Below are 144,179 nucleotides of genomic sequence, written 5' to 3'. Positions count from 1 at the left end.
ATGACATGATGAACAATATGCAAAAAGCACCTATGAGAGGACCAGGACATGGGATATCCCCACAAGGACAACCAATTAGGCCACAAAGATGGTGTGCAATTGAGGGTAAATGGACCAACCACGAGACCCACGAGTGCTACTTCAGACCAAAGTATGATGGGAATGTTCAATACATGCCCATGAGGCCACAAGGACAACCCATGTATAGATATCAACCTAATATGGCTCAAGTTCAAAGACCACCAATGGGTATGGAGAGACCTCAACCTGTGTTGGGACAACAACCTCTTTATCCAGGACATAATGCGGTGCATGTAAAGTACATGCACTCAGAAGCAGTCATAGATGAACAAGCATTAGTGCCTGTTACACCCTATGCAAAGCCTAGTCCATCTACAGTAATGGTAGAGGGAGATTGGTATAGTCCACACCCACCACCAATGGAGGAAACCATGACTTATGCTCCACCAGAGCTCGCACCAATGTATTATGTAGTTAATCAAGGTGTCATACCTCCTATGGGAAGACCCATGATGAAGCCCAAAACAGGAAACTATCATAATTGTGGTGTTGATTACCATTGGAAGAATGAATGTCCAGAGCCTGACAAAAACCTCAATCCAATTGAAGCCTATTGCATACAATGTTGAAAAAAGGGAGGACACTTTCCGGAAGATTGTCCTAAGAATCCTTTGACTCACAAGGGAAAAACTGTAGTCAATGTAGTCCAAGTAATGCCTAGTAGCTCATCAAAGAGCGAACTGATTGTTCCAATCAAGGTAATCACTAGAGCCCAGGCAAGGAAAAAGAAACACAATTCCTCTGATGATTCGGAGAACACAAAAGTTTCTTCTCAAAGAATCAAAAGGAGCAGAAGCAAAAGATATGAGATGAAAAAACAAAAACAACAGGTTGAAAACAAAGAGAAAGCAAAAATTCTAGCCCAGGACAAGTTGAAAGAAACTAGCAGTGAATTTAAGGAAACAACCGTGAAATCTGGAGGATCCATTCTGGTTGATAAAATTTTTGAGCCTATCAATGCCGCCTTGGAAGCCTACCAAGCACGACTTGAAGCAGGCCAAAACATGAAAAACAAATGGAAAAACTATCCATCTCCAGACATGGAAGCAGCTAAGCTGGAAGCTTATCAAAATGGTAAGAATCACGCAGGAAATGCTGGATAAACAAAAACCCAAGCTTGAAAGTGTTGCAAAACCGGAAGAGCTTGCAGTAGAAGAAACAAAAGCAAAATCCGATGTGGTGGCAGAATCCCACCTTGAAACAAATGAACCAGAGCTCATAGTGCCGGACAGTGAGGATGCCTTAGACGGAATTCCATTCGTGGAGGAAGATTGGCCAGGACACTTATGGGAAAAGGTAAGGGAGATCAATGATGGGAGCCTAACTTTAAAAGTCAGCTCCTATGAGGAAGTCTGGTTGGATAACCTACCATCTAATATAAACGTAGATATACAATTCTTGTATGGGGATTGCGGGTCAGAGGCTTCAGGAATATCTAAACCGATGACATTAAAAACATTACCTTCTTACTTGGGAAATAATGAAGATAAGTCTATCATTTACAAAACCACTCAAGTCAAAAGAGCCAAACAAACGCTCCAAGTAGACAGCATTCATTCAATCATGTCTACACCAATCCAATGCACTCTTACCTTGGGAGAACTGTTGAAACTCAGACCATACTTATGGAATGATTTACAGAAAACCCTAGAAAAGGTGGGTATAGCGGGGTTAACCTCTAAGAATCTGGGAAACTCGAAAAATAAAACGGAATCCAAAGAGATACGATCAGTTCCTATTAACAAGGTCGGAGAATATTATGAAAGGGAAGAAGGTAACACTACCCTCCCAGTGAAATTTAATGACATTGAAACCATGGCAATACTGGATAGTGGAGCTGACATAGCCATAGCCACTAAGGCAGTATGGGAATCGTGGGGACAGCCAGCCATTAGACAAACGTGAATGAAAGTGCAGTTGGCTGACGGACACATTGAAAGACCACTAGGGCTGCTAGAAAAAGTGATAGTCAACTCCTATGGAATTGAATATCAACACACTTTGCCATAGTAGACTTTGGGAAAAAACTCAACTATGAAATCATATTGGGAAGACCTTTCATGCGACACGTACAGCTTATCCAAGATTGGGGAAACGACTATTTGTACTTAAAGCAGGTGGGATCTATAACAAGGGTCAATCTAAAGGACCACACCTATAGAGACTTCTTGAAAACACCCATCCAAGAGTTTGATTCAGTTTCTTCGTCTGAAAATAAACTTCCATCTTGGCTAAACAAAGACACTCCTAATTGGATGTGCGGAGCTTCAGAAAACGGAAGCTTAAGACGAGAGGAATGTATCTTAGAAAGGGACTGTACAGATGAAGCCTACATACCTGAACCCTTTCTAGAGCATTTATTCCAAACCTTTGAGTGGACTCAAATCTTAGTGACATTGGATGTATGTGTGAATACGTCTATGTGTGAATACGTCTATGCCTACTCAATTTTGCAATGAGGATGGCTACGACATAATTCCCATCCAAATGATGTCGGTCCTTAACATCGAGAAAAACAAGGATGAGGAAACAAAGGACTTAATGAAAGCTCAACAACTCTTTTTTGACCTCCATTACAATGCAACTGCTGAGTTGGATGAACACTCGGCTACCTCCGAAGATTCGGGATCCAAAAAAGAACATATGAGAGCTCAACTACTCTTAAGGGGAAGGGAGGAAAACTTTTTTGACTTTCCAAACCAGAAATCAAGAAGACAAAAATGGTATAGAAGAAAGAGGGACACTAAAATTGTGAAAGCACGACCCATGTCATCAGTCTCCAGTAAAACACAATTCCTGATGCAGATAGATGCTAAAGATTGTGTCAAGGACAAAATAACTGGCAGATATCCTTCGAACGGAAACTCAAAAATGTCTCAGACATCGAGAAAAACAAGGAAGGGTACTCAAAAAGAACATCAGGATAAAAAAACACTCATGACCAGAGTCGAGCGGAAAAAGAAATACCAAGAGTTGAAAAAAGCTCTAAAGGAGATATACACCACCGAAATGGAAACCACGAAAGAGGATGGGAAGGATGTAGTGCATGTTCCATCCCATTACAAAAAGTATACTCTCCAAGATCGGAAAATCATAATCGAACAACCTGTTTTAGGGTACTACAGAAACAAGGCGAGTCTTACGAAGGACGTGAAAACGCTAAAAGGGTAGACTTGGCTGAACCAGGAGAAGAGCCTAGGCCGGCTTACATTGCAAATGACCTAACAGAAGAAGAAGAAAAGCTTTTGTTAAGTTTGCTAAAGGAATATCGGGATATCTTTGCTTGGTCTTACAAAAATCTTAAGGGTGTTGATCCAGAAATATGCCAACATACCATACCCATGAGAGATGATGCGAAACCAAGTAGACAGAGACCATAAACTTATAACGAAACATTTGTCAGAAAGATCAAAGAAGAGATTGAAAAACTAAAGGAAGCTGAATTCATTTATGAAATTGAACACACCGATTGGGTGTCCCCAATTGTGGTAGTACCTAAGAAGAATGGGAAATTACGAATGTGCGTTAATCTCAAAAAAGTGAATGCATCTACCTTAGAGACAACTTTCCTCTTCCGATAACTGAGCACGTTTTAGAACGAGTGGCAGGAAAAGAAGCTTACAGCTTCTTAGATGGCTTTTCGGGATACAATCAACTTTTGGTTGACCCAAAAGATCAGCACAAAACTGCTTTTGCAACATAATGGGGTATATTTGCCTATCGGGTTATGCCGTTTGGGTTAACTAATGCTCCAGCCACATTTCAGACATTGATGAGCCATGCTTTCAAAGAGTATCTTCGAAAATTCTTGGAAGTATACATGGATGATTTATGCGTACATTCGTCAATCCGAGCTAATCATTTTGAACACCTCAAAAAGGTATTCGAGAAATGTAGACTTTACAGGATTTGCGTAAACCCCGAAAAGTGCACATTCATGGGAAGACAAGGGAAAATCCTTGGACACATAGTGTCTAAAAATGGCATAGCTACCGATATTGAAAAAATCCATGTCATTGCTGATTTGCCTAGACCAACAACAGTCAAAGGGGTACAAGCCTTCATGGGACATTGTGGATATTACCGACGGTTCATCTACATGTATGCTATAATTGCAAAACCCATGTATAGCTTGATTACGCACTTTGATGGACCGAGGCATGTGAAGAATCCTTCATGAAGCTTAAGCAAGCTCTCACCTCAGCTCCAATATTGAAAGCACCCGATTGGGATAAGGTATTCCACATACACATAGATGCTTCAAACTTTGCTATTGGTTGTATACTAGCCCAACCAGGAGATGGAAAATTTGACTTTCCTATTTCATATGCTAGCGGACAATTTAATATGGAAGAAAAGAATTACACCACCACTGAAAGAGAAGGACTAGGAATGATCTATGCCGTTAAAAAGTATCGACATTACCTATTGGCCAACAAGTTTGTGTTCTTTGTGGACCACCAAGCTTTGTTATATTTGGTCAACAATCCATGCAGCACAGGAAGAATGATGAGATGGTTCATCATTCTTCTCGAATTTGATTTCACTGTGGTTGTTAAAAAAGGCACTACACATCAACGAGCAGATCATTTGTCCAGGATTGTTTCAGGGGAATCACCTAAAGGGGTAGATGATGATCCACCAAATGCCTATTTGTTCTCCGTGGAAATGATACCTAGATGGGTGAAAAAAATTGTGTCATTAATTACAATTGCTCAAGTGGATTCACCATTTCCTATCATGGTTGATTTAATCGAGCAATCGGCTACGTATCAATTACTAGCTGGGAGGCTATATAAAAGAAATCGAGATGGAATATTGCTTTTATGCATTAATCCTAAAGAAAGAGATCAATACTTAAGGCAAGCACATGTTACCATAGTAGGTCTTCACTTTGCGAAAGACCAAACTATGCAACGAATCTTAAGACTTAGAGTATTTTGGCCGACTATGAGGAGAGATGTTCGATCTTTTGTAAGAGATTTCCCTCAATGTCAGAAACAACAACCCATTCCTCATGTAACATTGTTTCAAATGTCACCTGTTCCTAAGTGGAGTAACTATTTGGTTACTTACTTATCGAGCCGAACATTTCCTGAGAATATGAGTAAACGCCGTCAAAATGCAATTGAAACGGAAGCAAGAGACTATGCTCTTATTGGGAACCAATTGTATCGGAGAGGTAAGGATCAACATTTGCGTCTTTGTGCAAATGAAAATGAGTATATTCCGATTAGAGAACAAGCATATGCTCGATTAGCTAGAGGTCACTTTTCTAGTGAGATCACCGCAAGAGCAATCTTGATGGCAGGCATATGGTGGCCAACACTTTTGAAGATGCCAAAGAATATGTTTGAAGGTGTGATGCTTGTCAACGAGCAAAAATGCCAACACGGGTAGACAGTATGTCCTTAAGACCAATGATGGGGGCTAGAGCCTTCGCAAAATGGGGTATAGATTTTATTGGACCGATACAGCCACCTGCTTATAGAACCCAAGCTCAATATATCATTGTAGCTACAGACTATTTGATCAAATGGGCCGAGGCTAAAGCGACTCAAAAGAATGATGCCAGAACCACTGTTGCATTCTTATATGAGTATGTATTCGTAAGGTATGGACTGCCAATAGAGATTGTCAGTGATCGGGGAACTCATTTCCTCAACGAGGTAATAGAGTATTTGCTTAATGAGTTTATGGTTATCCATAACAAATCAGCTCCCTATCACCCACAAGCAAACGGACAAGCTGAGCATATGAATAAAATTCTTAGCTCAGTACTGACCAAAGTGGTTAGTTCAGGAAGGACCGACTGGGAAATGAATCTCCATGCAGCTCTATGGGATTATCGAGTTTCATTCAAAACAGCTTTAAATGCTACACCCTTTAACCTTGTTTATGGTCTTGATGCCATACTGCCAATAGAATTTCTATTGCCGACCTTAAGGGTAGCACAGACTCTTGAGTGGACTGGACATGAATTGTCAAAAAGATTTGAAGATTTGGAAAAGCTAGACGAGAAAAGGCTAACTGTTGTAGCTCATATCTATGCACAAAAGAGGAAACAAAATTAGTTTTTTGATTCCCACTTAATCACCAAAATTTTCAAGAAAGGGGACTTAGTTCTATTCTATTCCCTTAAGCAACACATTCCCAAGTTTAATAAAAAGGGAAATGGACCATTTATCATTGAAGATGTATCTCCAAGTGGAGCAGTAAAATTGTCAACCATAGAAGGTGAACCAATGGCTAATTGGTTTACCTAATTGGATTAGTGGATGCCGTTTAAAGAAATACAATTTTCCACTAACCGATGAATTGCTAGAGAGAATGCATGCAGCCAAACAAAGGAAGATGAAGCGACAGCAGGTTATTGACAAAGCCCAGGAGGAAGCTAGACTTCGGGTGCTCAAGCGTAAATCTGCTCTCAAGAATCAACAAATACTGATTCCCATCAACACTTTAAGACGAGATGATCGACAATGGGAATTACCTAAAGATGCAGTTTCAACAGACGACCACTGGTTAGATGGAATGGATCTCCGCATCAACGTATATCTCAACAATCATAGCACCAATGCTTTGGTAAACACAGGAGCTAGAGTGAATTCGGTCAGTTATTCCACATACAAGAAAGCAACAAGTCAAGCATTGACCGTAGGAATAACGACAATCAAAGGATACAACAAGAACCCAACTCCAACATTGGGAGTAGTCAACTTGAATGTGGTAGTACATGGATGCTCATGTCCGCATCAGTTTGTATGCTTGCCAGATGAACACATGAATGAGACGATGATTCTTGGCATTCCCTGGATGCGTACATACAAAGCAGTACCAGATTGGGATACAAATCAGCTAAAGCTATCACTTAAGGGAGGGCAACTCATTGTTCCTATTGCACCTAGCAAAGAGGAATGGAAAAGATGCAATCAGAGTACCACTCCACGAAGTAAATATTCTCCATCCCCTCGACAAACAAATGCTACAAGTAGCATGCAAGGAGTCAAGCAAATTTGGGTACCAAAGGCACAACTTGTAGATAAACCAAATCAGATATGGGTGCCTAAGACTTCACCAAAAAAAATGAAGACGGTTCCAAGGATTCAAGCATAGAATCGAGCATCTATGAACAAGGAACCTACCATGAAAAAGGTTTGGAAGAAAAAGGAGCACTTATCTTCTCCACATAACGTGAAACTAATCAAACAGTGGCCAGTTAAGTCTAAACAGACTCTCAAGAACCATGCACCAAGCAGACCAAGATACCAGTGGCGAGAAAAAGCTCGACAACCGTCTAAAATGCTCCCCACAGCTCAAACAATCAGCATGCTTAAACACCCTGATGGTACTATCAAATAGAGAGCACAAAGGCTACATGATTTTCTCTTTGGAAGACATCAACAGCAAACCTCGACAACGGAAACCCTTGAGTTAATTACTCAAGACCCAGCTCTTGCACAGCATATTGAGTTGAATTGCATTGATCTTCATATCATGGTAGAGCCAATCACGGCTATGCATAGACACAATTGTTCAACCCATGCACACAGTCGTCCCGGAGAACGCCATCTAGGAGGGGTGGAAGGATACTACTAAATACTAAGTAATTAAGGACAATGTTTGAAGAGGGAGGAAAAAGTTTCATGTTAACGTGTGATTTTTGCAAAATTACCTAGTAATGCCCTTATAATTCATCAACTGAGAAAAAGTCACTGATAATATCTTCCCGATGAGTGTAAATAGTGTATATACTATCAAAAAATCATTAAAAATAGTCCTTTTTTGGATATTTTCATCATTTTTGCTATTAGGAAGGCTTTAAAATGGAGAAATCCAACAAAAAACAATATAGCTGTGTTTTTCAAGAGATTTTCTTAATTATTGGATTTTCACTTTGCTTTTTTTAAAGCATTTTTTAATTTTCTTTGATTTTTTCAATAAAAATATCAAAAATTAATAATAATTAGCAAGAAAGCTCAAATGGAAAATCGGAAGACACGATGATGATCAGAAAGACAAGGCGGACAAGCACAAAAATTTTCAACAAAATCAGAAGATGGAAGTGGGAAGCCTAAATTAGGCGGTCAGGCCTACTTCTGCAAATTTTTGCAGAATGAGCTACAGGAATTCGATTTGGGAAATTCTTGAGCCTAACATAGATTTCACGGCCTAATAGGACTAACGAGGGAATCTGGGGAAATTTGGTTCGAGAAGTCCGGGTATAGATAGCCAGATTAGGCTAAAACCACCTCATTTTCACTTGGAGCTTTGCAGAGAGAGCATTTCGTCTTCTTTCGCGCATCATTTCCGGAGCCTACAGTTGACCTTTTTCAGTGTTGTTTCACACGAGACATGAGGGGTAAGTTCCTTACTAATCAATGATCCATTTTGTACGGCCGGTAGCTAGTCTAAAGCCCTAGAAAAAATCCTAGAAGCCGAGCAGTGCACGAAGACCTACGACCTAAAAGTGACCATAGCGCCCTGCCAGCTTGACCAAATCGGATGGGATTTGAACCATAGCATGCCCTAACATGATAGAACCATTCCATACCATCAGATGATCATTCGGCTAGGGTCAAGGGGGTCCTCAGTAGAGAATTAGGGTTTTTTGGGAAAGGCCAGAATTCCGACCTGACTCCACAGATGTCTTGCTAATGAGGATCATATACATTGTATATGATTGGTTTGGAGAAATCCATCAAGTAAATCCCTCGAAAAGCGGAAAACGGCTTGAAGGTTACAAAGCGTCAAATTCGACACACGAGGCCAAACTGACTCCAAATGAGACAAAATTGGACAGGTAGCTTCATGATGATGTTACGAACAAGTCCAAAGCCTCAAAGTTGACAGACGAACCCAACAGATAGAGTAGTCACAAAAGACGATGATTTCAGAGTCAACAAAGCACAAAGTGATGCCGGCATGACCAAACTTGACCAAATTCAATTTAGGACTTGTATTAGGTGTATGAAACATGTCTAGGTCAAAATTTATGTGAAATGCAAAGTTTTTGTCATTGTTGTAAATAATCGCGATTACTTACTTTTGCAACATTTTTGCATGAAAATTGTCAATTCACCTCACCAATCATGTGTACACACCTATTACATGCCAAAATTCAAGTAGGAGCTAAAATGACCACCCTTTACTTGCAAAATTGCCAAAAAACGCGAAGAAGTCTGTGAAAGCCAAAATTTGGGTTATGAACAACTTTTCTTTATCTAAATCACCTCATAATTCATACCCAAGGTCTATACAATGCCTAGAACGAGTCTATGCCAAAAAATGTCATTTTGGGAAGAAAAGTTAATAATCGCGATTATTTACTTTTTGGCCAAAATGGGGCAATTTTGAAAATTTGTCATCATACATCCAAAGTACATGATGTGATAAGCCCACTAGCCAATTTTGAGTCAATTTGGATTTCAAAATCTCAAATTTCTTTTATATCTACTGTTTCAGAGACCTAAGGCCAAAATCTGGTACCATTTCTAACATGTACATGCAAATGAGCCCAAATCTCCCTCAGAGCATGTAATTGGCACATACTTCAAGCCTATAAAGCCAAAATTGCAAAAAAGTTGAAAATTTTTTTAGCTATAAATAATCGTGATTATTTACTTTGGTTACAAATTTTTGTTTTGACCATACAGTTTTGTTCCTTGCATGATTTTATGCATCTTTGCTTGTTCAAAAATTGATTTGAAGCAATTTGGACCAGATTATCAGCATTTCAGTTTAAAAGGACATTCTGGAGAAAAATCTGACAACTCCGCTAACTTTGTACTCTATTCACTGAACAGGAGCAATGCAAGCCGCGGAGAAGGCCAAGAAGAAGTTAAACCAAAAGGAGAAATTGTAAGAGCTGCCACCGTATCAACTGGACCCCGAGTCAATAAAGGCAGCAAAGGCATCTTATCTTTCTAAAGAGCAGTTACACCACACCACGGTCTTCACGGGCAGATTTAAGAGTGAAGAGTGGAGTTGCAGCTCTTGCCCAAAGAGGTTTATGATGTCGCAGCAAAGCCAAAAACCAAAGAGGCTAACCGTAGGTTGGGACTCCGACACTTCTATGAACAAGAGCCCTGCGGAGTAGACTTTCAGAAGGCTTACGAGCTTTTGTCCACCATCAAGGAAGATGGAACTTCCCAAATCTAAGACAACCAAGGAAACAAGGTATAGGTTGTGATTACAAAGGAAATAGTGGCAGAGGCACTCAGATTGCCCACTGAAGGGATGACCATGCGGGCAAGAGATAGGAAAACAACGGGCACGTTTACAAAGGAAACAGCTACGGCTACATTTGTCGATCTCATCCACAAGCAGGTGGAAGAGCCAACCCGTCTGTACCACCAACATTTCCATTTCCTGGCAAAAAGGCCACCAAGGTACACGACACCAAATCACGCCGTTGCCACAACTTTTACACAAGTTCTGAAGTCAACCACCAAACAACCTGTGGACCATGCGTAATATGTGTTAACAACATTAAAGGCCACCAAGAAGGAGGGAAAGATAACCTACTGGGGTGCACCTGAAGTCTTGACCAGAATAGCCTATCATGCCATCGGCATGGCCGACAACCTACCACCTGCCCCGGATCAGAACACATGGATCTTGGCAGCTCCGCCCTCTCCAAGATCTACAAGATCTGGTAAGCGATCATTTAAATCAGGTAATGAATCCGATGACAGTTCATCCAAGCAGCATAGCAGTAAAAGCTCTGACAACGAAGAAAAAAGAACTAGGAGGGAAGAGATGAAGAGGAAAGCAGTGGCTGCCCACCAAGAGGAGCCAAAAGCAAGCAAGATTTGAAAGAGAAAAACAGGCGTATCAGTGCACTAGGCAAGTGTAGGGAAAAGACCCAGAAAAGTGGGTACCTACCGGCTTGAAGGGACTTCGAACGAAACATCATTGGAGGAAAGAGGCCGAGAATCCCAAGGATCATTTAAAAAGAATGTACCAAGAGGCAGAGGCCTTGAAGCTAAAAAAGGCGAAAGAAGCGGCCAAGAAAGCCGAGGAAGCAGCAACTCAAGAGCAAGGCTAGGCATCTCCCCGACCCACCTCACCGCCGCCAGAACAACAGGACCAGCCCATGCCCACTCCACCATCATCACCGCCAGGCCAAGAGACCATTGAAGAGGCCGATACTGACAAGGAAAAAGAGTCTGATTTCACCCACCAAACGGAAGCTACACAACAAACTGACCACACTGAGCAACATGAAGAAAAGGAAGTTGAACCAGCACCAGAACAGACAGCCGAGGAAACTCACAAGCCGGCAGATGAAACTGATAAAGAGGAAGATAAAGAAAAGGAGCAAACCACTACACATGAGGAAGTAACCAAAACTGAGAAGGTGGAAAGGCCTGCAACCATGGAAACGGAAAGGGTTGAGACCACACAAGTTGTTTCCACTCAGCCAGAAACTGCCGAGGTTTCAAAACCTCAGGATGGCCAGGAAGTAATCACCTCTATAGAAACACCAACAATAACAACACAACAAGAAACAACACAAGAGGCTGCCGGCACATCCGAACTAGCAAGACAAGAGGAGTGGCAGTCCAATGATGAAGTCATTCTACAAGTAAACGAGTATGCAAGGCAGATGCAAATCATGACGGAGAAACTTTGCTCAGCACACTTTAACCGCAGTGCTAAAGCCAAAGAATTAGAAATGGTCATCGATGCTCTTCAAGGAGAGCTAGAAGACAGAATGGCTACAATTACTGATCTCCAAAATCAGATACAAGAGCTAAAGACTGAAGCAGAATGACATTAGATAGCCAGGGACAGCCAACAGAAGGAAATGGAGGAGTTGGGTGACCTCCTGACTAAGCTATCTGATGCCTGCAAGGTGAAAGATGAGCAGTTGACAGAAGTGACCAATGAACTTCTTACCACCTCTCTGTTAGCTCAAAAGATTCAAGTACAATTAGATGTAGCAAACGCATCTCTACAGTATTCGGAACAAAGAATTAATTATCATGCCACTTTCTTGCGGCAATTAAGAGAAAATCCAGTCGTGGCCTCGATCAAGGGAACAGATGAGGTGTTTAAAGCACTTGAGAAGAAAAACAAAGATTTAGAGCTGGAGTTGAAGGTGGAGCAGTCACAATGCGGAGACCTGGCGCTCATGCGGGTCCAAAGAGAGGAGGAGCTCCTTAAAGAGATTGCAGAATTGAAAAGAGTAAACCAACTCCTCAGAGATGGAAAGCCAGATATACAGGAGGAGGCGGGCACTTCAGAGCCGCCCCAAGTGAAAATCCCCTCGGTCTCATTTGTTGACTTTGATACGCAGTCTACAGCAGAGCCGAGTGGGGAAGAAGATTTTCAAATCCAAATTACAGAGGAAGACACAGTGCTGATGTTCCAACTGTCAAAGGTTGAGGAAGATGCACTAAAGGAGAAGATTGCCTTGGAGGTAGATGAGTAGTGGAAGGCAGCTATGGATTGGGAGTTGAGATTTTTACACTCTATCAACGTCACACAGCTCACTCCCAATCAAATCAATGCTCAATGGAACCAACAATCCCTACCATACCCTCTCATCAAGGTTGAACTCTTACAGGTAAGGAAAGATTATACCGAGATATGCAAGAAGATGGCGCAGATCAAGACCACCCGAAGTGGCGGCTAAGCTGGTTGAACAAGAATCCAAGATACTTGATTTTGTTCATGAGAGCACCTGTGGCCATATAGAAAGATCCAACATTTTGTCATGTACCTCGAGTAAGGACATAGCAAGCACACGAATCACTGCAGAAAAAGAGGCCAACATGGCTGAACTTTCCCAAGCTGCCAGCTCCCGAGAGAGGTCAAGCAACAGAAGAATACATGGTGAAAACCCTAACGGGCGCCATGACATTCTTCAAAAGTCTGCCAGATCTCTCCTACGCAATGCTTTACAAAATCTACAGGATGCTACTTACTTGCATACAAGTCTTCAATGATCCTGAGCAGACAGAAGCCCCTTGGCTCTCATTTTTGGAAGGAAACAAAGGCCTCTGCTATGATCTAAGTGGGCAGCCCTCAGAGGAAGTTCTTTATGGCTTTTACGCCCGATGCATGTTTCTGCCCTCGCACAATATGCTAGCTTTTAAAGAGGCCTTCTACACTGGCTTTTTCACCTGGCGAACGAAGATATTTGCGTCGGTGATAAGCAACCTCACAGCCAGATTTGTAGGCTACTCGGTAGTAGAACTCAGAAACAAAGTCACCATCCAGTTTTTGCAAGTGCCAGACAAAGAACGCAAAATCGGATATGAAAAAGCACTGGAAGCACTGAAGGACTGCCTCGCCCGCCGTCAACCCGAAGATTACTTCAACCCAGAAAGCTGTGTCAAGGGACGACACAGGCGAGGAGGGGGGGAATGTTAGCAACAAAATAACGTGGACACCATTTTTCGGAGTTCTCCTTGTAAAAACAATTATTATTTTGATAAATCGGGAATATTGTAACTCTTGTTTTCTTGATAAACCTTGTAATTAATGAGCCGGGGCTACAAGCTTCCAGATTGTATCAGCCATTCAATTTCCAGCTTTGGTAGAACTCCAGATTATTACTTTTGACCACCCAAAAACTTTGGATAAGGTATAAAAGCCAATTTTTGTAAGTTTTTGGATAAGAAATACATAGCATGAGCTAACGATGCTCACTCCTCTCCCTCTCGTGCTTCCTACTCCCTCCCCGATTGTCACATTGCGAATGCGTTTGTTGCATTGCAACCGCCGCAGGTAAGAGCTCTACGCATTGAAGTAAGCCATTCACAGTATTTCGTAGCTTTTAGCGTCGTCGACCCGCGGCCTAATTTCATCATAACTAGGAATTTACATGTTCAAATCAAAAACTAAGCATAGGCAAGGTATTGGGGCATCATTGCTAAGCATTTAGATGCATTCTGGGTCGAAAACGACTAGGTCAAAAATCCACTGCTGTTAAAAATCGCGATTTTGGAACTTGACCTAAACGGGGGTTTGAGGCCATAGGCATGTGTGCTTAGGTCTTATAAACTTGTCCTAGAAGTTTCGTTACATTTGCATGTCATTTGATGTTGTAACGGATGTGATTTGCTTGCCGATGAGCGATTGGCTTTTGGTGATTTCAGTCACTTGAGTGTAGTCTGAGTTAGATGCGAGTTATTAGTTGTTTTCCAAGAGATTGACAACCTCTTGTAGCCTCTATGCACTAGTCGAGTTAGCTTCGTCCCATGGTTTGACAAATTAATCGTGGTTCTCGTTAATACTGCAATAAGATAGGATGGTGAGGTTAGACATGCGCCCCACAAATGTTCATAGAAAATTGACCTTTAGTGTAGTTTTAAAGGACAAAAATTGAAAATTCATGGCTAGGCAGAGGATCACTTTGATTAATCGGCTAAATTTGGAGGACTTTAGTGCCAAAACAAGTAGAAGCCCTAAGATTTTCACTAAAAATCAAGAGATTTCCAATGCTCTGCTTACTTGTTTTCCCCATTGGTTGCTTTTTTTTTTTTGTGGACATTGTCGAGGAGGGCGTGAGAGATGTCGCATGGGCATGCCCCCTTTGGAGGTTGATAATTATGAAGGAGAGGAGCCGGGAGCACAGCGGAAGAGGAAGATGAATACGCACACACACTCACGCACACACCACCATAGCCACACACACAGGTTGGAGGGGGAGAGCCGACGTACACCATGTGTCCCCTTTCTTTCTTCTCTATCTTATGCACTTAGGCACAATACACACTCTACTTTTGTTTTAGTGGCTCACACAAGTTTATAGCTATACACTTAGGGTTAGTAGCAGTTAGTGATGGGCGGTCGGTCACATGGCCATTAAACCTAACATTTATCCACTTGATGGCCAATGTGGAAGACCATAAGAATGGAAGAGAATCACGCTTCAACCAATGCCCATCAACCCACAATAGTGTTGAAACTGATGGCTGGAGAGACTTTTAGTGAGTGCATCCATTGTGTTCTTTGACATAGGAATCTTCACTACACCAAGGCTCTAGTTTGCCAAACATTCACAACTGAAGTGATAACGCACATGAATGTGTTTCATTCTGAAGTGAAACACTAGATCGTTAGCCAAGGCAATAGCACTTTGACTGTCACAATGAAGAACTGGTGTACGCTACTCCATTCCAAGATATTTCATTAGGCGAGCAATCCAAATAGCTTCTTTGCATGCCTCACTCAATCCAACATACTTTGCCTCTATGGTAGAAATGGATGTATAGTCTTGAAGAATGGATCTCCAAGAAATAGCACAACTAGCAAATGTGTACATCCAACCTGTTGTTGATTTACGACTGTCAACATAGCCTGCATAATCACTGTCTACAAATCCCTGAATGGATGACTCTCCATGACCATAGCATAATTGTCTATCTGCAATGCCACTCAAGTATTTGAGAATCGACTTAACAACATCCCAATGCTTTTTACCATGGTTAGACATAAATCTACTAACAACTCCCACTGCATGTGCAATGTCAGGTCTTGTAGCCACTATGGCATACATGAGACTACCACAAGCTGAAGCATAAGGAACCTTAGCCATTGCATCTTTTTCCTCATTAGATTTGGGACAGTCGTTCTTGCTAAGTTTCAAATATACAGGCAATGGGTACTCAAAGCCTTCCGCTTCTGCATGTTGAAACGATCAAGAGCCTTGTGCACATACTCTTTTTGAGAAAGGTACAACAACCTCTTCTTACGGTCACGAGTAATGCGCACACCCAAAATGTGATTGGCTTCACCCAAATCTTTCATGTCCAATTGACTTTTCACCTTTGTTTTCAAGTCAGCAATGTCCTTCTTGGAATGACCAGCAATAAGCATGTCATCTACATAAAGGATAAGCATAATAAGCTGTCCATTGGGTTGTCTTTTCACGTAAAGACACGGATCCTCATTACTGCACTTATAGCCTAGGGAACGCATAAATGCATCAAAATTTTGACACCATTGTCTGAATGACCGCTTCAAGCCATAGAGACTTTTCAGAAGCTTACATACCAAATGTTCCTTGCCCTTTAGCACAAACCCTTCAGGTTGCTGCATATAATCTCTTCCTCAAGATCACCATGTAAGAAAGTTGTAATGGCATCCATTTGATCAAGCTCCATATCTTTAGTGGCAACCAAAGCAAGCAACATTCTCACTGTGGTCATCTTGACCATTGGAGAAAATATTTCCTAGAAATCGACACCATATTCTTGCTTGAAACCTTTGGCCACTAAACAAGCTTTGTAATTGTCAATCTTCTTCTTATAAACCCATTTACAAGGCAATGCTTTCCTACCTTTTGGCAACGGAACAAGTTCCTTGTGGGACGCATGTCTAACCTCACCATCCTATCTTATTGCAGTATTAGCGAGAACCATGATTACTTTGTCAATCCATGGGATGAAGCTGACTTGACTAGTGCATAGAGGCTACAAGAGGTTGTCAATCTCTCGGAAAACAACTAACAACTCGCATCTAACTCAAGCTACACTCAAGTGACTGAAATCACCAAAAGCCAATCGCTCATCGGCAAACAAATCACATCCGTTACAGCATCAAATGACATCCAAACGTAACAAAACTTCTAGTACATGTTTATAAGACTTAAGCACACATGCTTATGGTCTCAAATCCCACTTTAGGTCAAGTTCCAAAATCGCGATTATTAACAACAGTGGATTTTTGACCTAGTCGTTTTCGACCAAAAATGCATCTAAATGCTTAGCAATGATGTCCCAATACCCCGCCTATGCTTAGTTTTTTATTTGAAAGTGTAAATTCCTAGTTATGATGAAATTAGGCCGCGGGTCGGCGACACCAAAAGCTACAAATTACTGTGAACTGCTGACATCAATGCGTAGAGCTCTTACCTGTGGTTGCAATGCAACAAACGCGATTGCAATGTGACAACCGGGGAGGGAGTAGGAAGTGCGAGAAGGAGAGGAGTGAGAGTCATTAGCTCACGTTGTGTATTTCATTATCCAAAACTTATTAAAAAACTTACAAAAATTGGCTTTTATACCTTAGCCAAGGTTTTTGGGTGGTCAAAACTAATAATCTGGGAGTTCTACCAAAAATGGGTAATGATAGGCTGATACAATCTAAAAGCTTGTAGTCCTGGCTCATTAATTACAGAGTTTATCCGAGAAAATAAGAGTTACAATATTCCCGATTTATCAAAATAATAAGTGTTTTACAAAGAGAACTCCAAAAAATGATATCCGTGTTAGCTTGCTGCTAACATTCCCCCCCTCCTCGCCTATGTCGTCCCTTGACACAGCTTTATGGGCTGAAATAGTCTTCGGGCTGGCAGATGGCGAGTCGGTCTTTAAGCGCATTCAGTGCCTTTTGGTATCTGATTTTCCTTTTTTTATATGGCACTTGCAGAAACTGCATTGTTACTCTGTTCTTCAGCTCCACCGCTGAGTAGCCTACAAAGCTGGATGTGAGTTTGTTATTCACTGGTGCAAATATCTTCGTTCGCCAAGTGAAGAATCCCGTGTAGAGCGCTTCCTCGAATGCCAGCATATTGTGTGAAGGTTTTTAAAAACATGCATCTGGCGTAGAAGCCATAGAGTACTTCTTCGGAAGGTTGGCACTAAGATCATAGCACAAACCTTTATTTCCCTCAAGGAATGACATTCACGGGGCGCCTGCTTGCTCTGGCTCATGAAAATTCAATACAGGTGAGCAGCATTCGGAATATCTTATATAACATTGCAAAGGAGAGATCTGATAGACTTTTAAAGAAAGACATGGCACCCGTTAGGGTTTTCACCATGTATTCCTCTGTGGCTAGTTCCTTTTCTGGAGCTGGCAATCTTGGGTAGTTCAGGCAGGTTGGCCGCTTCTTCGTTAGTGACTCATGCTCTTGCCAAGTCCTTACTCTTGGTACAGGACAAAAGGTTGGATCTCTTTGCAAGGCCGCAGGTGCTCTTGTGAACAAAATCAAGTACCTTGGGTTTTTGTTCAACCATCTCAACCGCCACTTCGGGTGGTCTTTATCTGCACCATCTATTTGCATGTCTGCATAAAGCCTTTCCTTAACCTGTAGTAACTTGACCTTTATAAGAGAGTATGGTAGGGATTGTTGATGCCATTGCGCATTGATCTAATTGGGAGTGAGTTGTGTAGCGTTGACAGAGTGAAGAACTCTCAACTTCCAATCCATCGCTGTCTTCCACTTCTCATCCACCTCTTGTGTGATCTTTTCTTTCAGTGTGTCTTCTTCAGCCTTTGAGAGCTAGACCATGGGCACTGTGTCTTCATCTATAATGTTTACCTGGAAATCATCCTCACCACTCAGCTCTGTTGTGGACTGTGTCTCCAATTCAGCAGATGACACTGAGGGTATATCTATTTGCGGCTGCTCCGAAGTGCCTGCCTCTTCATGTGTTTACGGCTTTCCTTCTCTCAACAACAATTGGTTCACTCTTTTAAGCTCGGCTATCTCTTTTAGCAACTCTTCTTCTCTCTGGACCCGCATCAAAGCCAGGTCCCTGCACTGAGATTGCTCCAGCTTTAACTCCATTTCGAGGTCTCTGTTCTTTTTCTCTAATGCTTTGTACACTTCATCTATTCATTTGATCAAGGCTACAGGTGGATTCTCTCCTATTTGCTGTAAGAAGATTGCCTGATCATTTATTCTTTGTTCGGAGTATTGTAAAGAAGCGTTGGCGACATCCAACTGTACTTGAATTTTCTGAGCTGACAGGGTGGTCATTAGAAGTTCGTTTGGTCAGTTGTTCATCCTTGGCTTTACATGCATCTGATAACTTTGTAAGCAGATCAACTAGCTCTTCCATTTCCTTCTGATGTCTATCTCTGGCTAGCTGATGTTGCTTAGCTTCTGCTTTCATCTCCTGCACTTGCCTCTGAAGATCGGTGATGACATTCATTCTGTCTTCTAACTCTCCTTGGAGAGCATCAATCACCATCTCTAACTCCTTGGCCTTTGTGCTATGGCCAAGCGCAGCTGAGCGGAGTCGTTCTATCATATCCTGCATTTGTCTTGCATATCCATTTACTTGCAGGATTACTTTGTCATTAGACTATCAGTCTTTCTGTCTTGCTAGCTGGGTTGATGTGCCTGCCTCTTGTGTGTCACTCGTCGTGGCTGTTGGTTCTTCTTGCCCATGAGCTGTGGTTGTTCTTTTTCCGTGTCAATAGAGGGTTGTGTCTCGGCCTTCTCTTGCTGTGCTGCGATAGAGGGTGCTGGCTCAAACTTTGTTGTGTCCTCTTGTGCAGTACTTATTTCCTTATTTGGATCGGTTTCTTTCTCTGGTTGTTGCTCTTGTGTAGTGGTTGCCTGTCGTGCGGATTCATCTGCCTTTTGTTGTTCAGGCTCTTGCGTAGCTTCAGCTTCTTTCTCTTTCTCAAGTTTAGTTTCTTTTGTTGGCTCTTTTGTGGTGTCGCTACCTGCAGGTGATGGTGGTGGGCTTGGCATAGGATTGTCCTGCTGTTCCGTAGGCGGTGAAGTGGGTCGGGGAGACTCGTAACATTGTTCTTGTTGTGCCTCTTCCCTTGTCGTTTCCTCAGCTTATCTCTGGTCCTCTACCTCTTTTGCTTTCCTTGCCTCTTCTTGGGCTTCTTTCAGCTTGAGGGCTTCTGCTTCTTGATACATTTTTTCTAAAGATTCTGTCGAATCTTCAGCCTCTTTTCTTGTGTGATGCTTTGTCGGATCTTCAACCTATTTTCTTGTGTGATGCTTTGTCCTTGGGCCCTTAAGTCCACTAGGCACCCATTTTTCTGGGTCCTTTCCCTGTGCTTGTTGGCTGCGCTGGTAGGCATGTTTTTCTCTTTCAAAGTGGGCTTGCTTTTGCACTGGCTCCTCTTGGTAGGCGGCCACAGATTTTCTCTTCATCTCTTCTCTTCTTGCCCTCTTTTCCTCATTATCTGAGCTGTCGTTGCTGTGTCTTTCTGGCAAGCTTTCAACCGATTCTTCATCTGACTTATAAGATCGTTCGGCTGACCTTGTAGCTCGAGGAGATGGTTGTGTTGACAATATCCACGTGTTTTGGTCTGGGACATGTGGTAGGTTGTCGGCCATGGCGATGGCATGGTATGCAATCCTTGTCAAGACTTCTGGTGCACCCAGGCAAGTGATCTTTCCTTTTTTCTTTGTGTCCTTCAAAGTGGTCAAGACGTACCGTGCATGGTCCACCGGTTGCCTGGTTGTTGACTTGAGAACTTGTGTGAAAGTGGTGGCAACCACGTGATTTGGCGTGGTGTACCTTGGTGGCCTTTTTGCCAAGAAGTGGAAATGCTGGTGGTATAACCTGGCTAGCTCTTCCACTTGCTTGTGAATTAAATCTGCAAAAGTGGCTGCGACGGTTTCCTTGGTGAAGGTACCTGCCATTTTCCTGTCCCTTGCTCTCATGGTCATTCCTTCTATGGGCAGTCTGAGTGCTTCTGCCACTATTTCTTTAATTATTACCACTTCGACTTTATTTCCCTGCGTGTCAAAAATTTGGGCAGTTCCATCTTCTTTAATAGTGGACAAAAGCTCGTAAGCTTTTTGGAAATCCACACCGCACGGCTCTTGTTCATAAAAGTCTCTAAGTCCTAGCCTGCAATTGGCTTCTTTGGTCTCAGGCTTCGCGAAAACATCATATACTTCTTTACGTAGGAGTTGCAACTCGACCTGATGTCCCTCCTCACTCTTGATACTGCCGGTTAATATTGTGTTGTGATGCTCTTCTAGCTGTTCTTTGGAGAGATAAGTTGCCTTGGTGGCTTTGACTGAATCTGAATCCAATTGATATGCGAGCAGTTCCTGTAACTTTTCCTTCTAGTTGAGTTTTTTCTTGGCCCTCTCTGCTGCTTGCATGGCTCCTGTTCAGTGAATAGAGTGTCAAAGTTAGCAGATTTGTTGAAATTTTCTCTGAAATGTCCTTTAGTCTGAAATTGTTAGACAAGGAGAACTAGAACCTAAGAGTCCACCACCCAACCACCCACTATATAGCATAGCCCCTGGACCTTTGCCCTAGTTGGACTCCCTTTCCACGCTGCCTAGCCCGGCCTTGCCCTTCTCTAGTTCGGCCTTGCCGGTGTCCTGACATTACTGCCCCCTTAAGAAGAGTTTTCGTCCTCGAAAACAAAAGTGGGGAACTTCTTCTTAAGAACACTAATGTTTTCCCAAGTGGCACCTTCCTTAGGTCGGTCTTTCCACTTGATTAAGGCTTGTTGACGTACATGTGTACGCAACTCATGATAATCGAGAACACGTTCAGGTTCATGCGGTAAGGTAGGAGGTTCAATGAAATCAACCAAAATCTAGTGGTCAATGACATCGTCGTCCCCATGTAACCGCTTACGTACACGGATTACATGAAACACCGGATGAATATGAGAATGTGAAGGTAGCAATAATTTGTAGGCACGATCACCTACTCACTTGAGTATTTTGAAAGGTCCAAAAAATCGGGGAGATAAATTAGGTGTTGGCCTAGTTTTTAGACTTTCTGAATGTTCTGGCACATGTAAAAATACTTCCTCCCCTTCTTCGAAGGTAACTTGCCGACGTTTCTCATCAGCGTATTCTTATACCAATCCTGTGCTTGTCGGACATTCTGACGAGCAAGTTTCAGCATATCCATGTGGTCTTGGAGAAAATCCGTAACATGTTGGAGTTTTTTGGTTGCCAACCCCACCGTAACTGGTGACCTAGGTTGAAACCCATACATGATCATGAAAGGACTAAATCCCGTTGTGACATGCTCAGCACTGTTGTAGGCAAACTCGAGAATAGGTAAGTATTCTTCCCAGTCTGACTGTTTTTTGTTGACGTATGCTCTTAGCATATCCTCTAGCACCTGGTTAACTCGTTCAGTGTGACCATCTGTTTCTGGATGATTGGCTGTACTGAGGTTCGGTTGTGTACCCAATCATTTAAACACAGCTCTCCAAAATTGACTGTTAAACTTGGGATCACGATCGCTGACAATGTTACTTGGGTAAACCATACAATTTGTAAAGATTGTCCACAAATAACTTGGCTAGTTCTGGTGTCTTAACCGTTGATTTGGTTTGAATAAACTTACATAGTTTAGTCAACCGGTCTACGACCACCCATACCGAGTCATGACCTCGTACAGTGGTTGGTAAACCCACAATAAAGTCCATAGAGATGCTTTCCATTTTCCATTGGGAATCTCCAAAGGATGTAAGAGTCCTCCTGCTTTCAGGTGCTCTGCTTTTTTAACTTGACATTTTTGGCAATGCAAGACATAAGCTTGAATAAATTCATGTATACCTGGCCAGTAAAACTGTCGTCGTACGAGAGCATAAGTTTTTCTAATACCGGGTGCCCTGCACTTGGACTATCATGACATTCATAAAGAATTTGGCGCCGAATTTCTGTGTCCGTTGGTACACAAACTCTCCCCTTATGGAGTAGGTACCCATTGTCGATGGTGTAATGCTTCCTGCATCGCTGTAGTTCATCACTCGATAGAGGAGAACTAGGTGTGGAGGTTAACGTTACACTACCATCATTAGAGTGAGAAGGATCCCTCATTTGAACATGGCTCCACACTTTGGAATATGCTTCATCGTGCTCATATTTGCCTTTGAGAGAATCCAAAAATTCACTATGAAGTTCCGTGAACAAGAAAGAATTGTTCTCCGGCATACGACTTAGAGCGTCAGACACCACATTGTATCGACCTTTACGATACCTTAGCTTGGCATCATATTCTTGAAGAATCTCGGCCCACCTGGTTTTCATGGTCTGAAAACCGTTTGTTGTGTAAACCATTTGATGCTTTCATGGTCAAACACAATCTCAAACTGAGCACCATACAGATAATGCCGCCATGTTTTTAAGGCAGACACTATTGCATAGAGTTCGCACTCATAAGCAGATTAGTTTTGCTGAGCTGCATCAAGCTTCTTGCTTTCAAATGCAATCGGCCGTCCGTCTTGTAACAGGACTGCTCCAATAGCACGATCACTGGCATCCGTTTCCAAAACGAATGGTTTCAAAGGATTTACAATAGCCAGTATGGGAGCTGTAACTAATGCATCCTTGAGCGTATCAAAACTGTGTTGTTGAGCAGATCCCCACTGAAAAGCTTTGCCTTTGCCTTTTAGTTGATCCGTCATGGAAACAGCAATATTAGCATAGTTTTTAACGAACCTTCGGTAAAAATATGCAAATCCCAAAAGAAATTGTAACTCGTCCATTTTTTTAGGAGAAGGCCATTTCCGATGGTATCCACTTTGGATTGATCCATATATAGCCCATTAGCTAAAATAACATGCTCTAAATAGTAAATTTCTTCTTTTAGAAAATCACACTTAGATTCCTTGGCATATAATTTGTTTATTCGTAACAATTCAAACACCTACATGAGATGTTGTAAGTGTTCTTCTTCAGAAGCACTGTAGACTAGAATGTCATCGAGGAAAACAATGACAAATTTGTCCAAGTACGGCTTCAAGACACTATCCATAAGTGTCATGAATATTGCGGGCGCATTGGTTAACCCAAAGGGCATCACCAAAAACTCGTAGTGTCCAAACCGTGTTCGAAATGCAGTTTTGGGTATATCGGCAAGTCGAACACGGACTTGGTGATATCCTGACCGCAAGTCTATTTTCATAAAAATGCGAGCATGAATGAGTTTATCAATCAACTCATCTACTCGGGGCAATGGGTATTTGTTCTTAACCGTAACCGCATTAGTAAGCCACGGTAGTCTACGCACATGCACATAACGCCATCCTTTTTCTTCACTAATAGGATAGGAGAGGCCCATGGTGAAGAACTGGGTTGTATATACCCTCTGCTAAGGTACTCAACAAGCTGACGTTCCACCTCAGCATCTTCAGAATAACTCATACGGTAAGGCGGTTTACTGATAGGTTTACAGCTTGCAGCCACGTCGATGCTATGTTGCACCGATCGTGTCGGCGGTAATCCTGGTGACAAATCATTAGGAAAAACATCTTGAAATTCCTTTAATAATTTTTGTAAGTCACTAGCAACGTTTGCTTGTTTAGAATTAGCCATTGGTGGAAGAGATGAGAGAGAAGCATGCAACGTTGAGGAATGTTCAACATATTCAATGTTAGAAAGAAAATGAGACAGTGAGTAACACAAGAAAACTTGATCTATTTCATTATCAGAAATGAGCTGCATAAGCTCAGCGGTACAAATCAATGGTGATGAAGGTATATCCTTCTCTCCTAACAACAACACATATGCGGCATGGGATTCAAATATCAAGCTGTTGTGCTCATAGCTACGCTTTAGTGATGGTCATAGGCTATGCAACCACTCCCTACCAAGAACCACATCTGCCCTTTCCATGTTCATAACTTGAAAATCCAAGCATGTGGAGTGACCTTGTACTTCCAACGAAACAGCTCGGCATTGAGTATCCCAGATTTCGGTATCATGTCCATTCATCATTGCCACCTTGTAGCGGTGGGTACTCGGAGTTTGAGGCAATTTAAGTTTTTTCACCAATCCATAATTGATGAAATTGTGAGTAGCACCGTCATCTACCAAGATGTGCACCTTGTGGCCTTGCAGAGATCCATGCATACGTACTAACTCATGTGGTCCAAAGGTTTGTTGCCAGATGGAATCTGTGAGACAGCATTCATGTACCACCTCTGTGTGTGTTACTTCCACTGTAGAGAAGCGTGAGGAAGACTCAAGAGGTAGCAGTTGCACCGTGTGCACTACTTTCTCCTTGCCATGAGCAGTAGATTTCCCCTTGGGACAATCCTTTTTGCCATGACCACTTCTTAAACATTGAAAACGTAATTTTTATTTCTTAGCTTTATCAAAGTCCTCAGGAGAGAGAGGACCCCTTGGGTTTTTTAGATCAATCTGAATTGGCAACTATAAATTTCATTTTATTATGCCCGTACTGAGTGCGTGTATTACCATGTGTATTAGCAGGCACATGACTATTATGTGCTTTCTTTTCATCTGGATCATCATGAATATGTGCTTTCATTATGGCTTCCTCAAGTGTTTTAGGATCTTGGGTCTTGACGTACTTCTTAAGTTCTGGTGTCAAACCTCGTACAAAGCCCCGTACTTGTTGAAAGTTATCTAAGCCTTCCAATTTGAGGATAACATCCCGATAGTGAGAGATATATTCAAGCAATGATGGGTATTGGCGCATGGAACATGTGTCCCAAGCCGTCCAATTCCGATCTGCCTCATTTGTAGGCAAAAATTCTTTGCTAAACATAGCTTCAAAAGCTGCCAAACTCTGTGGTATGATGTTCTTCTCCTTGAGAAACGTCCACCATTTGTAGGCCTTCTCTTCCAGAGTTAAGCTTGTTTGCAGAGCTCTGACTGCATCCGGAGTACGCCATAAGGCATGAATTCCATCCCACTTGCTGAGAAAGATATTCACTGCATCCTTATTGCGGTCTCGGTCTTCTCCCTTAAAAATCAATGGTTTGGTGTTTTTCAACAATTCATCCACCTCTTTTGCAGTGAGAGTATGCAACGTATCAGCATTTGGGCCTTGCCCTAGATTAGAAGGGCCTTGCCCTTGTGTAGCAACGTGCTCTTGCATGTGCGTGTCAGCAGGACCCTTGGACTGCTGTTGCATTAATTGAATTACTAATGTGGATAGTTTAGTAACATTTGCATTTAAAGCTTTAAAATTTTCATCCATGACTGTCATGCGTGTCTGAAGTGCATGAAATTATTGAATATCGAGCAATTCGTAAGTGTCATCACCTGCCGTAGCATCACGGGTACTCTCCTTGAGAGGATCCAGCCGCGGGCCATCATTGGCAGGATCAGACGCACTTTGCTAAAAATCAAATGTCATATTGATATCTGAATCCATGGCGACACAGTGCGGTGCAAGGAGTAGTCATAAAAAATACCTGAGATTGAGAGCACTCGCAAAGTGTAATTAGTCTTGCTAATTCCATCAAAATCGATAGTACCCATTGGAAATCAATTTGAATTGTCCGCTGTATAGGGAATTCCACAATTCCTTGGTAGCCGAATCAATTATACTTGCAATCGTTAATTGATTTTGAAAGGTAATTGTACTTTGAACTCCCGTCGGAATGGTTTCCGTAAATCTCTGAGTTTCTGCCGATAATACGCGGAGAATTTGGCGCTCGAAGTTTGTGGCGGCCGTGTCGAGATGCCGCACCTCTCCGAACCTTGCTGAATCCGCACACGAGGAAGGGGGTGGGGTACCCCACTGTCGGTACCACCCCTTGTTGTTGAAAATAGGGTGTGGCCACTAATCCCCAAGGGGGTTGGGCGCCCGTGTAGTGGGAAATAAACAAGCACACAGTGGCTATGGCCGCTCAGAGCAGCGTGCGAGCAAGGAAACCCGCCATGGCAGCCACTGAGGTGAGCTAGGGGCTTCGGCCCAAGGTCCTGAAGTGCTCCGCCGCCCGGTGCACAGCCGTAGAGCCCGCAAGGGGCAATTTTGATGCAGGTCTGCCTCGACGGCTCCTCCTTGCAAGGGGGGTTGCCCACGGACTGCTTGCCTGTCGTCCTCCTCATCACAGGAGAGGTGTTCCACGACTTGATGACCCCGACATGCAACTTGCTCATGCAAGGTTGTGTGGCTCCCCTCCTCCACGATTGTGCCTTTCCCAAAAAAGAACCAAGCTCTTGATACCAATGTTAGACAAGGGAAACTAGAACCTAGGAGTCCACCACCCAACCACCCACTATATAGCATAGCCCCTAGCCCTTTGCCTTAGTTGGACTCCCTTTCCACATTACCTAGCCCGGCCTTGCCCTTATCTAGTCCGGCCTTGCCAGTGTCCAGACAGAAATGCTGACAATTTTGGTCCAATTTGCTTCAAATCAATTTTTGAACAAGCATAGATGCATAAAAACATGCAAGGAACAAAACTGTAAAGTCAAAACAAATTTTTGCAACCAAAGTAAATAATCGCGATTATTTACAGCTGAGTATTTTTTTCAACCTTTTGTAAACTTGGCTTCATAAGCTTGAAGTATATACCAATTACATACTCTGAGGAAAATATGGGCTCGTTTGGATGCGTAGGGTGAAAATGGTACCAGAATTTGGCTTTAGGTCTCTGAAACAGTAAATATAAAGGAAATTTGAGATTTTGAGCTCCAAATTGGTTCAAACTTGGCTAGTGGGCTTAACACATCATGTACTTTGGATGTATGATGGCAAATTATCAAAACTCCCCCAATTTGGCTAGAAAGTAAATAATCGCGATTATTAACTTTTCTACCAAAATCAACATTTTTTGGTACAAATTGGTTCTAGGCACGTATAGACCCTGTGTATGAGACATGAGGTGATTTGGATCAAGAAATGTTATCCATAACCCAGAAATTGGCTTGCAAAGACTTCTTGCGTTTTCTGGCAATTTTTCAACTTATAGGTGCTCATTTTGGCTCATACTTTATTTTTGGCATGTAACAGGTGTGTACACATGATAGGTGAGGTGATGTGACAATTTCCAAGCAAAAATAGTGCAAAAGTAAATAATCACGATTATTTACAACAGTGACAAAGTTTTTGCAAAGCTTACAAATTTTGACCTAAACACATTCTATACACCTAAAACAAGCCCTAAATTGAATTTGGTCAAGTTTGGTCATGCCAGCATCACTTTGTGCTTTATCGACTCTGAAATCACCGTTTTTTGTGACTACACTGCCTGTTGAGTTGGTCAATCAACTTTGAGGCTTTGGACTTGTCCGCAACATAGTCGTGAAGCAGCTCATCCAATTCTGGCTCATTTGGAGTCAGTTTGACCCCGTATGTCGAATTTGACGCTTTGTAGCCTTCGAGCCGTTTTTTGCTTTTTGAGGGCTTTGCTTGATTGATTTCACTAAACCAATCATATACATTGTATATGGACCTCATAGGCAAGCTATCTGTGGAGTCAGATCGAAATTCTGGCATTTGCCAAAAACCTAGCTTTTCTACTGGGGACCCCCTCGACCCCTGCCGAATGGTCAATTTATGATATAGAAAGGTTTTATTATGTTAGGACATGCTACGGTTCAAATCCCATCTGATTTGGTCGAGCTGACAGGCCGCTATGGTCAGTTTTTGGTCATAGGTCTTCATGCGTTGCTCGGTTTCTAGTGTTTTTTCTAGGGGTTTAGACTAGCTACCGGCCGTACAAAATGGATCATTGATGAGTAAAAAACTTACCCCTCATGTCTCGTGTGAGAAGGCGTTGAAAACTGGCAACTGTGGACTCCGAAAAAGATGCGCGAAAGAGGTCGAAAAGCTCTCTCTGCAGAGGCCGCAAGTGGAAATGAGATGGTTTTAGCCTACCTTGAATAGATATACCCGGCCTTTCCGAACAATTTTCCCCAGATTCACCCGTTAGTCCTAATAGGCCATGAAATCTATGTTAAACTCAAAAATTTCCTTGATCGGATTCCTGTAGCTCATTCTGCAAGAATTTTGCAAAAGTAGGTCTGGCCGCCTAATTTAGGCTTCCCGCTTCCATCTTCTGATTTCATTGAAAATTTTTGTGCTTGTTCGCCTCGTCTTTCTGATCACCATCGTGTCTTTCGTATTTCCATATGAGCTTCCTTGCTATTTATTAATAATTTTTGACCTGTTTATTGAAAAAATCAAAGAAAATAGCAAAATGCTCTAAAAAAGTAAAGTGAAAATCCGATAATTAAGAAAATCTATTGAAAAACACAGCTTTATTGTTTTTTGTTGGATTTTTCTATTTTTAAGTCTCATTATCAATAAAAATGATGAAAATTACAAAAAAATGACTATTTTTTGATGATTTTTTATAGTATATACACTGCTTACACTCATCGGGAAGATATTATCAGTGAATTTTTCCTTGATGATGAATTATAAGGGCATTATTAGGTAATTTTGCAAAAAATCACACTTTAACATCGAACTTTTTCCTCTCTCTTCAAACATTGCCCTTAATTACTTAGTACTTAGTGCCCTTCCACCCCTCTTAGATAGCGTACTCCGGGATGACTGTGTGCATGGGTTGAACAATTGTGTCTATGCATAGCCGTGGTTGGCTCTACCATGCTTTGAAGATCAATACAATTCAAACCACTATACTGTGCAAGAGCTAGGTCTTGAGTAATTAACTCAAGGGTTTCTAATGTCGAGGTTTGTTGCTAATGTCTTCCAAAGAGCAAATCTTGTAGCTTGTGTGCTCTCTGTTTGATTGTACCATCAAGATGCTTTAGCGCGCTAATTGCTTGAGCGGTTGGTAGCACTTTTGACTGTTGTCGAGCTTTTTCTTGCCATTGATAGCTTGGTTTGCTTGGTGCTATATGGTGTGGTGGAGTTTTTTGAGACTTAACTTGCCATTGCTTGATTGGTTTTACAGTTTGTGGAGAAGATAAGTGCTCCTTTTTCTTCCAAACCAATTTCATGTCAGGGTCCTTGTTCAGAGATGCTCGTCTCTGTGTTTTAACCCTTGGAACCTTCTTTTGTTTTGTCGGTGAAGTCTTAGGCACCCAGATCTGAATCGGCTTATCCTTAAGTTGTGCTTTTGGTACCAAATTTACCTGACTCCTTGCATGCTACTTGTAGCATTTGCTTGTTGAGGGGATGGAGAAGATTGATTACTTCGTGGTTTGGCCTGCTGATTGCTTCTTTTCCATTCCTTCTTGCTTGGTGCAATTGGAACAATGAGTTTCCCGCCTTTAGGTGATAGCTTGAGATGATCTGTATCCCAATCTGTTACTGCTTTGTATGTCTGCATCCAGGGAATTCCAAGAATCATCGTCTCATTCATGTGTTCATTTGGTAAGCATACAAACTGATGAGGACATGAACATCCATGTACTATCACGTTCAAGTTGACTACTCCCAATGTTGGGGTTGGGTTCTTGTTGCATCCTTTGATTGTCACTATTCCTGCTATCAATGCTTGACTTGTTGCCTTCTTGTATGTGGAATAACTGACTACATTTACTCTAGCTCTTGTGTCGACCAAAGCATTGGTGTTATGATTGTTGAGCTATACTTTGATGCGCAGGTCCATTTTGTATAACTAGTCATCATCTCTTGAAACTGCGTCTTTAGGTAATTCCCATTGTCGATCATCTATTTCTAGAGTGTTGATGGGAATCGGTATTCGTTGATTCTTGAGAGCAGCTTTTCGTTTGAGTAACCGAAGTCGAGCTTCCTCTTGGGCTTCATCAATAACCTGCTGTCGTTTAATCTTCCTTTGCTTGGCTGCATGCATTCTTTCTAGCAATTCACTGGTTAGCAGCAAATTGTATTTCTTTAAGCGACATCCACTAATCCAATTAGCCATTGGTTCACCATCTAGGGTGGACAATTTTACTGTTCCACTTGGAGATACATCTTCAATGATAAACGGTCCATTTTCCTTTTTCTTAAACTTGGGAATGTGTTGCTTAAGGGAATAGACTAAAACTAAGTCCCCTTTCTTGAAGATTTTTGTGATTAAGTGGGAATCAAAAAACTGTTTTTGTTTCCGCTTTTGTGCATAAATGTGAGCTACAGCGGTTAGCCTTTACTCATCTAGCTTTTCCAAATCTTCAAGTCTTTCTAACAATTCATGTCTAGTCCACTCAAGATTTCGTGCTACCCTTAATGTCAGCAATAGAAATTCTATTGGCAGTATGGCATCAAGACCATGAACAAGGTTAAAGGGTGTAGCATTTAAAGCTGTTTTGAATGAAACTCGATAAGCCCATAGAGCAGCACGGAGATTCATTTCCCAGTCTATCCTTCCTGAACTAACCACTTTAATCAGCACCGAGCTAAGAATCATGTTCGTATGCTCAGCTTATCCATTTGCTTGTGGGTGATAGGGAGCTGATTTGTTATGGATGACCATAAACTCATTAAGCAAATACTCGATTATCTCATTTAGGAAATGAATTCCACGATCATTGACAATTTCTATTGGCAGTCCATATCTCGTGAATACATACTCATATAAGAATGCAGCAGTGGTTCTGGCATCATTCTTTTGAGTTGCTTTAGCCTCGGCCCACTTGGTCAAATAGTCCGTAGCTACAATGATATATTGAGCTTGGGTTCTATAAGCAGGTGGCTGTATTGGTCCAACAAAATCTATACCCCATTGCGAAAGCTCTAGCCCCCATCATTGGTCTTAAGGGCATGCTATCTACACGTATTGGCATTTTTGCTCGTTGACAAGCATCACACCTTCGAACATATTCTTTAGTATTTGCAAAAACTGTTGGCCACCATATGCATGCCATCAAGATTGCTCTTGCGGTGGTCTCACTAGAAAAGTGATCTCCAGCTAATCTAGCATGCGCTTGTTCTATAATCGGGATATACTCGTCTTCATTTGCACAAAGACACAAATGTTGATCTTTACCTCTCCGATACAATTGGCTCCCAATAAGAGCATAGTCTCTTGCTTCAGTTATAATTGCTCTTTGACGGCGTTTACTCATATCCTCAGGAAATGTTCGGCTTGATAAGTAGGTAAACAGATAGTTACTCCACTTAGGAACAGGTGACATTTGAAACAATGTTTTATGAGGTATGGGTATTTGTTTTTGACATTGAGGAAAATCCTTTACAAAAGATCAAACATCACTCCTCATAGTCGGCCAAAATACTCCAAGTATCAAGATTTGTTGCATGATTTGATCTTCTGCAAAGTGAAGTCCTACTATAGTAACATGTGCTTGACTCAGGTACTATTGTTTCTCTTCAGGATTAATGCATAAGAGCAATATTCCGTCTCGATTTCTTTCGTATAGCCTACCAGCTAGTAATTGATACATAGTCGATTGCTCGATTAATCCGATCGTAATAGGAAGTGGTATTTGTGAATCCACTTGAGCTATTGTCACCAATGACACAATGTTTTCCAACCATCGAGGTATCATTTCCATGGAGAACAAATAGGCATCTGGTAGATCATCGTCTACCCCTTTAGGTGATTCTCCTGAAACAATCCTTTACAAATGATCAGCTCGTTGATGTGTAGTGCCCTTTTTTGCAACCAGAGTGAAATCAAATTCCAGAAGAATGATGAAACATCTCACTATTCTTCCTGTGATGCATGGCTTGTTGACCAAGTACAATAGAGCTTGGTGGTCCACAAAGAACACAAACTTGTTGGCTAATAGGTAACGTCTATACTTTTTAACAGCATAGATCATTCCTAATTCTTCTCTTTCGGTGGTAGTGTAATTATTTTCCGCCATGTTCAACTGTTGGCTAGCATAAGAAATAGGAAAGTCAATTTTTTCGTCTCTTGGTTGAGCTAGTATACAACCGATAGCAAAATTGGAAGCATCTACATGTATGTGGAATATCTTATTCCAATTTGGTGCTTTCAATATTGGAGTTGAGGTGAGAGCTTGCTTAAGCTTCATGAAGGATTCTTTACATGCCTCGGTCCCACTCAAAGTGTGTAATCAAGCTATACATGGGTTTTGCAATTATCGCGTACATGTAAATGAACCGTCGGTAATATCCACAATGTCCCATGAAGGGTTGTACCCCCTTGACTATTGTTGGTCTAGGAAAATCAACAATGACATGAATCTTCTCAATATCAGTAGCTATGCCATTTTTAGACACTATATGTCCAAGAATTTTTCCTTGACTACCCATGAATATGCACTTTTCAGGATTTAAGCAAATCCTATAAAGTATACATTTTTCGAATACCTTTTTAAGGTGTTCAAAATGATAGCCCGGATTGATGAATGTACGTATAGATCCATATATACCTCTAAGAATTTCCTAAGATATTCTTTAAAGCATGGCTCTCAACCTTTGAAATGTGGCTGGAGCATTAGTTAACCTAAATGGCATCCCTATAGGCAAAAATATCCCATTCTGTTGCAAAAGCATTTTTATGCTGATCTTTTGGGTCAACCAAAAGTTGATTGTATCCTGAAAAGCCGTCTAAGAAGCTGTAAGCTTCTTTTCTTGCAACTCATTCTAAAACATGCTCAATGATTGGAAGAGGAAAGTTGTCCCTAATGGTAGCTGCATTCACTTTTTTGAGGTTAACACACACTCGTAATTTTCCATTCTTCTTGGGTACTACCACAATTGGAGACACCCAATCTGTGTGTTCAATTTCGTAAATGAATTTGGCTTCCTTTAGTTTTTCAATCTCTTCTTTTATCTTCCTGGCAAATGTTTCATTATACGTGTATGGCCTTTGTCTACTTGGTTTCGCATCATCTCTCATGGGTATGGTATGTTGACAGATTTCTGGATCAACACCCTTGAGATCTTTGTAAGACCAAGCAAAGATATCTCGGTATTCTTTTAGCAAGCTCAGCAAAAGCTCTTCTTCTTCTTCTGTTAGGTCATTCGCAATGTAAACAGGTCTAGGCTCTTCTCCTGGTTCAGCCAGGTCTATCTTTTTAGCATTTTTAGGCCCTTCGTAGGACTCGCCCTGTTTCCATAGTTCCCTAACAGGTTGTTCGACTATGATTTTTTGATCTTGGAGAGTATACTTTTTGTAATGGGATGGAACGCTCATTACATCCTTACCGTCCTCTTCCGTGGTTTCAATTTCGGTCGTATATATCTCCTTTAGAGCTTTTTTCAACTCTTGATATTTCTTTTTCGGCTCGACACGTGTCATGAGTGGTTTCTTACCCTGTGGGTTTGCTTGAGTATCTTTCCTTGTTTTTCTAGAAGTTTGAGATATTTCTGAATTTTTGTTTGAAGGATATCTGTCAGTGAATTTGTCCTTGATACAATCATGTGCATATATATGCATCATGAATTGTGTTCTACTAGAGACTGATGGCATAAGTCGTGTTTTCACGTTTTTGATGTCTCTTTTTTGTCTACACCATTTTTGTCTTCTTGATTTCTGGTTAGGAAAGTCAAAAAACTTTCCTCCCCTCCTTTTAAGAGTACCTTAGCTCTCGTATGTTCTTTTTCTGACCCCGAATCTTCTGAGGTAGTTGAGTGTTCATCTAACTCATCAGGTGCATCGTAGTAGAGGTCTGAAAAGACTTGTTGAGCTTTCATTAAGTCCTTGGGTTCCTCATTTTCATCTTCAATGTTGAGGATTGAAATTGTTTAGATGGGAATTATGCCATCCTCATTGCAAAATGAGTAGGCATAGATGTATTCACACATACATCCATGGTCGCTAAAATTTGAGTCCACTCAAATGGTTCAAAAAATACTCTGGAAAGGGTTCAGGTACATAGGCTTTGTCTGTGCAATCCCTTTTTAGAATACATTCTTCTTGTTTTAAACTTCCATTTTTTGAAGCTCCACACATCCAAATAGGAGTGTCTTTGTTTAACCAGGATGGAAGCTTAGTTTCAACCAAAGAGACTGAATCAAACTCTTGTATGGGTGTTCTCAAGACATCTCGATAAGTGTGATCTTTTAGATTTACTCTTGTTATAGATCCCACTTGCTTCAAGTACATATAATTGTTTCCCCAATCTTGGATAAGCTGTACATGTCGCATGAAAGGTCTTCCTAGTATGATTTCATAGTTGAATTTTTTCCCAAAGTCTACTATGGGAAAAGTGTGTTGATATTCAATTCCACAAAAATTGACTATCACCTTTTCAAGCAGCCCTAATGGTTTCTCAATGTGTCCGTCAGTCAATTGCAATTTCATTTGAGTTTGTCTAATGGCTGGTTGTTCCCAGGATTCCCATACTGCTTTCGTGGCTATGGCTATGCCTGCTGCACTATCCAGTATTGCCATGGTTTCAATGTCATTGTATTTCACTGAAAGGGTGGTGTTTCCTTCTTCGCCTTCGTAATATTCTCCAACTTTGTTTATGGGAACAGATCGAATCTCTTTGTTGTCCATTTTGTTTTTCAAATTTTCCAATTTTTTTGAGATTAGGCCCGTTATCCCCACCTTCTCTAGGGTTTTCTATAGATCATTCCATAAATATGGTCTGAGTTTTAACATTTCTCCCAAGATAAGAGTGCATTGGATGGGTGTAGACATGATTGAATGAATGTTGTCTACTTCTAGGGTTTGTTCCAATCATTTTACTTGAGTGGTCTTACACACTATGGATTCATCTTCGTTATCTCCCAAGTAAGAAGGTAATGTTTTCAAGGTCAATGGTTTCGACATTCCTGAAGCTTCAGATCCGCAATCCCCGTACAAGGATTGTACATCTATATTCACATCAGAAGGTAGGTTATCCAACCAGACTTCCTCTATAGGAGCTGACTTTAGGGTTAGGCTCCTATCATTGATCTCTCTAACTTTTTCCCATAAGTGTCCTGGCCACTCTTCCTCTACGAATGGAATTCCGTCTAAGGCATCTTCGTTGTCCGGCACTATAAGTTCTGATTCTTTTGTTTCAAGGGGGTTCTGCCACCACATCAGATTTTTCTTTAGTGTCTCTTACCACAAGCTCCTCAAGTTTTGCGATACTTTCAAGCTTGGGTTTTTGTGTTTCCAGCATTTCTTGCGTGATTCTTACCAAATTTTGATAAGCTTCTAGCTTAGCTGCTTCCATGTCTGGAGAATGATAGTTTTTCCATTTGTTTTCCATGTTTTGGCCTGCTCTAAGTCCTACTTGGTAGGCTTCCAAGGCGGCATTAATAGGCTCAAAAATTTTATCAACCAGAATGGATCCTTCAGATTTCACGGTTGTTTCCTTGATTTCACGTCCAATTTCTTTCAAATTTTCCTGGAATAGCTTTTTTGCTTTCTCCTTGATTTCAACCCGTTGTTTTTGTTTTCTCATCTCATATCTTTTGCTTCTGCTTCTTTTGATTCTTTGAGAGGAAACTTTCGTATTTTTCGAATCATCAGAGGAGTTGTGTTTCTTTTTCTTGGATTGGTCTCTAGTGATTACTTTGATTGAAACAATCGGTTCACTCTCTGATGAGCTACTAGGTATCACTTGGACTACGTTCACTAGAGTTTTACCCTTGTTTAAAGGATTTTTGGGACAATCTTCTGGAAAGTGTCCTTCCTTTTTGTAACATTGTATGCAATAGGCTTCAACTAGTTTGAGGTTTTTGTCAGGCTCTGGACATTCATTTTTCCAATGATCATCTGCACAATTATGACAGTTTCCTGTTCTTCTTGACCACAATAATGACAGTTTCCTGTTCTTGGCTTAATCATGGGTCTTCCCATGGGAGGTCTGACACCTTGATTATCTACATAATACATTGGTGCGAGCTCTGGTGGAGCATAAGTCACATTTTCTTCCATTGGTGTTGGTAGATGTGAATTATACCAATCTCCTTCTACCATTATTGTAGATGGACTAGGCTTTGCATAGGGTGTAACAGGCACTAATGCTTGTTCATCTATGACTCCTTCAGAGTGCATGTACTTACAGGCACTGCATTATGTCCTGGATACGAAGGTTGTTGTCCCAACATAGGTTGAGGTCTTTTCATACCCATTGGTGGTCTTTGAACTTGGGCCATATTAGGCTGATATCTGTACATGGGTTGTCCTTGTGGCCTCATGGGCACGTACTGAACATTCACATCATACTTTGGTCTGAAGTAGCACTTGTGGGTCTCATGGTTGGTCCATTTACCCTCAATTGCACACCATTTTTGTGGCCTAATTGGTTGTCCCTGTTGAGGTATCCCTTGTACTGGTCCCCTCATAGGTGCTTTTTGCATGTTGTTCATCATGTCATTTATCCTTTTAAGCATATCTTCTATGGATGAAAGTGGTGTTGCAGCAGCCGTTCCCACTTGTGTTGATTTAGTGGATGTTGTTTTCTCGCTTTGTTTATCCTTAGGGACATCTTCTTCATTAAAAATATCACAATTGTCTCCTAAGTCAATAGCATCTGACACACACTCTTCTAGGGTTGTATGCTTTTTACTATAGAGTATAGCATGAAGTTCTTTGTTTAGCAGTCCCTCTAGAAACAAAGATACAAGTCGTTCTTCTGCAGGTATCTCTAGCCCTGGGCATCTGGCAATGTATTGTTTCATTCGAGTTGCACAATCCATGACAGACGTTTTTGTTTTAAGCTGTAGATTTGAGCTACCGTATTATGTTTGATCCCCGTTTTGGAACAAGCAGCTACAAATCCTTGAGCTAATGTGTTCAAGTCCATGATTGACCTTGGTGGAATGTTTTGGAACCATGTCAATACTTTTCCTTCTATGTCATTCCAAACCCCTCGAATTGAGTATGGAAATCAAATATATGTTCTGCTCTTAGCACTTGCTTAAAGCTTGCTAAGTGGTCGTATGGATCCCCTGATCCACTGTATTTTTTGACCCATTTCTGAAAACCAGCTGGTCTGACGCGTCTGTTTGGTTCAACTCTCGGTCTTCTGGCAGTTGGTCATGTTCCGAGTCCTTCAAACCAATCTGCTGGAAATAGTGACTCATGTAGGCTTGGATTGGCCTTAGTGTCACCCGGTTTTCTACGTGATGAGGTGGTTTCTGGTTTCTTAACATTACTCTCGGATGATCTCTCACGGTGTTCATCTCTTGGAATTGTTCCGGGTCCTTGTCCCAATATCCAATCCCTTATGGAATACCCTTGGTATTTGGTTTGTTCTACCTCCTCAGAAGTCATCATAACAAAGTTGTTATAACAATCCCTAAACAAGTAGGTTGGTAGGTCTACTGATCCCTTATCTTTGATCTTGAAGATATAGATGATCTTCATGGCGGCATGCAAAGTCCACAAAAGATCTTTTATGTTTCTATCTTTCCAACAATAGACTCCGATCCTAGGATTACGTACTAAGCCGTTTCAAAGGCTTCAAATCTACTTGATCGTATCCCTCGAATTCTAAATTTGGTGGTCCTTCTTTTGCTGACATATCTGGGATTATGGTGTTTACTTCTAACCCCATTTGTTTACCACATTAGGGTTTTCGACTTGTACATACTGAGTTTCGTTTCTGTCCATGTACATTTTTCCTTGTTTGTTTGTCCTAATCTCTTCTTCGAACTCAATACCATGGTCATCAATGCGAATAGCATACTCCTCATTAGGGTCCAAGTAAACCTGGGCTCCATGGCAGTTAGTCTTGTAAAAAGAGAGTATATGCTTATAGCGCATTGTCGTTCTGGTTTCCGAGTGAGTCGAGTAAGAAGACATTTCAAATGTTGAATTTGAAAAAGTGTCTGAGACTTCTTCAAGAATTGTGTGCAAAGAATTGCCTTGATTCACACTTTCTTCGGTGGATACTCTACTGGAGGTTTCTCCGAGTATGCCCTAATTTCCTAGTTCATATAGACTTATGAATCCCTAGATAGAGTACTCACCTTTGGATTGACTTGTCGTCAATTTTCACTTGATTCGATTGTAACTTTCTGTCAAGCTACTGATTCCTTGTTTGCAACCGGATTCCTGTACAATTTTGATCAGGTTAGCTATTCTTCTATAAAGACAGTAGAGTTTTTTGCTAATCTCTCGTATTTGGTCTATGTGTATCACTTCAACTTGAGCTATGGGAGTCAAAAATTGACTTTCAGATTCGACTTTAGCAAAAATCGAAGGATTAATCTGCAACCTGAAAACTGAGTGAACATGTACCAATTTTGATCCGATTGAACCCAAAATTGCCCGATGGCTTTGTATTATGTTGGTCTAACATTGTATAAGTTCAAAAGTCAAGATTGATGTCCCTGGGTAGCAGTAGTAAATAATCGTGATTATTTACTTTTGCTAGTTTTTTGCACTTTTTGGATTGGTTTGGAAATTATACAACTTGTTAAAGTCCCTGGACAAGTTTCAACAAGTTTGGACAAAATCTGATCAAGTTTATCAACTGTTTTGCGTCCGCAGACTCTGATTTCAAGAATCTGGCTTAAGTCTCACTTTTGTGATCCAGATTTCACCAAAATTGATTTGTGAGGTCTACTTGATATGCTTGACCTTGTGGTATATTCACATTTGCAAAATTATCAATTTTTGAAGCAGATATAAATAATCGTGATTATTTACTCCAGCTATATTTTTGCAACTTTTTACCCCAACTTTGGCACATATCTGTTAAGCACCTCAAGTTAAGGTCACTAGCCAAGTTTCATCAAGTTTGGACAATTTTTGGTCAAATGGTCATCAATTTTTTGTCCGTAGACTAACTTTACAAATTTGGTCACAATTTCCAATCCAGTGATCCAAATCTTACCAAATTTGGTTTGTGGGCTTATTACAACATGGTAAAACTAGTGGTATGCTGACTTGGTCCAAAAGTTTAAAAATGGGGCAAATGTAAATAATCGTGATTATTTACAACTTGCAATTTTTTGCATCTTTTTGGTCACTGAGCATGTACACATGTTTATCACATCAATATAAGCCTATGAATCAAATTTCATCAAGTTTGGATAATTTTTTCCCAATTTACACTCAAGATTCAAAAAGTCAATACAAACTTTAGTTTTTTGCCAGTTTGGTGATCCAAATCTTTTGGGCCTTTACAAAAGTTGTTTGTACACATGCAATGAGTCAATGGTATGAACCTTGGTCAATTTAGAGTAGAAATTTAATAATCGCGATTATTAACTTTAGGCTTGAAATGAACACTTTTGTGCAATTTTTTCAAAGATGGTCTTTATATGAGCTATTTTAAGCCTATGAATCAAGTCAAAACTTAATTTGGCCTAAAATGTCAAGAAAAAGTAAATAATCTGAGTTTTGGCCAACTCTTGAAATTTTTACCTTAAAGTATCCTTGAGCTTACCAACTAGTTCATACAACTTTTAAGCTTACTCTTTAGTCGGATTGAGTGGTTTCGAGTCTTTTCGTACTATTTCTAGCCGTAGAGCTGAAATTCTGCAACTTCCAATAACAACTCGCACTTATTCTTTGAGAAAGAGCAATGTTCTAAAATCCACCTCGGATCCTACTTACTCTACTCCTAGATTCTCATGCAATGGGGTTGTGGAAAGTGTCCACAAACACTCGTTTTCTCGTCTTTTATGGTTTTCTGAGCAGTGATCTTAAGACTTGTCTCGTCTACCAATCATCCTCAAAATCCTAATCTATTTCTACAATCCTACAATCCTAAAGGCACTAAAGCTACCTCTATACAGCAGAAGACGACAATCTTAAGCTATGCGGTTTCTAAAATAAAGTTTTGAACTCTAGGCGATCCTAAAGGAAGTTAAAGGATAACTTCACAAGACACTCATATTTTTTCTTAGTTTAGGTCTCTTCGATCCCCGACAGCGGCGCCAAATGTGGGACGCATGTCTAACCTCACCATCATATCTTATTGCAGTATTAGCGAGAACCATGATTAATTTGTCAATCCATGGGATGAAGCTGACTCGACTAGCGCGTAGAGGCTACAAGAGGTTGTCTATCTCTCGGAAAACAACTAACAACTCGTATCTAACTCAAGCTACACTCAAGTGACTGAAATCACCAAAAGCCAATCGCTCATCGGCAAACAAATCACATCCGTTACAGTATCAAATGACATTTAAACGTAACGAAATTTCTAGGACATGTTTATAAGACCTAAGCACACATGCTTATGGTCTCAAACCCCACTTTAGGTCAAGTTCTAAAATCGAGATTATTAACAGCAGTGGATTTTTGACCTAGTCGTTTTCGACCCATAATGTATCTAAATGCTTATCAATGATGCCCCAATACCCCGTCTATGCTTAGTTTTTTATTTGAAAGTGTAAATTCTTAATTATGATGAAATTAGGCCGCGGATCGGTGATGCCAAAAGCTACGAATTACTGTGAACTGCTTACGTCAATCCGTAGAGCTCTTACCTGCGGTTGCAATGCAACAAACGCGACTGTAATGTGACAACCGGGGAGGGAGTAGGAAGTGCGAGAAGAAGAGGAGTGAGCGCCGTTAGCTCACGCTGTGTATTTCATTATCCAAAACTTAAAAAATTTGGCTTTTATACCTTAGCCAAGGTTTTTAGGTGGTCAAAACTAATAATCTGGGAGTTCTACCAAAGATGGGTAATGACACGCTGATACAATCTGGAAGCTTGTAGCCCCGGCTCATTAATTACAGAGTTTATCCGAGAAAATAGGAGTTACAATATTTCCTATTTATCAAAATAATAAGTGTTTTACAAAGAGAACTCCGAAAAATGGTATCCGTGTTAGCTTGCTGCTAACATTCCCATGTTTTGTTCTTTGCAATACTGGACAACTCCCTCTTCATAGCATGTTCCCATTGAACCGTATTTATCAAAATAATAAGTGTTTTACAAAGAGAACTCCGAAAAATGGTATCCGTGTTAGCTTGTTGCTAACATTCCCATGTTTTGTTCTTTGCAATACTGGACAACTCCCTCTTCATAGCATGTTCCCATTGAACCGTATCATTGGCTAGCATTGGCTAGCATGGCCTCTTTGTAACAAGAAGACTCACCACTATCTGTCACATTAAAACAAAATCCACGCCTGGAACAAAACATTCTGGTGGATGTGAGACTCTTTGAGATCTTCGCAACTTATCAGAACTCGTACTAGCCTGTGTAGTAAGTGGCTTGGGAGCTGTCTGGATAGGAGGTGATACATCGAAAAATATCACTTTCCGAAATTCAACCTCTTTCACTGGCTGTCTATGCATTTTAGTCTCATTAAAGACAACATCACTGTTACGGATCATTGATCGACTTTCCGGATTCCATAAACGATAGCCAAATTGACCATCTACACCATAGCCAATGAAGATGCATTTTTTGGATTTAGGATCTAGCTTAGCACACAATTCCTTTAGGTACATGTGCATAAGCTTCACAACCAAATGTGCGGAGTTTTTCATAAGACAATCTATGTCATGACCATAACTCCAAAGGTACACAAAATTGTAATTAAGCATGTGGTGATTTATTGATCAAGTACACGACTGTGTATAATGCTTTAGCCCAAAACTCTTGCGGTAAATTAGCTTGTGATAGCATAGACATAATCCGCTCTTGGATGGTCCTATTCATTCGTTCCACAAAGGGGTATAAGGAGTTGTAAACTCACGCTTAATTCCCCGACTTGAACAAAAGTCTGTAAACTCTTCGGAGACATATTCTCCACCATTGTCTTAGAGCAAAGCTTTCAACTTATGTTCAGACTGAGTTTCAACACTAGATAAAAACTTCTTGAAGCAAGAAAATGTCTCATCTTTAGACTTCATGGCGTAGACCCAAACTTGTTGTGTTGCATCGTCAATGAATGTAACATAATAGGATGCACCACCATTGGATTTAGAAGGCATAGGCCCACATAAATCACTGTGCACAAGCTCTAAGGGTTTTCTTTCTTTGTCAAGAGAATGTGTACGATGTGTCCGTGTTTGCTTTCCATATTGACAGTGCTCACAAAAGGGAAAATTAGAAAATGGCAAAGACGGTAAGTAGCCCAAATGAGAGAGTGTCTCCATTCCCTTCTTCGATATATGGCCTAACTGGCTATGCCACAAAGCAATGGTTGGCAGTTTGGTTACAGAAAGAACACTATTCTTATCAGATACATAAAGAGGATAAAGTGAACCAACCTTAGAACCATGGGCTATAATAAGATGACCTTTCGCAACACTCCAAGACTGCTGATCAAAAGTGACTTTGTAACCCAAGTCATCAAGATGTCCAATCAAAATCAGATTGCGTGTCAAGGCTGAAACATGACGCACATTATGGATGATAAACTTCACCCCATTTGCCATAACCATGGCAATATCACCTATGCCAACAATGTCACAAGTCACCAAGTGTAACAGAGCCAATGGTTTCCTCGTATGTAATAACCAATGCCTATGAGGTGTGACATGCAACGAAGCACCCGAATCAAGAATCCATGTATGGGATACTTCACCACTAACAAGGAGTTCAACTAGCATAGAACTCTGCAAAGATAGAGTTTCCTGTGCACATGAAAGACATCATTATTTTCAGTCAACATATTAATGTCTTGCCCATCATTGTCATCCTGAACTATGTTCAGTTCTTCAATCTTAACCAAACTCTTTGGTTTCTCCTCTTTATCATCATGATTTTTGCCTTTACCTTTGCCCTTCTCTTTGTCACGCTTCCAAGCATAACAATCCTTCCTTATGTGACCAAACTTATCAACAATAATGACATTGAACATTGCGGCGACACGAGACTTTGATCTACCCTTTGATGCATTTCTATTGCCCTCTTTCTTGGACTCACATTGCGAAGAACGACCCTTACGTTGATTATCATCCCTTTGCACATAATGAGTTTCGCCATAATGCGAGGCTAGTCATGGTCTTCCGACGCATCTCCTTTGACAAAAGTGCACTGGTAACATCATCGTATTTTAGCGCACCATTAGGAGCAGAATTACTAACGGATGTGCAAAAGATATCCCAAGAGGGTGGCAATGAACAAAGCAAAAAGATTGCTTTCATCTCATCATCAATGGTCATGCGCTTGCACCAATCTGGGCAAAAAGAGAATCAAAATCATTGATATGGCTGGCAACACTAGCTGACTCCTTCATATGAAAGTTGAAATGTGGACCAAGTCTCAGAAATGGAAATGGTCGGGACTGCCGTACTAGCCAAAAGATGGCTCCACAAAAGCATACAATGGCAGTATGCACAAAGATGTATAAGTCTGTCACGATTCTCAAATAGGCACCAAAAGCAGGTGCATGCAAAGAAATATCCCTACGGGTAGTCAAACTACTCTTAAAAGAGCTCAAACACTATCAAAAGTGTCAACATATGCATGTACGCATAAAAAATTGCTCCCACTGGAACCAGAATATTGAAGCACTAAAACTTGTAGCCTGTGAGTCGATGCCGATATTGATACCGTAGACAAAGCCGAAATCTAGCCCGAGAAGCATAGAGGAAGCTAACCAAGCCACTCTATGCACCTGTACCCATATCTGTATCTGTACCTGTAGTCGAAAAAGACAATGCCGTCAAACTCCCACTCTATGTGTGTGTATGAGACCACACCGAAAGAGACTACATACTTTCGAATGAGCCGTGGGCTCTCGTAGATGGAAGAGACTGCAACAATGGTATCTGTAATGGCTATGGAAGCCCTACAACACAAACTACCAAAAGAGAGCTGAAAAATGCAGCTCCTAAACTGTAGCTCGAATGACATTTCTTATGGCACGAATGGCTCCGAAAGGGGGGTAAAATGCCAGGACGCCTAATGGGAACGCTCTCAGAATGTTGAATTTGCCGATGCTGAAGTTGGAACCTTGTTTGCACTCTTGAAAGTGCGCGCGCTCAGAATCAATTTCGGGAATGAAACAGCTCTGATACCCGATGAAGGAGAGGATCCGGGAGCACATCGGAAGAGGAAGATGAATACACACACACACCACCATAGCCACACACACAGGTTGGAGGGGGAGAGCCGACACACACTATGTGCCCCCTTTCTTTCTTCTCTATCTTATGCACTTAGGCACAATACACACTCTACTTTTGTTTTAGTGGCTCACACAAGTGTATAGATGTACACTTAGGATTAGTAGCAGTTAGTGATGGGCGGTCGGCGCCACATGGCCATTAAACCTAACAAATTAAGGTGTGGAAACATGTGTCGAGGAGGGCTCGAGAGATGTTGCGTGGGCATGGTCCCTTTGGAGGCAGGCTCAACAGGTGGTGAAGAAAGCGAGATGGACAACCGCAAATAGCTGAGCTTTGAGACAAGCTGGGCGTTGCAAGCGATCAATTTTTGCTCCTCACCTCCCCTCAGAACTCAATGACTATGAAATTGGCACCAACGCAAGTGGATACAAAGAGCTTTTCACGGGATGCGAGAAGCCAAATTGCAAAAGGGATGGAGATGGAGGGCCAACAAGAGATGGGAAACTATGGGGTGCATGGTGTCGGCTGTTTAGCGGACGAAATTGGATTAGAGTAGGTGGCTTTGGCAAAAGTTGCTATTGTAGGTGGAGGTGAAGGCGGTTCCAGCAAGGGCTGTGTTGTTGGCGCACATATGGGAATAGAGTTAGACGACTGCAAGCAGAATGGGTTGTTGCGGGACATGCCCCAACTTCAACGTTTGTGTGTTGAGGCCTTTATCCTACGTTTCTCTCTCTCTCTCTCTCTCTCTCTCTCTCTCTCTCTTCAATTACAAGATGAACATTGTAAAGCAGCCCATGAGAACTGCAGATTGCAAGTTCTGTGCATTCATATTGCACTTCAGCGTTAAAGCAGATAACAAATTATGAGAGAGAGAGAGAGAGAGAGAGCTCTTACTGGGCACGTGGAGTTGAGAGCCGAGATGCTGAAGGTCGGTTGCAGAGGGAAGTGATGACGCAAAATGTTGGTTGCAGAGCCCTGTTAGTATTTATAAACAAACTCGAAAAACACACCTATTGCTTTTCGATGATATGTACTGAAAGCAAGCAAAGTGGCATTACTTTTCTTTTGGTCAATGTCCAACATTGGATTAAGATCCACATTCTATGGTCAGGATTAAGCCAAGTGGCTCAATACCGTGGCTTTATTTGAAAAACAAACCCTGGGCTCACCACAAGAGAGAGAGAGAGAGAGAGAGAGAGAGAGAGAGAGAGAGAGGAGAAGAAGAGAAATTTTATTATGGTAGTGTAGGAACAATCCCAAGAGACCTCAAAGACTTATTGGAGAAGGAGTAATATAGAGGAAGAAGAAGAGAATTTTTAAGTCGTAGGAAATTATCCCAAGAGACCTATCCCACGAGGAGAGTTGAACTCAAGACCTGTTTTTTAAGAGGGAAATGAGCGAGAGAGAGGAGCTTTGAAATCGAGGTGATTCTACAGAGAGTGAGCACCCCGAGAGAGAGAGAGAGAGAGAGAGAGAGGTTGATGGAGGAGGAAAAAGTGCGAAGTATCGAAATATTCGAGTATGAAGAGCTTGTGCAACTCGCAGCAAGCCATGCAAACGAGGCAGCTTGCTCGGCGCGCTTCATGCATTCCCTGGGTCCAGCAGGATGCGGCCTGTTGGCTGTGCGCAGCGTGCCGTCGCTTATGTCGACCAGACAGGCCCTCTTACCTCTCGCTCGATTCCTGGCTCTCGCGCCTTCTCTTCAACGGTCCACCATGCTGAAGGTAACAACCAGACCAATGCTTGCATGTCAAGAAGAGTGCTGGCTTGTGGAAATGTGTGTATTTGTGTGTGCGCTCCCATTTGTGCATGTTTGAGAGAGAGAGAGAGAGAGAGAGAGAGAGAGAGAGAGAGAAGAAGAAGAAGAAGAAGAAGAAGAACTATTAAAGTCCTTTGGAGGCCAAATTTGACCTATAATAGGACAAATTAGATACACCGTTACATTCAACTTCAGCCATCGTGCCATGAAGTTGTCAGAATAGGCATAAATGGTGAATAAATGTGGGAAAGGGGCCAAAAGGCACTGAGGATTATCTACATGGCCACTGATAAAGTCAAAACCTTGGGCTATACCATACCTAGACATGAGAAAACTACTTCACTCCGGCCAGGCACAAATCACAAAACAACCCTCACTCCCATTACCTGTCCATAGGAGATATTGGGACCGATTGGATGAATCGAGAGAGATGCTAAACTCACCCCTTCTGAGCTCTTGAAAAGGAAGATGGCCAGAGAGTTGGAGTGAGCAATTTGCAATTGTAATGTGAGGGTTTTGTGAATGAGGATAGCAACAACAAACCTCCGAAGTTGAATAGTACCTGGCCAGTATACCATCCAACCGCTACCCCCGAAATTCTTGTCCTTTGACACTTCTGCTTTGAATGGTCTCAATAGACTCACATGAAATGCATTGTGAATCTTCCAAGGATTTAGCAACTTCAGTCCAAAGAACACATGGTTGATCTTTTCAAAAATCTTGAAGGGCCCATAGTATCTCATACTTAGCTTTGAAAAGGCCTCTCCTTACCCTTTTTCTTTCTGAGGCGTTTCTTCTCAAACCTAAGAAGCACCCAATCAACTATCTTCAACTGCAAGTCACGACAATGCTTATAGTATCTCATACTTAGCTTTGAAAAAGCCTCTCCTTACCCTTTTTCTTTCTGAGGCGTTTCTTCTCAAACCTAAGAAGCACCCAATCAACTATCTTCAACTGCAAGTCACGACAATGCTTATAATACTCGAACACTCCAAGCCGAACAGAACTTGAAAATAGAGGGGAGAGGAGAGTCAACACAGCATAGCGTAGTTCCGCGCCCAGATGCACAAGCCCCAAAGACTAGCGCCCCTTCTCAATATTTCTTTATTATTATGCTTCACAAAGTACAATGTCCGAGGGTCCTCCTTCTCTTAGTGTTCCCAAGCAAATCTGAGTCGTGAGGCCTTCACACTTATAAGCCCTTGGCCAATCTTAAAAGCACCTACATGAAAAGCTGCAATTGTAAAAGCTCTTGACTTCAAAAGCAAGCGTTCCATGGGCTATCCGTACGCTGCTGCCACGTCATTGCCTGATTGCAACTTGCACCGCAAATCGTGGGCGTCCGTGCGCCTTGCCATGTCAGCACTTTCTACACAAATCGAAGTCCTTGCTTGTCACGTGACACATCCAACCCTGCATGTCTGTGGACAAGCTACACGATAACAGGGTTTCCGTCAGTTCAGTCAGTCTAGATTAGAAGTGATCTGGCACTTTTTGTGAGTCTATTCGTAGACCGTGCATGCCCAGTCACTTAGTATAGATGCATATCCTCTGGTTGCACACAGCATGATCATTAGTATTCCCATTAGAATCCATCAGATTCCATCAGGGGAATTTCCTAGTGCATTTAGCCTATTTTTCCTATTTTTGACATTTTTCACTTATTAATTTAAGTGACTTTCCAACAAAAGTAGGGAGGGCAATTTGGGTAAGAAAATATATAAGCAAACCCAAGTTAGCATTAAATGGCAGATGAGCAAGGAGAACAGCAGGCCATTGGCGACAGGTTCCCCCCTTTCTCAGCAAGACTCCCCAAGAACCTCTTGGCGTTTTCCTCACCCAAGACCTAGCGTTTTGCATCATCGCAAGCAGTCCCCAGTTGCCTTGGCGTTTTTAGCAAATGCTTGACCGCAGCCCCCCCCTTGTACCTAGCATTTTTATGATCGCCAGAAGGCCTTGATCCCTTGATCCCTGGCGTTTTTCAGCATCTGATCGCAGCATTACAGCAGCGTTTTCAGCCATAGATCACAGCAGTCATCAACGTTTTTATCAAGCTACTGCAGCGTTTTTCAGCAGCCCAAATTTCATTAGCTTACAAAGTGGAATTGCCTTCTCATGTCAAAGTGCATCCTGTATTTCATGTGAGTTTATTGAAATAGTATGTTCCTAACGTGTATCATGTTTTACAGGACAACTCTAAGTTGAAAGATGACGGAACATTGACAGTAGAACCAGACTTAGTGCTAGATAGGCGTGTCAAACATTTGAGAAATAGAGACATTGTGGAAGTTTTGGTTAAGTGGCAGAACTATCCAGTAGAGGATGCATCATGGGTTGATCTTAGTGTTTTGCAAAGTGAATTTCCCTCCTTCCAACTCTAAGGACAGAGTTAATTTTGAAAGGGGAGATTGTAACAGGACTTGATTTTGAGGTGTTTTAGCAATAAATTTTGGTTTTCTAGGAAGTTTTGGTCGTCTTAAAGTTAGTCCACTGTGTAGAAGGATGTGTGGATTGTTTTCGTCCAATAAAATTTTTTGATCTGGAAGGCACTTTCTGGGGCATTTTTAAAGGTGTTAACGTGGGATTTTGAAAAAGTGATGTATGAAGTGATTGAAGCCTGTGTTATAAGGAACAACTTTGGTTCTCTAAATCTTTACAGATTTTGATGTTTTGATGCTCGTTGAGGGCCAAAGATTAAGAAAAAAGTGGAATTTGCTGTTTTTGCATGGTTTTTGTAGAAAATGCTGTTTTGCAGGTTGATTTTCAGCAAATCAGAGCAGGCTATGGAAATTTTCCATCACATAGCCGTCGAAGAGCGCAACGAGGGCAACAAGATTGTGTGAGACGGACTTGGGCTGTTTTGGCTCCGTTTGGGAGTTATGTTCAGTTGAAGACAGCTGAATTTTTTTTAATTTTTTTTTTAAGTTTTAAAAATCTAACCTTTACGGATCGCTTCGCGATCACGTTCTTACCTTATTCTCGCAGGTATACTTGGCGCGCAAGTCGAGTCGACCGAACGCCAAAAATAGAAAAGCGGCTATTTTGAGAGGTCGCATGCTTTTCGAGGAAAAATCAGAATAGAAAGACGGGTGGTGTGTTTTGGGGATCATTCACCGATCTCTTCTTCTACGAGTGCGAGTGCGAGTGAGACGCTGCATGCAAGTGAATTGAAGCTCGGGGGTGGTCAAGAGGTTCGAGCTTCGTACAACGGAGTACGCCCATATATTTTATTGCTCCTCTGTTGTATCAAACTCTATCAATACAAAGATCTCTTTCTCTATCTTTTGCTGTCTAGCTCTATTATTCTGTTCCTGTGACAATTGGTATCAGCCCCCTTGTTCACCAGCACTCTCTCACCCTTCATCCGATCGCTTCTTCAGATTTGGATTTCCATGCGACGGGCTATCATACGCTCATCTCCCTCATGTCGTGAGGAGATTGAGCGTCAGCCTCTCATTTGGAATGATGCAGTTCTTGATTCTTCGGTTAATCCACCCCGTCAGCTTGGAGAGAGGACTCACATTGATTGGGCTGCTTGGGACACTGGCCCTGCTGCCTCTATGCGGTTGTTTCATGAGACATGTATGCTGGATGCAGATTTTGTGGCAGAATATTATGACATTGGTCGCGGGGTGACAGACAGACTGCTTGAGATTGACTCCGCCGTTCCTTCACAGTGGGACGCAGTCATGCGCAGCACGGTTCAAATGCCTCCACATAGTGGCTGGGAAGGTCTCTTTGCTCATAGCACTCTCTTATTAGTTCGTTTAGACACCATGCTGTTCACAGTTGATACTGACTACTCTCAGGGGATTCATGCTAGATTGACATATGATACCACCTCTCCGTACCTTGTCTACCCCGGCGCTTGATGGGAGGCCATACGAGTAGTTGGCTCCCGCAGGAAGTGTCGTTGTGTTGACCCCCGTTTCGCTTCCGCTGATGCCGCACTTTGGAGGCTTTGGGTGTGGGAGGGTCGTGCCCTATCTCAGCTTTATTGGGACCCAGGAGAGTGGCATTGGCCTCACTCTAACTCCACCGGTGCACCTGTATCATTCCTAGAGTACATTGTCAGAATTGGAAGATTAGCATTGATGAGACAGCACCCAGGGCAGCCCACTCGTATGCGTTTCTGGTTACATTCAGGTCTCTCCCATGCCTATCTACAGCAGTTTTGGTCAGCCATCTGGGATTTACATGCGGCTCGTCGTATTTCTTTTTTCATGTGGATGATTGCACATGCAGGACTTCCAGTTGGGACTTGGCTAGCTACTATGGGTCATGATCCGTTATGTCCTCGCTGTCCTTTGCGACTACATGAGTCACCTGTACACTGTCTTTGGTCATGCTCATCTTCTCATGTAGTGTGGCTAGTAGTTTGCTTTTTACTTAGCAGAGCCGGTGTTCAGCATGGATTTCTCACTTGGGGATCTGTCTCATGGTTGATGCCGATGCCCGGACCGCATCTTTTCTACGAGGGCTCAGACACAGATCCAGCTCTTATGCTTACCTCGACTGGTTATCGGCGAGGGACTTTGGCTATGTTACCACAGATTGCTTGGGAGGGGGATCCTCAGACACGTGATGAAGTTTTTTCAGTCATCACTAGCATTACACTATGGAATGTTTGGAGAGCTCATTGTCTTCACATTCTCAGTACGGCTCCACAGCTCCTTCAGGATACCCTCACTGCCATTTGGCTGGACATCATTCACACCCTGATTTGGCAGTGGGATTCTTCCTCAGGTACATCTCGAGCAGCCGAGGCTCATCGATTTGCCTTCCTTCGGCGTTGGGCCCGATCTCCACTCTTCTTCACACTTACAGGTGGCCTGATTACATGGCATTATGCCCCCCCTCGGTGGTTTCTCCTCCACTCATCACACAGACCACCATGAGATTGTTCTAGTCGAGTTGTCACTATAGTGGCTCTCACTCTTACATTCAGCTTGTACACCCCACGTGATAGGCTATTTTGGCATCCACTGGAGATTATATTGTACTCTGTAATATACAGCCCTGATTTTTCAAAAAAATAAAAAATAAAAAAATGGTAACTCTTCCTCTCATGACTCATCTAAGGACAAGGACAAGAATTCTAATGGGAATGGTAACAATAAAAAGAACTCGAACTCTTCCAATTCTTCTTCTCAATCTAATTCTCCATCTCAATCTCAAGCAAAGAGCGATTATTCTAAGGATAAGGCTAAAGGAAAATGATAAACCTCAACTCACTTGATGAAATGATTGCTCGAGGAGTTTTAGGTGGTCAATTAAGTAGAGAAAGGAACATAAGTGCTTCCATTGTTCAGTCGTAGGTCACATGAAAAAGGAATCTCCTAAGAAAGAATCTAAAAAGGAAACCTCTACTGCAGCAACTTTTGACTCTACCCCTCAAGTGAATGCTATGAGTGTGGTAGAGCAAGAAGCTAAGCAAGAGAGGACTTCCGAAGAGGATGAACTCATAAAATGTTATGGAAAGGGTTGTTGTGTTATTTGATCCTTGAAGTTCTTATGATGTCATAAGTGAATCTTTTGTGAAACGCGCACGTCTTTAGACTTCTTCTATCCCCACCCTCTCGGTTTAGGGGTTTTCTGAAGGCATGGATGTTTCGATCTCTCAAGAAGTTAATGATGTCAAATTGGTCATTCAACAAACTCAATTTACTACCTTTGTAGTCTTTAAACTTGCGGTTTTGCATGTTTAAACCCATTATCGATTGGGAGAAGTTTACGTTTCTCATCAATGATAATGTGTCGCAGCCAGTCCTCATTCAAGGCGAGAGCGGCATTCCCTCTCTCCCTCTCATTTCTCATGTCTAAGCTAAAAGAGAGCTATTGTAACAAGCTTGGACACTCCAAGTCAAGAATTTACCGCGACAGCACCAAATAACCACTTCAAAACAGTTCATAGTTCACAATTGATTCAACATTGGCCCGGCGGAGTTCCGTGCCTAGAGGTATTGGCCCCAAAGACTGGCGCCCCTTTCGGTATTTTTTTTGGTATTAATTTGAGTTCAAAGTACAAGAGTGCGGACAGGCACTCACACTCACATCTGCGTCCAGATGCTCTGAGTTGTGAGAGGCTTGCTCACGTATTTAAAGAGTACAAGGGATGCCAAAAGCAGTGCCCCAAAAGCTGAAAATCAAAAGCCCAAAGGCTTCTTGCTTTCCACAAGCTCTCTCTCTTAAGCGACTAGAAAAATAAAGCAAAAGATCTCTCTCTCTCTCTCTCTCTCTCTCTCTCTCTCTCTCGCTTAATAAAACAAAGCAAAGAGGCTTTCTCTCTCTCCCAATTGCGTGGGAAAAGCAATGCCAAAAAGCTATACCCAAAAACTGCCGCAAAACTGCTTTTCGGAAAATCCGCCGCAAATCATGGACTGCCACGTCAGCAGGTGTACACAATTTCCTGCAGTTAGGGTTTCCTGCAATTAGGGTTAGGGTTTCTTGCAATTAGGGTTAGGGTTTCCTGCATTGGACAGCCACATCACAATTTGTGACATACCCCCCTCTTGAAAGCATTGTAATCGTCCTTGATTATGCCTGCAAAACAGACAGAAGCCATAAACTGCCTTAGCAGACACTGACTGTTAGTACCTACGTACTAGGAACACACGTCTAGCACATGTACCGATTGACAGTCACATCACACGACATCACAGGACATCACAGGACATTAGTAGACATCACATGACATTCAACTCTTAGACCATGATTTATCGGCAATCTAGCTAACAATCGCATCTAGATCCAGTCGGGACCTCATAGATGTCCGATTGACTAACCCCTATTGCAACCATGTCTATTGGAGATCATTTAGACCAAAATGCTGCAGTCATTTCGTCTATCAGTTCCTGCACTTAAAGACAAGTCAAGAACAAATCAATTTCATATTCAGGAATTCCATTTCATAAAGTCATCCAGCAGAATACTGTCAGCTCTCAGTATCCCTGAAGCTCAAAGAGACATTAGTGACTCTAGTATTCAAAAATCGAGGCATCTGTTGACAAAGGAGTGGAGTAACTCCCCTCTTGTGCAAACCCACTGCACCAGATCTCCGGCCAAGCTGAATTCTGGGTTCCATTTGGAGTAGACTATGCTAAACCAAAAGCTTCAAGGTAAAGATTTAGATTCCAAGGAATATCTGCTAGGTCTGCCTCCTCCATTCACTTCGCATCCATTGCGAAGTAGGTCTTGAATTTAACTAAGAACCGTGAGTTCGCTTTACCTTTTTTCTTTCTTTTTGTGCCAATTTCTGTTGTGGAACGAGTATCTGCTCGTTTTCGTCCAATTTGGGTTGCACATCTAGCTTCCCATCATCGGACACATCGCCTTCGAAAGGCTTCAAGAGACTCACATGAAAACATTGTGAATCCTCCAAGTATTATGGTAGCTTCAGTCTAAAGGAGGCATCATTTTTCTTTTCGGAAAATTTGGAAAGGTCCACACTATCTCATGCTTAGCTTTCAAAAAAGCCGCTCCTTTTCTTTTTTTTTTTTCTTTTCTGGGGCGTGCCTTCCCATAACGTAAGAGCACCCAATCATTCTCCTTCAATTTCAAATCGCGACAATGGCAATCTGCTGCCTTTTCCTGTCTTTCCTGAAGTTTTTGCAAAGCCTTCCGGACCAAGTCCCTCGTGAACTGGTCGGCTTCAAAGAAAAATCTTATCTTTCGTGCTAAGGAAGGGTGGAACCTTCGTAGCAAATACAAGAATCTCAAATGGCACCTTCCCCATCAAGAGTTAATCATGTTTCTGTAGGTATATTCCACCAAAGGTAAAAGCCTTTCCCAAGTAGTCTTCTGATCCAACAAAGAAGACTTCAACAGCTTCAGTACCACTGAATTAGCAATCTCTGATTGCCCGTCAGTCTGTGAGTGGAACAATGACGAGAACTGCAACTAGGTGCCTATGTTCTCCCAAAATAGCCGTACAAAACAAACTCGTGAACCTGGTCCCTGTTGAAGATAATCGTCTCAGGCATGCCATGTAATCTGATGATCTGGGCAATAAACAATCGTGTCCATGCTGTGTTCTTGGGAGATTAAAAAAAAATGAAATCCATTGCAATACTTTCCCAGGGGCGGGTGGGTATGGGTAAAAGGCTGTAACAATCCCTGTGCTTTATGCCTATCAAACTTGACCTTTTGGCATACCAAGCAACTACGCACAATCTCGTCCACATCCTTCTTGAGTCTCGGCCAAAAGAAGTATTGCTCTACCCCTTTCAAGGTGGTAGCAATGCATCGGTGACCCGTAAAAGGCAGACAGTGGCATTCGGTTAGAACCTTTCCCTCAACGGCTGTGTAATGCACAACATGGTTTTCTTCATCAAGTAGCCATCCCAAATGGAATAGTTCGCTACTACCTCCCCTTTCTGTATTCAACTGAATACATCTGCAAAATCTGTTCTATGGCGTACTGACCGACCATATCCTCGAAGTTCCTATGATGTATCGCGGAAATAGACGGAACCAACGGCTTTCGAGACAAAGTATTTGCCACCAATTTCTCCTGTCCCTGCATATGGGCAATCCGGAAGTAAACCGTGACAAGATGTTTCCCCATCATATCTGCTTTTTCCGATAGCTCCTTCCGTGACAAGAAGTAGCATAAACTCCCATCATCCGTGAAAACCGTAAAATCGGCTCCAGTAGGTAATGTCGCCACTGAATAAGAGCATGGATAGCCGTTAAAAGCTCTTTCTCACATATTTGTACTGTCGATTCGGCCTTGAAAACAATAGTCTCTCATAGGCAATGACATTGGCCTTCTTGCATTAAGACCGCATCCAGACTACGACCATAAGTATCAAAATATACTTCAAACAACTTCTACAAGTCCGTCAAAGTCAAATTGGTCCCGTAGTCAATTTCTCTTTCAAAGTCTGAAAGGCAGTCACCTCTGTGGGTCCCCACGAGAAAGGGACTCCTTTCTGTGTCAAGATATGCAAAGGGGAAGCAACCTCTGCAAACTTTTGAATGAACCGCCTGTAGTACGAACACAGTCCCAAGAAGCTTCTAACTTCCTGGACATTCTTCAAATCGGGCCAATCACGGATAGTCTCTATCTTGGCCGAATCCATTTGCACTCCTGCTGCTGACACAATGTGTCCCAAAAAGTGTATCTCTGGTAGGAAAAATTCACTTTTCTTTGCATTAATCACTAACTTGTGATCTCATAATGCCTGAAAGACTTGAACGAGATGATCTCTATGTTCTGCCTCATCCTTGGAGAAAACAATGATGTCGTCAAAGAAAGTGCCAACAAATAGTCTTTACTCTGGAAAAATCCTATCCATCATCCGTTTAAATGTCGCAAGAGCATTGGTTAAGCCAATAGGCATCACAAAAAACTCAAATAACCCAAAAGGCGTCCGAAAGGCTGTCTTGTAGATGTCTTCCGGTGCGGTTCGGATCTGATGATATCCACTCTTCAAATCAATCCTTCTAAAACACGAGGATCCCTGTAATCTGTCGAGTATATCATCGATCCTAGGAATCAGAAATTTGTTCTTGATGGTTATTTTGTTGAGAGCTCTATAATCGATGCAGATTCTCCAAGATTCGTCTTTCTTCAAAACCAACAACATTGGAGAGCAATATGGTGAAGTACTAGGCTGGACAAGACCCTTTTCCAAGAGGTCTTTCACTTGGTTCATAATCTCTTTGTTCTGTGCTCGGCTCACACGGTAAGGTGGCCGGTTCGGTGGTGTGCTTCTTGGTATTAGATCAACAAAATGATCTTCAGGACGAGCAGGTGGTAACTCGCCTGACAGGCCTTCGAAAAGCAATCGGCATGAGTGTAAAGAAAATCTTGGCGTTCTGTTGTTCAGGTCAAAACATATTTGACCTTTATCCATCGTTCAGTTCTCTCCCAAAAAAAAGTCGGTAAAAAAACTGAAGTTCATCAAGTACAATCTCTGAGTCCTTCATTTGTCAAAGTCGCTTTCTCGGCCCGGTAGTCAACCACGGCGTTGTTGTTGTGGTATCAAGGGATTTCGAGTAGAACGTTACAACCTTAAGGCAAATACGTAAAATGCTTCGTGTCCTAAACACCGCTGTCATTGAAAACGAAGTTTGTCAATGCTCGGTGCAATGGCAACATCCCGTTCGGGTGCCACTCGAACTATCTCCGCCTGTGGCCTCAGCCTATCGGACGTAATTCCAAATTGAGCCGCCAATTCCAAGTGAAAAGAAGTTGCCCTTGGCTCCTTCAAAAGAGCTTCCTGATCTTTCACTTTGCCCCAAAAGCGGCAAAGTTTGTACTTTCATTCATTTGATTCGGTTCAAGCCCCACGCAATGTGGTACCAATTCTGCTTTTTATCTGCCTTTTCTACCACGTGTCTCAGCTGCTTTGGAACTTTCTGGCCTTTCTTCATCCTGTTCATTCGGTGCCTTGTTAGGGCACATCGCGGAGATATGCCCGGTGTCCCCGCATTCAAAGCACTTCCCTTCCCTGATGTAGCTAGCTCTTTGCTCTTTCTCTTTCTACTTTCATTTGTCGAAGTCTGTTCAACTCTTTGTGTCATGATCTCATCGGTGGGGTAGGTCAAATTGCCAGAGTGAATGGCAAACCCCGTTTCGCATGACTCATCAACTCCTTAATAGAAGGTGACTTTTGTTCCAAGCAGTGATCTCGGATCTCTGTAGGAAGACCCAAGGTAAACCGCTCAATCTGTTCCTTGAACGAGATCTTCTTAAATGAAGAGGCGGGTAGAAAAGAGCTCCAGAATCTCTCGCAATAAATGTCCACTGTATCCTTCTTGGTCATCCGAAGATGGTTCCAAGCAATTCGTATATCACGTTCATACTCTCAAGTCAGCCAAGAAGAAATAAAAAGCCTCTTGAATTTCAACCATTTAACTGGCGCAGTGTTGCTTAATAGAAGCGTGGACCACCAAAGTTCGAGCATTCCCCTTAAAGTAAGAGGCAGCTCTCCGAATCTTAGAGTGCTCTGAGTAATGTCCTCCCGCGAAAGCGATGTCAAACTGCTGTACAAAAGACAAAGCCTTCAAAGCATCTCTATATCCCGAAAATGTGTCAAATTTAATTGACTATCCACCTTCCTTAAACTCTCTTACTTTCTTGCTTTTGTCTTCCGGAAAGTCATATTGGTTGGCTTTATAAAAATTCTTCTTCTTTGCATAAAAGTTGCTGTCGTCAGAGTCGAGCTGTCTGTAGACAAGTCCTCTGTAGAACTGTCACACACGGGGCGAGATTTAGACTTCTTTGCCTTTTTCTTGCCCTTTCCGAAGCGTTGCTTTTTGCTTCGCTTTTTGCCTTTTCGGTCTTCTTCGCTCGAGTCAGATGAGCTAGAAGAACTGTTAGAAGAAGAAGAAGAAGAAGAACCTGGTACTTCTTCAAATTGAATACGCTTCTTCTGTTTCTTTGCCTTTTTAAATGTCGACTGACGACCCAAATAGCACGGGAAGTCAGTTCCTTTCTTTTGCTTTTTGTCGTGCTTTTCAGCTTTGTTTTGCGCGTCAAAAAGTTGAGCAATTTGTGCATCAACCACCTCTTCTAATTCCTTCTCTGTATACTTCTTGGGAGCAGCAGGAGGTTTCTTGAGAGCGGGTTTTGGGGGTGGTGTTGTGGTTTTCTGCCACTGCGCGTGCACTTCCTCCAAAGAGGTCTTGCTCATATATTTTGCCATTTTCGGGTCCTTGGCAAAATTAAGCATCATCTTTGTTGCGTCGCCGATCAATCGTTGACGCTCCATCTCTCGACGCTCTGCCTGAGTAGGCCGAGGTGGGCCATACTCCTTGCTAGAATCTTCGTTGTGATCCCTTTCCACATCTCCGGATGCAGAGGGAGTCGACTGATCTTTGCCTGAAGCCATAGGTGCCGCGGAAAAGAAAATTTGGGATCGGATTTTCCGTAGAAGAGAAATTGGCCGTGCTCTGATACCACTGTAACAGACTTGGACACTCCAAGTCAAGAATCTACCGCGACAGCACCAAATAACCACTTCAAAACATTTCATAGTTCACAATTGATTCAACACCTAGAGGTATTGACCCCAAAGACTGGCACCCTTTCAGTATTTCTTTTTGTATTAATCTGAGTTCAAAGTACAAGAGTGCGGGCACGCGCTCACACTCAGACTCTGCGTCCAGATGCTCTGAGTTGTGAGAGGCATGCTCACGTATTTAAAGAGTACAAGGGATGCCAAAAGTAGTGCCCCAAGAGCTGAAAATCAAAAGCCCAAAGGCTTCCTGCTTTCCCCAAGCTCTCTCTTGAGCCACTAGAAAAATAAAGCAAAAGATTTCTCTCTCTCTCTCTCTCTCTCTCTCTCTCTCTCTCTCTCTTCGTCAGCCCCTCAGCCCCTCGCGCAGCAGCTTCTCAGTCCCACATCAGCCCCTCAGCCCCGCCAATAGCTCTCTCTCTTCTGCGCGCCAGCAAAAAACACACAGCAGCCCTTTGTTCTTTGAGCCCCCTTGGGGTATGTGGGCACCCTGTGGGGGCTAGGGGGCCAAGGCCCAAAAAAGAATCAAACCCACAGTACAGAATCATCCACCTCTGTCACAAAGTGATGACGTGGCGGACAGCAAAAACCCTAATTTCTGCCAGAAACCCTAAAATTCCTGCAAACCCTAAATTTTGCCAAAAACCCTAAATTCCGGAAATCGCGGAGACGGATTATTAAATTTTTTTATTTTTTATTTTTTGGAAAATGATGAGCGATGCGAATTTTGCTTTTGCTTTTTTTTTTATTAAAAAAAGAGAAAAGACTCTCTAAGAGAGAGAGAGAACTGATGGTTTTGATTTTAAAAGCTTTTGGGGCTCTGCTTTTGGGCATCCCTTGTAACCTTTAAATTAGTGGTGAGGGCCTCACTTCTCAGAGCATCTGGACGCAGAGTCTGAGAGTGAAACCCTAACCGCTCTCTTGTACTTTGATGATTGATTAATATAAAAAGAAATACCGAAAGGGGCGCCAGTCTTTGGGGCCAATATCTCTAGGCACGGAACTCCGCCGGGCCAGTGCAAATCTATTATGATCTGTGAATTGTTTTGAAGTGGTTATTTGGTGCTGTCGCGGTTGATTCTTGACTTGGAGTGTCCAAGTCTGTTACAGTGGTATCAGAGCACGGCCGATTTCTCTTCTATGGGAAATCCGATCCCCAAATTTTTTTTCCGCGGCACCTATGGCTTCAGGCAATGATCAGTCGACTCCCTCTGCATCTGGAGATGCGGGCTAGGATCACAACGAAGATTCAGACAGAGAGCATGGCCCGCCTCGGCCTACTCAGGCGGAGCAAAGAGAGATGGAGCGTCGTCAATTGATTGGCGATGCAACAAAGATGATGCTCAATTTTGCCAAGGACCCGAAGATGGCAAAATATATGAACCAGACCTCTTGGAAGAGGTACAGAGGGAGTGGCAGAGAACCACAACACCACTCCCGAAACCCGCTCTCAAGAAACCTTCTGCCTCCAAGAAAATATACGGAGCAGGAACTGGAGAACGTGGTTGATGCACGGATTGCTCAGCTTTTCGACGTGCAAAAGAAAGACAAAAAGCACGGCAAAAAGCAGAAGAAAGGCACTGACTTCCAGGGATATTTGGGTCGTCGGTTGACATTTGATAAGGCAAAGAAACGGAAGAAGCGTGTTCGATTTGAAGGAGTACCCAGTCCTTCTTCTTCTTCTTCTGACAATTCTTCTAGCTCCTCGGATTAGAGCGAAGAAGACAGAAAAAAGCAAAAAGTGAAGCAAGACACAAAGCTTCGGAAAGGGCAAGAAAAAGGCAAAGAAGGCTACATCTCGCCCAGAGATTGACAGTTCTACTGAGGACTCGTCTACAGACAGCTCAGACTCCGATGATGGAAAGTTTTATGCGAACAAGAAGAATTTTTTTACAAAGCCAACCAGTATGACTTTCTCGAAGATAAAAGCAAGAAAGTCCGAGAGTTTAAGGAAGGTGGCCACTCGATCAAGTTTGATACTTTTGAGGATACTCAGATGCTTCGAAGGCTTTGTCTTTTATACAGCAGTTTGACATCGCTTTCGCGGGAGGGCGCTATTCAGAGCACTCCAAGATTCGGAGAGCTGCCTCTTACTTTAAGGGGAATGCTCGTACTTGGTGGTCCACGCTTCTATTAAGCAAGACTGTGCCAGTTACATGCCTGAAATTCAAGAGGCTTTTTATTTCTTCTTGGTTGACTCAAGAGTTGAGCGAGATATACGAGCTGCTTGGAACCATCTCCGGATGACCAAGAGCGATATAGTGAATTCTTATTGTGAAAGATTCTGGAGCTCTTTTCTACCCGCCTCTTCATTCAAGAAGATCTCGTTCAGAGAACAGATTGAGCGGTTTACCTTGGGTCTACCTACAGAGATCCGAAATCACTGCTTGGAACAGAAGTCAGCTTCTATTCAGGAGTTGATGAGTCATGCGAAGCGGGGCTTTGCTATTCACTCTTGCAGTCTGACCTACCCCACAGATAAGGCCATGACACAACGAGCCGAACAGACTTTTGGGAATGAAAGTAGAATGAAAAAGAGCAATCCAGAGAAAAAAAAAGGATGCACGACCCAAGCTTACTCCTGAGGAGAGAGCTCGCTTCATCAAAGAGGGGAAGTGCTTTGGATGCGGGGAACATGGACATATTTCCGCAAAGTGCCCTAATAAGGCACAGAAAGAACAGAATGATAAAGACGACGACAGGTCTGAGAGTTCGAGAGCAGCTGAGGAATGTGGCAGAAAAAGGCAGATAGAAAAGCAGAACTGGTACCACATGGCGTGGGACCTGCACCGAATCTAATGAATGAAAGTACAAACTTTGCCGCTTTCGGGGCAAAGTGAAGGATCAGGAAGCTCTTTTGAAGGAGCCAAGGCCAACTTCTTTTCACTTGGAATTGGCGGCTCGATTTCGAACTACGCCTGACAGACTGACGCCACAGGCGGAGGTAGTTCGACTGGCACCCGGATGAGATGTTGCCATTACACCGAGCATTGGCAAACTTTGTTTGCAATTACAGGGGTGTTCAGGGCACGCGAGTGACGTTCTACTCGGGATCCCTTGGTACCACAAGAACTACGCCGTGGTTGACTACCGGGCCCAGAAAGCGACTTTGATAAATGAAGGGCTTAGAGATTGTACTTGAAGAACTTCAGTTTTCTTACTCATTCTTTTGGGAGAACTGAACGATGGATAAAAGTTGAATATGTTTTGACCTGAAGAAAAGAACGCCAAGATTTTTTTCTCCACGCTCATGCCGATTGCTTTTGAGAGGGCCTGAAGATCATACCATTGATCTGATATCTGGAAGCACGCCACCGAATCGGCCACCTTATCGTGTGAGTCGAGTACAGAATGAAAAGATTATGAACTCAGTGAAAAACCTCTTGGAAAAGGGTCTTGTCCAGCCTAGTACTTCACCGTATTGCTCTCCAGTGTTGTTGGTTTTGAAGAAAGACGGATCTTGGAGAATGTGCATCGATTATAGCACTCTCAACGAAATCACCATCAAGAACAGATTTCCGATTCCTAGGATCGATGATATACTCGACAGGTTACAGGGATCCTTGTGCTTTAGCAGGATTGACTTGAAGAGTGGATATCATCAGATCAGGATAGCGCCAGGAGATGTCTACAAGACAGCTTTTCGGACGACTTTTGGGTTATTTGAGTTTTTGGTGATGCCTTTTGGCTTAACCAATGCTCCTGCGACATTTAACCGGATGATGGATAGGATTTTTCGAGAGTACAGGCTATTTGTTGGCACTTTCTTTGACGACATCATTGTTTTCTCCAAGAATGAGGCAGAACACAGAGATCATCTGCTTCAAGTCTTTCAGGCATTACGAGATCACACATTAGTGATTAATGCTAAGAAAAGTGAATTTTTCCTACCAGAGATACACTTTTTGGGACACATTGTGTCAACAGTAGAAGTGCAAATGAACCTGGCCAAGATAGAGACTATCCGTGATTGGCCCGATTTGAGGAATGTCCATGAAGTTAGAAGCTTCTTGGGACTGTGTTCGTACTACAGGCGGTTCATACGAAAGTTTGCAGAGGTTGCTTCCCCTTTGCATACCTTGACACAAAAAGGAGTACCTTTTTCGTGGGGACCCACAGAGGTGACTGCCTTTCGGACATTGAAAGAGAAATTGACTACAGGACCAGATTTGACTTTGTCGGACTTGCAGAAGTCATTTGAAGTATTTTGTGATGCTTGTGGTCGTAGTCTGGGTGCGGTCTTGATGCAAGAAGGCCATGTCATAGCTTACGAGAGCCGTTTGTTCTCTAGGCCGGAGATGACAGCACAGATCTATGAGAAAGAGCTTTTGGCGGTTATCCATGCTCTTACTCAGTGGCGGCATTGCCTACTCGGAGCAGATTTTACTGTCTTTACAGACCATCAGAGTTTGCGCTACTTATTGTCACAGAAGCAGCTTTCGGAAAAACAGATGCGGTGGGCGAACATCTTGTCACAGTTCCACTTCCAGATTGTCCATGTGCAGGGACAGAAGAATGTGGTGGCAGATGCTTTGTCTCGAAAACCATTGGTTCTGGCTATTTCCGCGATACATCATAGGAGCTTCGAGGATATGGTCGATCAGTGTGCCACAGATACAGATTTTGCAGATATTTTCACACGGATACGGGATGGGGAGACAGTAGCTGGATACTCCCTTCGAGAAGGCTACTTGATGAAAAAGACTATGTTATGCGTTACACAGCCGTTGAGGGAAAAGGTTATGACTGATTGCCACTGTCCACCTTTTACGGGTCACCGCGGCATTGCTACCACCATGAAAGGGGTAGAGAGAGATTTCTTTTGGCGGAGACTGAAGAAGGATGTGGAAGAGTTTGTGCGCAGTTGCTTGGTATGCCAGAAGGTCAAGTTTGACAGGCATAAGGCACAGGGATTGTTACAGCCTTTACCCATACCCACCCGCCCCTGGGAAAATATTGAAATGGATTTCATTTTTTTTGATCTCCCGAGAATACAGAATGATCACGATGATTTTCCGATTACATGGCACGCCTGAGACGATTGTCTCCGACAGAGACCCCAGATTTATGAGTTTGTTTTGGAAGGCAATTTGGGAGAACATTGGCACGCGGTTGCAGTTCTCGTCATCGTTCCACTTGCAGACTGACGGGCAATTTGAGATTGCCAATTCAGTGATTTTAGATTTATTGAAGTCTTGTATCTCGCATCAGAAGACTCAATGGGAAAAGAACTTACCTTTGGTGGAATTTGCCTACAATAACACGATACACTCTTCGACGGGGAAGACGCCATGAGAGATTGTTGAAACTGCTGCGAAGGTTCCATCCTTCCTGAGCACGAAAGATTAGAAATTTGAAGCGGATGAAAATTCGCGAGATTTGGATACGGCTTTTGCCAAGGTTCGCGAGACTTTGCAGGAGTCTCAAGAACGACAGAAAAAGGCAGCGGATCGCCATCGTCGCGACTGGAAACTAAAGGAGGATGATTGGGTGCTCTTACTTTTGAGAAGGCACGCCTAAGAAAGAAAAAGGGAAAGGAGAGGCTTTTTCCAAAGCTTAGTATGTGATACTACGGACCTTTCCAGATTACTGACAAGATAAATGATGTCTCCTTCCGATTGGAACTGCCAGATACTTGGAGGATTCACAATGCATTGCATGTGAGTCTCTTGAAACCTGTTAAGGGTGATGTGCCTGATGATGGGGAGCCTGATGAGCAACCCAAAGTGGAAGAAAACGAGGAGATCCTTGTTCCTGAACAGATTTTGGCACATAATGATACGAAGAAAGGTAAAGTCTGAAGGCGGTTCTTGGTTAAGTTCAAGAACTTTCCTGCATTTGATGCGAAGTGGATGGAGGAGGAGAACCTAGCAGATACTCCTCGGATTCTGAAACTTTACCTCGATGTTTTGGTTTAGCATAGTCTACTCCAAACGGAACCCAGAAACTCAGCTTGGCCGAAGATCTGGTGCAGTGGGATGCACAAGAGGGGAGTCACTACACTCCTTTGTCAACAGATGCCTCGATTTTGATACTAAAGTCATTGATGTCTCTTTGAGCTTCAGGGATACTGAGAGCTGACAGTATTCTGCTGGATGACTTTATGAAATGGAATTCCTGATTATGATATTGATTTGTTCTTGACTTCTTGTGAGTGCAGGAACTGATAGCCGAAATGACTGCAGCATTTTGGTTTGATTGATCTCGAATAGACATGGTTGCAATAGGGGTTAGTCATGTGATGTCGTGTGATGTCCTGTGATGTCGTGTGATGTGACTGTCGATTTTGTACATGTGCTAGATGTGTGTTCCTAGTACGTAGGTACTAACAGTCAGTGTCTGCTAAGACGGTTTATGGCTTTTGTCGGTTTTGCATGCGTAATCGCGGTCGATTACAATGCTTTCAAGAGGGGGGTATGTCACAAAGTGATGACGTGGCGGACAGCAAAAACCCTAATTTCTGCCAGAAACCCTAAAATTCCTGCAAACCCTAAATTTTGCCAAAAACCCTAAATTCCGGAAATCGCGGAGACGGATTATTAATTTTTTATTTTTTTATTTTTTTATTTGGAAAATGATGAGCGACGCGAATTTTGCTTTTGCTTTTTTTTTATAAAAAAAAGAGAAAAGACTCTCTAAGAGAGAGAGAGAACTGATGCTTTTGATTTTAAAAGCTTTTGAGGCTCTGCTTTTGGGCATCCCTTGTAACCTTTAAATTAGTGGTGAGGGCCTCACTTCTCAGAGCATCTGGACGCAGAGTCTGAGAGTGAAACCCTAACCGCTCTCTTGTACTTTGATGATTGATTAATATAAAAAGAAATACCGAAAGGGGCGCCAGTCTTTGGGGCCAATATCTCTAGGCTCGGAACTCCGCCGGGCCAGTGCAAATCTATTGTGATCTGTGAATTGTTTTGAAGTGGTTATTTGGTGCTGTCGCGGTTGATTCTTGACTTGGAGTGTCCAAGTCTGTTACACCCACATATATGGAGAAGATGACTTTCTCTGCTGCTGTGAAGATGGGAGGACCACCAATCCCACCACCCCTATCAAAACCATCGCAATGGGAAACCTACCTGCGTCAAGAACTCAAAAAGGTACAAACCGAGCTTACCCTAATGAAAGCAGACATAGCTACGAAAGATGAGAAAATCTTGCGGTTAGAAGCACAGCTACAACTCAAAGAACAGCAAGAACATACACACAAGGAAGCGAACAATGAGGCAAACATGAATTCAACACCTACACAGGTAACCCACACTTTAGTATCAAAAGTTATCTCAGAAATGCAAGAAAGAGACCAAGTGCAGGCAAATAAAAAAGTTATCAGGATTGGTGGTATGCCGGATGATTGGACCCAAGTTGTCATAGAAGAGGACGAATACATGACAGAAACAACCATATGGAAGCACAAGTTAGGAAAAGCAGTGCCTTTTGTGGACCTTGGAGATCCAATCTATGTGGAGGTCAAAGGGAAGCAAGCAGCAGTACATTATGATACTATGGAGGAGAAGATAGCTGTGATGAAGCAAACAAAATCACTACAAGGCACTAAGGTGTGGATTTCAGATGAACTCACCCCTTTGCAGCTTAAGGATCGAGCCAGTGAATTAGCAAAAGTACGTGAAGCAAGGAAAGAAGGCAAATGGGCAGTATATAGAGCTGGAAAAGCACTCATTAGAGAATTCAAGAATCCCACACCCCCAAAGTAGAGATTATCTCTCCTTATATATATATTTTGATGTAAATTCATGGATTATCACCCCTTATGTAAAACTAAGCTTTTATGAGTCATAAAAGCCTGGACGCACTGTATAACAGTAAGCTCATGACCATGGAGCTCTGAGCTACTGTGAATTTTGGTTTTTTTTCCCTTACCTGATGAACTAGACCCCATAGAAGATGGATGTATCTGTTTTGTCCTATAGGTCGAGTTCGGCCTCCTAAAGGACGTTAATAGATCTTTCTTTCTTTTCTCTCTCTCTCTCTCTCTCTCTCTCTCTCTCTCTCTCTCTCTCTCTCTCTCTCTCGCTTAATAAAATAAAGCAAAGAGGCTTTCTGTAAGGATTCTAGTCGCTAATCCTTAATTAAGTACTTAAACTCATGATTAAGACTTAAGAAACTGAAACTGAACTTAGAACAAGACTTAGAAGACTCTGTGTTTGATTGATTGATGACTTGTTGAAAACTGAGTACAATAGGCTCCTTATATAGGAGACGAAGAGACATAAATGAAAAGACATGTCTCTTAGTGAAGAGACATGACTTTAGACGTAAAGACACATCCTTTCGGCGAAGAGCTGCAACCATTGGGCGACCGTAGAGCGAAGGGGTGTGACTAGTCGTCGAAGGAGTGTGGCTTTTGACGAAGAGGCACGTCTTTTGGGCGAAGGGGTGTGACCATCCAAGCGTAGGGGTTCTGCTTGGCATGGCACTTCGCGTATCTGCAACTAGGAGTAGATGTATTGCTGTTAACATAGTCACAATCGTGACATTCCCTCCCTCTTTAAATAAAACCCAAGATAGTTGTAGAAACTCCGGGAGAAGGAAATGTATTGTTGTTGTGCTTCTGCATCCAAAGCTCTTTCTGTTAAGTCCCATGTCATGGCACTATTATTGACCATGACTATTTTGCCAAACTGAAAACTGATCATATCTGCAACTTGTCTTATCTTTATCAAAAGTATGAGTATCACATCTGCAACTTGATTAGTGCCTTTGTCAAAGTCTTTTGTAACTTCGAGCTTTGTCCAAGAAAAGATTGAATCTGTATCTGCTTCGAGTGAAATTATTGGTAAACTGACTTGAGTTTTCTGTTGAGTGATGACCACTGGTTGGAAATCTATAAGGTATTCCAGTGGTTTGTCTGGAACAGTAAAATCCTCTTGAAGGGATGTCGTAGACTGAGACAGAGTAGTTTTTGAATGTATATCCATCTGTAAAGGTTTATCTGTGGAACAAGTTGTGTCCAAAGATTCATTTGCAACGAGACTGAAGTCATGCTGCAAGAGTCTGTATCCGCTTTATCCTTTGCACCACTGAAGGCAAGGACTGGAGTCTTCAAGTTTGAAGAATTATCATTCACCATAGCATCTGGTATTTGTTTAGAGACAAAGACTGTATTCTGCAAGGACGGTGACGAGGCAAATTTTCTTGCCTGGATCACGGTCAAAGAAGGGTTTATGTGTTCGTTGGTTGTCACATAAGAACTGGAATCTTCTGAATCTTCAGCTTTCTCAGCGGGTATTAAGGCTTCCAATTGAGAAGGGGGAGGTCGAGGGAGTTGTTGCCTCTTAGACCTCTGAAGGATCCTCTTGCACAAAGAAAGGATCAATAAATCTTTAACTTTACCACCATCAGACAAGAAAGACTTAAATGTAGGGCATGGCTCGTGAGGGGGAACTTGTCCAACGTCGCAGCATTCACGACCGAGTACTAGACTAGGGGCGGATATATGTGCCACTAAGTAAACCCATCTTGATATTGCTGATGATCTGTTGGAAGCTTCATATTGCTGCTTTTGTTGCTGATGATTCCAATAAGAAGTTGACTGTTGAGAACTGTAGCATTTCCAAGAACATTCATGCTGAGACTTTTGTTGCTCGCACGAAGGTACTTTGCGTCTAGTTGTCTCTGAGAAACCATGCTCTGGGTGAGAAATTTTGAGTTCCGAAGGCTTTTGTTTGAGTGGTTCTTCCTGGTCGACCACTGAAGCGTCGGAAGAAGATGCCTGTATTGTCTGAGAAGTTGTTGGTTGACTCCGAGAAGGGGTTTGCATTTGCATTTGATCCAAGCGAGTGTGAATTGATGCGAGGCTTGATGAAATTGCTGCCATCTCCTTTTTGAAAGTTGCTATCGGATCTTCGGTAATATATTGTCGTCGCCATCTTGTCTCCATCGCCGATTATGTAGCAATAGCTACTGGGAGAAGAGAGTGTGCTGAACCATTGTTGGGTTTTGCTTGTCTGCAAACCAAGCATCTAAAGCTTTGGTTGGTGAATTGTCAATAGCTGGAGGGTTCGACTCGGCTCTGCCCGGTTCTCACTTTCGAAACTGCCAAACCCACGCTGAAGAGGGACACCGGGGGCTGGTTCCTGCGCGTGTAGAAGACTCAGCAAGGTGCGGGCTGCTGATGATCGTGAGTTGAAGAGGTTAACTTGTCCACTGGCTGGAGCTTAACGCTGGCTGGAATTTATTATGCCAAGTGCCCAAAGGGGCCAATCTTTTAAAAGTTTGGTCTTCTTAGATTAAAAGGGCCGCTTGTGTGGGAAATCGGCAACAAGAGGGTCGGTGCCCAATAACAGCCAGCGAATAGAGGAAGAGGGGCAGCCGTAAACATGGAGAGGCGCCAAGGCGGGGCTGAAGAGGTACCAGCGGGCGCGAAGGTTGGGGTGCCGAGAGGCTCCGAATCTGCAATCGCACATGGGCCCGGAAAAATGTTTACGCTGGCTGCCGATTTGTATTTCGCTGGCTGGTTCCTTAAATTACCCAATGTCCAAGTGCCAGCAGAGGGGTACGAACACTTGAAGGGGGGTACGCCCCTTCACCAAGGGGTGCCATCGGAGAAGAGTGTGGAGCACGCGGGAGAAACGCCTGGTGTCCATAGACAAGTACCCAGCATCAAGGTCATACATGCTTCTGCGTCCTCCGAGTAAGAGTAACTCTCCATCCCTTCTCTGGCTGTGTCCGGTGCGGGTGGGGGTTTACATGTGTCAACTACACCTTGCCTGTAAGGGCCGCCTTTCTTCTTCCTCCATTAAACGCCGGGGAGGAGAGAGGGTGAAGAGGGTAGCGGCAAGGGTGAGAGGCTCACAACCCGCAAGTCCCGGGAAAAAAATTTGCTCCGATACCATTGTAAGGATTCTAGTCGCTAATCCTTAATTAAGTACTTAAACTCATGATTAAGACTTAAGAAACTGAAACTGAACTTAGAACAAAACTTAGAAGACTCTGTGTTTGATTGATTGATGACTTGTTGAAAACTGAGTACAATAGGCTCCTTATATAGGAGACAAAGAGACATAAATGAAAAGACATGTCTCTTAGTGAAGAGACATGACTTTAGACGTAAAGACACATCCTTTCGGCGAAGAGCTGCAACCACTGGGCGAAGAGTCGCACCCGTAGAGCGAAGGGGTGTGACCAGTCATCGAAGGAGTGTGGCTTTTGACGAAGAGGCACGTCTTTTGGGCGAAGGGGTGTGACCATCCAAGCGTAGGGGTTCTACTTGGCATGGCACTTCGCGTATCTGCAACTAGGAGTAGACGTATTGCTGTTAACATAGTCACAATCGTGACACTTTCTCTCTCTCCCAATTGCGTGGGAAAAGCAATGCCAAAAAGCTATGTCCAAAAAACTGCCGCAAAATTGCTTTTCGGAAAATCCGTTGCAAATCATAGGCTCCCACGTCAGCAGGTATACGGAACTTCCTGCAATTAGGGTTAGGGTTTCCTGCAGTTAGGTTTCTTGCAATTAGGGTTAGGGTTGCTTGCAATCAGGGTTAGGGTTTCCTGCATTGGACAGCCACATCACAATTTGTGACAGCTACATCGAGGAGCCCAAGCGGCGGTCATTTATGTCAACCCCAGATCACGGAACTTGGGTATTCCGGACAGGTATGGTGAGTTGTTTGAAAAGTTTGAGCACTTGTTTCTCTAGGATGATCTTCCCCCTACACTCCCTCCAGATAGACGTGAGGATGATGTAATCAACCTAGTGGATGGAGCACAACCTATAAGTAAGTTTCCGTATCGTATGAACAAGGCTAATGAAGAGGAGCTAGAGCACCAACTAGGTGAGTTTTTGGATAGGGGTTTTATACGTACCAATGTAAGCTCGTTTGCTGCTCCAATTTTTTTGTTCGTGTCACAAACGGGAGCGCATAGCAATATAAAATACATTCGGATAAGTAGGATTTATCACTTATTACTGAAGCCAGAGGATATAGAGAGAAATAGATAGAGAGAGAGATAGAGAGTGAGAAGATCGACACAGTACTGGGGACTAGAAGATGGGCTGGTCCCCCCCCCCTGTAATAGTATCTTTATTACTGAGGAGAAGTCTATACAAGCACTTGAACCAAACGTATTACCACGCTCGTTCTAGAATAAGACTTGATGGTTCCTGAAAGCCTCAGCTTCCGATTCCTAGGGCAAAACTCTATTCCAAGGAACCTCCGTTCCTAGTTCCAAATCCTCGAGAACTAAGGTTCTCGCCTCTGGATCTCACCTTCTAGACTCAGGGCATGGCATCCTTGCAACTCTCTTTTCCCACTCTGTTTCCAGAGTCCTCTTCTCGCAGAACAACTCTGCTTTCCCGAACAGAAAGTCCTTCCCTTGGGAATTTCAACTTCCAAATCACATCTCGAGAGTCTACCTCTCTTCAATCTGTGGATCTGCTTCCCAAACTTGGGTATGAAACCCTTGGGCTGATGTGGCTCTAGTTCCTCAGAGCACTTTCTCCTGCAGAGGCTCATGCCTTCCTCTGCTCCTACTCCCTCACTAAGAGGAAGCACACTTGCAAACAAGTACTCAGAGTTCATAACATGAAAATCGTTACCTTCAAAGTCTCGACGCTCGAAACGCAACTCGGTTCTCGAAAAGCAATTCCCCGGAAGAGATTTTTACATAGAAAATCCTCTCTTCCAATCCTACACACAAAAGAGGTGTGTTCTCGGGTTCCTTCTCTTAATCAGCCCCGTCTACAACGTTTATGGGCTGAAAACAGAGAAAAACAGCAGCTTGTCGCGATGGAAACACGCTCCGTAGGTACTTCTTCGCGAGGGAACTCGCGCACTGGGTCTTGGCGACATCGGGTACACTTGGGGCAGCCATGGGCATCATCGGCAACGTCTTCTTTGCAACTGAAATGTGCAGCAGCATCTCCTCCTTGCGAAAACTGGTCTTTTTCTCTGGGAGAGGCGTGTGATGCTTTTATAGCTCCTTGGCCATGGCAAAGATAGCAGAGCATTGGGTGCTCGTGTAGAGATCGCGGCCTTTTAAATTTTTTTTTTTTTTTTGTGCTATTCTGTTAAAAAAAAGAGAGAGAAATCGTTGGATGGATTTTGCTGCTTATTTAATCATAGACTGCCCACTTATTAAGCGAGCGGCCGGTCACCTTTAAAAATGGTATGAATCTGCCCAAAAACTCAATAAAACCTTATAAGTTAAAAACAATGCTTTCACAGCACTTCCCAAGCGTCCCTGGATGCAATCACATGGACAGTTGCAATGCAGACATAGACTTCCTCGCGGGAAAGCATTTGCTTTCCTGAAAAGCAATCCCGCTTTCTCAGAAAGCATCTATTTTTCCTCAGAGTTTCCTCTGAACCCATCTTCATTCAAGTGCTTGCTTTTCCTTGTGCACAATTCTAACACAATTCGGAATTTCCTCTCGACTATGGATGTCCCCTTTACGATGCACCCATCACCCACCTTGTGATGCATCAGGAATACCCATCACCTAGTCCGATCCTACCGAACTTACGGTACAATCTCCTTCACGATGCTCTATGTCACCCATCCTATGACGCATCAGAGATGTCCGTTCCCGGATGGTCGGATACATCTTCCCGATGCTCCCTGTCACCCATCTGATGTGACGCATCAGAAGTACCCGTTCCTGGTGGACTTATAGATATTCCCATTCACAATGCTCCCGTCATTTCTTTGAATGACGCACTAGAAATACTCTATACTCGGATGTCTCCAGTGAGAAAAAACCTCTCACTTAAAATTCCAATAATTCATTTAGAATTATTTTTCCTTGGTGTTCCGAGCGAGAAAACCCTCACTTATAAATCCAACAATTAATTTAGAATTATTTTCCTGTCAGATAAAGCCAATTTAGCAACAGTTCGTAAGAAACATGGCTCATTGCGGTTATGTGTGGATTACAAGGCCCTCAATAAGATGACAGTCAAGAACAAGTTTCTTATGCCTTGCATTGAGTACATTTTGGAGCGTCTCAATGGGGCGATATTATTTTCGAAAGTCAATTTAAAGAGTGGCTATCACCAGGTAAGAATCGCAAAGCGAGACATCTACAAGACCACCTTTAGGACCGAGCGCGGACATTACGAGTTCATTGTTATGTTGTTTGGTCTGACGGGCGTAGTAGGTACGTTTATCGTATGATGATGCGTATCTTCATTGACTTGGTCAGTAAGTGTGTGTTTATTTTTTTGGATGACATTCTCATTTTCTCCTCTTCTTGGGAGCAACATGCTTTTGATGTGGAGAAAGTTTTGCCCGATTCGATGCTAACCATCTTTATATTGCAACAAAGAAGTCGGATTTTTTCTAATACTAATGTGTGCTATTTGGGCTACATCATCTCTTGATCCCGCGACGGTAGTGAGGTAAGAGAGTGGCCTATGCTTGAGACAACGTATGATGCTTGCTCATTTTTGGGTTTATGTCAAGCAGACAGTTCTCACATCAAGCACTTTGCACATATTGCCGCACCATTGTCTAATTTGTTAAAGGTGCTCGAAAGACTCGCCGTCAGCGTGTTGTCATGATAGATGCCGCTAAGAGTGCTTTTGAAGCGCTCAAAGTAGCAGTCCTTGAGGCACCATGCCTCGTGCTTGTCTCTTGGGATGAGCGTTTTGAGGTTTGAACTGACGCTAGTAACATTGCCATTGGTGCAACGATACAACAAAACAATCTAGCGGCATTTCTCTCTTGTAAACTAAATAGTGCTGAGAAAAATTATTATGTCCATGATAAGGAACTTCTCTCTATCATTCATGCATTAAAGCATTGGAAGCATTTCATTTATGGGCGTGAGTTCGTCGTTCGCACATATCACCAAGCACTTAAATGACTTCAATCTATGCCTTGCGTACATTGGAGTGATCGGCAAGCACTATGGCCTCAATCTTTTGAACAGTTCAGTGGTATGATTGAGTATGTCCCTGACAAAGCTAACCCTGTTTGCAAATGCATTGAGTAAGAAAGGTCAAATTGTAACAAACTTGGACACCCCAAGTCCAGATTCTGTCGTGGCACGGCAGAGATTCACTTCAAAACACTTCACAAAATTAAGAGTCAACACGGCCCGACGTAGTTCCGTGCCAAGAGAGATAGGCGCCAAAGATTGGCGCCCCTTTCGGTATTTCTTTTATATTAATCTTTGAGCAAAGTACAACTTCCCGCAGGTGCTCGCTCTTAGACTCTGCGTGCAGATGCTCTGCATAGTGAGCCCCTTGGGTCCAATATAAAGGTTACAAGGGATGCTAAAAGCAGAGTCCCAAAAGCATTAAACTCCAAAAACTTCTCCCAAAAGCTAGCGCTACCAAAAGCAGCCAATGAAAATCGCGGAATTCCATACAGTCAGGCCACGTCAGCAGCCATCGCGTTTTCCGAGCGTTCGTACAACAGTCAGCGTGATTTTGCGGCCATCCGTACAGCAGCCACGTCAGCATGCTCTTTGCTTATTTTTAATGGCACCTAGGCCCCTCGGCAAAGGTCCATAAGTTGGACATGCCACGTCATCAGCTTGTGACATACCCCCTCTTGAAAGAATTGTAATCGCCATCGATTATGCTTGCAAAAGAGACAGAGTTCATAAACCGTCTTAGTAGACAATGACTGTTAGTACCGACGCACTAAACACGACACATCTAGCACTTGTACAAAAAACGGCAATCAGCAACGTTTTTAATAATCGCATCTAGATCCATTCCGGACCTCACTGATGCTCGATTAACTAATGCTTATTGCGATCATGTCTATAGAGATTTATGAGACCGAAATGCTGCAGTCATTTCGTCTTTCAGTTCCTGCACTCAAACAAGTCAAGTGAGAGTTAAAATCAATCATCTTCAATTTCGGGAATTCAGTTTCATAAAGTCATACAGCAGAATACTTGTCAGCCCATTAGTATCCCTGAAACCCAAAAGGGATATCAGTGACCTTATTCAAAAAATCGAGGTAATCTGTCGACAAAGGAGCGGAGTGACTCCCCTCTTGTGCAAACCCGCTACACCAGATTCACCCTTGCTGAGTTTGGGGTTCTATCGGAGTAGACTATGCTAAACCGAATGCTTCAAGGTAAAGGTCCAAAATCTGAGGAGTATTTGCTAGGTCCTCCTCCTCCATCCACTTCGCATCCAATGCCGGATAGTTCTTGAATTTAACCAAGAACTGTCGAATCACTTTACCTTTCATCTTTCTTTCCTTGTGTGCCAAAATCTGTTTAGGAACGATTATCTCCTTGCTTTCTTCCACTTCGGGTTGCTCATCAGGCTCCCGCGTCAACTGACACATCACCGTTAAAAGGTTTCAAGAGACTCACATGGAATGCATTGTGAATATTCCAAGTATCGAGCAGCTTGAGTCGAAAGGAGACATCATTTATCTTTTCTTTAATCTGGAAAGGGCCATAATACCACATGCTAAGCTTTGGAAAAAAAGCCGCTCCTTTCCCTTTCGTTTCCTTAGGCTTGCCTTCTCAAAACGTAAGAGCACCCAATCGTCTTCCTTTAATTTCAAATCTCGTCTATGTCATGCTGCCTTCTTATGTCGATCTTGAGATTTCTCTAAAGCCTCTTGGACCTTGGCAAAAGCGGTGTCCAAGTCCCTCATGTACTAGTCGGCTTCAAAAATCTTGTTCTTAGTGCTTAGAAAGGGTGGAACCTTCGGAGCACCTTCAATCGTCTCAAATGGCGCCTTCCTCGTTGAAGAGTGAACCGTGTTGTTGTAGGCAAATTCCACCAAAGGCAAAAAAAATTCCCATTGAGTCTTCTGATCAGAAATGTAAGACTTCAATAAATCCAGACAACTGAAATTGCAATCTCAGATCGCCCATCTGTCTGCGGGTGGAATGATGACGAGAACTCCAACCGTGTGCCAATGTTCTCGCAAAGAGCCCTCCAAAACAAACTCGTGAATCGGGGATCTCTGTCGGAGACTATTGTCTCAGGCATGCCATGTAATCGAAATATATGTGCAAGGAACTGTCTCGCTAAATGGTTCAGCTTGATTGTTTTCTTCACTGGAATGAAGTGAGCTTGCTTGCTAAATCTGTCAATGATAGTCCAAATGCCATCATGCCCACTCTGTCTCTTCAGGAGATCAAAGATGAAATCCATTGCAATACTTTCCTAGGGGCGGGTGGGAATGGGTAAAGACTGTAGTAATCTTTCTTGCAGATGCAAAAGAAGTTTGACGGCTCAAGTAATCGGGGTAGTTGGTCCCCTTCTTGCGCTTCTTCAATTGATTCTTCGTGTCTAAAAGCTGATTGATTTGGGTCCGAACCACCTCTTGAAGTTCTTCTTCTGTAAACATCCTCGGAGTAGGAGGTTTCTTGATTGCTTGTTTGATTGGTGGTTCAATGGCTTTGTGCCACTGAGTATGCACTTCAGCCATGGACTGCTGAGTCAAAAATTTTGCAAACTGGGGATCTTTAGCAAGCTAAAGCATTTGCTTTGTGCACTTGTCAACTTGTTGTCGACGTTGCATCTCCAAAAGTTCATATTGAGGGTAGACAAGCCATAAAGTTTTATCCTTTTTTGGGCTTTCAAGATACTCATAAGGCCCTCGCTTTCATCCAACAATTTGACATAGCTTACTCTGAAGGACGCTATTCAAAGCACTCCAAGGTCAGGAGGGCAGCATCTTATCTGAAGGGAAACACACAAATATGGTGGTCCACCTTTCTGCTACGAAAAGAAGCACCAACGAAGTGGCTACAGTTCAAGCGACTTTTCACTTCTTCTTGGCTCAATCAGGAGTACGAATGTGATGTAATCACCGCATGGAATCATTTTTGGATGACCAAGGAAGATACTCTAGACATCTACGCCCAAAGATTTTGGGATACTTTTCTACCGGTCTCTTCTTTTGAAAAGATCACCTTTAAGCAACAGATCGAGCGATTTTGTTGTGGTCTACCTAAAGTGTCACGTGACACATCCAACCCTATGTGTCCGTGGACAAGCTATAGCACGACCAGGGTTCAGTCAGTCAAGTCAATCTAGAATAGGAAGTGATTTGGCACTTTTGTGAATCTGTTCGTAGACCGTGCATGACCAGACACTTAGATTAGATGCATATCCTCCGGTTGCACACAGCATGATCATTAGTATTCCCATCAAAATCCATTAGGGGAATTTTCCAATGCATTAAACCTATTTTCCTTATTTTTGACATTTTTCACTTATTTATTAAGTGACTTTTGTTGGGAACTAGGTAGGGCAAATTTACTAAGTTAGTATAAATAGAAACCTAGCGCTAGCACTTTCTGGCAGAAAGGCAGTAGGAACCCAGTGTTCAACAGGCACCTTCTCAGCAAGACCTCCCCCAACAGACAGCCTGGCGTTTTTGGTGCTTCCCAGATCAGCCAGCGTTTTTCAGAATTCAGCCATCAGCCATTAACCTCTACGAACCGCCCGAACCCGCAGCAGATCCTCGCATTGAGACCTCAGATCTGCCTTCGTTTTCAAGCCTGATCTGCTGGCGTTTTTACATCAGCAGCCACAGCGTTTTCAGCCTTGCTGTCCAGTGTTTGCAGCAGATCAAATCAGCGTTTTTGCAACATTTGAAATCAGCGTTTTTGTAGCAGACCAAATCAGCGTTTTCAGCCTTGCTATCCAGCGTTTTTAGCAGGTGAAACCTGCATTTTCAGCGCGTCGTCGTCGCATCGTCGCCATCAACATCGCACCGACATAGAGTTAGAATTCAGTAGATAAAGATTTGCAGATTTCAGCCATTAGCGTTTTCAGATTTCAGCCCGTCTCGTCGTCGTCCTCATCGTCGTCGACATCATCGGCAAGTCCAAAGCATTGTAGAGATTTGTGCAATCAATAGTAGACCGCTCTCGCCATAGAGAGTGGGGCCTTCAGAGGAGGGTTTGACAACATTCTGGTGTCGTATTCTTCTCTCTCTCTCTCTCTCTCTCTCAGTCTCAGCACCTTCATTCACAGTGTTTACCACTTTGTTTGTGATCACGTGCACTCTCTCATTAAAGAATAGAAGGCTCTCCCTTCCCTAAGTAAAAGGAACCTTGAGCACAGTTCGGAGCACTCATCTTGAGCAAAGTTCAACATTCATTCCGCTGCACCTTACATCAAGATTACTGTTTATTGCAAAAGTCCGAGTCCATACAACATCTAATGGGACATGCTAAGCAAGGGTTTGCAATGCATGTGGGTACTTGTCACAAACTGTTGACTTGTCAAAGCCCTGAAGAATGGAGCCAACTTGCAGATCCCGGCTGAGGGGCTTAAACCCTAAAAAGAACAAGCAACAAAAGAAGAAGTCCTACCAACTTATTGGGACCCCGTCCTATGAGGCCCAAGTGACATAAAGACATTCAAAATAAAGCAGGACCCACACACACACACACGCGTGGAATGATGACGTGGCAGCTGTACGGACAGGCCTAAAATTCCACTGACAGTGTTGACGTGGCAGATTTTTGCAAAACACGCTAACAGTGCTGACGTGGCAGTTGTACAGATTTCCGCAAAACACGCTGGCAAATTGTGGGCATTGCTTTTGAACAATATGCTTTTGAGTTTGAAGGCTTTTCATGTAAACTACTTTTGGGGCCTAAGGCCTTTAAATATGAGGCCATGGGCTCATTCTCTGGCATGCTTCTTGGAGAAGGTGTAGAGTCTGGACTATCAGCTTGTACTGTGTTGATGCAAATATAAAGAAATACCGAAAGGGGCGCCAAGGTTTGGGGCCAATACTCTCTGGGGTGGAATTTCGTCTCTCTCTCTCTCTCTCTCTCTCTCTCTCTCTCTCACACACACACACACACACACAGTTCAATTGTTATTGAAGTGCTTAAAGTCTGTTCAATCTGTTCTTTTCTATTGGCTTGTCTTGTGACAGCGCTATCAAAGCATCAGGCGTGTGCCTTTCTAAAAGCATACCGGTTCTACCAAAGAGCAGACATAGCAAGATCGCACTTCCAAAGTTCATTGGAAATTCTAGCTTCGTGCTCCGACCTCGAACTTATTAGCCACTCCCACCCTTACTTCATCGTGCATTGTGGGCGCGCTCCCGTCTTCACCGCTCATGTCTTTTTTTTTTTTTTTTTCCGAGAAAAAGATCCTTCTATTAGTTAATGAAAACTGCCCATAGGGCTACATCCACCTCTGCAAGAGAGGGCTACAACAAGCATGATGGGGAGACTCTCCCAATGAAAAAGCAGCACATATACAATGAGGCTAAATCAAGAAATGGGAGGAGGGAAGAGCCACACAGGTGGACAATAGTGCCATCTGAGCACCCCCTGGACTATGGTGTAGAAAGGCCCAGGGCGCCAGAGTCGAAGGAAAGCCTCGCGGCCCTCCCGCATGCGGTCAGAGCTGCCTTGTAGTCCCTCAAGCTGTCCTCTGAGAGTATGGATCAGCTCTAGCCAAAAGTCACGAACAGTCTCTGCTGGTGGCACAAGGCGAGCCTGCGAGATGAACCAGAGAGCTAGGCCACTGATGAGCTTACCACTCCTGTGGAGTAAGCTCTGTAGCAGGCTGGAGTGTAGGTCGCCCCCCCCTGCATCACTATCATCCTGCCGGTGGAAGATAGCTCAAACTGAAGTGCCGGGCCCGTGACGGTGGACCAAGCCGCTGCCCCCCAAGTGTACTGTCGAGCCGTGGAGAGGGCAGGCATCAGCCGAAGAACTCGTAGCCACACCTGCTGGGCCGAGGGACAGTCCCAAAGACAGTGATGCTGACTCTCCACCAACTGGTCACAGGTTGCACATGCGGCCGAGAGACCACTATACACAAGCCAGCTCCCTACTGCTGTGGCTCTGTGTGCAACCAGCCATTGGAACAAAGTGATGCGCCTCGGCTGTCTGGAGTCCCACAGCCTTTGCCAAAAGGCTGCCAAGAACTCGACTGTGAGGCCCTCCTCCTGCCAATGACGTGCTGCAGCGGGGCGGGCCTCTCTCTGTGCTGCAAGTATATGACGTCCAAGCCGAACAGTGTACTGAAAGAAGGGGACTCCTGGGCGGTCTGCAGAAGAGAAGGGGTCCCTCCATAGCCACTCACCAGGATCCCACTGTACTCGTGCTAGTGGACAACACTCCCAAGCCCATAGCCTCCAGTGTCCAGTCTCAAGAGCTGCTGGGTCAGGGTCTATGACGCAAGTCCTCCCACAGATGCCCACAACTCGGATCCTCTGGAAATAGCACTCTGCTACCTGCGGGGCCTCTACTGCAACTCGCTGTAATCGTCCCCCACCCTGAAGCTCGAAGAACAGGGCTGGGACAGTCTCTGAGCAGGCCCTGACTGAAATGAGAACCTCCAGTCGTGTGAAGGCTCCCATCCACCGGGGTGCTACTGGCTCGAGAGGCGTGAGCTACTCAGCTGGAACTGACTCTGAGATGTCCTGACACATGCTCTGCACCCCTTGCATGCCCTGTAGTAGCTGGACACCCTGCACCTCCTCTGACAAACCTGTGAACTCTAGCCAGTCACCTAGAGAGCGCGCTGGACCTGCTGCCATGGGACCCCAAGAAACATGAGGCCGACTCCCAATTTTTAACCATGGGGTTCCAGACGAGGGGCTGCCGTAGGCGCTCCTCCGTGCAAGTCGGCTGTCTCTGCTCTAGGCCATGCCGTAAGAGCTCCCAAGATCGAAGCAAACTCACAGCGAATCGGTCCTCCAGTCTCCTGCTGAAACCAACTCGGCGCAACTCTGTAAAGATCCATCTGGTCGAATGTTGCCAAGGGCCTCCTGACTGAGGCACCCTGGCACGAAGCCTCTGCAGCAAGAACTCCTTCCAGGGCTCCTTGCCTAGAAGAAGTCCTATGACGACGAACTTCCCAAGAAGGGCTCTGCTCTGCTGTGTTGGATCAATGATCCCAAGCCCTCCCTGAGAACAAGGAAGTGTGATGACCGACCAAGCCACCTTGGCTCGAGCAATCTGAGTGTCATGACCTGACCAAAGGAAGTTCCTGATCAGCCTCTCTACCTGGCTGGTACAAGAACTCCAGAAGATCCAGCAAGAGGTGATGTACCACATAGTCGCCAACAACACTTGGTTGGCAACTACTACTCTACCAGCCAGCGAAAGTCGTGCTGAGCTCCAATGTAACAGCTTTCTCCTGATGGACAGGAGAAGAGGAGCAATCTGCTGCTCGGGGGACAAGTCCAAACCAAGCTGACAACCCAAGTACCGAACTGCAGTCCCTGGAGGAATCCACCTGAAACTCTCTCCTGGCATCCAATCTGGCAGCACAGGAGCACTGCCAACCGAGAAAGCCACTGTCTTTCTCCAGTTGATCGGTGCGCTCGATGCATAGCAGAAGGTCTCCAAAGCGTGCTCACATCTGTGCAGATTGGCCTCCTGGCCCTCTAAGTACAAGGTTGAGTCGTCGACAAACTCAGCGTCCAGAAGCTCATCTCCCCGTATAGGGAGTGCTAAGCCCCTCAGGCCAACCTGCTGTGACACCAAAAATGTGCTCATCGCCTCCGCATAGAACAGAAAGAGAAAGGGGGCAAGAGGACAACCCTGTCTGATCGATCGTGTGAGCATGAAGCGTTCACCTCTACCTCCTGCCAAAAGCACCTGACTGTGAGCCTGTCTGTACAAAGCTGACACCCCTCTGATCCAAGCATCTGAGAAGCCCATCCTGCGTAGAGTGCCCTCTAGAAAGTCCCAGTCAACTCTGTCGTATGCCTTCTCAAAATCGAGAAGAAGAATCACAAGGTCCTCCCCACGGAGCCGTGCCAGGGCAGAAGCCTCCCAGAAAGTGAAGATGTTGTCAAGGATACTGCGTTCCTTGACAAAACCTGTCTGAGTCCCATGTATAAGGCTCTCCAAAAGTGGCTGAATCCTCAAACTCAGAGCCTTGGCAAGAATTTTGTAGGCTGAGTTGAGGATGGTGATGGGGCGCCAGTCGAATCTCATCCAAGGAGCCACCCTCCTTTGGAATGAGGTAAATCAGGCCCTCACTCATGCTATCCGGCATCACTCCTGTGTGCAGAATGTACTGAAAGGCACTACAAAGATCTGGGCCAAGCAGGTCCCAGTACTCCAAGAAGAAGCTGGGAGTCAGCCCATCATCACCTGGACAGCTACCACGAGGGAGGGCCGTAAGAGCTGTGTGCAGCTCCTCAAGCTGAAGAGACATCTCTAGCCTCTGGCGCATCTCCTCAGTCACAAGACAAGGCATCTGTGCCCAAACCTGCTCCCTGCATGCATCTTGCCGCTCTGACTGGGGCTCAGCCGACAGTAACTCACGGTAAAAGTCAGTAGCAACTGCACGCATATCCTCGGGCTCACAAACAACTGACCCATCGGGTCTCCTCAACTGATTGACCTTGGCATGCGAGTGGCGAGGCCCCACTATCTCAAAAAAAGCACCTGTCACTCTGTCTCCCACCTGAGTCCACTGAGATGCCTGTCGGTGAAAGGCAAACTCATGACGCCTCTCCTCTGTGCAAGCAAGCTCCTATCGAGCCTGCTGTAACTGCTCCTCCAACCATGGACTGTCTGGATGTTGCTCCTGCATCCTCTGTAGTGAAGCAATGCCTCGTCTGAGGCGCTGCTCCTCCTCTCTCACTGCAGCCCGTCGAGCCAGAGACTCCTGGAGAAAAAAGTGGCTAAGCTGAGCTAGGCCTAAGGCCACTCTGTCTGCAGGTAGAGTCTGGCTGTCCATGCCCTCTGTCCAAAGAGCCTCTACCCTCTCTCTGAGTGCTGAGTCCAACAAGACCCGCTCTGGGATGCGAAGCATCGTGCTCCCACTCCTCTGCCTGTCTGCCACTGTGAGGATCATTGGTGCATGGTCCGAGAAGGATGTCCCTGCCAGGATGCCCACTAATCCCCCCAAGTCACTGAAGTGGTCACTAGTGTAGAAGCGATCTATCCGCGATAGATTCACTCCTCCCACTCTGCGGTCCGACCTAGAGAAGGCAAGACTCTCTAGAGACCTCACAAAGCCAGAGTGCTGCCATGTATCCGAGACCCTCAAAGTCATACACAACCTCTCCCAGGCTGCTAACTCGACTCCATGCACAGTAGCATGGCTGCCTCCAATCCTGTCAGAAGGGTCCTCCAACATGTTGAAGTCCCCTCCTACACACCAATGGTCAGCCTGTGGCAAAGATTCAGCAATCTGTGACCAAAACTCTGCACGAGCACTCACCACATTGGGCGCATAGATGTTCAGGAAGCCCACAAGGCCACCCTGAACCTGCATAGTAATCCACTGAGCCCTGCCTGGCACAATAATCCCTCTGCCCACAATGGCCTGCTGCAATGAGTCGGCAATAGTCATACATACCCCACCCTGGATGCCTCCAGGTCCAAAAGCAGCTGACCAAAAGGTATCATATCGTCCACGCAAAATCTGGCCACATCGCCGAATGCGGCTCTCAGACAGATGGTGCTCCTGTAGCATAAGGAGATCAATCTCTCCTCCCACAAGGCAATGCTGAAGCTCCTGACGCAATCGGCCCCGCTGTCGCTGAAACTGGGGCCCACCTAGTCCCTGCACGTTCCACGAGACGATCCTCATGGGGAGCGAGAGAGAACAGATGTTGCCGTAGCAGCAAGACGGGCTATCTTCGAGGCTGGCTTGGATGGGGAGTAATCCGCATCCGAGCGTCCTCTAGATAGGCGAGACTGTAGTGAGTGCCTAGCCCAGGCCCAGGCAGAGCGAGCCGTGCGTAAAGCAACCTCCTCTGTCCAGGAGTCCTCATGAATGTATACATAGCAAGGCAAACACTGCGTATCAGTAAAAAAGTACGCCACAATGTGCCTACATCCTGCTGAGTTTGGGGGTGTCACCGCAAACTTGGCCAGTGGCCACAAAGTCTGCAGCAAATCTGTAACTCCAAGTTCTCCCAAGTGGTGAGAGAACTCGAGAACCTGTGTATGCAACCATCCCACCACTGAGTCGAGGGACCACTCTGTCTCAGTCCTACCACAAAGGGGGAAGGAGAAACCAACTGCTGAGTCCAAGGCCTTTGTCCCCCTAGCGGCGAGGAACAAAGCATGGACCCTGAAGCAGGCTGCCTCATGGTCTGCTACGGAATCGCTGAGAAAGCGAGTGAACGCGTAGTCGAAGAAATCCCAGCGGCGTCGGAGGTCAATGCTCGTCAGACCACGAGGGATAGCTGCAAGGGAAGAAGTCTGAATCTGCAGAGGGGGCCGCAAGAAGGGATGACCCTCTCTCGCTAGGCGACTCGTGGCAAAGGCGCTGCCAAGAGATCTCCTAGCCGCCGGTGAGGGACCAATCTCCTGAGTCGACTGTGGAACTGGAGCAGGAGGGGGGGGGGGAGAAGGACCTGGAGGGGGCGGAGGGGAGGAAAAGCGGGGTGGGGCGAAAGAGGTAGAGGGGCGAGGTGGGGGGGAGTGGACGGGAACAGAGGGCAGGGGGGAGGATGAGGAGGAGGAGGGGAACTCTGAAGGGGGGGCGGCTGGCGAGGGTGAAGCGGAGGTGGAGGCTGGCGTAGGGGGCTCTTCCTGCTCAAGAGGACCAAAGCGGTTCCCCGTGGAAACCCACTGCTGGAGTAGGCACCTGAGGGCCACTCTGAGTGTCAGGCTGTCGCTGTGGCCCCTGGCGTCGACAGCCACAGGCCTGCTGCCACCCCTCCTCCGCTGGAGCCCCAGGCTCAGAGGGTGACTCTGAATCTGTGCTCTGTGTCGCTGGTTGTGGCTGCGGCCCAGCCTTGGCAGGCTGGGGCTGAGGCTGAGGTGCAGGTCGTGGTCTCCTCCGTGGACAGGCCTTCGCTAGGTGGCCCATCTGTCTACAAATGAAGCACTGGTTCGGGAGACCCGAGTACTCCACACTCTATCTAAACCAACCCCCACTCACCCGAGGCAGAAGGATGACCTTCGGGAGCGTGTGGGTATCTCTGACCAAAACTCGAACTGAGGGGATGTCAGCCGCCTTGGCAGCTATTGATGCTGCCGTACGAGGTGTCTCCAGGACAGTCCCGATGGCGGAGCCAATCCTGGAGAGAAGTGGTAGGTACTCCCTCCGTAAACCCGGAAAGCAGACTGAGATGGGGATGTCTGCCTCCTCTACTAGCACATCCGAAGTCGGGTCAAAACCATGTCGCCACTGTCGAAAGTGGGCGCGTGATACTCGGATGGCCAGTGGACTCATAGCTATGACCTTGGAAGCCATCTCGGAGGTCTCGAACTCGATCTGGTAGTACCCCCGTCCGAGAATCTGGACATCCAAGATCTTGCCCACCTCTGCGAGAAGGCGGGCCTGGAGAAGGTCACGCAGCTCTCCTCTGTTGGGTCGGGTGCCGAGAATCTTGCAAATGACCGAGGTCGCCTGCAAACGCTCTACCTCTGTGGCTAGGCTCGCTTGCTCTGTTGGTGAAAGAGCAAGTCGAATGGTGGGCTCAGCGGAGTCGGGCGAGGGGGCTTCGGAGGAGTCCCTATGAGGTGGAGCATGAGCCTCCATTAGTGTCTACTGCTCTGAAGGAGAAGGGCGGACGAGAAGGCTAACGCTTGAGAGCTCGGCAAGAAGAATCCAACTGAGAATTCACTGCCAGGCAATTCAAGCGAGGCCTTCGGAGGGGGGGGGGGGGCGTGAGGATAAGGGGCTGGAGAGGCGAGGGCAGCGGGCAGTGAGCAAGAGGGGGGCAGCGGGCGGGGTTGTACTCTGGTTGGGCTGCGCGCAGGCTGGGTGCAAGCTCAGCAGCGCTCGCGAACAGACAGCACGTAGGCAGGGGGCAGCGCGAGGGGGAGCAGGAGCAAGCGGGGGGGAGGGGAGCGCGCAAGAGCAGCAACGAGCCAGCTTCGACACCGCTCATGTCTTACAAGGCATAAGCCATAAAGATCACTTGCAAGAGAAGGATCCAGATTTGTTTCAAGTCACTGTTTTTCTCAGAAGCAGTGCCATGCAGATGTTGATGTCTATAGCTACTAAGCCGCACACTCCAAGGACTTGGCAAGCTTTTAAGAAAATTTTTGCCAGAAGTTATATTGTTTCTGACATCTTTCTTCGGAGTGCAACTTTTGGCAGAGTGTGGTATCCTGAAATGCTTGCCATGGAAACCCTAGCAGATTATAATTTGAAATTTCTAGACATCTCTCAACAGGTGTCTCTTGATGATAACCTAAGAGGTCGAGTGCGATTGCTATCTTGGGACTACCATCGCCACCAAAGAAACACTGTCTATCCAAGAGCGGATGGACCATGCTGTGCTCGGCTACGACCTTATGGAATGAACCTAGCCCTAATTTTTGGTGCAGGTTTTAGGATGGAAAGTCAGTCGACTTTTCGAGCTCGGCTAATGTTGAGATTGCTTTTTAAGTTTGAATTTTGTTTGAGAATCTATTATAGAACTTGTTTGGTGATCCTGTTTGAAATGGATGGTATCTGTTTTGAACCTGTCTTGGTGCCGATTTGAATTGTTTGGCTTTGCTTTTAATACTGGTTTGAATGATTGGTGATTTTACTCCTGAGTGGAGAAGTGAGAAATACTGTTTTGGTATTGTTTGAACCTCGAAACGACGCAGGCCGATGCCTGGGGAGCATGTCGTTGTAGGTTTGAAAACCTCGGAACAACGCAGGCCGATGTTCGGGGAGCGTTCCGTTGTATGCTAAAAACCTCCAAACGACCCAGGCCGATGCCTGGGGAGCGTTTGGTTGTATGCTTGAACCTCCAAGCGACGCAGATTGCGATCTGGGGAGCGTTTGGTTGTACAATCCTCTGAGCATGGCTTGGACCTTTTTAGGTTATTTGTGAAGGAGTGACGAGGTAGTCGTTGAGTAGCTTCATACCGTAGACCATTTGTCTCGGGGGAGTGCTCAGCGGCGCTGTTTGTTGTGTCTTGTAACATGTATATGTAAGCATTTGTGTTGCATTGTGATGTGCCAACTAGTGAATATTCCTAACTGGATGAGATTGCTTGGGTATGTAATTTTAGTGCATCAAGACACCTGTGGAAGATCAGTGCAATCTGGGTGTGATGGCTAATTTTACTACGCCAACATATCAAGAGTTCCGAACTGAATGAAAGGAGAAGCCAACTCTTTGATCAAAAGAGCCGAAAGGAGAAGCCAACTCCTTGATCAAAAGAGCCGAAAGAAGAAGCTAACTCCTTAACAAAAAATAGAGAGAGCAAATTGATTGTCCCTCGGAAATTTTTGAGCTAACTTGAGTTGTTTTGCAGATATGCTATAATAGCGGATGATTACTCTCTTTCAAGAAGGGGGGATGTCACAAACTGTTGACATGTCAAAGCCCTGAAGAATGGAGCCAACTTGCAGATCCCGACCGAGGGGCCTAAACCCTAAGAAGAACAAGCAATAGAAGAAGTCCTACCAACTTATGGGACCCCGTCCGATGGGGCCCAAGTGACATAAAGACATTCAAAATAAAGCAGGACCCACACACACACGTGTGGATTGATGACGTGGCAGCTGTACGGACAAGCCTAAAATTCCGTTGACAGTGCTGACATGGCAAATTTCCGCAAAACGCGTTGACAGATTTTGGGCATTGCTTTTGGACCAGATGCTTTTGAGTTTGACGGCTTTTCATGTAAACTGCTTTTGGGGCCTAGGGCTTTTAAATATGAGGCCATGGGCTCATTCTCTGGCATGCTTCTTGGAGAAGGTGCAGAGCGTGGAGTACCGGCTTGTACTGTGTTGATGCAATATAAAGAAATACCGTGGGCCAATACTCTCTGGGGTGGAATTCTGCCACTCCATGTCGCGTGTCGTCTCTCTCTCTTAGTTTATTTGTTATTGAAGTGCTAAAAGTCTGTTCAGTCTGTTCTTTTCTATTGGCACGTGGTGCCCGTCTTGTGATAGTACTCTTACATATCCAACTGATCAACTCTTGACAACAAGGACCGGACAAAATTCGAATAACTGTAATAGAAGAAGAGGAAAACTCAGAAAAAGAAAGACTCACGCCCCCAATTGACATCAGAAGAGCGAGTTAAGTATCTCAAAGAGGGAAAATGTTTCGGATGTGGAAAACACGGACATGTGTCGGCTCGGTGTCCACACAAGGCACCCAGAGGACAACGAGAAGAAAAGCTAGAGAGTTCCAGAGCAGCCGAAGAGCGCTGACGAAAAGGAAAGACGAAAAAAGTACTGGTACCCGACTGTGTGGGGACCGACCCTGAGTAGATGGATGAAAGTACGAAACTTTGCTATCATCCTGCTGGTGGAAAATAGCTCAAATTGGAGCGCAGGGCCCGTGAGGATGGACCAGCACCCCAAGTGAACTATCGCGTTGTGGAAGAGCCGGCAAACCTGTTGTGCCATCGGGCAGTCGCACAGACAATGATGCTAGCTCTCCAAAGGATGGTCACGAGTTGCGCAGGCTGTCGAAAGGCCATTATGTACCAGCCAACTCCCCAGTGCTATAGCTCTGTGTGCAAGTAGCCATTGGAACAAAGTGACTCGCCTTGGCTGTCTAGAGTCCCACAACCGCTCCCAAAAGCCTGACAAGAACTCAACTGTGAGACCCTCCTCCTGCCAGAGGAGAGATGCAGTTGGACGAGCCTCTCCGTGCTGCCAGTATATGACGCCCAATCAAACAGTGTACTGAAAGAAAGGGATCCCAGGGTGGTCGACTGAAGAGAAGGTGTCTCTCCAAAATCACTCTCACCCCTCACCACCCCTCCCTCGCCCCTACCTACCCTCCCCTCGTTCCTACCCTCCTAGCCTCGCCCCTAGCCTAACCCCCTTGCCCCTACCCTATTTTAACACCCTCGCCCTTACCCTCAACCCTCGCCCCTACCTACCCTCCCCTCATCCCTACCTTCCTAGCCTCGCCCCTATCCTAACCCCCTCCCTACCCTCTCTCGCCCCTACCCTCAACCCTCACTCTATCTTGCTTACCCCCCTGTGCAACTCCCTCGCTGCTACCCTACTCTTCTAGCCCCTACCGTATCAACCCTCGCCCCTAACCTCCCTATCTCGCTCCCTTTCGCCCCTATATGACTTCAACCTACCCTCGTCCCTATCTGTAATTCCCTCGTCCTACCCCACTTATCTCGAATTCTCGTCTATCTGTCCTTAGCCTCCTTCTGTCTCAACCTATCGAGTGCAATGTTCGTCTAGGTTCTGCATTCTTCACACGACTGGACTACATTCTTCACACAACCGGACTACCTCCATCGATCTCATGCCTTTCAAGAAATGCTCTTCAACATCGCTCTATGTTCAACACTCTCTGTGTGAATGTAAGTTTTTGTGGCTATGTAAGTTTTTTATTGATACAGAGACACAGAGTGGCATTCACAACAACTCACTATGGCTGGTACAAGCAAGCAATCTCGTAAGAAAACCTTGTCGCGATAGAGGCCCTCGTCTGATACATCTCTTAAGTTCTGGGGAGGAAAACGAAGAAAACTCCAGCCATGGCCTCACAGATTTGTCCCCCAGTGATCATACTGATGAAAGTTACAAAGCTTCTCTGGAGTCCTCGTCGGCGTTTGACTCCGGCTCTGGCTCTGACTTCTAGCCAACAGGAAGAATATGTGAGACAAAAAGAAGGGCAACACTCAAGTGCTCAGCCATCAAATCACTAGGCCTTCTTCCTCCAAAAGTCAAACCAAATTCACTTTGAACTTTCATGTGCAGCAGCCTCATCCTTCCCTTCAAGAAGTTTTATCAAGAGATCAACTACAAACTCTAGGTCTGACAGCATTGGCAGATGCAGATCTTCCTATTGATATTGCCGTGGATATGGTCCATGAGTTCTCAAGCTTTTCCCAAAAGTACGAGGGCACACACTAACGGCTACATGCATTGGTCATGCTTTGGGGATGACAAACTTTCCTTCAGTAAAACCGGCTATGAGAACCTACTCACAACTTTCGAAAGATGCGACCATTTAGGCATGCCAGGAGCTACTTAGTGCTGATCACGCTGACTATGCAAAGAATAAAAAGCTCTGGGCCATTTTCAAGTATTACTTCCTAGTCAAAGCTGCTAAAATAAGCAAGGGCAGATGTGATGTGCCTACTATGGTCTCTCAATGTGATGGTCTATACTGCCTCTTCAACACCATCCCGTGTGGCTTTCATCAGATTCTCTTTACCTCCTTACAATCTTGGGCAAAAAGATTCAGAGCTCAAGTGCAATCTGTGCATTCTATCTTTCAGTGCTTTGCAGCTCCTATGTTGGCTTGGGTCATTATCATACATGTTAGCCCCATGGATGCGGATGTGGATATGCGGCGTAAAACCTCAAAGGCCTCACGCGACTAGATCCTCGTCACAGGTCGTGCTTGCGCAAAGTCCGTACCCCCCATGTTCTTTAAGATCCAGGGGAAGGGTCGACTACACAGAGTCTCAATAGAGGATCCACAGGTTGCAGAGTGTTGTTTTCGAGTAGTGGTTGGGCATCTGTGGGAGGACGTGTGTCACAGATCCGGACCCAGCAGAGCTTGAGACAAGCCACTGGAGGCTTTAGGCTTGGGAGAGTTGCCCTCTGGCACCACCCCTCCCTCGTCCCTCATCACAGTTCGTGCTTGCGCGGGGTCCGAAACCCCCATGTTCTTTGAGATCCAGGGCGAGGGTCGACTACACAGAGTCTCAATAAAGGCTCCACAGGTTGCAGAGTGTTGTTTTCAGAGGATACGAGTAGAGGGCATCTATGGGAGGACCTGTGTTGCAGATCCTGACCCAGCAGATCTTGAGACAGGCCACTGGAGGCTTTGGGCTTGGGAGAGCTGCCCTCTGGCACCACCCCTCCCTCGCCCCTACCTACCCTCCCTTGGTCCCTACCCTCAACCCTCGCTCCCTCCCTACCCTCTCTCTCCCATAACCTACCCTCTCGTCCCTCACCACCCCTCCCTCGCCACCCTCCTAGCCTCGCCCTTGCCCTAACCCCCTCGTTCCTACCCTACCTTAACCCCCTCGCCTCTACCCTAACCCCCTTGCCCCCTCCCTACCCTCTCTCGCCCCTGCCCTCATCCCTCGCTCTATCTTGCTTACCCTCACCCTATGCAATTCCCTCGCCGCTACCCTACTCTTCTAGCCCCTACCCTAGCAACCCTCGCCCCTATCCTCCCGGTCCTGCTCCCTTTCGCCCCTATCTGTAATTCCCTCATCCTACCCCACTTATCTCGAATTCTCGTTTGTCTGTCCTCAGCCTCCTTCTGTCTCAACCTATCCAGTGCAGCGTTCGTTTGTGTTCTACATTCTTCACACGATTGGACTACCTCCATCGATCTCATGCCTTTCAAGAAGTGCTCTTCAACATCGCTTTGTGTTCAACAGCTCTCTGTGTGAATGTAAGCTTTTGTGGCTATGTAAGTTTCTGAGGATAGAGACACACAGAGTGGCGTTCACAACAACTCACTATGGCTGGTACAAGCAAGCAATCTCGTAAGAAAACCTTGTCGCGACAAAGGCCCTCTTCTGATACATCTCGAAGTTCTTGGAGGAAAACGTAGAAAACTCTAGTCATGGCCTCACAGATTTGTCCTCCAATGATCATAGTGATGAGAGTTACAAAGCTTCTCTGGAGTCCTCGTCGGTGTCTGACTCCGGCTCTAGCTCTGACTCAGAGTCTTCTAGCTCAATGAGTTGGGCTTGGGAGAGCTTCCCTCTGGCGAGGGAGGGGTGGTGAGGGGCGAGAGTGGGCTACATCAAAAGCATGGGGAGACTCTCCTAGTGTAAGGTGCAGCGGAAGTGAATGTTGAACTTTGCTCAAGATTAGTGCTCTAAACTGTGCAATGGACACAAACAAAGTGGTGAACACTGTGAATGAAGGTGCTAAGACTGAGAGATAGAGAGAGAAGAATACGACACCAGAATGTTGTCAAAACCCTCCTCCGAAGGCCCCACTCTCTATGGCGAGAGCGGTCTACTATTGATTGCACAAATCTCTACAATGCTTGGACTTCCCAACGATGAGGACGACGACAAGACGGGTTGAAATCTGAAAACGCTAATGGCTGAAATCTGCAAATCTTTATCTGCTGAATTCTGACTCTATGTCAATGACGATGTCGATGACGACGATGAGACGACGACGCGCTGAAAACGCACATGCTGAAATCTGCGTTTTCCGGGCTGAATCTGCAAACTGTGCTCGATCTGACCGTGCGGCGAGGATTTGCTGCGGGAAGGTGGGATCTGTGAGGTTCGGGGGTTCTACTGCGGAATCTCGATGCTGAAAACTGAAAACGCTGGTGCTAAAGGTGATCTTGTCGCGATGGAACTGCCAAACGCTGATCTGCCATGCTGATGCAAAAACGCTAGGGGCTGAATCTGACCAGATGCAAAAACACTAGGGGAATCTGCTGTGTCTTGCTATCGCCGGGTTGATCTGCAATGCAAACGCTGGGGCTGATCTGCAATAGAGAAAACGCTAGCTGTTCTTGGCTGAAAACGTTGAGTCTCCTGCCGAGGGGGGTCTTGCTGAGAAGGTGCATTGTTGGATGTCAAGTCCCTGTTGCCTCTTCTGCCAGAAAGTGCTAGCGCTAGGGTTTCTTATATACTTGAGGTTCTAATTTGCCCTACCCAGTTCCCAACAAAAGTCACTTTAAAATAATAAGTGAAAAATGTCAAAATAGGGAAAATAGGTCTATGCACTGTAAAAATGCTCTTGATGGGTTCTGATGGAAATCTGATGATCATGCTGTGTGCAACCAGAGGATATGCATCTAATCTAAGTGTGTGGACATGCACGGTCTGCGAACAGACTCACAAAAGTGCCAAATCACTTCCTAATCTAATTGAACTGAACCCATGTCATGAAGTAGCTTGTCCACGTACACATAGGGTTAGATGTGCACGTGACACCTAGTGAGTAAACAAAATATGTACAATGAGGCTAAATCAAAAAATGGGAGAAGGGAAGAGCCACACAGGTGGTCGGTAGTTCCATCTGGGCACACCTTGGACCGTAAAGAAGAAGGGCCCTGGGTGCCAGAGTCGCAGGAAAGTGCCTCTGCGCTCCCGCATGCGGTCAGAGCTGCCCTGAAGTCTCTCAAACTGACCCTTGAGATATGGAGGGAAGAGCCACACAGGTGGCCGGTAGTGCCATCTGGGCACACCTTGGACCATGGAGAAGAAGGGTCCTGGGTGCCAGAGTCGCAGGAAAGCCTCTCTGCGCTCCCGCATGCGGTCGGAGCTTCCCTGAAGTCTCTCAAACTGACCCTTGAGAGTATGGATCAACTCCAGCCAAAAGTCACGAACAGTCTCCGCCGGTGGGACAGGGCGAGCCTCGAAGATGCGGAAGCAACGGGCCCGCCAAATGAACCAGTGTGTTAGGCCACAAACGAGCTCCCAACACACCTCTCTAGCTACACCACTCTTGGGGGGTTAGTTCTATAGCAAGCTCAAGTGTGGGTCGACTTCCCTGGATCACTATCATCCTACTGGTGGAAGATAGCTCAAACTGGAGCGCAGGGCCCATGAGGCTGGACCAGGTAGTAGCACCCCAAGTGAATTGTCGCGCTGTGGAAAGAACTGGCAAACCTGTTGTGCCATCGGGCAGTCCCATAGACAATGACGCTGACTCTCCAAAGGATGGTCACAAGCTGCACAGGCTGTCGAAAGGCCACTATGTACCAGCCATCTCCCCACTGCTGTAGCTTTGTGTGCAACTAGCCATTGGAACAAAGTGACTCGCCTCGGTTGTCTAGAGTCCCACAACCGCTCCCAAAAGCCTAACAAGAACTCAACTGTGAGACCCTCCTCTTGCTAGAGATGTGCTGCGACCGGACGAGCCTCTCTCCGTGCTGCCAGTATGTGACGCCCCAATCGAACAGTGTACTAAAAGAAAGGGATCCCAGGGTGGTCGGCTGAAGAGAAGGTGTCTCTCCAAAACCACTCTCGCCCCTCACCAGAGGGCAGCACTCCCAAGCCCAAAGCCTCTAGTGGCTTCTCTCAAGATCTACTGGGTCAGGATCTGTGACACAGGTCCTCCCATGCCCACGAGTAGTCGTATCCTCTAAAAACAACACTCTCCAACCTGTGGAGCCTCTAATGAGACTCTGTGTAATCAACCCTCGCCCTTGATCTCAAGGAACATGGGGGGTACGGACTCCGCGCAAGCACGAACTGTGATGAGGACCTCCACTCGCGTGAAGGCCCCCGTCTACCTGGCAGTTGCTGTCTCTAGAGGGGTGAGCCACTCCGCTGGTAAAGCCTTTGTAATGTCCTTACACATGCTCTGCACTCCTCTCATGCTTCGTAGCTGGATGCTCTGTACCTCCTCTGGAAAACCTGAAATGTGAATCCAGTCGCCGAGAGTGTGGACTGGACCCTCTGCCATGGGACCCCAAGAAACATGTGGCCTACTACCAACCAAGTGGCCTCTCTGAGTGTTAACCATGGGGTTTCAAAAAAGGGGGTGTCTCAAGCACTTCTATGTGCAAGTAGGTTGGTGCTGCTCTAGGCCACTCCGTAGCAGCTCTCAAGAGCGAAGCAGACTCGCACCAAATTGATCCTCCAGCCTCCTACTCGGACCAGCTCTACGCATCTCTTTAAAGATCCACCTGGTGGAAGGGCTCCAAGGGCCTCCTGCATGAGGAACTCGAGCTCGAAGCGGTTGAAGCAACAACTCTTTCCAGGGCTCCTCCCCTGGAAGCAGTCCTCAGACAACAAACTTCCCAAGAAGGTCTCTGTTCTGCTGTGTTGGGTCGACGATCCCCAGTCCCCCTTGAGAACACGGTAGGGTGATGACTTGCCAGGCTACTTTGGCCCGCGCTAACTAGGTGTAGGAGCTCGAGAAGATCCAGCAAGACATGATATACCACAGCACCTAGTTGGCCACTACAATTTTGTCTGCCAAAGAGAGCCGTGCTGACCTCCAATGCAACAACTTCCTCCTAATGGACAAGAGGAGGGGAGTAGTGTGCTGCTCAGGGGACAAGTCCAGGCCAACCTGACAACCCAAGTGCCGAATTGCAGTCCATAGGGGAATCCATCCAAAACCCTCATTTGGTGAGTAATCAGGCGTAGGAGCACTGCCAACTCAGAAAGCTATTGTCTTCCTCCAATTGATCAGTGCGCCTGAAGCAGAATAGAACATCTCAAGAGCCTGCTCACAGTTGTGCAGATTGGCCTCCTGGTCCTCCAAGTACAAGGTTGAGTCGTCAGCAAACTCAGCGTCAAGAAGCTCATCTGCCCTAATAGGGAGCTCAAGACCACACGAGCCAACCTGCTGAGAACTCAAAAATCTGCTCATCTCCTCTCTCAGGATATGATATGATTTTGGGCATTCGATGGTTTCGTGAGCATAACCCTCTCATTGATTGGACGGAAAATACGTTCACTTTCAATGCCAAAAGCGACTCTCCCATTGTCATTCGTGGAGAGCAAGTTGTTCATTCTCCATCTCTCATTTCTAATGTGCAGGCGAAGATTGAACGGATTCAGGAGAAGGAGACTCTTTCAGACTCTTCTTCTCCAAAGCATAACACACATGAAGATTTGCATGATGATAAGTGTGATGAATTGCATGATGATTTGCATGATCAAGATGTGATTTCTCACAAGCATGATGTTTTGCACGATAAAGATGATGTGATTGTTCACAAGGATGATGTGTTAGGTGATACTTTCTCTAGTGAAGCTAACCTCATTGCAGATTCGATCAATCACGAAGAACCGATCTTGGCTCTTGAGTCGAGGTCCACAGAACCCCCACAGGAAGATTCGATCAAACACGAAGAACCGATCTTGGCTCTTGAGCCTAGGTCCAAAGAACCCTCACAGGAAGTATTATGTGTTCGCATGATTATTCAGCACACATTGATCAAGTGTTTCATTCGTGATCGTTTCTTGTATTTTAGTCGGCGTCTTTATGTGATCCCTTTTCCTAGGCATGACATATTGTACGTTGAGCACATTTCACTCATGAATGAGCACGGATGTATGCGGATTGTTCATGAAAAGCTGCATGCATTCAAGGAAGTCACATTCCATGTCTCCTCCTTGGCACGACACAGTCGTAGCAAGAGCACAAGAAAGTATGAGCACCAAGCATGGGCATTTCCTTTGTGTTTTGCCACAATTGATTGATTTAGATCAGCGCGACAAGATTCGATCTCATTGTTTGTGTGTGTGTGGTGAACGGTTTGGCACTCCATCTATTTGTTCATCTACATTGCATGCACAGTCTTTTAGGAAGATTAGATTTTTTCCAGTCACTTTACATGGAATAGGTATGTTCATGTTTTTGTGTTGGCAGTGGTTTCAGGAATTTTCAAGAACTCTGTCGTAGGCCTTCTCAAAATCGAAAAGGAGTATCACCAAATCCTCTCCTCAGAGATGCGCGAGGACAGACGCCTCCCAAAAAGTGAAGATGTTGTCAAGGATACTACGCTCCTTGACAAAACCTGTTTGTGTCCCATGTATAATGCTCTCTAGTAGTGGCTAGATGCTCAAGCTCAGAGCCTTTGCTAGAATTTTGTAGGATGAGTTGAGGATGATAATGGGTCGCCACTGTCAAATCTCATCGAAGGAGCCTCCCTCCTTGGGAATCAGGTAGATCAAACCCTCACTCATGTTGTCGGGCATCTCGCCAATGTGCAAAACATACTGGAATGCGCTGCAAAGATCTGAACCAGTACTCCAAGAAAAAGCTGGAAGTCAAACCGTCCTCCCTTGGACAACTACCTCGGGGGAGTGCTCTGAGCCTTATGAAGCTCCTCTAGCTGGAGGGGAAGCTCAAGTCTCTGTTGCATCTCCTCAGTAACAAGGCAAGGCATCTGTGCCCAAATCTGCTCTCTCCATGTATCCTGACGCTCTGACTGAGACTCAGTTGACAACACATCACAGTAGAATTCAGTAGCAACTGCACGCATTTCCTCAAGCTTTGAAGCAGCTGATCCGTCGGGTCTCCTCAATTGACTAACACTGCGCATGGCATGGCCCCACTGTCTCAAAAAACCCCCCAATAACTCTGTCACCCACCTGGGTCCATTGAGATGTCTGCCGATGGAAGGCAAACTCATGACGCCGCTCCTCAATGCTAGCCAACCCTTGCCTAGCCTGCTGCATTTGCTCCTTTAACCAAGGACTGTCTGGATGCTGCTTCTGCATCCTCTACAAGGAAACAATGCCCTGTCGAAGACGCTTCTCCTCCCTGGCTCCAGCCAAGTGAGTTGCAGACTCCTAAAGGAAGAAGCGACTAAGCTCAGCCACTCCATATGCCACTCTACCAGGAGGGGTGTCCTGCGTGTCCAAGCTCTCTGTCCAAAGTGCCTCTACTCGCTCTGTAAGCTTTGGATCCAACAAGATCCTCTCAGGGATGCGTAGCATCGCACTCCCCCTCCTCTGTCTGTCTGTCACAGTGAGAATCACTGGCGCATGGTTGAAAAAGGTAGTCCCTGCCAAGATGCTAACAGATCTCCCCATGTGACAGATGTGGTCACTGACGTAGAAGCGAGCTATCCAAGATAGATTCACTCCTCCTACCTTGCGGTCATAGCGAGAGAAAGACAAGTTGTCTGGGGGTCTCACAAAGCCTGAGTGCTGCCAAACATCAGAAACCCTCATAGTCATGCATCGCCGCTCCAAGCGGCCAACTCAACTCCATGCAAAGTAGCATGTCCACCTCCAATCCTGTCTGAGGGGTCCTCCAACATGTTGAAGTCCCCCCCGACACACCACTGCTCTGCATTTGGCAAAGACTCAACAACATGAGCAAAACTTTGCTCGTGCACTGGCCACATTGGGCGTGTATATGTTCAGGAAACCCATGAGGCAACCCTGAACTTGCATAGTAATCCACTGAGCTCTGCCTAGCACAATAATACCTCTGCCCACCATGGCCTGCTGCCATGAATCCGCAATAGTCATACATACCCTGCTGGATACCTCCAGGTCCAACTGACCAAAATGTCTCATAGCGACGATGCAAAATGTGACCACATAGTCTAATGCAGCTCTCACAAAGATGATGCTCCTGTAGCATAAGAATATCAATCTCACCACCCACAAGGCATCGCTGAAGCTCCTGACGCAACCGACCTTTCTAACGCTGAAACTAGGCCCTCCTAATTCCTGCATGTTCCATGAGATGATCCTCATGGAGGCATCGAGAAAAAACAAATGCTGTAAGCAGTCAACCTTGCTATCTTTGAGGCCAGTTTGGATGGGGAGTAATCCGCATCCAAGCAACCTCTAGACAAACACATCTGAAGTCACTATCCCACCCATGCCCAAGTTGAGCGTGCAGTCCGTAGGGCTACATCCTCTATCCAAGAATCCTCATGTACAAATACATAGCAAGGGGGGCTCTGAGTGTCAGCAAACAAGTGCACCACAATGTGCCTGCAACCTGTTGCATTTGACGGCATCACACTAAACTTGGCTAGAGGCCAAAGTGTATATACCAGATCTGTCACCCCCAAGCCCCCTGTGTGGTGTGAGAACTCAATAGCTTTGACCTGGAGCCAGTCAAGAACTGTGCAGGGTCCACTCTGTATGATCCCTATCGCACAGCGGAAAGGAGAAACCTAGCACAGTGTCCAGAGCCTCAATGCCTCGGGTTGCTAGAAAGAGGACGTGGACTCCAAAGCAGGCATCCTCCAGGTCGGGAGAAGAGTCACCAAGGAAGCGTGTGAAGCTATAGTCAAAGAAGTCCCATCGTCAGCGAATGTCAAAGCTAGTCAAACCCCGAGGGACTGCTGTAGAAGGAGAGGTCTGAACCAGAAGTGGCGGGGGGGGGAGCGTCAGTTCCGCTTGGGACTACTTCTTAACCCTCGGATGTACGACTCGAGAGTTTAGGACATTTCTTACCCACTTATCCTCAAATACACCCAATCGCCCTCCTTAAATGAGACATCCTGACGATGCTCGTTAGCATGCCTAGAGTATGACTCTTGAGCCTTGCTAAGACGAAGCTTAACACTCTCAATAATCTCAGCATTGGTGTGACTAACGAGATTAGCATCAAGCAATTGTGAAATTGACCTAGTTAAGAGAAATTGAAAAGGTTGACCAAAAGCTGCCTCATAAATACGACGACCAATTGCACTAGAGTACGTATCATTCAGGATAGCTTGAAGTGACGGCAAATATATTGTTCCACTGAGATTGTTGATCATGAACTAAGCTTTTAGAACCATCAATCCCCGTGGCTTGTCAGGGCCTTAAGGAGAGTCTCTTCCAAATCATGGTCTAGATCATTATCTGTGGTCACTAGTGTTTCGAAAATATCCTGATTATGATGTGTGTCCGTGGTAGGAGCATGGATTGGGTACAGATGTGTCATTCAAAGATCCAAGTCGACTAGTGTCATCATTTGCAGCGCAGCTGTACTTTGATGAAGATCAGAAGTACAAGCAACTAATTTCGACAGGTGACGTGAACACAGACAGCAAATCAAGCCATTACCCTGTAAATGATGGAAGTATTGAAAGTGGACTGCATCAGCTGGGATTTCTTTTCAAAGAACTTGGTAAAGCAATGGTGGAGGTGGGCTTATTGGTAGCAAGAATTTGTGACACGGCTATTCCAGGGGTTGGATTGGAAGAGGCTATTCGCCAGGCTTGCACTGCTAAAGGACGGCTCATACACTATCATTCTCATGCAGATGGATTGTTATCTGTGGCCTCAAAGACATACAAAAAGAAGGAAAAGGACCATCTCAATGGGGTCTTATCTCCTCCAACAGTTAAAGCCTTGTCATCGAATGACTTTTGGCAACAATGGCATTTTGATTATGGGATTTTCACTGTGTTAACAGCGCCAATGTTTCTGAGTATCTCGGAAACGGATTCGAGCTATCCAGGTGCGGTCTCTGCTCATTTCCTCTCTCCTGATGTTCGGTCATCTCATGCCGCAAAGAATGTGGACGCTGATACCATGTGTAGGCATATAGGGCTCAAGGTATTAAATACCGGGGATGGCTGTGTGGAGTTTGTTAGTGTCCCTCCAGACTGCTTGATTGTTCAAGTAGGAGAGGTGGCACAAATTCTGACAGGCGGGAAGCTTCAGGCGACCGCTCACTGTGTATGCAGGCCTCCTGAAAGACCCGATATAAGCAGAGAGACATTTGTGGTGTTCTTGCATCCTGCTTGGAACAAGCAGTTATGTTGGCCAAATTCTGGGACCGATGGAGTGCGTGAATATCTTGACCATAAGGGACTTGCAGCAAGTGAACACGGCAACTTTAGCGAGGACTTTCAAGAGATACGACACATTGTACCCACTTTGCAGTCCCGCTGGAAAAATGGCTCTACATTTGCTGAATTCTCGAAAGTGACGACCAAGCAGTATTATGGAGCCAATGGGGCACAATCAAAGAGATAGCTTCCAAAGTAAAGCGCCACTGTCCATCAGTCGGTAAATACTGCAATCAGTGGCGGGTGATTCGTTGCCAAGCAGATTAGCAACAACCAAGCAAGTGTAGTTGTACAGATATGTTGTTCATCCACATGCAAAAAAACATTCGGGCATGAGAAGTATTTGCCTTGTTTAACTGGGATCAACTATGCTTATCATTTTGATCATGGTAGTGCAGCCATCAGACACCTATGAAAGACGAAACTTTTGATTTTTACTTCCAAGGCTAATTGACTTCCAGTTTGGCGGAAATCTGCCTTCCCAACGAGTTAACGAGTTTCAAATCCTTAATTTTGGGCGTGCTGCGAAGAAAAATTGGATCAAGGATTCAGATATTAATGCAGATGAAAATCTCAATAAGCAAGCTCTTTGAATGTAAACTATTTCTAGAATGTTATAATTGATTCCGGACGAGAATGTGACATCATTTATGAGAATTGACACTTGCTAGTGGTGATTCTGGATCTCCCTTCTTTTCATGGTTGCGCCAATTTGAGAAGACCACTTTTGCAGACGATTCACTCCTACAAAAAGCCAGGAAGATTATGAAGTTGAACTGTGGTGCAGCTAATCTCGGACTAACAAAAACAGTAAGGTTTACAAGTTATCCATTTCAAGCGCTAATGTCTCTGCCATATAATGATTGTTGCTGCACCCTTCCTCGGGTTGTTGCATCATTGCAGCAAGATCCTGATAACAACAAAAGGAGACTCGTCAACTTATCAAGCAAAGTACTTGGTGAAATTGGACCAAAATACATGAAGGTAGAACTGTTCGTGTTGGGCCTTAATGTTTGTAGGGTGAAAATCTAGGTTTTATCTCTTGCATAGACCATTTGTCATATAAATAATGAGCATTTATGTTAAGGATGTCTATTGGAATGATCTTGTGTGTGAAAATTATCAAGTGGATAATGAGCTTCAAGCATATAAGTACACTTTTTAAGGTGGAAGACACTATTTGAACAGTCGACAAATACTACACATATTGTGGACATGAGAAGCTAGTAAAAACACCTTCTATTAGGGATCATCAACATCACCTAGTAGATATAGGGTAAAGGAGCCAATGTAACACATGTGCCTTTTAAAAGTCATGCACGCCCCAATTTAGAGACAAAAATTGGGAATATGCTAGGAATCTTGCTTATGTGTCAACTTGTGATTTGCTGAAAATTGTACCACTACTGGGCCTTGGGTGTTTCTAACCCCTAAAAGGCCTCAAAATTTAAACTTTCTCAAATTGATTGCCCAAATTAAATCAAAAAATATCAATCTTGGTATTACCTAATCCGTCTTTGCATGAGGAATCTCATGCAAATTTCAAAATTCAAATCTGATCAAATTTGCAAAATCCCACCCAAAATTACACTTTTTTTCTTGAGTGTCTCTAAACTGGCTCCTTTACCCTATTCCTAATTTTTTCTTCTTTTGAGGATTCTAGAGAAGAAACTAATCAAGTAGGAAGAGATTTGGTGTCAATGTATCCTCAAGGAGGAGTCATTGTTCAACAAGTAGCCTAAGAAACTTTTACAACCAAAGAATGTGCTGGAGTAGTAAGGAGGTCAAAGGCCTAATGAGGAATGGGCATGCAAAAGTGAGCATCTAAAGGAAAGAAGCACGGCCATCTAGACTTTGTCCCAATTGTTGAAGAGATACAATTGTATCACGTTCCTTACCCAAAAAATCCAGCAAACAAATGTCTTAGTACAGCAAGTAGGGGATGGAAAATTTGAAATGTTCGCTGGTGAGACCTCACTCAAGAAACCACGGTACATAGGAGTGGAGGCCATAGAGCGTATTGTTAGCTGCATTTACTAGGGATATGGCTCTTCAAAGAACAAAAGTGCATTTACTGATTAAAAGGGTGCTTGGTGAGTGGGGAAATCTCATCAACTTCTAAAGGGTTACACGTGAAAGCCTCTGGTGGTCATTATTCTTGTGACTTATCATTCAGAATAACTCCCAAGTGGATATATATGCCCAAGATATCATGTTGGTACTCAAATACAAATTTTCTCTAATAATAGGCCATATTTAAAGAGACGGGACTACTTGTAGGGATGCTAGCCAATAAGATAGTCCATTCAAAGAGTTGGTCCAATGGTAAATCTTTGGCTTCTCAACCTCCGGGTTGTGGCTTCAAATCCCCCGTTGGGTCCCCTCTTGAGGGACACCTTGTGCTCACTTAGTGTTCACGTTGCTAGGGCTCTTGCCCTTGAACACTTAAGTGCATCCTCCTCCCCAAGTGACCCAGTTGATTGCTACGAGTTCTCTGCGTCATTCTCAGCACGTGGTGCATCAATTAGGTGGCCGTGGTGATGCCTATGTGTGGCTCTTGCCCGATGGTATGCGGCCCTTGGCAGATCATGTTTCATGGCTAATATTTGGAAGGGATAAGCACCTCCCCCTTGTGGGCCCTTTGGTGTGTTGGAAAAAAAAAAGATCATTCATCTTATCACCTCTCTAGTCTAAGAGACTAGCTCAGATGACATTAATAAGTAGTTGGTCAACTTAAGCCAACGTTAGTGCTATTTAATAGGGGTGGGAGGCGTGGGATCGACGATGGATGTTCAATATGGGGGGAGCGGAGGATCCCCACTGTTGTGCAGTAAAAGTCAATCTTGGGATCCCAAAATTAGTGAGGAAAAACTAAAATCGGGATGCGGCTCCTAATCTTTACACTTGCATGTCATTTTGTTTTAGATGTGTGACCGCAAGGTTATAAATCGAAAAATGCTAATCTCGGTCACAAACAGAACCATTAAAAAAAACAGCATATTTCTTTGCCCCAATCAGTCTTGTCTTCATGACTACTGCTAATGACATGAATAGGTTCTTACGATAAAGAAGTAGGGCTCGCTCTCGCTCTCTCTCAGCCAATGAGAAAGGGTCTTTTGGCATGAATAGGTCCTTGTAAAGAAGTAGTGTCTGCATGAATAGGTCCTTTTGGTAAAGAGTATGGCTTGCATTTTCGGGAACACTACCATTGTCAAGGAAAAACCACCTCTCTCTCTCTCTCTCTCTCTCTCTCTCTCTCTCTCTCTCTCTCTGCCTATGTGAAGGGGTCTTTTGATGGGCATGAGTTTGGAGCATACTTACACTATCAAAATGGAGTGCTATTATTTAGTTTCTAACTAACAACAACCTACAAAATAGAGAGTGCTCTTCACTATCCTTCTCAACCGTCTCCAATGCCAACTCACTTTGTGACTTCAACAACAGTCTGCCCCTCAAATGTGGAGCTGCTAATAATTGATGTAGAGGTCATGCCTACCTTCTCTCATTGGTGCTCGCTGAGGTTTTGAAGCATAAAAGCTAACACCTAGCATGCAGCCTATCGGCTGAGAGCTTGCAGTGAGTCTATTTGCAGTGGGAGCCACTGACTGAAAAGCCTTTATTTTTGAAGGGTCAAGGAAACCCCACTTATCGGTGGGTTAGAAAATGGAAAGCTCCATCTTCATGAGCGGTCTCATCAAGTGGATAGAATGTCCTTGAGACATAATGATACGGATCAATCTGAGAGAAAATTTATGGGCTCCTTGGTTGCTCGAAAGCCCGTAGGCCACAATAGATGCACACCCTTGCACAAGCACCTTATCCTCTTGGACTAAACCATGACTTATTTCAATCTACCAATGGCACAAAAACCTATCCATCCACTCTTCTTCACCTTTTGGTTGATTTTCTATAAGGAATAAGGTACATACGATCTTCAGCTTCATATGTTGTTCTCCATCCTATACATGACTCTAAAATTTAAAGGAAGTGTGATACTTTGAAAAGAACTTGTAGTAGGATGTATACATACACATAAGGGTGCATGCTTAGTATGCTTGGCGTGTAAGCTAAATGCTTTGCCCCAACACCAAATTTACTCCTCTGATTCTCCTTGAAATTACCCAACTACTTCTTTATGACAGAACTTTGGAGATGTCTCTCAATTTTTGGGAGGCATTTTCAAGAACATGGCTTCAGGGGAACGACCGCATGTGGTTTTTGAAGTACCATTACAGATTCCCACTGCAATTCCCCCGTCACCAACTGTATCCACTTATGCAACGGATGGACACCATCATCATTAGTATTATCTCTCAACACCTCTGCTGGCAGAATCATGTCCAAAACCCTTCAAGGATGGTGGATTTTCACCAACTCAGGCGTCCAAGATTCCCACAATGCTCTCAAATTCTTATAACAGTTTGATGTTCTATTCAATAACGGAAATTTTATAGAAGAATCCAAGTTGCTACAAGTCACATCTTTTCTCATAGATATTGCTTTGACATGGTGGGTTGCCCTAACCAAGAAACTAGACAGTCCTAAAACCTAGCATGACTTCAAGCTCACTTTCTTCCCAAGCTTTCTTGATGAGACATTCAAAGTAGATATAATTGCAACATGGTCTCGTTTTAAGATGTACGCTTTGGACACATTTCCAATTTACAACCAAAGATGTTGGGATGCCTATCTTCCATTTTCCACCTTTCAAGACATTACTTTTGTAGAACAGATTGAGAAGTACAGTGTGGGACTACCTTCACCACTACAAGATTACTATATAGGAAAAGCGATATCAAATATGCAACAACGTATGTCACATGCAAGAGTGGGCTATCACATTATGTTGGCCCTTCCCAAAAGAGAAATCCAAATCCTCCCTCCTCTACCCAAGATACCCCACAACCAAGAGTAGGTACAATTTCCAACACTCCTACTCGGAGGCTCACTTCTGAAGAGATGGCACAGTACCAATTAGAAGGAAGGTGTTACAAATGTGGCCTTCACAGTCACATTGCTTTGGACTGTCGAGAAAACCCCAATAACAAAAGACCTCAACGTATGCAGGAAACAAGAAGTTCCGACCTTCAGCTGGATTGATTTTCGACTTGATAGGTTTTCTTGTCGTTGATGCATCCAATGAACCATGCAGAGCTATGGGAAAAGTCAAAGATCATCCAATGAACCATGCAGAGCTATGGAAAAAGTCAAAGATCAAGATGCCCTTATCCTCTTTGACTCAGGCTCTATTTTATCCCCCCAAAATTAGCTATGAGATTAGGTATTGAAGAATATGCCAAAAGAAACACAAATTGAAGCACAAATGGCTAATGGAACCTACACATCATCGACACCGTTGGTCGGATCACTTCGACTACAAGCTCAAACATATACAGATTCAGTTGACTTCTACATTATGGATTTGGGAGGATGTGATGTTTTATCGGGCATGCCATGGTTTTACAAGTTTCATGCCGGATTTGAAGCCAAAGAATGAACTATCCAATTGAAGCACAAGGACAAAGAGTTGGTGTTGAAGTTTAGTAATCATGCTACTCAAGGGGCGACGTCTGAATAAGGAAAGAACTATGACTATCAATTAAGATGAATTGAGAATTCTTTTGTTCAAATTTATGATTAATAAAGATTATGATTAAGATTAAGATTATGATATTCGGTGTGTGCACGCACCACAAGCAGGATCCAATGACCTTTTATAGGCATTGGCTAAGATCTTGGGTGCATGATTGACATCCAAGCAAGATCGAATGACCTTTTACATATGTGGGCTAAGATACCGGTCATAAGACAGATTCAGATGCACCCGAGGTGTCTGCAACTAGCTTTTATGTGTGCACGGCCATCATGACACAAGAATGCATGATTGAATGATTATTTGTGAGATTTTTTGTTGCATGAAAGCTATTGATGCTTTTTTACATAGTACTTTCTAACGGTAAAGTAAGAATATGTTATCCTTGAGATAAATACTCGATGAGATAGAAAGCTTATTATTATACTTAGATGTGCATATGTATACTATAGAAAATATACTTAATGTATTTAAAAGTTGCAAGATAGATCTTGTAGCATTCGTTCCCACTATATACGTGTCACAACACGACATCCACCCCCTCTAAACCTGCACATCTTTTGGTATGTGTCACATTTGATCTTTGCAAGATCAATCCTCTTGTAGATTTTCCATGATTTCATTTTCATTGATAGCTTCCAACACTTCATCTTCACTTTTATCTTCACCTGTGTTTTGCTCTTCCTCCTCCTCAATATCTTTTGGATCACTGCCTCCTCTTCTCTTAAACACTTTGATCCTTTTCCCTGCAATGGGAGGTTTACCAACTTATAAGTGCCCGTTGAGGGGCCTAACTGATTATAGGAGAAGAAGAAACACCAACTTATAAATCTTGAGAGGGCCTAAAATTAAAGCTTGGTGTAAACAATGATGATGTGGCATACAGTACGGATCTTCTGTGATTTGCGCTGCAAATGGCACGTGGAAACCTGTACATATATGTTTTGCGCTTTGAGCTGACAGTGCCACATGGTAGTGTACGAAGTTTCACAATTTTTGATGGCATGTTTGGATAGTTTTGGACATAAGCTTTTAGATGCAGATGCATTTTGAACTCGATGCTTTTAGAATTCATGCTTTTGGGACTCTGTTTTTAGCATCATGTCCACGTACATTATTGTGGCATTGATTCTCCATGGAGTTTTCTAAGGATTATGTTTATGCTTTGCATGAACGTATACATGATGAGGGTGTATATTATGAGATAGATAGGAATCGAGTATTATGTTACTTGGAGTCTATGCTTTATATAGGTGTGCACTAAGCAATGTACTCTTTGTTGTGTGCCTTGAGCTTCTTCATCTTCTCCAAGATATCTCTGCATCTGTGCAACTCCAGTTCCAACAATTAGTATCAGAGCCAGGTTGTGTTTTCTCGAGCGTAGTTGCCAGCATCCGCTTGCTCACTTTCTTCGATTTGGGTGAGCTTCGGTGAGCGTCAATAGGTCAACCAGTACTTTGGGTCAGCTTGAAGAACTGAGTTTTCTCAAAATTTTGATTCGGGCTCATTTCGGCTTCCCTTTTCACTATAATAGGCAGTATTGCGCGGGTAATTTTTTGCTTTTTTGTGCAAAATTTTTGTCAGTACAATCTTCTGCAGAAAAGGTACCTTATAGCATGTGTTTGTTCTGCTTTGTTTTCCTCTTTTCGGGTAGTCTTCACATCAGGTGCAGTCACTCACCATGGTTGACAACAACACATATGTTTTCAAGATGTTCGCTGTTGAGGATAAATTAGATGGGGACAACTATCCAATGTGGGCTTACATGGTGACACATGTTCTTGTATCAAAGGGCGTTTGGAATTTTGTGCAGGGCATTGATGTACGCCTCCCTTCCGTGGATATAGGCTGTGTTGAGGATGTTGCAGGTTCTGGCAGGTCGGTTGCTACTAGAGTTGTTTTGCCTACATGTGATTAGGCTCATTGAGATGTTAGAGATGCACAGGCTCATGCATTGATTGCATTATCTCTGAAGCGCACTATTCTCCTCATATTCTCTCAGTAAAATCAACAAAACAGGCTTCGGATACTCTTGTTGATCTTTATGCAAGCCGTAATGAGGCTAAAATTGCATGGTTGCGTAAAGAACTGGAGTCAAAGATTATGAAGGAGAAAGATGACATGGACACTTTTCTTGCTAGTATCAAGGATATTAATGAGCAATTCATTTCTACATGCGAAGTTGTTTTTGAAGTTTCACTTGTGCAAACTATTTGCGATGCATTCTCAAATTCTTACTAGGCTTTTGCTAGTACTTGGAGGACTTAGAGCCAAGGAACCCCTCAAGCTATCAAGTTTCATGCATTATGCACATTGTTGTTGCAAGAGTCACTTTCAAGGAAGAACAAGGCTAAACAATGTGCTCAAAGAAAAGGTGGTAAGAGCAATGTAGCTACTTCTCATGGTTCTTAAGTGAGTAGTAGATCACTTGTTCCAAATTCTTCTACTGACAGTACCTCGTCTGGGAATTCTGGTGAAAAGGGCAAGGAGAAGATGCGTTGTTGTTATTGCAAGGTAATGATCACTTAATAAAGAAATGTCCTAAGTAAAAGGCACAGAAGAAAGAGGCTAGATCCACTACAAGTGCAACTATGTAGAATCTTTTGGAAAAGGAGACTATAATGTTGATGTAGATGCAGAGTGGACATTTAGTGGAGAGTGTACTTATAATCCTTATTTCCAGGTTGCATGTATGTCAGTTGTTGTAGATTCACATGTGTGTCACTTGGATAGTGGTGTCACAAAGCACATTACTTCACGTCGTGACTTGTTTACCTCTCTCGAGTCTGTCCTCCATGGGAACACAGTCACTTGTGCCAACAGACGATAGTTCTTTCACACTTGTTGATGCATTGTATGTACCAAGGATAAAAAGAACATTTTGTCTGTATCTCCACTTGCAAGACTTCGTTTTGTTGTCAAATTTATCGATGACATATGTACAAGTCATGATGTCAGTTTTGGTGATGAAATAGTTGTATCTGGTATTTTGTATCGAGGCCTATACAAGCTCACTTTGTACGACAAGTGTGGGAAAATTTTTACAAATGCAATTGTGGATTCAAAGGTTGTTTCACATGCAAAACTTTGGCATGTACTTTTTGGTCATTTGAATTTTGCTAGTTTGTTGCCTTTGTAAAAATTTGATATGGTTGCTTCTTTGTCGTCTCTTGAAATACCTTCTAAGCGAGTTGAGGTTTTGAGGGAGCTTTGGAGGGAGTTTTTTCTAGATTTTTGCTTAGCTGAGAAATCATTAAAAAAAAGCTCGCTTCGCTCCAAAATGAGCTTTTTCAGTGAGCTTTTTGGAGCGAGCTTTTTCTCTTAATTGCTCTCTCTCTCTCTCTCTCTCTCTCTCTCTCTCTCTCTCACTCACTCACTCAATATATATATATATATATATATATATATATATATATATTCTCTCTCTCCCCATTGTATTATATATCCCTCCTCTCTCTTTCTCTCTCTCTCTCTCTCTCTCTCTCTCTCTCTCACTCAATATATATATATATTTATTTATTTATTTATTTATTCTCTCTCTCCCCCCTGTCTCTCCCCATTGTATTATATATGCCCACATGCACAGGCAACATATACACCTGGACTTTGTGAGCTGGTGTGGAACTCAATGGCATTCTCATAGCTCAATGCATGACACCACTTTACTGTTCTACTATTCACTTCAACAAAGGATCTGAGTATGTAGCATCTGTACTATGTCTTGTCCTCTTGTGACACCACGGACAAAATAAGATAATCTCCCACTGCCGCATTACAGCCAGGAATGGGACATCACAACGAGAGGAAACCCAGACCTTCACTTATAAATGTGTGTGCATAGCCACCACCCCAGTAGGGCAGACACAACAAGCTATCACTTGCCTCATCTCAATGGGATATTACTCTAAACAAATGCTGCATTTCATTTCTCCAGCAACGTTGTGTGGTTTGATGGCAGGCGTGCGTGTTTGCGAGCTTTACAACTTGAGTGGGAATTTCACTCAAGAAGTAATCTTCACGTGTGAGTTGGTTGACAAGAACTTGTTGAGGTCACTTGTGGAGAGAATTAGCTCAGAGGATCGAGCCATGCAAAGGGTAGCACGTATAGAAGGCTCATTATAATTTCAATACAGAGGTGTGAATTCGATGATGATGAGGTGAGCAAGTGAGCACTTTGTGATGAAGATGATGATGAGGTGAGGAAGTGAGTACATTCAGTGTTCAGCTTGAATTAAGGTAACACCAATTGATACCATCGGGGGTAGGTGAAGCTGAGAGAACCTAAAGTCAAGGACTTAATTTGGGAGGGGTGGCCATCGCGTGTGCGTGACAGTGTGTGATGGCAAGCCTCAACAGCTTGATGATGAGCATGTGTTGAGAAGCGAGGTCAATACTTGGACTCTAGGATCTCATCGTTATGAAGGTGTAGATGCAGCTGTAAATCTTGCACTAGATGGCATTTTGTAGATGACACGGCTACGTATTTAAATGGAAAGCCTAATGTGGAATGCAAATAGAGGCAGTGGGAGCGAGCTCTTGTGCTATATAATTAAGCTTACCCACTTCTGTGAACCCAGGTTGTCTTGATGCGAGTTGAAATTGGGACTTTCTAAACATGGCCCTTGACAATACTTGGGCTATTCTGCATGCATCTAGTGCACCACCCTTTCCAGGGAATTCTCGAGATAGCAACAGTGTGCTGAGATTTTTTCTTGATGCAGAGCCTCCCCAGTGGAATCCAAATAGTGCACGAAACAGTTGCATGCAGTGTTGTGCAAAGTTCCAACTTCTTACAAGGGCCTGACACTCCTGACCATGCTAGCTTTCGGGTGGAAACAAAGTCTTCAATTAGTTTCCACCCGATAGCTTCGACTCCTTTGCTATGCATTGGGCACCAACTGCAAGTGGGCTAGCAGGGCATTGAACCGAATGAGAATCGCCCACAGCACGGTCCAACACCTGCCTGGTCCATATATGATGAGCGAAGTAGGCACCTGGCAAGGAGGATGTCAAGGGCGGGGTGAGGTGCTTCACGATGGCAAGGGTAGAGCAAGTTACTTATGAGTAGGCAGTGAAGGGTCAAGTTTGTTGCAGTGTCACTTGTGCAACTCGTGAAAGGTGTGAGCCTCTCTCTCTCTCTCTCTCTCTCTCTCTCTCTCTCTCTCTCTCTCTCTCTCTCTCTCTCTCTCTCTCTCTCTCAAGCTAGGTGAGCGCTAGCGCTCATCTCTCTCTCATTCTAATCAAAGAACCATTCCCTCTTTTACAAGTTTTTTTTTTTCGACACACCATAGGGCCCACAGGGGGAGGTGCTTATCCCTTCCATACCATCGGGCAAGAGCCACGCGTAGGCATCACCATGGCCACCTAATTGATGCACCACATGCTGGGAACGACGGAGAGAACTCGTAGCAACCAGCTAGGAACCTCCTCCTCGGGTGACCCACCCTAGGAGGAGGATGCACTCGAGTGTCCAAGGGCAAGAGCCCTAGCAACGTGAACACCAGGTGAGCACAAGGTGTCCCTCTAGAGTGTGACCCAATGGGGGATTTGAACCCACAACCCATAGGTTGAGAGGCCAAAGCCTTACCGTTAGACCAACTCTTTAGGGACCCTCTTTTACAAGTTACAAATTCTCAAACTCCTTCCCCCCTCGTTTTGGTCATGCTTGTGTTTACTCTTCTATTAACTAACCAAAAAGTGAATATCCATTGTTTGCTCCTTGAATTTAATATGGATTTTTTATCGAGATTGTTCATGTAGCTCTTGCTATTAGTGCTCAATCTATGTTACTGCATCCAAGTTATGTCCAATTGCTATTTAACTTAGCCACCTTTCAAACGACACTCCTCTCCCCACGATCTCGATGGATGTAGTAAGGCTTACGCGCGCTGGTGCTATCTCTCTCAAGCTAGGTTTTACTTTGTTCAAAGGCACAAGGCACAAGATCCAACAAACCAACACAATCACGAACAATCAACTCGTCGGCAAACCATTTCGCGTGGACTCGGTTAGCACACCACCCGAAATTCCGTAAAAGAATTCCAACATGTTATTTCGGCCAGGACAACATGGACATTACACTCTCGATGGCTGCCTCTTGGCACTCCTTGATATCCTGTTCAGCTAAATCAATAAATGGAAACTCATGTGCCTTCCTTGCAAAGATCATGGGCTCTGCCTCGTCGAATTTATCGTATCCTCCAACATCAAGGTCAGGTGCTTCTGCACTTTTATCCACGTCCATTATATGCTGATCATCTAAGAATCTGCAAATCTCCATCTGATTCCATCTCCGTGGCCAACTCTGACTCCAACAAACCAAGAGAAGACCATGCAAGTTGACCACGCCACTAGACAAACGCAAAATTGGACTCAGTTGGTACTCCATAATGGGCCTACATCAATTTTAATAAGTAGACTCCACTCCCATGGTCGGACATGCCACCTTTCTTTACTTGATTGGCCTAAGGCCCTTTTATGTGGGGTGAATCTTGAGGAGGCTGCTCCACATCGTCCACTTATTTGACGTCAGATCAGTGTACACCCACTTGGACATGTGAGAGAGAGAGAGAGAGAGAGAGAGAGAGAGAGAGGAATATATATATATATATATATATATATATATATATATACACACACACACACATAGATATATACATATCTACATATGTATGTATGAATGTATACACATACATATATATATCTACACAGACACACACACACACACATATGGAGAGAGAGAAAGAGATAAATAGATAGATAGAGATAGATAGATAGAGAGAGCGTTTAAGAAAAAAAACTCGCTTTGAAAAGCTTGCTCCAAAAACTGTTTGTGGAGCAAAGGGAGCTTTTTTTTTTAATTGCTCAGTTGAGAAAAAATCCTCCAAAGCTTCCTCCAAAATCTCCCTCCATTCCCATCCCCCTTCTAAGCATGTCTGTGAAGGCTGTGTTTTGGGTAAGATGCGGCATTCAAAGTTTCCAAAGGATGGTTTAGTAAGGGCTACATGCAGGCTGCAACTTGTGCATAGTGATGTTTGTGGGCCCATGCAAACTTCATCCTCAGGCAACTACCTATACTTCGTGACTTCATTGATGATTACTCCAAGCATGCATGGTTGTATCCACTTAAATCTAAGTCAAAAATTTTCAAGTACTTCAAGTATTTTTTGGTTGTGCCTGAAAATTTCTCTTAATGTACTATGGACACCCTCCGTTCAGATCGAGGGAGAGAGTATATGTCTTATGAGTTTAATGCATTTTTAGCTAGTCGTGCGATAAAACTCCAATGTACAGTGATGTATATATCTCAACAAAATGGTGTTGCTGAAAGAAAAAATAGGTCGCTTATGGAGATGGCATGATGTATGGTCAAGAGTCAAACCACATTCGTTTTGGCTTGAGGCTATCATGTGTGTTACTTCTGCACTTAACAGGTGTCCTACCAAAGCCTTGCAGCAATCTATGGCTCCTTATGAAGCATGGCATGATAGAAATCCATCTATTGATCATATGCGCATTTTTGGTTGTTTAGTTTATTCTTTGGTGCCACAAATGCAGCACAAGAAATTTGATCATAAGGCTGTTAAATGCATTTTTGTTGGTTACAATAATTAAAGCAAAGGTTACGGGCTATACCATCCGCAAACGAAAGGTATCTTGGTTGCACGAAATGTTTTGTTTGTGGAAGATTCTGTTTGGTCTTTGCTGTAATGTACCAGAGACAGTAATGTAAGCTCATAGGATATTTATGACACTTTGCTGCCTCTTTTTAATGGTGGAAACTTGAATGTAAATTTCAATGAGGCACATGTATAGCCTATGGTGGTTTTTGAAAATGTTACCGAGTAGCCTATTACTAATGCAAATGTACATGATGTATTTGATGTGGAAAGGGCTGAGAATGAGGAGACTAGAGGTAATGCCAAAATGGTTGGTGCATACTTTGCATGACAGTAAATTGGATGCACTTATGTCTAGTCGTACTCGCTCAGGTTTTGCGGCCATGCATCTTATGCATCAGATTGTTATGCTTTGGGTGTTTCTAGTGTGTGTGATGAGGAGGAACCTCTTTCTTTTGATGAAGCACAGAATTCGTAAAATTGGATGGCTGCTATGCAATCAGAATATGATGCACTTATAGAAAATGACACATGGACTTTATGTGATTTGTCTCTTGGCGAAAAGGCCATTGGTACAAAATGGGTTTACAAGTTGAAACGTAAACCAGATGGTGAGATTGATCGCTACAATGTTGGACTTGTTGCAAAAGATTATGCACATCAAAAAGGTATTGATTATGAAGAGACCTTTGCTCCCACTTGTCATATGACTATTGTTCGTTTTCTATGTTAATTAGCAACTCATTTTGGATGAAATGTCCGTCAATCAAACATTGTTACTGCTTTCTTAAATAGGGATACATTTCAAGAAGTTTATGTGACACAGCCTCGTGGTTTTGTCAAGAGAGGACAAGAAAATAAAGTGTGCAAATATAAGAAATCTTTATATGGGTTGAAGCAGTCCCCTCGTGCTTGGTAAGAGAAAGCTGACACTCATTTGGCTAAACAATACTTTCGTAATAGTCGAACTAAAAGCACTTTGTCTATCAAGCATGGGGGTAATGTATCTCTCATTGCCGTTCTATATGTAGATGATTTGCTGATTATTGGTCCGAATGAGACACACATTTTGTACTAAGCAATACACTCTCTGTTGTGTGCATTGAGCTTCTTCATCTTTTTCAAGCTGTGTGTGCATCCTTGCAACCCTAATTCCAACACACACATCATTTTAGCTATGTGACATCTCCCTCTAGATTTGCAACCTCTTCCTCCATAGCTACATCATCTCACTCTAGATCAACCTCTTTCTCCATAGCTACAACATCTCTTTCTAGAATTAAAATCTCTTTCTCCATAGCTCCAACATCTCTTTCCAGATCTGCAACCATTTTCTCCCTAGCTCTAAAATCTCTTTCCAAGTTCTTTCTCCATAGCTCCAACGTCTCCTTCCAGATATGCAACCTCTTTCTCCATAGCTCCAACATCTCCTTTTAGATCTGCAACCTCTTTCTCCATAGCTCCAACATCTCCTTCCTTGATCAAGGTTCCCTAGCCCACTATCTCTTTCTTCCAAAGCTTGCCTCTCTACTTCAAGTTCTATAACATCTTTCTTGATGTGCAACATCAAATTTCCTACCCTAGCTCCCCATCCCATTTGAGATCTCTTTACACAATTGCTGCAACATCTCCTTCCTTGTTCTCTCTCTCTCTCTCTCTCTCTCTCTCTCTCTCTCTCTCTCTCTCTCTCTCTCTATATATATATATATATATATATATATATATATGTGTGTGTGTGTGTGTGTGTGTGTGTGTGTGTGTGTGTGTGTGTGTGTGTGTGTGTGTGTGTGTGCAAGTAATTTTTAGCAGAAGTGTGCTTGCTCATAGCTACCAAAGGATTACAATGGAATAGAGATCTATTGTACATGGTTCCAATGCAGAGGAATGCAAGGGGTGTATGTAAGGGGTGCATGTAAGGCTTATGCAAAGGGTCACATTTCTTCAATATTGGCAAAGGATTGTCAGTTAAGTACCAGTTCCTACAAAGCTTGTGTGATTAGTGTATTTTTTCCATGAATGACTTATTGGAGTTTTTTTTTTGGAAAATTAGAAGGATTCTTTATTGATCGTCTCTTGTTTTAATAGATTTTATGTATTCAATAGCATTAGAAATTGGTATTGGTACCTCCAAGAGGTTCATTTGTAAGTTGGTAAATCAATGGCTTGGAAAACTTGACTCGAATTCATTTCAGCAATGTAGGCCACATATATGGATTGGTCTAAATTCAACAATGTTCAAATACATGATATAATCAATCACTTAGGGGTGGCTCAGTTACAAACCAAGAACCAACCAAGCCAAGATGGACATTCAATTCTAGAACCAAACCTCAACAACCAAGGATCAATTGAAGGTGTCTCTTAAATTTACAGCAGTGAAGAAAGATGCCACAAATGAAAGGCAAGATGAAGGGGCCAAAAAGGTGGAGCAATAGAATAAAAAAGGGGGGACACCTTCATCACAATGGTGGAAGAGAGACCTGAGGGCATAGCTCTATTTTCTATATATGGAAGACTTACGTAAACAACTCATATGTTAAGCCAGTGGGCTCATGTATTTTATTAAAGCAATACACTCTTTACCATCTTACAGTGTCATCTCTTTACTTGCACCACTCTTGTAGTTGACACGTCCTTGTAGGATGGTCACAAGGCACCATAAAAAAAAGGAAAGCTCATTATTTGTACTTCTAAATAAAAAACATATAAATCTAAAATGTGGACATGAAACATGTAGTTGCTAATAGTACAATTGACTTTTAAAGAAATTACGAAGAGAGTGGGGTATAGGAGGTCCTCTTTATTTGGCAGTTTAAGTACTTAAAACTTAATCAATCTTTGACCAAAGGCTAGAATGGGTGGGTGTGTTAACACTAGTATTAGGATGTATGTCGGAAAGTTCCTTGGGCCAAGTTAGTGATGGACTTTAAAACATATGCATAAAAGTGCCTTGGATCAGGTTAGTGGCTTAGGCCATGTAGCTTTATGGTAGATTTTGGTAATTTGACCATAACTTCTGTATACAATATGAAATATTCATGGAAGTATAGATTTTGGTAATTTGACCATAACTTTTGTATACAATATGAAATATTCATGGAAGTATAGATTTTGGTAATTTGACCATAATTTCTTTATACAATAAAAAATATTCATGGAAGTGTAGTTTTAATATGTAAAAAGAATGATCATATTTGATTTCAAAGGACCCAAAAAAAAGATTTTTCTCTAAAAATAGAAGTTTATAGATCAAGTTGCAATTTATTGATGACCTTAAATGAGTATTGAATTCCATCAATCTTTATTGAGACATCATAGAAGCTTCACAACTCTTCTACATACCTAATGTGGAATTTTCAAAACAGTTTGAGCCAACTTAAGAAGTATATGACCTTCATTTATGACTTAGTAAAAATCCCTATGGTTTGATAGTTTGATCTCTTAAAGATGGACAGGGAAATGTGTTAAGTATGGAGCTTGATTAACCCTTGTAATTCTTTTTCTAAAAAAGCACATTTGTAAGAAACCCTTAACAAGGAGAATCCATCGTGCATGAGAAAAAACACTCATCAAAAAACCAAAAATCAATCCTGAAAGTATTTTTTTGTAGAATATATTGGTCACATGGTGGCAAAAAAGAGGATTTTTCCATGTGAGGCCATATTTCTGGGGCAAATTATGGCCGATCAAGCATCATATGCATCGAAGAACCATGCGGGGAGGTGTTTTGGGACCCAAGGATCTCGAAAAGTTCCCCATGCACCACAATGCGCAAAAGGCCCGTTTGCCCATGAAACAACAAGCCTTTTGTGTGTTGTGGTGCACAGGGCACTTTTAAGGCTTCTCAGGTCCTAAAACATCCCCTCACACGGTTCTTCAACACATATGATGCTTACATCTCATAGTATGCAACTTGATCATCGTGCAAAAACATCCCCATACTTTGATGGACCCAACAGTGGCACATTCTTCTCTATCTTTTTTGAATTGACCCATTTTTCTAGATAAGTAGGCTTCTTAGAGAGAGGGTACACAAGACCAGACCCTTGGTGAACATACCAAAGAAATACCGGGTGTGGTTGTGATAAGCTTGATTAGCAGGTCTAGGGTTCCAATTATCAAGATTGACTCTCCGATTCCTAAAGTTTGCTCTCCCTTGATTCTTGGCCATTTCTTTAGCCAAAGGTGTTGCCTTAAGAAAGCATCATGGAGTGATATGGGGTCTCGTTGCTTCAAGATGAGTATCCACAAGGGTTGATTTAATTCTTGACAGAATCTAGCTATCTGCTGCTTGATGGACATCTTGGCCGCATATCTTCATAGGGTTACAAATTTGGAGTAGTACTTGTCCACAGATAAGAATAGTTGTTTTAAAGCAAAGAACTCATTCATCTTAATGGCTCCATGAGTTGATGGAAGATATCGCTTTGTAACTACTCTTTTAATATCCTCCCAAGACTAGGAAGATCCTAGGATACTCAAGTCCTTGCAATGTTGCTTCTAGTGAGGCGGTTTGGGGCCGGGGCGACCTCTAAACACCCCTCAAGGATCTTGTGCTTCTCAATTGAGGTTGGGGCTCCCACAAACAAGAGAAACCACAACAAACCCACAGCCAACAACAAGTGAAGGGGCACCACCTAGTTAGAGAGCAAACTAGGACGTTGAAGAGGAGAATCCCTGAGCAATACAATCGAGAAGGAAGGGTACTCTAAAACTAATATCAATGCGACAAATACACACACCAAATACCTAGAGAGAGACACACACACACACACACACAGATTTGTGCAAGAATTAAGATTCACTTTAAATGATTGACACGGGTGTATAAAAATCTTGGAGGAGAGTCAAGAGACACAATTAAGTTTGATGATGTTGGGATCTATACATTATCTTAGGGTTATGGGAAACCTCTCACCATACAACCCTCTTGTAATGTTTTCTCAAGCAACAAAAAACAAACACAAGAGCTCTTGAGTCACATACAAGAAAATACAACAAAAGAATCTCAAAATGAAAATGTGTCACCTTAAACCAAACGAGATGAGGTTGCTAAGCGTGAATTGGAGAGACTCAAGAGAGTTTTGAACTGTGGTAGCACCCAACTTATTAATTCAATTGATGTGCAAGAGTAAGTACAACTTTGATTGGAAGTTATGAATCACTCACTCCCTTGCAATTCTACAACTAGCTCAATACGCCACAAGTAATGGTGTATAGAGAGCTCATTCTCTCTCCCTATAACTAAGATGGCGAATAGTACGCTCAAATTAGTGAGCAATAGTGTAGAGATCATGCCATTTACAAAGGAAAAAGGGCTCTATTTATAGGTGAGGAGAGCCCTTATTAGGATTATCTCCTGATAACATTTACATAGAAAACCATGCTTATGAAATTTTTTATATGTTCTTATGAGAGTGGGGTTCTCTTGTCTCTTGAGTCACATGGATCTAGGCTCAAGAGGAAAGAACTATTGAGGTGAAATAGAGAAGATTCTAGAGAGGTGAGTGATTTTTGTGTGAGGTTGCCTACTCTAAGGTAGAGTAGAGTGGGTGCAATTTACAGGAAAGGGTTAGCAGTTAATGTCAGTATTCACTAGAAAAGGTTAGTAAGATAGTTACAATGGATAGAATGACTTGAAGGATGAGAAGAGAGGTGTGAATGAGATGGGTGTACCCTTGAGGAATCTTGGACTCACCCTTGCGTAGATTGTCAAAAGTGATCACCATTCTTCTTCTTCTTCTTCTTTTCACACCGCCGCCATAGTCGAATCACCACAAAGAGAATGAGGATTTTGTTGATAAAAAAACTCTCATTTTGTAGAGATTAAGTATAGTTAGGTTGTTGATTTTTTATGCATTCTTGAAAGGGTAGAATAAAATTGTAATATAGGAGTAATAGAGAGAGATATGGAGATGGTGGATGTAGGTAGAGCTTCAAAAGAGAGCTACCGGTCTGAGAGGGGAGGGTAATGGTGAAGAAGGTGAGAAAACTGTGAAAGTTGCACAGTTGAGTGAGAAATAGAGAGAAATGAATATGTGTGTGTGTGTGTGTGTGTGTGTGTGTAGGAAAGGAGGTGAGAGAAGACTATGGGTTACTTTGTGAGAAAAGTGGGCGAACTGGGGTCCACAAAAAAAATCTTATCTCTCTAGAGGTAGCTCCAAAATTTATCAAAATTTTGAGGTTACTATTTAGCTCTTGGGTCACATTTTGTCTTTTGATCACCGCTTCAAATTTTGAGTGGAGATAAATATTAAAAATCCCACCAAAATGCCTATTTTTGTTCACAAAAAAATCTTCAATGGCCCCCCTTTTGTTGAATTTGCATAAGGCCCCAAAGGTGAGCCCCTCCTTTCATGAGAGCATGACCTAATAGATTTCTAAAGGTTTAAAAACATGCATGGTTGTGAATTATGCACAAATATAATATATGGATATGATGAAAAAAAAACATATTAGTAAATAACTAATTCATGGAATCTAGAATAGTGTTAGTTGTATATACAAAAAATACATATATGAAAATATAGGGAATCGAATGAGGAGTCCTTATTTGTTTTTATTGATGTATATTTATTTACAAGAGATAAGGAAAAATACTTGTAGAAAATAGGAATTTAGTGAAAGGCAATGACTGATGGTGAAAAGTATTTTTTTGAGGTTTTTTCTTAGAGTGGATTCACACCAAAAATAAGAGAAGCTTTCATGAAATGAATTTTTATAGAATACATGGTAAGAAAGATCATGGTAATGGTGAGTAAATGTACATAGCATACTTAGGTGAATAACACACATTTAGATAGAAATATTTAAATAAATACCAAAAATTTTATTTAAAAATCCCTATATTTAGGCTCTATATACAATGAAATACTTACACACAAATGGGTCATAATATTTTTTATTATTATTATTATTATTTATCTTTTTGGTTCAACTAGCCCAATTACTAGTTAGCTAAGGGTTTTAAGGAGATATGGGGAAAGTCCCCTAACTCACACACGCCTATGTACAATAAAAGGGTGAGGATAACCACAGTGTTTGAGTGATTTTGATAGGGTGAGTAGCTCACTATGGCAATTATAGAGAACCGAAAAACGGCTGTCACTAGCATATCTTCACATCATTATAGCCACGCGAAACATGGCATGAGTTGGGTCTCCACAGCTTTGAAATAGTCTTCCATAGACTCAATCCAAGCTTCTTCATCATGCTCAATATGGGTTCCCTCGCCTTTGAATGTGGGAGGTTGGGCTTTCTTTAGAAGAAGTTTTTTCTCCTATACGGTAGTGTACAAGGCAATGGATGGTACCTATGCAACAATACACTTATCAGTGGCTTGATTTAAGACTCAAGACAATATTTTCAAGGATTTCAACTTTTAACAACTCAAGGAAAAACTTAAGACATGAATTGAAGATTAAAAAAGTATTTTATAATTTTTGCAAAGTATTTACAAGAGTTTGCTTATCATATCAAGCTACATGATTCTATGAGCGGGCTGTCCTCGTACATAGTAATACATGTGATACTCGTTTGTAAGCACCACTCTACAACACACTACCTCATCAATATGATAATTCTTAGGTTCATAAATTACAAGTCTTCTTGTGGTTAAAGGAAAATTCTTGAAAAGTGGGAAAGTCTTCACCCATTGTGGTGAAACAACTTTGATAACTCTATTGTAGACCTACTCGTTTTGAGTGACAACACATTTATCAATAAGGAAGTTTCCCCTCTTCTTCTTGGTGGTCACTAATTGTAGACCCACTTGTTTTGAGTGACTACACGTTTATCAATAAGGAAGTTTTTGCTCTTCTTCTTGGTGGTCGCAAAATAGTATAACTAAACCACTCGCAACTCCTTTGCCCAATGTAGCTTCTTGATTTCCGTCTTGATGGATGTGATCCTTGAAGCATAAATGTATAGGATTCCACATGACTACTCCAAGTCATCTCCCAACCTCTATCAATACTTGATGAAGGCAGTGAAAAAGCCTTTATCAACATGATCATTACGTCCCGGCAAAACATATACTCAGGCGACTTGGAACTTCTGGTATTCGGCAATGAGTGTTAGGAAATAAGACGTAGCTAAATAGATAATTGAGTAGATTACTTAATGGAGAGAGACAGATTTATATACACGAGATTATAGAGTAGAGAGAGAGAGAGAGAGTACACACGATATACGTGGTTCACCCAATGTGGGCTACGTCCACGGGAAAGCGGCCACTCAATGGCATTAGTACTTCAAAACAAGAAGTAGTTTACAAAGGGATTATACCCTTAATGGAGCTCCCGCCTTGCTTCACTCTCACCACCTCACACTCACCTTGTTGCATCAACTTCACACTATGAAATGTGTGTAGAAATGGCCTCCTTTTATAGGCCAAAAGGGCTGCCCTCTCTTATGAGAGACACCCATGTGTAGCCAGCCTTGTGCGAATAAGTCCAAATCGGACCCTCCAATCCGCCCATGTGTGGCCGCCCTTGAGAAGACAAGTCCGCTTTTGAATTCGGCCACCGGCCATTGACTTCCGACTACCGGCCACCGGCCATTGACTTCCGACCACCGGCCATCGGCCATTGACTACCGGCCACCGGCCAACCGACCGGTTGTTTTTCGACCACTTTTCGGCCGCCGCCGGCCATAATATTCCGATGAAAAGGAATATTCCGGCGAAAAAAAGTCTCGGGGGCCTCCGCCCCCAAGGCCTTTAAAGTTGCCCTTGATTCTTGTCCGTGAAAATTTTGGTTTCCGGTGAGTGATTGTCCTTCACGCACGATGGCTTCTCCTCATAATGGGGGCCTTACAAATGTGCGCTTTTACCAGAGAAAATTACAAGGGTAAATCAGGCTCCATACTTAACAATCTCCCACTTGGAGACTGATCTCCAAACCAAACCTGTGACTGCTTTCCATTCTGGCTTCTTATCCTTGAATGCCGATTGAAGATGAGCAAAAGCTCAACTTCTCCTTGTTGAGCACCTTTGTAAACATGTCTGTAGGATTTTTGCTTGTATGCACCTTTCCTAGCTTTAGTTGTCCCTCTTCCAAAAGAGTGCGTATGAAGTGATATCTCACCTCAATGTGCTTTGTCCTTGAATGAAAGGCTGATTTCTTCGCAAGATGGATAGCGCTTTGGCTATCACTGTACAAGACACAGTTGTCTTGTTTGAATCCAAGCTCTTCTAAGAATCTGTGAAGCCACAGAATTTCTTTGCTTGCCTCCGTCATTGATACATACTCTGCTTCTGTGGTAGAAAGTGAAACCACTTTTTGTAGCTTTGAAGCCCAGCTTACTGTTGTGCCTCCAACCGTGAACACATAGCCAGTAGTGCTCCTTCGAGTATCTTTGTCACCTGCCATATCTGCATCAGCATACCCTTCTAGAAAAATATCAGTTCCTCCAAAATACAAAGCATTTGTTGTTGTCCCTTTTAGATACCTAAGTATCCACTTCACAGCTTGCCAATGCTCTTTACCTGGGTTGTCCATGAACCTACTCACAACTCCCACTGCATGTGCAATGTCTGGCCTTGTCCAGACCATAGCATACATTAGAGAACCTACCGCTGCAGCATATGGAACTTTAGACATATAGGCTATCTCCTCTTGCGTCTTTGGACACATATCCTTCGTTAGTTTAAAATGACCAGCCAAAGGTGTAGAAACTGGTTTTGCATTTTGCATTGCAAACCTTTCTAGTACCTTCTTGATGTAATCTTCTTGAGATAGCTTTATTGTCTTCTTCGTCCTGTCCCTTGATATTTTCATACCAAGTATCCTCTTTGCAGCACCTAAATCTTTCATTGAAAAAAAATTTGGACAGCTCCTCTTTTAGGTCTTTGATGTCCTGCATGTTAGCACTTGCAATCAACATGTCATCAACATACAACATTAGGATGATGAATTTTCCATCTCCCAAATTCTTCGTGTAGACGCAGTGATCCGAGTTGCATCTTGTGAATCCATGATCCAACATCCATCGATCAAACTTCAAGTACCATTGTCTTGATGCTTGCTTTAAACCATACAAGCTCTTCTTTAATCTGCAAACCATTTTCTCCTTACCTTTTACTTCATACCCCTTTGGTTGAAGCATGTAGATTTCCTCCTCTAAGTCACCATGAGGGAATGCCGTATTTACATCCATTTGCTCGAGATTTAGATCATGAGCAGCCACAAGGCTTAAGACAAGCCTAATTGAGTTCATTTTTACAACAGGAGAAAATATTTCATTGAAGTCAATACCTTTCTTTTGAGAAAACCCTTTTACCACAAGCCTAGACTTGTACCTTTTCTTCCCACCTTCTTCTTCCTTTAGCTTGTACACCCATTTGTTTTGAAGTGCCCGCTTACCTTTAGGCAACTCAACCAACTCCCATGTTTGGTTGCGATGTAGTGAGTCCATCTCCACTTGCATGCTCTTCGTCCATTCTTCTTTGGATTCATGTTGCATAGCTTCTTCATATGATTCCGGCTCTCCAGAATCTGAGATCAAGAGATGGTTGAAGGAAGGGACAAACCTTTTTGGAGGTCTACTTGCTCTTGTAGATCTTCGGGGAATAGGTTGAGGCTCCTCATTTGGTTGACGTTGTTGCACATTGTCACCGTTTGCAGTCCTTGAGTCTTCACCGTCCTCAAGCTCCATGTACTCATCACCTGTTTCTTTTGTTTGTTTTCTTTCCAAGTAATCTTTGTACATATTTTGTTCGTTAAAAATTACATCCCTACTCCTGAAGATTTTACCATCTTCAGGATTCCATAGGCGATACCCAAAGTCTCCTTCTCCATAGCCAATGAAGAAACACTTTTTGGACTTTGCATCTAACTTTGATCTTAGGCTTCTATCTATGTGCATGAAAGCCTCACACCCAAACACTTTGAGAAATGAATAATTCACCGGTTTACCTGTCCATGCCTCTTCTAGAACTCCCCCATCCAATGCTGTTGAGGGTGACCGATTGATTAAGTACACAGACGTACTTACAGCTTCCGCCCAAAGCTCAAGCGGTAGGCCTGCATGTAGCCGCATGCTTCGTGCTCGTTCCATGATTGTCCTGTTCATCCTTTCTCAAGCTATGGAGTATGGAGGTAGTACTTGAAGCTACAAAGGTTAATTTTTTATGCAAAAATAATTCAGCAGGTTATAGATACTTTCAATCCAAACACAATCATTGCTAAAATCAATGGCAGACCAGTACAAGCAACAACAATAGCACTTTCACATGATCTATATTTTCCTTTTTGACTAAGGCCCACTCCATGCTCTACTGATGAAGTCAGCAAATTCTTGGAAGAAGATGCTCAAGCCAAAAAGAAGACAAAAATTGGTGTCCAAAGAATTCTGGTAGCAGCACTGGCATGTAAGCCAGCATACAAGTTTCTCATAGAAGCCATCAGCCTGAAGAATAATCCCACATATGTGTCTGAGAAATTATTAACAGTTACAAAAAGGGAGCTAAAAACTTGAAAATTGTTCCAAACCTTGTAAAACTTTCCAAATGACATATTAATAGTTTGTGCAACTAGTCTGGGTCAAGAAACTTTGGAAAAAATCTTCATTTTGGACCAAAAGATAATAAGCGCTTTTTGGCAAGATAATAAGTGTGATTTTTTCAAGTGGTCCAAACCTAATGAAACTTGCCACGTGATCTATTCATAGTGTGTACAACTAGTGTATGACAAGAAATTTGAACAAAAAATCTCCATTTTAGGTAAAGAGATAATAAGTGGGCTTATTATCTCTTGCTCCATGTCATAAAATATAATATCTAACCAACCCAAATGATTTTCTCATATTAAATTGATCATTTAATGTGGGAGAATAAACGGGAACAAGGGTTAGGATATATAGACATGTGCTTATAGATCTATCTCAACATGCGGCCAATGGTAAAGGGGTGCAAATCAGAGATGGTCTGTCAAAGATCAAGGCTAACCAATGGAGCTTAAATACCTTAGGGTTAGCTTCATTGAAGACCTCTAATAATTAGTGTTAAAAGTCCTTTGACCTTAGGTAAGCTAGGGTTGTGCTTGAGGTGGGAACCCGGCCCAAGCTTGAGGTGCTTGTCATGCTTGATGACTGAGATGCTTGAAGTGCTTGATGATTGAGATGCTTTGAGGTGCTTGAGATGCTAGGGTTGTACTTGAGGTGGGAGCCCAAGCTTGAGGGGCTTAAGGGCCAAGCTTGTGGTGAGAACTGGGCCCAAGGTTGAGGGGTTTGAGGTATCACAAAAGTCAAACCAAATCCCTACAAGGAGGGGGCCAGCCATGCAAAAAGGGGGGGTGGTTGCTTGACCAGTCTCTCTCCCAAAGGGCACCCCTTTCCCAAGAGGCAAGTAGGACACATGTCAAGCCCCTAGCTAGGTTACCCTCATGGTGTTTCTAAAGCCTATTGGTTGGCCGTCCAAGGGCTCCAATGATAATTTAGTGGATTTAATTAATTGTTTTAGCATTTATCAAGTCCTCTCTCTCAAAGAGGAAAGGGGGACACTTGTCCCAAGGCTACCCTTGTTGCTTGATATGCCCTTGCTTGTGATTGGCTAGGCCAAGAGGGGTCCAATGAGCTTCAAGCATGAGTTACAAGGGGGAGTTGGCCAAAGCAAGCTAGGGGGTTTCTTGAGGGGTATACTCTCCCACACACACTCACACACTCTCTCATTGTGTATTGTGCAAAGTGCAAGATCTCCCTCTCCTTCTCCAAGAAAGTAGAGAGGTTGAGAGCCTACGCCAAAACTCTTGGCTATGGAATGCAAATTCAACCAAGAGCCATGCTACAATGCTTAATCTTTCCATCTTCTCCATCTTCATTACTATGCTATTATGTATGCTAGCAAGAAGAGTGATGATAAGTGAGGAACTAATTCTTACTCCTATGAAATGTTTCTTCTTTCTCTTCCCTACACTCATTCCCTGCTAGCTCTCTCCACCTTCGAAGGTGTTTGAGGTCTTGGGACTGAGGCTTGGGATAGCTAATGCTTTCCACAAAGTTTATGTTATGCTCATGATGCATGAAGGTCACAAGGAACACAAAAATTGTATTGCAACAGCTCCAAAGTATCTTTCCTGTGTGTGTGGGCTTGTCTTTTGCACATTAAGGCTTGACAAGCATGTCAAGGCCACACACTTTGTTTTGTGTGCAGTGCATGTGAGAACCTCCTATTATTAGGAGGTCAACCCCAAAAGGTAGGGGGCACCCACACACAAGTGGCCCAATGGCTCTGAGCCAAAGCGCTCAAGCACATTGCAACTCGTTTCGAGTTTGGACGGACATGCCCACTAGCCGGATGCCTTTTTAAGCTACCGACTGTGACCCAACTGTCATCGCCTGCTGCCTGGAGATCCTGCCCGTTGCCTGCACCTACCCGAGCCTGTGCCCGCAATTCCAATCTTGACTCCGCCCGTGTGGCATGGGCGTTGGCATAAGTACCACATCACACGGCCTCGAGCACCACCGAAACCCCAAGGGGGAGTTCCTATCGGCCTTGCAAAAGGTTCTTGCCCTCTTTTGGAGCCCTTTCCCACCTACAGTAGAAAAGAGATGATCGACGACATTTTAAAAGCCAAATCAACAAAGTTCTAAGAACCTACCCTACCTCCCTTCAAGAGAGATTCAAAAGGATTTTCAACAAAGCATTCAAAGGTGGTTTTACAAAATTGTCGAGCTTCAAGACGGGCCTTCCAAGAAATCAAAGAAGACATTTTCTTGTGAAGAGTGACTTCACTCTATGAAGAGGAGCTTCACAAAATCATAGAAATTTCACTCTCCCTCTCTCTCTCTCTCTCTCTCTCTCTCTCTCTCTCTCTCTCTCTCTCTCTCTTGCAATAAAGTTAAAAATCTTGCAGCCAAGCACAATAACTTACAAAATAAATTTTCTATCATTCCTAAGGGGCATTTGTGCATGTGTAAGGAGGTAGACACTGGCTAAGAGAGTCTCCTAAGCTAAGACCCCTCTATTAGCGCGATGTAAGAGAAGGGGCTTGGGAAATCTAACAGGGAGGGCTTTCATACTTGGCAAACCGAGTTGAAAGGCTACTTAATGAAAAAGTAGTTGTGAGGTATAGTCAAACCAACGTTCACTGATCCAACATCTACTGCTAGTGCACAAGCACTAACACGAGCTATGAGTGCACAAAATCAAGCCAAGGACGACCAAGCATTAGGAATCATAATCACTGCACTACATGACAATTATGTACACTTTATTGATGATTGTGATACTTCATCAGTTGCATGGGAAGCACTCAAAATAAACTCTGGAGCTAGAAAAAAGAAAAGCAAAGTAAGCTTAAAGAAAGATCTATACAAATTGCAAATGGAACATAACGAAGATATTGCAAGCTTGGTCAATCGCCTTAAAAGCATGACCACACAACTAGTTTATGTAAATAGTTCAGTACCAGAGGAGGACAAAATCACAATTCTTCTAGCAGCCTTACCACCTAGCTTTGACCAGATCATGACCATCATTGAGGAGAAGGATCCAACACCAGATTTTCAAAATGTCATCAACTCTTTAATGTTCGAGGAGAAGAATCAAGGGAGGAATGCTATTTCAGGGGGAAGAGCTTTTACAGTTGGCAATGGTAACAAGACTTGTTTCAAGTGTGGCAAAGAGGTCACATAGCAAAGGACTGTCTAGAATCAAAGACTTGCAGCAATTTGCAAGTCTTTGATGCTAGATAGTCAAAAACTGGCAAATGCAGCACCAACAGAAATCCAAGGCCCAAAGTGTACATGGCAGAAGAAGACAAAGATGAAGATGAAGAAGAAGGTGGCAATAGCTTTCTGGTCTACGATAGCATTCTCTAGCTTTTTTGCCTTTCCCCTCCAGTTGTATTTGTTTGGAGATAGCTTGGACTAGCTTGGTCTTGATTTTAAGTACGTAAGTGGCACACATGATGGCCTCAAGCAAAAAAGAATGCGACAAAGCTTGACTTTTGACCATACATCAAGCCATGTTTGTAAGTGACCTATTTTTCCTCCCAGCAACACCATTTTGTTGAGGTGTATAAGGCACTGTACATTGGTGTTTTATCCCATGACTAGCCAGAAATGCATTAAATTCATGAGACATATAGTCCCCCCCTCGATCGGAACAAAGGGTGCCCATAGTACATTTCGAGACATTTTCAGCCATAGCCAGAAATTGTTTGAAGCACATAAAACCTTCGGACTTCGCTTTAAGCGGAAATACCCATGCATGCTTGGAGTAATCATCAATGAAAGTCACGAAGTAAAGGTAATTGCTCAAGGATGGAGTTTGCATGGGTCCACAAACATCACTATGCACAAGCTGCAACCTGCATGTGGCCCTAACTGAACCATCCTTTGGAAACTTTGAACGCTGCATCTTACCCAAAATATAGCCTTCACAAACATGTTTGACAGATGCTTCAAGAGGCGGCAAAGAAGCAACCATATCAGATTTCTGCAAACACAGCAAACTGGCAAAATTCAGATGCCTAAAACGTGCATGCCACATTTTTGCATCTGAAACAGCCCTTGAATCTGCAACTGCATTTGCAAAATTTTATCCACACTTGTCATACAAAGTGAGCTTATACAGCCCACGGGGCACAAAAGGCCAAACGCAACAATTTCATCACCAAAACTGAGATCATGAATTGTACATCTGTCATCCACAAATTTGACTACAAGTCCAAGTCTAGCAAGTGCAGATACAAACAAAAGATTCTTCTTGATCCCAGGTACATAAAGTGCATCAACAAGTGTGAAAGAACTACCATTTGCAGTAGTAAGCACAATCTTTCCAGCCCCCTGGATTGGATAAGAGGCATTGTTGGCACAAGTGACTGAATTCCCATGAGGGACAGACTCAAGAGAGGTGAACAATTGAGTATGTGAGGTAATGTGCTTTGTAGCACCACTGTCAAAATACCACACAAGTGAATCTGCAGCAACTGACATGCCTGCATCATGGACAGCAGGATTGTAAGTGCACTCTGCACTAAAAGCCCAATCTGCATCAACATCAACATCACAGTCTCCTTTTACAGAAGACTCAACAATGGCTGCATTTGTAGTGGAACCACCCTCTTTCTTCTTAGCCTCTTTGGCCTTCAACTTAGGACACTGCTTGATCAAGTGATCATTAGCTTTACAATAATGGCAACGCATCTTCTTTTTGCCCTTATCACTAGAATTTCTAGACGAATTTCTGCCAGCAGAAGCATTAGGAACAGAAGTTTTGCCACTCACAGCAGAACCATAAGAAGTGGTTGCATTGCTATTACCACCCTTTCTTTGAGAAGCAATAAAAGCCAGTTCAACTGCAGGCTGCTTAGTCTTGTTTTTCTAGAAAGTGACTCTTGCAACAGCAATGTGCATAATGCATCACACTTGACAAGTCAGGATTTCCTTGGGTCATAAGTCTCCAAGTACTAGCAAAAGTCTGGTAAGAATCCGGTAAGGCATCAAGAACAGTCTGCACGAGGGAACTGTCTGAAATGACTTCACCTGCAGAAATAAGTTTCTCATTGTTATCCTTAACACCAGCAAGGAAAGTGTCCATATCATTATCCTCATGCATAATCTTCGATTCCAGCTCTTTAGCAGCGAAGCAATTTTAGCCTCATTGCGGCTTACATAAAAACCTGCTAGAATATCCCAAGCCTATTTTGCAAATTTTGCTAAACGAATGTGAGGAGTAATGGTGCGCTTCACATACAACGCAATCAATGCATGAGCCTGCTTATCCTTTACATCCCAACACGCTTGTTCTACCGTAGGCAAAACAACTCTAATAGCAGCAAGACTTGCAACATCGTCAACATCGCCTACATACTCAGAACCAGGACGTACATCAATGCCCTGCACAATATTCCAAATGCCCTTTGACACAAGAACATGTTGCATCATGTGAGCCCACATAGGGTAATTGTCCCAATCTAATCTGTCCTCAACAGCAAACATCTTGAATACATCTGTGTTGTTGTCAGCCATGGAAAATGCATGCACTTGATGTGAAAACTGCCCGAAATGAGGAGAAACTGAGTGAGACCAGCACGTGCTATATAGCACAACCCGCGTAGACTATATGGGACCTATTATGCAGTAATTGGCGCTGACAAAATTCTGCACAAAATGAAAAAATTGTATGTGCAGACTTGGCTGTAGTGGAAACGGAGGGCGAAATGAGCCTGAATCAAAAAAAATTGTCGACCTGCACCGACGCTCGCCAAAGCTCACTGAAATCAGAGAAAATGAGCAGGAGCTGCTAGCGACTAAGCCCAGGAGGATGCAACCTGCTCTGATACCAATTGTTAGAATTAGGGTTGCAGGGAAACACACGCAGCTTGGAGAAGATGAAGGGAGCTCAAGGCACACAATAGAGTGTATTACTTAGTGTACAATGGAAAGATAGATAGCCCTAGAGTGATGGGCATTTATACAATGCACGGGGGAAAACCTCCTAAAGAGGAAAAAAATGCACCGGCGGTCCTAGTGTATTCACACACATCACTACCACATGTATATGGTAACATGTATGTGTGTAGCCTCGTGTGTGTAGCTGTTTTTACTTAAATAATAAGACATAAATAAACTTTAACATTCAAAAGACAACTGGGGTTAGAGGAAAGGCAATGATTAGTACAAAAACAACTCAGTCTTAGAATTATCTTTGTCATGGCATATAAGATTGAGGCCTCATTCTAGTATACAATCATAGTAACCCATTAAAGAAGTACTTCCCAAGTAGTATGATCCAGTCTAATCATGGACAGACATTTGCCTCAAGCTAAAAAAATTCCAAGAAAGGATAGAGTCCTTACCTGCATCCATTCAAACAAAACAACATATACGTTAGTCTTGAATGTGTTTTACAGGTGTCAATGGAGTATATCAATTGTTATCCATGTCCAACTTACAACTTTTTTTACTTTAAACAAACGTCCAAAGTATACATGTATTTTTGTTTTAAAAAATCTCTCTCTCTTTTTACCTTGTAAGAAAGGCCATTACCTCTTTGTTTTATGGTATATATTTATATATGTATGTATGGTTTCTACATAGCCCAATTTTTAAAAGTCCTTAAATAGATATTTACATATGTATCATTTTGATCAGAAGGCCACCACCCCTTCTAATCCAAGTGACTTAATACCACCATTAGTTTCAAAGTTATTTTGTGCCTACTTCCCAACCATACACCATCAAGATTTTTCTATAGCAAGTTTGTCATTCCCTTTATTTATGTGGAGAAATTGGTCAGACAGCTCTCCTAGATTTATTACAAAAAAATGTGTTATACTTCTTACCACTTCCATCTTTGAAACCATTTAGTCAAAACATAGTAACTTTGTCCTTAGCATTAGATACAACTTCAAAACACATCGTGTCCAACTTCAAGTATTTTGTATGTTGCTTGGCTTTAGGCATAAAAGTACTTTGCTATGCATATCACATCCTCTACCTTTAGTTTGAATGAGAGGAACCAAAATTTTATACCGAAATTGTATACCCAAGTATTCATACACCATTCCTTAAGTGAAAAAAGAGATTTATTAGATCTAAATTGATCAATTATTGCATGGTTAAAAAACCACCATCATGGTATGCACTGTGACCTAGATCTCAGTGCGCAGTTTTACATTATCAATGTGACACCACAATTGCACTAGCTGCCCAAAAAGAACCATGTATCAAATGCAACCAAGGGCTCATTAGACCCGGCCCCTTTTTTTAACCAGTTTATCCTAATATTCTCGGCCAAAATATATCAATGGCATCAGTGGCTACTTCCCGTAGCTAATAGCCTATTTTTGTTGAATCAGTACACAGATATATGAGCCCAAAACCAAGGCTTCAGACTTAATGCCATGCTTACCAGTGAAGTGCATGGGTACGACCTAATGCCCATTATCTCAAAACAACAAAAAGATGTTTAAAAAAACCCGAGTTTTTTTATAAAACGCTAGCCAATGCATTGGTGCGAAGCTATCTACACCTGTGTAATCATAAAGCTCAAGGTATGTGAACAAAGCCATTCATGGATCCTTTGCAATCCTCATTTACATGCCTAGGCCAAGTGCCCTTTATGCCTAAAGTTAAAACAAATTTAAAAAATTCGTCGACTACTGTAAAAAACCATTGCGTCAAGAAAACCAGAGAGAGTATGGACTGGTTTTTTAATACATATGGCCGCTACATATCAAGCCAAACCATTTTCCTATTTATCATATGAAAACCAGAATGCTTGGTGCAAAAAAAACAATTTTTTTTTAAAAAAAATATACAAATTGCGGACCCGAGAAGCGCCCTCGTTTGCCACAAGCTCCATGGTTAGACAGTAGGCAAGCTTCCAAAAAAACTCTCAATCTCTCTTTATACAAACACCATGCAAAGAGACTAAGTGAGGGGCTTAGGGCCTTCCTCACCTTTATATATTGCTTTGATGATGATGCAAACCAACGGTATTGAAATCGGCTCAGTTGTCAAAGTGTAAGGCTTCAAGCGGCAGCCGCCCTAGACCTGAGTAGGAGAGAGGAGATGAACAACATCAGCATGCAACGTGCAGGTACATAGAGCTCCTATGTGACATATACATTGTACGTGATAGGCGTGAACAACTCGATATACCCAAGATTATTAATCACAATACCTAGAGTTGCCCGCCAGTTTATTATGGGGTACTGTTCCATTTTCAATGCACCTTTGAGAAGCATTATCAAAGTTATGCTTTTAAAGGGCTACTCCCATACAAGGAAAAAAAGGAGGGGGGGAGGACTTGTTTTATTATATATTTTAGGGGTTGTGGGGGTAAAGAGGTCCTAAACCCAACCAAAAGAGTCGGGGGGTTTTTTTATTGGGTTTAAATACTAGTTGTAGAAGTACTTGTGTGTGTGTGTGTGTGTGTGTGTGTGTGTGTGTGTACCCGCCTTGTCCCAGTCACCATACACAATGGGTCGATAGCAGGCCCATTGTGAATGGGCCTACTACGTAATTAGAGAAATGAGGCTAGTATGGTTAAAATGTAAGCCATGCCAGTCGTTTTGAGAAAGAGATTTTATGATTTTTTTAATTAGGTCACATTTCTTGAATCCATTAAGGAAAAATTGTGGATAAGTATCTTGATATCCTCCCATGCTAAGAAGCAATTAGAAGAGGAGTACACTATCAAGTATAAGAGGCGAATGCAGGTACTAAGAGCAGCTTTATGTGGTTGATTACTGTTCTTTTTTATGAATTCAATGGGTGGGATATCTAATAGGTCCCTCTTCCAAGTAAACCGTTGGTCATAACCTCCCACACAAAGGTTATGAAGTGTAATTGTAAAGTTAAGGAATTGTACCGAGGTAGAAAAGAAGCCGGTTGATGTATTAAACCCTTCTCCATTCGTTGGTTTTATTTTTAGGTAGTTAGGATAAATATAATTGATTTCTTCCAAGAATGTTTTATTGTTGAGGCTTAATATATCATCCATATATCTATAAGTGTGTTTGAATAGTGAAAGTTTATGATAGCTGCTTTTGTCACTCATGGTTTTGAGAAACCATTTGTATTCAAAGAATGCCAAGTATAAATTACACATAAGAGGTGAGCAGGAAAAACCCATGGGAATGCCCATGCTTTGGCTAAAATACTGTCCTTCGAAGAGAATAGTGAAGTTATCAAGGACTTAATATATATTTTTAAATAGTTTATCCTCATCGAAGTGTAAGGGATGAGAAGATTTTGTTTTCTTAATCCATCTAGGTTTTCAAGAGAGAGACATGTAGAAGAAACCATTCTTCCTAGCATGTTTAAAGGCAAGCTTAATCATCTGTAAAAGAACTTCTTTCAATCCTAATACTCCTTCCAGGGGTATGTTCTCATAGCATTGAGTAATATCGGTTGTGAAGAGATGGAAAATCTGTTTAGGCAGGGTGAGCGTAACTTCTGTGGAGTTTTTTACTAGCCAAAAAGGGTTATAGTATATTTGGATAAAGTAAGAGCAGACTTTTTATTTAGAGGCGCAGGCAAATACAAATTCTGAAAGTACCGAGTCAAGGCAAAGGGTGATATCCTTGGTAATGTTAGTAAAAATACCATTCGAGGCATCAGATATCCATCTAAATTTATGCTTGTGTAATTTATAGGTGGGAAAAAGTACTGGAAGTTTGGTATCTTGAAGAAAATAGCCTAATCTATCTAGGTGTTTTGAAAACATATTAGTGACCTCATTTAGAGAGGTGTTAAGTGGTGTGAATTCCTTCCCAGAAACCCGAGAGTGAGTTATTTCCAAGCCAAGTTTTTGCGTAACAGAGTGCGACAGTTTCAACTTTTATCCATCCCAACTATAAACCAATCCTGTAAAAGCTTTTGAAATCCAACAACCAATTGTGGTGTGATCCATGTGCTTTCAGTAGAAAACCATTTATATGGTAAGAGCGAGATCTTTTGAAAAAAACATTCTTCAACCAATTTTTCTAAGTCTAGTAGGATTGTCTTCTCCATTTGGAGAGTACTAACAAGATCATTTAAACAACTAAGTAAAGCTGATAAAGCGAGATATGGGTTTTTAGGAAAAATAGGTATGTGGTTGAGTCCTTTAGCTAGGATTTTTTGGACTGTGGTATTCTTAACTAGATCAAGACTACAAGTCAAACATGCTTGCCATAAGTATCAAAATGTTTACAAAAAGGGATATATTTATCACAAGCACAATCAAGAATGGTGTTGTGTAGTAAAAAATCATTACTATAAACCAGATTCTTAATAGGTTGTTGATACTTCCAACCAATAAGTACATTATCAAGTATTTAATGGTTTCGAAAAAGTAAGTCAAAACACTCACAAAAAAGTGTCTTTGGGTGTACCCAATCCAGAAGTTTATTTTGAAAAAACTAATGTTCGTAAATATACTCTTTGCAAGAAGGGCCAATAGCAACCTGCACAGCATAACTGATGATAAGTCAAGAAGGTGCCAGATAGGGGTGTTTCTTCCTCTTCCCCTAGTAAAGGTACAAGATTATCCTCTACTAAAATTAGAGGATGAGTTAGGTGTCAGAAATGACGTGAATGAATTGGGGCCGGCTAGAGAGTTAGGTCTTTTCAGTGAGGGGGAATCATCATCCTCAATACATGGCTTGAGTAAGCTAGTGATAATCTTAACACCTTTGTAGTTTGCATATGTAGTCAAATATGTCCCAGGTTCATCAGGTTTTAGTTCTTTAAGGATATCCAACATAAGCCCATGAAAAATATTGAAAGCAATTTGAGAAATCACTAGTTGTTTAGCTTGGCCACCCAACCAAGAACAGATAAGGGATAGATGAAACTCCCCTGGCTTCTCGCGGAAGAGTTGGTCCAGGTGGTTGAGGATAAACCGGATAGCATGGTCAAACCACATAATGTTGGATTCGCACGATGCTTTAGGGTCAAGAAATTTACGTACACATTTAACATATGGTCGAAAAACATTCCAAATAGATTCTGTGTAGAATTCAGGATTACTTTTAGCAAACTCCATGTTCCCTTTTTGTTGGAATTAGGGTTGTAGAGAAATGCACACAGCTTGGAGAAGACGAAGGAAGCTCAAGGCACACAATAGAGAGTGTGTTACTTAGTGTGTAATGGAAAGATATATAGCCCTAGAGTGATGGGTGTATATACAATGCTCGGGGGAAAAAACCTCCTAAAGAGGGAAAAAATGCTCCGGAGGTCCTAGTGTGTTCACACACATCACTACAACATGTATATGGTAACAAATCCCCCCCTGGAGTGATGCGGTGAACGAGAGCTAGCACATGAGTAAAGGGAAGTGCCATGCCGTGAGGACATGATCAGTCCACAAAGGAAAGTAAGCCCAAAGCTTTGCGGAAAGCTTCAAGCTTCTCACGAGACAATGCCTTTGTGAAAAGATTTGCAAGGTTATACTGTGTTGGCACATAAGCCAAGCTGATCTCTCCTACTGAGAGCCTCTCCCTGACATAGTGGTAATGCACCTCGATGTGCTTTGTGCGAGCATGAAAAACTGGGTTCCTTGCAACTGCTAATGCGCTCTGACTGTCAGTGTAGATAGTGTTGGCAGTGTCCTGTCCAACACCCAAATCAGCCATAAGGCGTCTGAGCCATACACACTCAACTGTAGCTATGAAGACTGCCCTGTACTCAACCTCACAACTCAAAGTGGCCACAGTAGGTTGCTTCTTGCTCAACCATGATATACATGAACTGCCAAGCATGAAACAAAAACCACTAGTGGACACTCGCGTGTCAAAACAACCAGCCCGATCTGAGTCTGAAAAAGCATGTAAATATGGTGGCAATGATCCCCCTTGGGATAAAACAAGCCAAGATGTAAAGTGCCACTAAGGTAGCGGAAAATCCTCTTGACAGCCTGCCAATGCTTAGACCCTGGGCTGTGCATAAATTTGTTGACCTGTGAGACTGCAAACTGAATATCCGACCTCGTGTTGCATACATAAATGAGGCAGCCAACAGCAGTTTGGTAAAGAGTCACACCAGCAGGATCGCCAGCATCATGTAGACTCAACTTCAAACCTGTTTCCATGGGAGTGGCAATAGGTTTGCAATCCTCAAGTCCAAACCTACATAGCAATGTCTCTATGTAACTTTTCTGACACAAGGCAATACCACCATCACACTGCTTAAACTGTATACCCAAGTAATGATGCAACAGCCCCAAATCTTTCATCTTGAAAGTAGCATTCAAATCAGCCTTAACTTCAGCAATATGTCTCTCATTTGGTCCAGTGATCAGCAAATCATCGACATAAAGAACCACAACGAGAAGTACATCACCCTCACGCTTTACATACAATGTGCTTTCTGTTGGACTGTTACGAAAGCCTCGTTTAACCAAATGAGTGTCAGCTTTCTCATACCAAGCACGAGGAGATTGCTTCAACCCATACAAAGCCTTCTTACATCTGCACACTTTGTCCTCTTGTCCTTTTATGACAAAACCGCGAGGTTGCGTTACATAAACTTCCTCAAATATGTCACCATTCAAGAAAGCAGTAACAATGTCTAATTGATGTACATCCCAACCAAAATGAGTTGCCAATGCACATAGAAAACGCATAGTAGTCATACGACAAGTGGGAGCAAAAGTCTCTTCATAATCTATGCCTTTTTGTTGTGCATAACCCTTTGCAACAAGTCGAGCCTTATGGCGATCGATCTCACCATCTGGCTTGCGTTTCGACTTGTAAACCCACTTTGTACCAATGGCCTTTTTGCCAGGAGGCAAATCACATAAAGTCCATGTGTCACTTTCTATAAGTGCATCATATTCTGATTGCATGGCAGCCATCCAATTTTCTGAATTCTGTGCTTCATCAAAAGACAGAGGCTCCTCAACATCATGTAAGCTAGACACGGCCAAAGCATAACAATCTGATGCATAAGATGCATGGCGAGAGCCTAAACGAGTATGACTAGACAAAGGTGCATCCAATTTACTATCATGCAAAGTGTGCACCAACCATTTTGGCATACCTCTAGCCTGCTCATTTTCAGCCCTTTCCTCATCAAGTACATCATGTACATCTGCATCAGTAATAGGCTGATCTATAACATTTTCAGAAACCCCCATAGGCTGTACATTTGCCTCATTGGAACTTACATTCGTATTTCCACCATTGAAAAGAGGCAACAAAGTGTCATAAATGTCCTGTGAGCTTACATTACTGTCTCTAGTACATGAGAGCAAGGGCTGAACAAAATCTTCCACAAACACTAGATCCCGTGAAACCAAAATACGTTTTGTTTGCGGATGATACAATCTGTAACCTTTGCTTTCAGCACTATAACCAACAAAAATACATTTCACAGCCTTATCATCCAATTTTCTGCGTTGTGTTTGTGGCACCAAAACATATGCCAAACAGCCAAAAACACGCATGTGCTCAATAAGGGGCTTTCTATCATGCCATGCTTCATATGGAGTAATAGACTGCAAAGCTTTCATAGGACACCTGTTTAGTACATAAGTGGCACACATAATGGCCTCAAGCCAAAAAGAATGCAGCAAAGCTTGACTTTTGACCATACATCGTGCCATTTCTGTAAGTGACCTGTTTTTCCTCTTAGCAACACCATTTTGTTGAGGTGTATAAGGCACTGTACATTGGTGTTTTATCCCATGACTAGCCAGGAATGCATTGAATTCATGAGACAAATACTCCCCCCCTCGATCGGAACGGAGGGTGCCCATAGTACATTTCAAGACATTTTCAGCCATAGCCAGAAATTGTTTGAAGCACATAAAAACTTCGGACTTCGCTTTAAGCGGAAATACCCATGCATGCCTGGAGCAATCATCAATGAAAGTCATGAAGTAAAGGTAATTGCCCAAGGATGGAGTTTGCATGGGCCCACAAACATCACTATGCACAAGCTGCAACCTACGTGTGGCCCGAACTGAACCATCCTTTGGAAACTTAGAATGCTGCATCTTACCCAGAATACAGCCTTCACAAACATGTTTGACAGGTGCTTTAAGAGGCGGCAAAGAAGCAACCATATCAGATTTCTGCAAACGTAGCAAACTGACAAAATTCAGATGATCAAAACGTGCATGCCAAAGTTTTGCATCTGAAATAGCCCTTGAATCTGCAACAGCATTTGCAAAATTTTGTCCACACTTGTCATACAAAGTGAGCTTATACAGCCCACGACACAAAAGGCCAGATGCAACTATTTCATCACCAAAACTGAGATCATGAACTGTACATCTGTCATCCACAAATTTGACTAGAAGTCCAAGTCTAGCAAGTGCGGATATAGACAAGAGATTCTTCTTGATCCCAGGGTACATAAAGTGCATCAACAAGTGTGAAGGAACTGCCATTTGCAGCAGTAAGCACAATCTTTCCAACTCCCTGAACCGGATAAGAGGCATTGTTGGCACAAGTGACTGAATTCCCATGAGGGACAGACTCGAGAGAGATGAACAATTCACGATGTGAGGTAATGTGCTTTGTAGCACCACTGTCGAAACACCACACATGTGAATCTGCAGCAACTGACAAGCATGCATCATGGATAGCAGGATTGTAAGTGCACTCTGCACTAAAAGCCCATTCTGCATCAACATCAACATTACAGTTTCCTTTTACAGAAGACTCAACAATGGCTGCATTTGTAGTGGAACCAGCATTTGCAGTGGAACCACCCTCTTTCTTCTTAGCCTCTTTGGCCTTCAACTTAGGACACGACTTGATTAAGTGATCATTAGCTTTACAATAATGGCAACGCATTTTCTTTTTGCCTTTATCACCAGAATTGCCAGACAAAGGTTGCCAGCAGAAGCATTGGGAACAGAAGTTTTGCCTCTCGTAGCAGAACCATAAGAAGTGGCTGCATTGCTGTGACCACCCTTTCTTTGAGAAGCAATAAAAGCCTGTTCAATTGTACGCTGTCTAGTCCTGTTTTTTCTAGAAAGTGACTCTTGCAATAGCAATGTGCATAATGCATCAAACTTGACAACTTCTGGATTTCCTTGGGTCATAAGTCTCCAAGTACTACCAAAAATCTGGTAAGAATCTGGTAAGGCATTAAGAACAATCTGCACAAAAGGGAACTATCTGAAATGACTTCACCTGTAGAAATAAGTTGCTCATTGATATCCTTGACACTAGCAAGAAAAGCGTCCATATCATCTTCCTCATGCATAATCTTCGACTTCAGCTCTTTACGCAACAAAGCAATTTTAGCCTCATTGCGGCTTGCATAAAGACCAGCCAAAATATCCCAAACCTGTTTTGGAGATTTTGTTGAACGGATGTGAGGAACAATGGTGCGCTTCACAAACAACGCAATCAATGCATGAGCCTACGCATCCTTTACATCCCAATGAGCTTGTTCTGTCGTAGGCAAAACAACTCTAATAGCAGCAAGACCTGCAACATCCTCAACATCGCCTACATCCTCAGAACCACGACATACATCAATGCCCTGCAGAATATTCCAGACGCCCTTTGACACAAGAACGTGTTGCATCATATAAGCCCACATAGGGTAATTGTCCCCATCCAATCTGTCCTCAACAGCAAACATTTTGAAGACATCTGTGTTGTTGCCAGCCATGGTAAATGCTGCAGCTGATGTGAAAACTGCCCAAAAATAGGAGAAACGGAGCGAAAAAAACATGTGCTATATAGCACAAACCGTAGAAGACTGTAAGGCACCTGTTATGCAGAAAATGGCACTGACAAAAACTGTGCACAAAATGACGAAATAGCCTATGCAGTACTGCCTGTAGTGGAAACGAAGGCCGAATGTGCCCGAATCAGAAATCTGAGTAGACTGAGCTGTAAGAGCTCGCCCGAAATATTTGTCGACGTGCGAGCGAACACTCGCCAAAGCTCACTGAAATCGGAGAAAGTGAGCAGGCGTGTGCTGGAGCAGCTGACTACTAAGCCCGGGAGGACGTAACCTGCTCTGATACCAATTGTTGTAATTAGGGTTGCAGAGAAATGCACACAGGTTGGAGAAGACGAAGGAAGCTCAAGGCACACAATAGAGAGAGTTTTACTTAGTGTGTAATGGAAAGATAGATAGCCCTAGAGTGATGGGCGTATATATAATGGTCGGGGGAAAAAACCTCCTAAAGAGGGAAAAAATGCCCCAGTGGTCCTAGTGTGTTCACACACATCACTACCACATGTATATGGTAACACTTTTGTCCGAATGTATAGACCTGTATTGGAAGAGCATTTGGAATGATCAATAAGGTTAAGGTTGAAGGTGGCTTTAATGACTTCTCCTTTGTCTAAGAACTGTCCTCTTTCAAGATTTTGAGTCTACAATCCTCAACTATGGAGGCAGAAAGATTAGCCAGATAGACCCACATTTCACTAAGAATTGGTGCCAGAAAGTCTTTATTAGGTAGAACCCAGAGTTGATGGTCTACACCAAAAGATTCAATTTCAATTTGTCTAACTGGTAGGAAAGGAAAAACCTTGGATACGTTGGGTACCATCTCCAAGAGATTAGAGTCACTAACGGAGCAAAGGTTGTTTTGAAATTCCTTGACAACTGAAAGTGCTACGCTATCTTTGCAAAAGATACCACCTGTTTGAGGGACTATTGGAGCAGCAGGGGTATTGATAAAAGAAGGATTGAGGCCACATAATTTTTTCACAAAGTTAGATAATTCAGCTCCAAAAGAAGACAATAAGGCCAGCTCTTGCTGATACTGTATAGAAAGTACAGGTAGTTGGGCTATGTAATGGGAAATCATATTAACTCCATCTTTGGAGGTTTTGTCCAGGGTCGCCAGAATCTTGACCCAATCATTGAAAGACAGCATGCGTAAGATAGATAGCTTTTTATCTGAGACAAGAGCCGAATCATATATTAATTGAGAAGCATCTAGACTGCCAATACATCTTAGGACAAGAGAGGTAGCCGCAGAGAGGGGCTCATAAGATAGTTCCAGTCCTTGCAAGAGGGCAAGGGTCTACAATAGACAAAATTATAAGTAAGTCAAGGATTACTTATGGTAATATGTAACACAACATTTGGCCCGTCGAGCCAGAAAAGGTCTAGTTCTAATAGCCAAGGCTATTTTTGGAGAATGGTCCTTTAGGTAAAACCTAATTTGTTCTAAAATCCTTGTATGCTTCTCCGAGTCATGGTTTACTCTCATGCGAGATATCAATTTAAAATGGTTGTGATCTTGATAGAAAATATACAATTAGTCCTGTAGGTTGGGCCTACAATCCTTAAACTGGTAAAGTCAGAGACTATAATAGCCATGAGCAGGTAACCAGAACATTAACCTATGAAGGACCACCTCACACTTGCCAACCAAAAAAGAATTTATAGGCAGTGGACCCAACCTAGAACTAAGATTCAAACTAGTTTCCAAAGCCAGCGTCCTGGTTTTTCCAAAAAGAATGGAAAAGCCTTATGTATAGGACGTGTGTGTAGCTGTTTTTACTTAAATAATCAGACATAAGTGAACTTTAACATTTAAAAGACAGTTGGCTTTAGAGGAAAGGCAATGATGGGAGAGAGGAGATAAAGAACATCATCATGCAATGTGCAAGTGCACAGAACTCCTATGTGAGGTATACATTGTACGCGGCAGGCACGTGAACAACTCGATATACCCAAGATCATTAATCACAATACCCAAAGCTGCCCGCCAGTTTATTATGGGGTATTGTTCCATTTTCAATGCGCCTTTGAGAGGCATTATCAAAGTTATGCTTTTAAGGGGCTACTCCAATACAAGTGAAAAAGGGGGGGGGGGGGGGGGGGGGGGAAGGGGGGGTTTAACTTTTTTCATTATATATCAAAAGGTCCTAAACCCAACCAAAAGAGTTGGGGTTTTTTTTATTGTGTTTAAATATTAGTTGTAGAAGTACTTAAGTGTGTGTGTGTGTGTGTGTATGTATGTGCAGGCCACATGCCATGAATGACAGTACACATGACGGCCTACACGAACAATGCACTAGCCATGTAGGCGGCCATGTGGCCCGCACCACAGAACTGACGGTACACGTGGCCACCCACATGGAACCTGAAGTGGCCACATAGGTGACCACATGTATCGTCGATCGTCAACAATACACATGGTGAGCGCCACATGGCCCAGCCTAGCCACACGACCATGGTCCATGGCCACGTGGCCATGGCCCCTGGACCAACTTGCCATGGCCACGTATGCCCATGGGTCACATGGGTCATCATGGTGATATATTTTATACATTTTTTCTTTTGAAAATAAATATTTTTTTATTTTTTAATAAAAATCTAGTTTAATATACGTGGGTATATAAACAAGTTTGAAGTGATGACACATTATTTTATTTAATTAATCTTAATATTTATCAATCTTCTTGTTTAACTTTCCTAGATGGCTTGCTCTCTAGTAATCCCTAATAAAGAGCTTACTTTTCCCTTTTATGATACATTGATGATATTTGAATCTTGCCTAATGGAAAGGGTTCATCCAATGCATTTATAGCAATAGATGCCGTCATCTAAGTGGGAGATATAGAAATGAGTGTGCCTCTTGAGAAAACATTGAAGCATCTAGGTGAAGGGACCTATGTATTAGATAAGCATCTTTCACGTAAATACAAGGTCAATGCAAGCTATGTTGAGCACTCTCGAGACTCACTCACTACGATTTTCATGCGATAATAAATAGTCCTCCGGCCAGGCAAGCTGATCAAAGGGAGATATAGAAATGAGTGTGCCTCTTGAGAAAACATTGAAGCATCTAGGTGAAGGGACCTATGTATTAGATAAGCATCTTTCACGTAAATACAAGGTCAATGCAAGCTATGTTGAGCACTCTCGAGACTCACTCACTACGATTTTCATGCGATAATAAATAGTCCTCCGGCCAAGCAAGCTGATCAAAGGGATATCATAGATTTGAGTAGCCCGCTTCAAGTTTCGCTCCCTAATAGCTTCAAGAGGAGTACGCGGCAGAAACTTTTTCAAGCTGAGAAGGAGGGCTCATTGACAAAGTTTTTAATGCAAATACAACGGGTGGAGTAGTTTTCAAAGATTCCAAGAGCCTACAATGGAGACCTTGTTCTGGAATTTCCACCTACCATGGAGAAGGTGCAACATATGGATGCAATGGAACATAAGTATGACCCTCATTTGTGGTCTAAGCCTCAAATATCCAATTTAGTTTTCCCTCAAGTGGTACGTCTTAATCATCATGTGAGTCTTCGAAGTGCATGAATAAGAAATGTACTCGCTTGGTTAATTCTCATACTGCCAATACAAGCCATTTCAATGGCTATCTATGGAAGGCCCCTACACTTGGGCAATATTTTGAGATGGGATATAAGAGCTTCACATGCCACTTTTGTAAGGCAATTAATTTCTGCATTGCATCATGTGACTGTGTTGTGTACTATGTCATGCCAATGGATGAGACCACCACCCAACTGACAATTCATTGTGGCACACATAGACACGATGTGCATAGCAGTATATCCAAGACACTAATAGATAGCACCAAAATAATGGTGCAAAATATTTTGATTGTGGACCCACATGTAGGAGCCAAAAAAGGTTCAAATGTGCTTAGTGAAGAAAATTATTAAATACAACACTTCTTTGCAGCAACATTGAGGATGGAAGTTTAGGTGAGCAACAACTATTTGCAATTGCAGAAGAGTTGGGACCCTTAGTGCAAGATAATTGATATGTGCATTTGTCATTAATTGTTTTTCAATGCAAAACTCATTTCTTCTGTATATTTAGTCCTACCACTGCAAGCTTGGCAGGTTTCTAAGGTCAATGCCTGCTTCACGGGGAGATGGTGGCAAAGAGTCTTTTGACATTGATGCACTCTTTAATCTCAAGTGAGACTGCACGTATGAATTTTTCCACGATAGCAGGTTTCCTGGTCAAGGTCATGAAGGAGATAAATATTTTGTCTTCAAAATGTCCACAACATCCACTAGTGAACCAAATGAGACAAGATGGGGACGACAATCTTTGACGAGCATGGATTCAATTTGATCACACTAGACACATGAAAGATTGGCTTACGATGGTTTGTCATGTCTATGATTGAAGGTATGTGGGTAACCTTGGCAACAATGTAGGCCGCACATGACACATCCTCTGACAGTTCTTTTGCAGTATGCAGGACCTTCTCACTACTGCAACTCGTGAAATGAACGAGGAAGGTATGGAATCTCAATGTTTGTTTTGAGAGTTCCACAATGAGGTAATGATATCACATGAGTGTGAAAGAGCTGACTTCTTTGGCGGATGAAGCTCAAGAAAATTGGAATGCAATCTGAATTATTTTCAATGATGGCGGTGACAAAAATAACGTGATGAGTGGATGAGAGTGATCTTGCCTTTTCCATTGGAAGCAAAGCTTGAATCAACATACAATAAAGTATGTTGCAGAAGCTTCTCAACATATACACAAAGAAATATGTGAGAAATTGAGGCAGGTGCCAACAAAGAAGGCTGTAGCAGCAGAGGCTCGCCTAGTACGCCTATGGC

The 144,179-nt window shown here is 43.2% G+C and overlaps 1 protein-coding gene across 1 annotated transcript; it reads left to right on the top strand.

Annotated features, from left to right (window-relative positions):
- Positions 1-45,694: 45,694 nt before the first annotated feature.
- On the top strand, positions 45,695-99,662 carry LOC147453552 (2-oxoglutarate (2OG) and Fe(II)-dependent oxygenase superfamily protein). The gene is made up of 2 exons (XM_086515718.1): positions 45,695-46,004; positions 98,107-99,662. Exons 1-2 carry the CDS (start codon positions 45,762-45,764, stop codon positions 99,172-99,174), a joined length of 1,311 nt encoding a protein of 436 aa, XP_086371844.1. The 5' UTR covers positions 45,695-45,761; the 3' UTR covers positions 99,175-99,662.
- The last annotated feature ends 44,517 nt before the right edge of the window (positions 99,663-144,179 follow it).

This window comes from Adiantum capillus-veneris, chromosome 7 (genome assembly GCF_014529385.1).
Source record: "Adiantum capillus-veneris isolate H3 chromosome 7, ASM1452938v2, whole genome shotgun sequence".
In the NCBI taxonomy this organism is placed as follows: Eukaryota; Viridiplantae; Streptophyta; class Polypodiopsida; order Polypodiales; family Pteridaceae; genus Adiantum; species Adiantum capillus-veneris.
Note: the sequence above shows the minus strand (reverse complement) of the source record. Positions and strands in the feature narration are given on the sequence as shown.

Coding starts and splice junctions, on each gene's coding strand:
- LOC147453552 (XM_086515718.1), top strand. CDS start 45,762: ATGGAGGAGGAAAAAGTGCGAAGTATCGAAATATTCGAGTATGAAGAG. Junction 46,005..98,106: donor AACGGTCCACCATGCTGAAG/GTAACAACCAGA, acceptor TGTCCGTGGTAG/GAGCATGGATTGGGTACAGA.